At 30.6% G+C, this 144,179-nt stretch overlaps 11 protein-coding genes and 1 long non-coding RNA gene across 13 annotated transcripts in view; 6 read left to right on the forward strand and 6 right to left on the reverse strand.

The window, feature by feature from the left end:
• The window catches only part of LOC114176094 (uncharacterized), a 1,670-nt gene extending 1,344 nt beyond the window's left edge, over positions 1-326 (reverse strand). The window contains exons 1-2 of the long non-coding RNA XR_003602965.1: positions 222-326; positions 44-111 (exon numbers count right to left, since the gene is read on the reverse strand). This is a non-coding gene — a long non-coding RNA (uncharacterized LOC114176094). The remainder of the gene's footprint in view (positions 1-43; positions 112-221) is intronic.
• Positions 327-3,888: 3,562 nt separating this feature from the next.
• Positions 3,889-6,765, reverse strand: NRT2.5 (nitrate transporter2.5). Its single transcript, XM_028066412.2, has 2 exons — positions 4,964-6,765; positions 3,889-4,368 (listed from the first exon to the last, which is right to left on the reverse strand). Exons 1-2 carry the CDS (start codon positions 6,115-6,117, stop codon positions 3,996-3,998), a joined length of 1,527 nt encoding a protein of 508 aa, XP_027922213.1. The 5' UTR covers positions 6,118-6,765; the 3' UTR covers positions 3,889-3,995.
• A 19,005-nt stretch (positions 6,766-25,770) lies between these two features.
• On the forward strand, positions 25,771-41,798 carry SEX1 (Pyruvate phosphate dikinase, PEP/pyruvate binding domain-containing protein). 2 transcript variants are annotated; one of them, XM_028065821.1, is made up of 34 exons: positions 25,771-25,927; positions 26,076-26,340; positions 27,077-27,118; positions 27,220-27,329; positions 27,466-27,544; positions 27,667-27,758; positions 27,873-28,026; positions 29,273-29,494; positions 29,615-29,953; positions 30,042-30,149; positions 30,269-30,367; positions 30,454-30,588; positions 30,696-30,784; positions 32,092-32,226; positions 32,471-32,633; positions 32,726-32,815; positions 32,893-33,078; positions 33,923-33,985; positions 34,075-34,137; positions 34,227-34,286; positions 34,436-34,588; positions 34,703-34,786; positions 35,541-35,717; positions 35,795-35,901; positions 36,030-36,243; positions 37,265-37,368; positions 37,519-37,657; positions 37,752-37,877; positions 38,464-38,574; positions 39,225-39,323; positions 39,973-40,146; positions 40,263-40,355; positions 40,530-40,645; positions 41,250-41,798. In XM_028065821.1, exons 2-34 carry the CDS (start codon positions 26,104-26,106, stop codon positions 41,452-41,454), a joined length of 4,368 nt encoding a protein of 1,455 aa, XP_027921622.1. In that variant the 5' UTR covers positions 25,771-25,927; positions 26,076-26,103; the 3' UTR covers positions 41,455-41,798. The 2 variants fall into 2 exon arrangements, with proteins under 2 accessions (XP_027921622.1, XP_027921623.1); XM_028065822.2 differs by having other exon boundaries at positions 25,785-25,927; positions 26,084-26,340.
• Positions 41,799-42,730: 932 nt separating this feature from the next.
• LOC114179372 (uncharacterized) lies at positions 42,731-43,692 on the reverse strand. Its single transcript, XM_028065697.2, has 2 exons — positions 43,433-43,692; positions 42,731-43,348 (listed from the first exon to the last, which is right to left on the reverse strand). Exons 1-2 carry the CDS (start codon positions 43,642-43,644, stop codon positions 42,934-42,936), a joined length of 627 nt encoding a protein of 208 aa, XP_027921498.1. The 5' UTR covers positions 43,645-43,692; the 3' UTR covers positions 42,731-42,933.
• A 15,960-nt stretch (positions 43,693-59,652) lies between these two features.
• Positions 59,653-65,256, forward strand: LOC114175430 (uncharacterized). Its single transcript, XM_085670444.1, has 11 exons — positions 59,653-59,740; positions 59,842-59,898; positions 60,522-60,578; positions 60,670-60,846; positions 60,936-60,992; positions 61,071-61,244; positions 61,344-61,509; positions 61,592-62,438; positions 62,482-62,521; positions 62,611-63,828; positions 63,899-65,256. The coding sequence occupies exons 1-11, from the start codon at positions 59,653-59,655 to the stop codon at positions 65,254-65,256; spliced, it is 4,239 nt and encodes a 1,412-aa protein (XP_085526570.1).
• Positions 65,257-80,122: 14,866 nt separating this feature from the next.
• LOC114176782 (protein neprosin-like) lies at positions 80,123-83,973 on the forward strand. Its single transcript, XM_028061943.2, has 7 exons — positions 80,123-80,618; positions 80,722-80,808; positions 80,888-81,103; positions 81,517-81,681; positions 81,885-81,938; positions 82,066-82,212; positions 83,520-83,973. Exons 1-7 carry the CDS (start codon positions 80,358-80,360, stop codon positions 83,895-83,897), a joined length of 1,308 nt encoding a protein of 435 aa, XP_027917744.1. The 5' UTR covers positions 80,123-80,357; the 3' UTR covers positions 83,898-83,973.
• Positions 83,974-90,328: 6,355 nt separating this feature from the next.
• Positions 90,329-94,167, forward strand: LOC114179933 (protein neprosin-like). The gene is made up of 7 exons (XM_028066443.2): positions 90,329-90,740; positions 90,844-90,930; positions 91,016-91,231; positions 92,401-92,565; positions 92,906-92,959; positions 93,087-93,233; positions 93,581-94,167. The coding sequence occupies exons 1-7, from the start codon at positions 90,528-90,530 to the stop codon at positions 93,956-93,958; spliced, it is 1,260 nt and encodes a 419-aa protein (XP_027922244.2). The 5' UTR covers positions 90,329-90,527; the 3' UTR covers positions 93,959-94,167.
• A 9,413-nt stretch (positions 94,168-103,580) lies between these two features.
• LOC114179583 (protein neprosin-like) lies at positions 103,581-106,558 on the forward strand. Its single transcript, XM_028065978.2, has 7 exons — positions 103,581-104,083; positions 104,176-104,262; positions 104,347-104,562; positions 105,007-105,171; positions 105,253-105,306; positions 105,434-105,580; positions 105,977-106,558. Exons 1-7 carry the CDS (start codon positions 103,730-103,732, stop codon positions 106,349-106,351), a joined length of 1,398 nt encoding a protein of 465 aa, XP_027921779.2. The 5' UTR covers positions 103,581-103,729; the 3' UTR covers positions 106,352-106,558.
• A 3,914-nt stretch (positions 106,559-110,472) lies between these two features.
• Positions 110,473-113,245, reverse strand: LOC114178964 (Tetratricopeptide repeat (TPR)-like superfamily protein). Its single transcript, XM_028065120.2, has 2 exons — positions 112,882-113,245; positions 110,473-111,889 (listed from the first exon to the last, which is right to left on the reverse strand). Exons 1-2 carry the CDS (start codon positions 113,107-113,109, stop codon positions 110,645-110,647), a joined length of 1,473 nt encoding a protein of 490 aa, XP_027920921.1. The 5' UTR covers positions 113,110-113,245; the 3' UTR covers positions 110,473-110,644.
• A 1,600-nt stretch (positions 113,246-114,845) lies between these two features.
• Positions 114,846-122,152, reverse strand: LOC114178910 (AP-1 complex subunit mu-2-like). Its single transcript, XM_028065057.2, has 11 exons — positions 121,768-122,152; positions 121,393-121,539; positions 121,235-121,297; positions 120,965-121,141; positions 120,789-120,892; positions 117,992-118,099; positions 117,760-117,856; positions 117,540-117,637; positions 117,227-117,368; positions 116,647-116,769; positions 114,846-115,377 (listed from the first exon to the last, which is right to left on the reverse strand). Exons 1-11 carry the CDS (start codon positions 121,894-121,896, stop codon positions 115,279-115,281), a joined length of 1,287 nt encoding a protein of 428 aa, XP_027920858.1. The 5' UTR covers positions 121,897-122,152; the 3' UTR covers positions 114,846-115,278.
• A 5,606-nt stretch (positions 122,153-127,758) lies between these two features.
• LOC146887866 (uncharacterized) lies at positions 127,759-128,940 on the forward strand. Its single transcript, XM_085670445.1, has 3 exons — positions 127,759-128,173; positions 128,285-128,385; positions 128,497-128,940. The coding sequence occupies exons 1-3, from the start codon at positions 127,759-127,761 to the stop codon at positions 128,938-128,940; spliced, it is 960 nt and encodes a 319-aa protein (XP_085526571.1).
• Positions 128,941-129,697: 757 nt separating this feature from the next.
• On the reverse strand, positions 129,698-133,062 carry LOC114179927 (lysM domain receptor-like kinase 3). Its single transcript, XM_085670227.1, has 10 exons — positions 132,153-133,062; positions 131,841-132,044; positions 131,573-131,712; positions 131,388-131,477; positions 131,073-131,178; positions 130,747-130,898; positions 130,567-130,664; positions 130,302-130,440; positions 130,077-130,175; positions 129,698-129,940 (listed from the first exon to the last, which is right to left on the reverse strand). The coding sequence occupies exons 1-10, from the start codon at positions 132,874-132,876 to the stop codon at positions 129,776-129,778; spliced, it is 1,917 nt and encodes a 638-aa protein (XP_085526353.1). The 5' UTR covers positions 132,877-133,062; the 3' UTR covers positions 129,698-129,775.
• Positions 133,063-144,179: the final 11,117 nt, after the last annotated feature.

Raw genomic sequence — 144,179 nt, forward strand, 5'->3', positions numbered from 1 at the left:
AGTAAGCAACAGGCATTTAAACATGGACCCTAACTTCCCTTACCTTTTTAGACGCTAGCACAAGGAATGGTAACCCACTAAAGTAATAGGGCACTGGAGCAAGCTACGGAGCTGAAAACCAACATACACGAAGTTGAGAAAAAGGTACTAGGGGAACCCAAAACAAAACTAGAGCCCTTACACTGGAAAAAGGGGAAGAATGAAGTTGAGGTTCAACTTACTCGAGAGTACGAAGCATATTGGAGCTAGCTGGTAAGGAGAAGGATTTATGCCCTAGCAAAGCCCTTTTTGGAGACAAGGGTGTGTGAGGGAGGGGAACAACTTTCTGAAAATGAGACAAATGAAAGTGTGAAGGTTTGGCAGGGTATTGAGGTCCTAGAGGGGATGGTCTTGGGCCTACGAAAAGACCAAGCCCAAACACATAAGGTTGAAAATGGAGCTTACAACAATCAATTAAAATTTTAAAAATATTTATATGATTAAATGTGTTATATGTTTAAAAAATTAAAAAAAAAATAGCGAGTTGGTAATACATTTTCTAAACATATTTTAAATTATACAATATAAAATGTGAATACAGTTCATAATATGTTTTAATATATAATATAAAATATATTTTTAAATTATATGATCTTAAAAGTACATTTTAAAATTTATAATTAAAATAATTTATAAATTACAGAATCTAAAATTATATTCATATTTGAATTTTGTAATCTAAAATATGTTTCTCTTCATAATCTGGAAATCTAAGACATTCTCAACACTCCAACAGAGGTACACATGATTTGGAAAAAGGAAATCTCTTCTAGTAAAAACAGTGTGTAGATAGTGTAAATAGTAGAGGCCTAATAACTTTTAAGAAGAGCTCAGAGATGGCCCAATAAAGAATGGACCATATTATTCAAAGGTATCTAACAAGGTGTCTTTCTTTCTGCACCTTTCTTTTTATTTTCTCATGCACTTCCACAAAACTGATAAATCCAAAATTATTTCTCATTATAACAAAAAGATAAAAGTTATCTTTGCACTTTGATTTTTTTAATGTATTTTAGATCGTACAATTTGAAAGATATTTTTGAGTCTAGAAATATTTTGACAGTAAAATTATCTTTTAGATTATATAATTTAGAATATATTAAAATAATACATTATAGATTATAAGAAGATATTTTCAAACTAAATTTTATGATCTAGAAAGCATTTAAAAAAATTACATTCCAGAATACACATTCTAAAAAAATATTTCTCCTTCGGATTGTATATTTCAAATTATAATTCAGGATTACACGAATGTATTTAAAAAAAAAATAATCAGATTGCTGAATCTTGAATTTTGTTTTTTCTATGATGATTTATTTAAGATTTAAATATGTTTTTATGTAAAAATTTAAATTTGTCTCTTTTTAAAATTTTGGTTAATTTTAATTTATTCATCTTAAAAATTTGTAAATTTAGTATTTTTGACCAAATTTTATTAAAATTTATTTTAAATATATTTTTTAATTAACATTAAAACGAATATGTGTTAAACTGTGTAAACGAACAAAATCATTAAATACATCTGAAATCTAAAATAAACATAATAAAATTTAGTTAAAATAACTAGTTCTAATTTATTTTAAAAATTAGAAAAAAAAATATATTTAATCATTTATTTAATTTGAAAGCGTAAGTCGGAACTTACAATGGACGTTATATACAATGGAGACTTTCATCTACGATCCTGCTTCTCACCTACGAAACCCGTCTTCGACCTTTGGATTTGGAGGGGAAAAAAACAATAAGCTTGACTTTCCTTTGAGTTCCAGACTCTTGCCATGGACTGAAGCAAGCGAAATTTATTTTGAGAGTGAAAAAGTGGAGATGGAGATGAAAGTGCTGAATAAATTTATTTTGACGTACAATAGTGGGAATGGAAGTGTGGAGATAGAGATGAAAGTATCTTGGAAATGAGAGTGATGAACATGAAAGAGGTACAGGAATATTTTTATTTTTTATTATAATTTTAATGAGGGTAAGTTATGGTTTATGGATATTATGGGGTGCAGGAAGAAGAGAGGTGTAGGAAGAAGCAGTCCGTAACAAGAAAATGATCTACTATTAGAGAATTACTAATTGCATTTCCATAATTTTCTTTCTCCACCTACATAAATTATTTTTCTCATTTTGTCTTTTTTTTTTAAATTATGTAATCTAAATAAAAAATTAATTCTGAATTTTATAATTTGAAATCTATTGTTTTTTATAAATAACTTCTGAATTATATAATTTGAAAGACAAAAATGACTTTTAAATTATACTATCTAAAAGCTAAAAATATTTTTCAAATAATTTACCAGTTATTTTTACTTTCGAATTATATAATTAAAAGTCAAAATCACTTTCATATTATACAGTCCAGAAATGACAAAACGAAAAAAAAAGAAAGTTTTATAAGAGTAAGAAAGTCATGGAGGTGCAGTAAGAAACTGTCATAATATTAAACTATAAATTTTTGTGTGGATTGTTTTTTGCAGAAGTTTTCGCAAGTATTCCATTTGAATTTTTATGGTTTTCTCAAATAAATTTAAATCCGCAGAAAGAGTTAAAGGAAACTGTTACATTTTTATTTTCTTTGGAAATTTGCTACGATTTCTCTTGCCAATTCCTCTATTAATTTATAAATTTATACTCGTTTTAAAATTTATTTGACGAGCAAATTTGCATGTAAATTCTGTCAATTTTCATAATAATTACTTTTAATAATATTATTAATTTGTTAAGTTTCTTCACCATTCATCATCCCACTTGATGTAATAAAATTATTTGCTCTTATAAAAAACCTATTCTCAGTTCTATAATAATATTATTTGATTGAATTAAAGGAGAAGTGAAAACGTAAAGAAGAAAAAAAAGAGAGAAGAGAGAAATGAAAGAGAGGTTGTTAGAATTAAGAGAGAGCGTGTGAAAAGATTGTTGTAATAAAATAAATTTTTGTTATATATTTAAATTATTCTTTCATTTATCATTTTAATATTTTTATTTTAATAATTACTCTTATAATATAAAAACGTGAATTAATAAATATCAAATTATTTTATTTTATTTTATTTATTATTTCTCAGATAATATAATACAGAAACATAATAGCAGTGAAAACCTGAAAAATATAGACATAATTCACAAATATAATCGAGATTATATGAATGCTTATTTACAAATCATGACTTAAAAGAATGAAAAGCTCAACTCCTAAAAAAATTCGCTTTTCGTGTGAAATACTTAGTTTTTAAACTTTCTTCTCTTTTTATATCTGCATAAATAATAGAAAAATATAAAAAAGTGTAAGCTGTCAAGCTACTATTATCCTAGACAATATTTACGTGGTTACAAACACACTCTTTAATTTATTTTTTGTGGATAACGATTTAATTTAATTACTGTTACACTGTTTTACTCTAGGATTGATTGATACAACTAAAATACTTATAAGCGTGGTTAACATGTTTCTTTCATATAGTCAGGAAAATTATATTACGATTCTAATTTTTTTTTATTAAGTAATTTCTAAAGTAATTTAGTGTGAATTATTAATTTTTTAAAAATAAAATATAATGATGCATTAATCAACTATTTATTTAAATCCCGTAATAAAAAAAATAAAAATTATAATATCATTCTACGTTTAGAAAAGGGGAATTAGCAGTTGAGTTTTGAATTTTATGGCAAAAAGCATAACCTATCACATTAATTACCTTTAACATTTGGAGACGTAACCCTCCTATTTTTAGCTTAAACCCTTTCGTCCAGAGTCTAAAAGTGGAGTAGTGGTGACAACAGTGACCAAAAGTTTTCAAAGCAAACAATGGGAATCTATGGTAAGTAATAGCAGATTGAAACAGAAAATTTAAGTAGGCTCGGAACCATTTCAACTTGATTATGCAGCAAACATAGGAACATACATTGATTTGATTTGATATGACAAGCTTCATGATGAGGGTTGAGTGAAGCAATCAAACATGTGGAGGTGTGATCTCCTCAGAAGGCTCTGTTGATGCATTCAGTTTTTTTCCTCTTTCTCTTCTGCTGTTATCAGCAAATTTCAAGCTTGCATGATGGGACCCTTTCTCCTTCTCCTTTGAGTTCCACTCAGCTAAGTAGTAATCTTCTTCTGTCACCTTCTTAGACGATGGACCACAAAACATCCCACCCCACTGTGGAAAATAGATTAAACACATTGGCAGAGTGCATATTATGATCATCACTCCCATTAGAGTTATTCCTCTTTCTTTTGAAAACTTCGATCCTTTGAAGAAAATTAGCTGGGTCACCACTGCACCCACATTGCCTCCTCCTCCTGTCATTCCAGATATCACCCCCAATGACCTGAACATTTTCACAACATTACAATTGATTGCACAGTTATTGGCATAGTGCTGTGCGCTTTGTTAACATAACTGTGTTAACTTTCAACTTTGTGTTAAGTGTGCACGTGTCTCTGATTGCACAAACTCGTGCTATTGAAAACAGAGCTGTTAAGTGTTATCAACACATCTAGTCTCAAGAAGATGCATGAAACATGTACGATATGTTAGATAATCATATCCATATGATTTAACATGATACATATGTTACTTTACCTGCTGTTTCTCATGATCCGGTGGATCCTGATTTGTTAGAAAATTCAAAGCCGTTTAATAAGGAAATCTTTGGTTCTCTTCACACTTTTTGGCTTTAAAAGCTGTTTTTATAAGAATCTCGTACTTCTCAACTCCAAAATCTAATAACTTTTGAAAGTTGTTTCCAACAAAAGTGATAAATAGAAAAACAATCTTCACATCCAAGGATAAATTATCTAGAGTGATAACATGATGTAGGTGTTTTATCAGTATTCATTTTAAAGAAACTGAAACAAAGTTTGAAAGTAGAAATAAAAAATTGAAGTGATTTTGATTGAAAGAAGAAGTATAGAGAAAGGCACCTTCTTGAGACAAAGGGAACAATCCCAAAGGTCATTCCACATGCGGCTTGGACAAAGAGAGAGAATATGATCATAACAAGGACGGAGACACCTAAAGAACCGACAAGGCCAAGGATGATGCAGAAGACACCAGCCAAGGTTTGGCACAGCCATAAAGCCCACAACCTCCCTCTCATGCCGAACCTCTTTCCCATTACATCTGATATATAACCCCCACCAGGTCTAGAAAACAAGTTAGCCAACCCAAAGCTCGCAGCAATGATTCCTGCAGTGTGGAGTTTCAGATTAAACCTGTCATAGAAGTATTCAGCTATGATGTTGTCTATGGTCAACTCCACCCCGAAGCAGTAGCCGTAAGTCAACGCCAGAATCCACCCTCTGTAGTTAGTAATCCCATGATACACCACTCTTGAGAATTCGTCTTTTGCTTTCTCCCCTGACTTCTTCAACCGCTGAAAGTTTCCATCGGGCATGTCCTGCCCAAATATCAGGATTGAAAATGCCGTCAGCATCTGGAACATGGCAGGGACAAAGAACGCAATCCTCCATGCCGTGAATTTCGTAGCACCGATGTCACGGATGAGGGAGAAGACAAGGGGCATGATCAGTTGGGTGGCTCCTCCTCCAAGGTTGCCCCATCCGCCGGCAAACCCGTTTGCCGAACCCACGACCGGAGCGGAGAACATAGAGCTCATCCAGAACTGTGTGGAGACAAAGGTGGCCAGGGAGAAGCCGGTGAAGAAACGGACAAGGAGGTACGAGGTGGCTGAGTTGATGATGGAAGTGAAGTACACAAATGGTGCTGTGAGGAGGATGAGTGATGCAGAGGCCAGGCGCGGTCCAACTAAGTCACAAGCTGTTCCCATTGCAATTCTTGCGAAAACTGCACCGGAAACCGATGCAACACCGGCATTTCCAATGTCAGTGGCTGTGAGGTTAAGGTTGTCCCGGATTATGGGAAGGAGGGGTGGGGCAGCAAAGCTAGACACAAAGCAGGAGAAGAATGAGATCCATGATAGGTGAAAAGATCTCATGTGGGGTTTAGCTATGGAAAATAATCTGAACTCGGTGGCCTTGTGTTCAGAATCCACAGGTAGAGCAAACTTCTGTTGCTCCGATTCTTTCACAGCTGCACCTGGGATTTCCACCTCCATGCTTGTAACTGTGAATCAGAAATTCTTTTCTCTCAACTATATAAATCTGTTTCCCCTAACAATAGGCCAAAGACACGCTATCAACAATTGCATATATATAATAATAGTCCTAAATCAGGCTACATATATCGGACAATTTACGAGTAGTAATTACAGAAAGTGGTTTGGATTGAACCGGCCTAACATACCAGGGTCAGTGTTATTACAGAACCACGTTTTACCCACTGTTCTGCGCACCATGGTAACCAAACCAACCACTTTTTCTGTCTCTTAGTTGAAAAGTAAATGTGAATTAATCACGTTGATTTGAAGGGATTTAAAAGGTGGTAATAATAGCTAAAGCTTTCTAGTCCTCTGGGGTTGTCTGAAGTTAATTTTGATGTCATTGTCTACTAAAAACCTGGCATATTCAGAAGAGAAATAGAGATGCCAAGATAGTTAAGTAAAGCATATAAAATTAGATGTTGTTGTCTTTTCAAGGCTGGCAGTTTTGAAAATTCCACAGGAAAGATTGGTTCAGAAACTGAGACTTGGAGAAATGTATCTCTAAGAAATGACTTTTCATGGTTAAGAGAGGTGTAGTTGGGAGCTCAAACCCTCCTACTGACGCCGAGTCTCATTTTTTTTACTCTCTGGGAAGGGTAATGAACCAGGTTTGAAATCAAAGACTAAAGAAAGGACTTTATGAAGAAGCGAAAATTCAAAATTTTCACTTGCAGTACAATGCATTTCAAGCCAAGGAATTGGATGAAGCAAAAGTCCTTGCAAACAAGTTGAGTAACGTGCATTGACTTTAGAGAGGCGTTTGGTTTGGAAATGTGAAACTGAAGTGTTGACAATTAATGTATATAGGAGGTGGCATCTCTGGATAATTAACTGGGTTTATTTTTCTGTGTACTTGTAAAATGACAATAGTAGGGTCTGTGCTGTCGTGAGCACTAGCATATTAGGTAGCTCTCAATTTTTCTTGAAAGGGAAATCTTGTAGTTATCTATAATTTGTGTTTTACACGTGATGATTATAAGAACTAAGTAAGAGTTGAAGTTAAATAGCAACGCCTGTTAAAAAGTTACCTTGCTGTTGAATGAGGTTAAATAAGAAGAGTGTTTGAACAAGTTTATGAGTTTTAATTAAAGGACAAAAATTGAAAAATGGAAGGTAGAAACAAAAGAGAGAAAACATGGAAGATGATACCAAAACAGAACATCAATTTTGAAACGAAAATGATGGCCGGCAAAAGATACTGAAAAATATCAGAGAACATCAAGCGTTGCACATTTACATAATATTACCTGTTACATTTATTTGATCTAGTGTGAAAATAAAAAAATATTTATATGTTTTCTTTTTTCAACTCTTATAAGTATATGTAACAACTTTTCCTAAAAGAAAAACCTGTATAAAAGTTATCAGTCAAATCAAACTCCATTGTATTATTCTTTAGAAAACAGAAAACATACATGTTACTTTTATGTTCAATATTCATGCATAAATGTTTTGTACTATATAATGTTACTTTTATATTCAATATTCATGCATAAATACTTTGTACTATATATAGTAATTGATAATCAACACTAAAATTTAAATAATACATCAAGAGTTCTTATTATTAGAGGGTGACGTGTATTCATATTTAAGATTTAACTTTACACAAAACATTTATTAAGTGTAAAAAATTACTTTGATTTTTAGATTATTAATTAATTGTATATTTAATGAAATACGAAATATTCAAACAATTTATCATTTAAAGAAGTATTCTTAAAAAATATATATTAACTTTAAATTATATTGTATTTAAAATTGATTTAAAAATTATCAAACAGTTTCGTAAACATTCAAATTATTCTATCTAAAATAACGGTTTTAGATTATTTGGATTTTCAATTTATAAAAACTTAAATTAACTTTTAAAAAAATAATTTAGATTTAATTTCAATCCAATTATTGAAATTTATATTATATTTGGATTGAATTTATGAATACACCATTTGATTTTATTCGGAGGTAACATTTACTAAAATTAAAAACATATAACAAATATTGTAAGTAGCTATACAGAAAATATGTACTAAATATGAAAAAACTGGTCTATTTTTTAAATTATTAGTTAATTGCACATTATATAAAATATTAAAAAATTCTAACAAATTTTAGTTTTAAAGATTATTCTTTATAACTACATAATAATTTAAAATGATTTTAGTTTTAAAATCGATGTTAAAGGAATATCAATTTAAAAATTGATATTAAATTAATTTATAAACATCCAAACTACTTTTACTTTTAAAATGTGAATTTATGTTTTGATCTAATTCAAATATTTAGATTCAGACTACAAAATTTCAAACTGGCTTTTTTAGATAGTATAGTTTTGAATTAATAATAATTTGCATTTAAATTGGGTTCTTAAAAATTATTCATGCTAACCCATGACTTTGTTGTATATAACCAGCCGCTTTCCTTGAAAACCTGTTGTGTTTAATTTTTCTTACATTAAATTTCTACCATGTTTTCATTCGGTCTCTAGTTTCTCACATTACATTTCTACCTTGTTGCACCAGTCATGATATATTATACCGAAAGTGACATAGTAGAAGTTCCATGTTCTTAACTTATATCATCATTTTCTGATATATATACATGAAGAAAGTATAAATAACAAAGTTTTTGAGATATGACACTATCTCATTAATTCACACAAAAAGCTAAAAATAAAAAATTATCTCGTTTTCCATTAACTAAAAGAAGAAATCAACTTCACTGCGTGACAATTACAATTTTGACAATTTGACATCTACTTTTCTTACACGTGACAAATGACAAACGAGCAGAATTTTTTACATTTCACATGATATTACATTACAAATTAATTGCAGCGTAAATATTTTATAAATTTAATACGTTATTAATTTATATATTATTAATCATTAATTATACTAATAATTAAAATTCAATTAGTAATTAATAATTTAAGCAGAAATTTAATAATTACTGAATTTCAATTAATAATGTATAAATTGGAAAGAATATAATATATTATAATAATACTTTCAATTTTATTTCAAGAAAAAATGTGAATTGAAATATAAATGATTAATGATAAAGTAGATAATTTAATAATAAATATTTTATTAAATTATTTGAATATATATATATATATATATATATATATATATATATATATATATATATATATATATATATATATATATATAACACAAAAGAGAAAACATAAATAGCAAAGTTTTGAGACATGATATTCTCTCATTAATTCACACAAAATGTTCAAAAAAGACATTATCTCACTTCTTATCTAACTAAAACAAAAAAAAGAACTAAACTCACTACGTGGCATTCTACCATCTCGATATGTGGATATCTATTTTTCTTACAAATGACACAAGAACAAATCTTTACTATAATACACAAAATATTATTTTAGAGTATTACACCAGATATTACATTATAGTATATTACATGAGATATTAGCTACTTACGTAAATATTTTAGAGGTTTAATACATTATTAGTCTATATATTATTAATTATGCTAATAATAATAATTCAATTAATAATTACTAATTTAAGCAAAAACTTAATAATTACAAAATTTCAATTAATAATATCATAAATTGGAAATAATATAATAAATTGTATTAATACTTTTAACTTTATTTTAATAAAAAATGTGAATTGAGATATAAAGACGATTAATGATAAAGTAACTAATTTAATAATAATTATTCCCATCACAAGTTCGTCGAGTGACATTGTTATGGTTGATCATCCCTCATCTGAGATATCTCTGCTTTGGAATCTATGTTCCTTCATAGTTTTGTTCTTAACTTAAAAGGCGAAGAGTGGAAAAGTAGAAAAAGGAAAAAGTATTTAAATTGCCTTAAGCTTTGACTTCTAAACGATATCAGATTATTGGATGTGATAGAAACAATATATAAATTAGTAATGTATTAAATCTATAAAATGTTTACATAAGCAATTAATAACTCATGTAATCTACCATATAGTAATATCTAGTGAAATATTATAATGTAATATCTTGTGTATTAATGTAGAAAAGATTTACTCTTGTGTCATGTGTAAGAAAATTAGATGTTCACATGTCAAAAATGTATATTGTCACGTAGTGAGGTTGGTTTTTTCTTTTAGTTAAGTGAGAGAATATCTTTTTTGAAATTTTTGTGTGAATTAATGAGAGAGTGTCATATTACCAAAATTTGCTATTTGTGCTTTCTCAATTATACATACATACATACGTACATATATATATATATATATATATATATATATATATATATATATATATATATATATATATATATATATATATATGAATTTCATGAAATTTTAATTTTACCGGGATCCCGAGCATGGACATTTGGACATGATCTGAATGGAATGAGAAATCTTGATGTATACTCTTGAGGGTTGGAACACAAGAGAGATCCATATGCAAAAAAACTTTTTCGTGCTCTCACATGAGTAAGAGAGTTTGAATCTCTTGAGTAAAAGAGAGTAAGGATGAGAGTCTGTATTTCCAGGTGAAATATCATGTGTATTTATAGTGTTTATGGGCCTTATAAGGTTTGTTGAAAAAACAAATAGTATCAAGAGAATATTCAATGATATAAAAAATATATATAACAACTTAACATATATATAATAATTATCAAAATAATAAATATAATGTGATATACCAAATATTCTATAAATATATGGTATTAAGGAATATTATAAGGTAATCAAACTAAAGAGATATTTGGTCACATATATTGCTTATATATGAATATTTACACCAACAAATATATCTCAAAATATCGTCTAACCACTTTAGGTCAGTAAAATTAAATGAGTCTTGTTAGACCACATCATCACTTAACATATTTGTTGGGTGAGTATATATTATTAATTATTAGTTATAATAAAAAACATCACTGAACACTTTATAATTAATTCACACAAAAAGTTAAAAAAGGACATTCTCTTACTTAACTAAAAGAAGAAACCAACCTCTAACAATCTACCATTTCAACATGTAGACATCTACTTTTCTTATATTTGGCACAAGAACAAATCTTCTTTTCTACACTACACCAAATATTATATTAATATGTTACATTAGATATTGTATTATAGTAGATTACATGAGATATTAATTGCGTACATAACTATTTATAAGTTTAATATATTTTTAATTTCTATATTATTAATTATTAATTATATTAATAATAATTTAATTAATAATTAATAATTTAAGCAAAAACTTAATAATTACTAAATTTCAATTAATAATACAATAAATTGGAAATAATATAACAAATTATAATAACACTTTTAACTTTATTTTAATAAAAAAATGTGAATTGAAATAATAAAGACTATTAATGATGAAGTGACTAATTTAATAATAATTGTTTCAATGCAAGTCCGTCAAGTGACATAGTTATGATTAATCACCCCTCATATGAGTTATTGTCAATTTTGGAGTCTGTGCTCCGTCACAATTTTGTATTTACCTTAAAAGTCATTTCAAATGGTGAAAAGAGGAAGGCATATTTAAACTGTCTTGAGTCTCGACTTCTGAGCGATGTGAGACTATTGGGTGTGATAGGAACAATATATAAACTAGTAATGTATTAAGTATATAAAATGTTTATGAAAGCATAATATCTCATTTAAATCTAGTGTGATACTCTAATGTAATATCCTGTGTAATGTAAAAAAGATTTGCTCTTGTGTAACATGTAAGAAAAGTGATGTTCATGTGTCAAAATTCTATCCATAGTGAGGTTGATTTCTTGTTTTAGTTAAGTGAGATAATGTCTTTTGCGAACTTTTTATGTGAATTAATGAGAGAGTGTCTTGTATTGAAATAATAAATTTAATGTTCTTATGTTTTAAAATTAAACAATTTTACTTTAACATTAATATATAACTTAAGTTATTTTAAGGTTAAAATACACACTAGGTCCCTATTTTTGTTCAATTTTGTCATTGAAGTCCTAATATTGTTTTTTTGTTCAACCATTTCTCAATTTTCGTCAATTTTGTTTGATTTGGTCATTTTTTTACTAACATTATTTTAATAATTAACGGTAATAAACCGTGACGGTCACATGTCACTTTGTGGTTTTTTTATTTTTTAAATTTTTTTAAATTTTTTAAATTTTTAAAAAAATGTCGACGTGTCAATCTAACCATGTGTCGGGTGTTGGGGTCAATGTTTTATATTCAATTTGGTTATTATATTCGTTATTTTTGTCCAATTTAGTCCAAATTTTATTTAAAATTGAGTAATTTTGGGTCTCTCGAAATTGATACCAAATTTAATTTTTATATAAAATTTATAATGATTTTTTTTATTAAAATTCATATTTTTATTAAATATTTTTGGTTTAAGGTTACTATCATTTTAAAATTAAAATAAAAATTTTAAGGATGACAAGTAAAACCATAGATTTAAAATTTTTAAATTAGTCTCTATCCGTACCATTTTCGTTCTAATTTTAAACTAATTGTAACCCTAAATCAAAATATGTTAAAAAAATTTGAATTTCAATAAATAAATCATTATAACATTTATACAAAAATTAAATTTGGTCTCAATTTAAAGGACAAAATTGTTTCATTTTAAAAAAATTAAAACTAAATTGAACGAAAATAATAAATATAGGGATCAAATTAAATATAAAACATTGATCCTGACATGTGGTACGCTAGTGTGGATTGACACATGGACAATTTTTTAAAAATAAAAATGAAAAAGACTACGAAGTGACACATGACAGTCACTATCATTATGTTAATTATTTAAACTATGTTAGCAAAAAAATAACCAAATTGAACAAAATTAACGAAAATTGGGATCTAATTGACCAAAAAGACAATATTAGGACTAAAATGACAAATCTGAATGAAACCAAGGACTAAATGTGTATTTTAACCAATAAGAATATTACATATTTATACTCATTTTTGTAATGGATTTAACAATTAATTTAATACATTTTATTTTAATAAATACGTTAATAATTTAAAATATATTAAGAGTAGATTTTTATTTCTTAATCCTAAAATTAGAACACTAAATTTATAATTAAGATTTTATAAAAGTTAAAATTGCATATATAAAAAGTTATAGAAAAAGAAAAACTTGAAGCAAACGGAATCTAGAGAATGTTATGAATGGGTTCTACGTGGAAACGGGATATTCACTTCGTAACATGTTCATTATTGAATCTCTTATTTGACTTTGTGCCCTCGTCTTGCACCACACCACATGGATGGCATGCTTCACCTCACCAATGTAACATTCACCAGTTCGGTTTTTTTTTTAATATATAATTTAATTTAATTGAGACATTCGAGATCATGGTCAAAATATATGGCTCTTACTTAACGTAGTAACGTTGATCCACTTTTGAGGGACGAGAAAAAATATCAAAGACAACAATAACATAGAAATGTTTTCGTACAATGTTTTTTTTTTTTTTATCAAATCAAATTGAAGATTAAACCATAATTGATTATCCGGAGTGGAATTGTAAAGACATTAAAACCAATTCAAAGTAAGTTATAAAGTTGTAAGTGTTATATTTTGTTTTATATTTTATATATTACACATAAGTAATTTTAGTTTGACCAATATAGCGTGTATAACGAGTACGAGAGATTATAATTATTTAAGGATGATTAAATTGCTAGTGTATTTTTTTTAAGGGAAATTTAAAGTTATTTTTAAATGAAGTCACATCTTGAGTGGGAGGGTGACCCGCCATTGTTAATAAATGGGTGGCTTCATTTAGGTTGACCATTTTTTTTTATATTATTATTAAAAATATTGAAGGTATATACCGAATCTTATGCACGATATTTTGAGCGAAGAGAATATTCATTACGTGTCTTTTAATCATTTCGTGGAAACTCGTGACTTTGAATATTTCACTTTGCATCGACATCGTCATTTCATGCCACATGGATACATGGGACAAAACAAAGTCTTCACTTAATTAAGAACCACCCAATTGCGATGGAACTATTTCTTTTTCTTGATTGCTTCATTTCTGGTTAAATGGGGTGGAAAAATGCACAATCTAACAAGTCTTGTCTAAACAATTTCACTTATTTAAAACTTACGATAACTGTTATGGAGTATAACCTTTTTTTATTATATTTTTTAAATTTGATTTATTATAATAATTTTTTCAAGCAAGCTATCAAGATAAACCAGTCGGAATTTCTTTTTGAAAAAATACACAAAGAAAATTCAGCACCAATAAATTATAAAGCATGTTCATATTAGATATCAAAACATTGTCTCTTAAAATAATGAATTTATAAAAAATTTATTTATATATTTCTCAACTTTTTTATTTTGTCTGAATGTAAGAGTCAAACTCACATATATAAATTCATAAGATCTTTATATATATATATATATATATATATATATATATATATATATATATATATATATATATATATATATATATATATATATATATATATATGTATGTATTTTTGTGTATGCAATAAATTATTTATCGATAATATATAGTTTAAGTTGTTATATAAGATTACTTTAAATTATTAAATATTTAAAAAATGATCAAAATTTGATTTACAAATAATAATTTTAAAACCAAATATTATTCTTGAATGTAATCATGTAAAAGCCATTACATGGTCAACGACATTGTAAGGTGGATCTTTATTGAATGCAATTAGTGTACGAAATGGAGCTGTGAGAGATAAGAATAACAATTCTTAAATCGCATAATTCCTTAAAAAAATCTTAATCGTATAATTACAACTACATGATCATAATTAAATTCACTAAAACTGTTTTGAATGATTCACGTGCAAAAATGAAATGATAAATATTATTTAGTGACACGCTCCCTCTCGCACCTAATAGCAATATATTATTATTATTATTATTATTATTATTATTATTATTATTATTATTATTATTATTATTATTATACCTCGAATTGATGAGATAAAAGGGAGAGTGGAAAATTCATAATATGAATACAAAATGAGACCATTTTCAAGCTTTAGAAAAATGTTCTACATTTAACGTCTTTCTAAAAGCAAAAATCTCAAATTATCTGATTTTAACTATTTACATAATATTTTGATATTTTGAAAGTACCCAATAATATGTATGGGCTCTTATCGGCCCAAATACCAAGGTCTGTCCACAATGCACTTAACACCCAAAAGTGAAGCCTGTCTCTTTCTGCACCTCCTTTCTTTTTTCATCCTCATAAAATTCATAAACTCTAAATTTACCCTCCTTAAAATTATACTAAAAATGTAAAAAGTTACCTCTCATTTTCATTTTTTAAAGCTCACCTAATTGTGTAATTTGAAAGATATTTTCATATTTGAAAATATATTTCACAACTTATATTCCAAAATTTATTAGAAAAATATATTTTAAATTATACGATCCAAAATGCATTTGAATTTAAAACCTTATACTTTATGAACGTTCATGGAACGCTTTGGAAAGATAGCTCTTAGCATCTAAAACCTTAACCTTGAGGTCACTCTCCGCTTCATGGTCACAACACTACAAATAAGACCCTTCGCTAATAGCCTCTGCAAAAAACCTACTACAGATATGGATGAGCTTAGGTAGAGGGATGCTAGGTACATGCAATTACAAGAATTGATGGAGCTTGAAAACAAGTTCAGAGCCGAAATTGGTACGTTGTATAAGTGTGAGAAGGTGAGTTATTAAAAGGAAATGAGGTGAAAGTGTGAAAAGTGTTTTAAAATTTAAAATAAAAGTCCAAAACAGAGAGTGAAACCAAAAAATAAAATAAAACAACAGGTGTGCAAGATAGTAAAAAAGTGGTGCAGAAAGTAGTTAATGGGAGGTGTGTGCAGTGAAATGTGGGCTGCAATTAAAAATAAATAGGCAAAAAAAATATATACAAACAAATCCAACACAAAAAAAAGAGGTACAAAGATTAAAACAATGGGGTGCGCAAAGTAGAATGATTTGTAGCCCAAAGTGAAATAATGGATGGTGCAAGGATTGGGGAGGAAGTGAATCTGTTGCGTGAATCAAGGGGTAATGTTGTGGTGTTTTAGTTGGAATCAAGAGGATGAAGGTGCGTGGAGTGATGAAGGTGCGTGGAGGGAATGTAGGTTCTCTGTTTTTGTTTTGCAGAAAATTAAGGAAAGCAAGCGTGAGTGACGAAGGTGAAAGATGTTGGATGAAGGGAATGTGATGATATTTGTTGTGCTTGTGTTCTATTCCTTTTTTATCATGCAAGTGACGAGATGAAAGAATATGGAGGTTTTGGCTGGCAAGATGAAGTATGAAGATGGCAGGGATAGATGGAGGGAATTTGTGGCTGTGGGGGTTCGCTTGAGGCTTGGACGGTGAAAGCATTGGTGTTGGATCGTGGATTATATTTTCAAACACTCCAGCAACAAAAACAAACAACAACTCACAACAGTATTATCATGAATCAGCAACAAATGAAGCACGGTAGGCACAACCACAACACGACATCATTCATTCAAAGACTAGACAATCTCACATTCATCCAAACATTCAAGAATAGAATGATGCTTAACTCTTGTAGCCTCCTTGTGTTTGTGTTGCTTGATGTTAGGTGGTTCTCCTCTTGTATTTGCTTCTCTTTGTGTGCTCTTTCCTCTGTAATGAAATTTTTTCAAAATTTCTCCGGTGAGCTTATGAATCTTAGTTCTCTTTTTTCTATCCTCCTCAGAGGTATGTATTCTGTTGTTATCCAAATCTCCTCTTTTTGTTAAAGATCTTGGGCAAGATTCTAAACCTGAAGCACGCACTCTATGCCACCAACGTCAGGATATAGGGTCAAGCCAGAGAAATGGCGGTTGCTTCCTGCCTCTGATTTTTCTTCTACTATTGGTCATCTTCCCCTTTAATCACTTCCAACAAATGGAATCAGTCACCTTATCTCCCCTTCCATCACTTCCCACTGGTACAATTTTTCCATTTATGTATACAAATAGTAACAAAGTAGGACCTTAGCCAACTAATTACTCCCCAAATAAAGAAAAAGCTAGTCGTGAACCTCACCATCAGAATAAATTCTATACTAATTGCTCCTGCCTTTGAAATTAGTAGAAATTATAAAAGTCCAAAAAATAAAATAAATAAATAAGATAAAATAAAAGAGTTAAAAAATAAAATAAAAGAAAAACAAAACAAAACAAAGGGCAAAATAAATCAGAGAAGAGAAGAAAGAAAGAAAAAACAATATATATATATATATATATATATATAATATAAAACTAAAAAAATAATAAAAAAAGAAAAGTATACAAACAAAATAAAAAATAAAAGAAAAGAAATAATATAAAACGAGATAAAAATAATAAAAAAGAAAAGTAAAAAAATAAACAAAATAAAATAAAATAAAAAGGAGATAAATAAAATAATAATAATAAAGACAAAAATAAAATAAAATAAGATAAAATAAAGAGATTCAAATTAAATAAAGTAAAAAATGTAATATAAGTGTATATTTTTTTTGAAATAATAAAAAATATCTTTTATTTTCCATTTTGTTTTTTTTTTGTGTTCTCTGTATATTAGTTTTATTTTTTATTATTGTCATCCGAACGAAATTTAGGGTTGATAATGGTAATAGACATCGACACCTCTTGTAACTGATTGTTAAAACGACCTTTCTTTGACCCATTAAAGGTCATAATATCTACACTCTGGTCATGAAGTTCCCGGTCATTGGCAGGAGATATTATCAAATTCATGTTGATAAAAAAATTGCATGAGAATGTTATATCACAAGCCTCCTTTCATCCATGCCCCAACAACAACATGTAAATGGGAGAGCTACTGATAGAGAATGAAAACTTTCTCATATTATTGAAGTATGAAAACAGTGGTGTTTATATACACTGAAAAGGAAGTAATAGACTCAACAGAAAAACAGAAAATAAACCCATGCACGTAACCATGCCCCATGCATAGGCCCATACACATTGACTTAAATCTCAACATGCCTCATTAAGTCAAAATCGAACAATTCCCAGAGACTCTCTAAGTTTACAAAATCTAGCAGCCTTCAAAGGCTTTGTAAAGATATCTGCACTCTGATCTTCTGTGCTGCAGTGCTCTACTTCAAGCTTCTTGTCATTAACCTGCTTTCTCAAAAAATGAAACCTCATCTCTATATGTTTGCTTTTTCCATGAGCTGATGGGTGTTTAGCTAAGTCTATTGCAGACTTATTATCAACAAACAGTGTTGGTGGTTGGATCAATTCTGCATTCAACTCCTTCAACAACATCCTGAGCCATGCAGCTTGACATGCAGCCTGCGCAACAGCTATATACTCTGCTTCACATGAGGAGAGAGCCACCACGGGTTCCTTGACTGAATTCCAGGATACTAGTCCTTTGCCATAGTAAAAAATGTGACCTGCAGTACTTTTCCTGTCTTCCATGTCACCACACCGATCTGCATCTGCAAATCCCACCAACTTCATCTCACCCCTTGGCTTCTTGCATGGAAACATTATACCAAGGTTACATGTTCCACGCAAATAACGTAAGATTCGTTTTACGGCATTCATATGGCTAACTTTCGGGCTCTGCATATGTCTGCTAACAATACCAACACCATAACTCAAATCGGGTCTGGTGTTACATAAGTATCTAAGACTCCCAATGATTCTTCGAAACTCTGTGTGATCAACATCTTCCTCCTCAATGCCCCTTTCTAATCTGAGACCCATTTCCGTTGGAGTTACTGCAGCATTGCAATCCTTCATCTCGAACCTGTTGAGAAGATCACGTGAGTATTTCATCTGATGCATAATAGTTCCGGCTTTTGTGAACTAGAACTCAATGCCTAGGAAGTAGTTGAGCCTTCCCAAATCACTCATCTCAAATTCACTATGCATTTGAGACTTAAACTCTACAATTGCTTCTGGCTTGCTCCCAGTCAACAACATATCATCCACATAAAGACATACTATTATTTTCTCTTCTCTGTCTTGATCTTTCCAGCACTTGGTGTACACCCCTTGTTCAGAAACACACTCACAAAACCAATCTTCTCCAAGAACTGATTGATCCGATGGTTCCAAGCTCTAGGAGCTTGTTTAAGCCCGTAAAGTGCCTTATTAAGCATGTACACCTTGTGCTCTTCTCCTTTGACTATGAAACCCAATGGTTGTGTTACATATATTTCCTCCTCTAAATACCCATTCAAGAAGGCAGATTTTACGTCTAGTTGGTGCAAGGACCAACCCTCCCTGATTTTTCTTCTACTATTGGTCATCTTCCCCTTTAATCACTTCCAACAAATGGAATCAGTCACCTTATCTCCCCTTCCATCACTTCCCACCGGTACAATTTTTCCATTTATGTATATAAATAGTAACAAAGTAGGACCTTAGCCAACTAATTACTCCCTAAATAAAGGAAAAGCTAGTCGTGAACCTGACCATCACAATAAATTCTATACTAATTGTTCCTGCCTTTGAAATTAGTAGAGATTATAAAAGTCCAAAAAATAAAATAAAAGAGTTAAAAAAGAAAAGAAAAGAAAAACAAAACAAAGGGAAAAATAAATCAGAGAAGAGAAGAAAGAAAGAAAGAATATATATATATATATATATAATATAAAACTAAAAAAAATAATAAAAAAAGAAAAGGATACAAACAAAATAAAAAATAAAAGAAAAGAAATAATATAAAACGAGATAATAATAATAATAAAAAAGAAAAGTAAAAAAAAACAAAGTGAAATAAAATAAAAAGGAGATAAATAAAATAATAATAATAAAGATAAAAATAAAATAAAATAAGATAAAATAAAGAGATTCAAATTAAATAAAGTAAAAATGTAATATAAGTGTATATTTTTTTTGAAATAATAAAAAATATCTTTTATTTTCCATTTTCCATTTTGTGTTTTTTTTTTTTGTATTCTCTGTATATTAGTTTCATTTTTTATTTTTTATTATTGTCATCCGAACGAAATTTGGAGTGGATAATGGTAGTAGACATCGATACCTCTTGTAACTGATTGTTAAAATGATCTTCCTTTGACCCATTAAAGACCATAATATCTACACTCTGATCATGAAGTTCCCAGTCATTGACAGGAGATATTATCAAATTCATGTTGATAAAAAAATTGCATGAGAATGTTATATCACAAGCCTCCTTTCACCCATGCCCCAACAACAGCATACATCACATAATGGAGATAGAGGTTGAAGATCTCAACCCATAATATAGAAGGCGACGATCGCATCCAACCAGTGAGAGACACTAAACTATTCTCTTTTTTTTTGACGTCAATAGATCGTTAAAGATTGAGACTTATATTGAAGGTAAGGATGAAGAGCTCCAATACCAATTCATTTGCTTGCAAATGTACACATTTAAATGTTTTACATTTAGATGTTTTTGATTATGTAATCTCAAACACAAATGATGGAAGAGTCATGCATAATATAATATTACAAAATGTAGAATTTAAAGATAATTAAAATTAAGAAATGGCATTTAAACATGAATAATAAAAAGTTATAATGGAAATAATTTCTTAAATACTCTAACTAAGGAAATGAAAATCTGAAAGGAAGTTGGTGTTGCTTGCTTCTACTTCTAGCCTTGTACACTGTTTTAGATGAAATGGTATTGAAAGGGATGAGCCATACCATTGCCACACCATTGTGAGTGGATAAATCTAACCGCCAATGATATCTTTGGTGACTTGCTGAGCATACTGATCCATATCTTATGATGTGGTGGTCACTGGTCAGCCATTTCTCGACAAATATAAAGCATTTGAGCTGTGCCTTTGCTTCTGCGTTTAGCCAAGTGTCTCTCGCCTTTCATTTTTACTTTCCTTTTCATCGGAACAACACAAATCATCTCCGAATCATTTTGCTTTTCCAACACATTTTTTCTGTCGTTTTTCTTGGACTTCAAATTTATCCTTATACTTTCATTCATCCATTAATGTTTAAATTTGAGTTACTACAGTCCATTTTTTTATTTTATTTTAAGACATACTTTTATTTCTATAATTTTATAAACTTTTTTATATGTACTCGCATAAAAATTACGAAAATTTTAACTTGTGTTTCAATTATAAAGAACCATAAACATAGTAAAAAACAATATATGAAGTCTCATCATTAGCAACAGATTAGATTTTGGATGTACTGATTGCTCATCAAATTCACACTTCCCATGATCTTATCTTCATAGTGTTTGATATTTTACTCCAATATTAAGTTTTATAAGGTAAATCTAACCAATTAAATTTAACGTATTGAATATAACCAAGATCATTCCCAAAATAAAATAATACACTTGTTCCAAAATAATAACATTAACTAAAATTTATAATTGAAAGGAAAAATATAATAAAATTTCATAATAAGAAAAAAATATAAAAAGTATATTTTACCCTTTAATAAATTTTAATTTATAATTTTTTTATTTTAGTAAAGTTTAATTAATAATAAAGTTTGAGAGTGGTGTAAAGATTTTTGGGCTTTAGTTTCCATTTTCTTTAATCAACTTTACTTTGTTTTACAGCTCCTTGCTTGTGAAAGTTGTGGATTTTAAACCCTCCTTTACTCATTCAAGCACCTAAATTTATTTGCTTGGACAAGCTGTCCGTGATAATGCATAAGTTAGTAATTGACGTGTCCACTTTTAAGATCTGCCCATGTACTACTTTTTTTTTTCTGATTTTTTAAAATTAAAATAAAATTAATTGATTTATATTATCTATAAAAATTTACGGCGTTAATATGATATTTAATTTTACAGAAATGAAAAAAAAATGATAATATGAAGATATGAATATTAAATAAAAATTGTTTATAACGAAGAAACCGTGGTTAAATAAGGCGTCCAAGATAAGATATTTAAATGGGACTGTTATTGGAAACCGTTGATGTGTTAATCATCAACGGAATATAAATAAGATAAGTATGATGTATATGCGAAGTGTATCTTTGATACAAGAACCATTTCAGAATCTAGAAAAGCAACTTTTGGATTTACCAAATTGGGTTCGTTACATGAATGAAACTACGGAAATGATACTACTGTACACGTGATGGGATGTGATCCATAGAAATAATAATAATAATAATAATAATAATAATAATAATAATAATGATTTATTTTAAAATAATAAAAAAATTAAATAGGATTAAGAACCGGATATCTTAGAGGGGAGATTAAATAAAGAATCTCATAGCTTCCTTCCTAGCAAGAAATAATTTGTTTTTAATTTGAATTATAATTATCTTTGCAACATTAGAAGTTTGATCTAAATTTAAAAAATAATCTTAAAAAATGTAAGTTTAATATAATCAAACATTATTAAGAAATAATTTCTAACTTAAAAACTAGGTTGCAGCAAACAAATGACAACAAGTTTATCAATCCTTCAACTTTAATTATGGTCTGTTTTGGTTAGAAATGCTCCGATTTGGATTATTTAGCTTTGACCTATACAAAATATCTAGATTGAAGTGTAAAATCTAAAAAATTAGTAAAATCTTAAAACTTTAATAATAATTTTGACTGAAAATATTTCAAAATAGATTAAGAATAAGTGAAAGTATTGAAAAATATAGTATTTGTAATTCTATTTATGATTGACAATTATAGTGAATGAAACTATACCTTTCTTTAGCCTGTTGGCCAATTTTTTAGTTAAAAAAAATAGAACATAATTTAAATTATTAATTTTTTATTGTATTATTTAACAGTTGTAAATGTGTAATAATACTAAAATTTAGCTTAAAACAAGTTAAATTTCAATTATTAATTACAACAAAACAATTTGAACATGTAAAGATAAAAATTAATATTATAATTAAATATTATTACATATATATAATTCATTCAATTAAATATTATAATTAATCAATTAAAAATATATATAATTAAAATTTTATTTTTTCAAAAAATACATTTTAAATACAACACAGGAATTCCAATTTATACATATATATATATATATATATATATATATATATATATATATAGATATAGATATAGATAGATAGATAAAAGTTAAACATTTATGTCATCATCATTTTCACTCTCACATACATTATTGAGTTAAATATGTTTTTGTCTCTTAATTTTCAGTGAATTTTGGAATTAGTATATTTTGAAACTTTGGACCAATTTAGTAATTTATCTTTCGAAATACGTAGATTTAGTCATTTTAATCAAATTTTGTTAGGTTTATTTAATGTTTTGTACGCATTTCAAGATTGTATTCGAGTGATTTATACTGTTTGACAGATTTTACTTTAACGTTAAGTCAAATACTATTATGAAACACTAGCGTAAACACAGGCGCTATCGCGCCTGTGTGTACACATTTTTTGAATATGCATGATATTATATTAGTAGTTAATTATATTATAATGTTATATTTATCAAAAATAAATGTATGGAGAAAATATGAGAAAATAATTGTTGATGAAGAAAAAAAGAAGAAGAAGGAGATAAATAAATAGTTTTATAAAAATTTGTAAAAGTAACATTAATTTTAAAAAATTTAACAATAATTACATCGTAAAAGTAAAGTTGGAATTATAAAATGTGGACACAAAAGAGGGAATCCTCTTTATATATAGTTATAGATCCTTGAAATATCAGGTAAATTTAACCAAATTTGACTAAAAGAACTAATTTGAAAAATAAAAAACTAAATTAATTCAAAATTTTAAAATAAATTAATTTCAAAATTCACTGAAAATCAAGGGACAAAAAATATATTTAATCTTAAATTATTAATTTATTTCCCATGTTAATACTTTTTATATTTATAGATTCTATGACGAGTTGTAAAAGTGTTCATTTACATCAGTATTATTTTTTTTTAAAATTTTATATCAATTAAAAGGTGAATGTCGATGTCATTTATGTAAAAAGAACTTTCTAATAAATCAGAATTATAATCAAATGCAGAGAAACTGAAGTTTTTGAAGACCATAGCATTCTAACATCTTCCCCTTTGAAAACAAACAAGAAACACTAATCTGGATCCACCACATATATGGGGTGAGAAGTGCATGCAGAGGTAGAAAGAAACAAACATCACCCATTTTCCCCTTACTTTGTCCGCTGTCTGCTTCAGAAATGCGACGATATATGTTTCAATTTTTGCTTTTGCCTTCTCCTAGTGCTTACCCCTTCCAATTGTTAACTTTGGACCTCAATCTAAGACGAACTTTCAAAATGGTTGCCCTTCAGATAACTTGGATCTCACATATTCAAATTATTTTTCACAATTAAAATTACTATATAATATTTTATACAATCTTATAAAATATTATAATATTGTAAAAAAATTATAACTTTATGTAAAATTATAATTTTAGTAATTCCTTAACTTAAAATTGCTTAAACAAAGATGGTAAAGCAAGAAAAAATTCTTCAAAAAGGATATGTTTTGAACAAGACCTAAAGTTGACCTAAAACTAGTCATCGGTGATTTTCTTATTTTATCTTCCCAAAAGTTTTGACATACAATAATTATAAATGATTTTCCATTTTCCATTTATTTATTTTTTGTCACTTAATGATTCCATAATTTTATTTTTTCCTACAATGTTATCCTATGCTTTAAATGAACTTCCTAACACGTGTGCATGTGTTTCATGCTAATTCCCTATTTATCATGTTCACAAAAACCAAATGCAAAATCAATCTTACCAAGGAACTCCTACATCTGCATTTTTAATCTCAACAATAAACCCAAAGCTAATTTAGTTTCTAGTACTTAACACAGTAGAATCATTTCTTTGTTTTGATATATAGAGGCAAAATATATACAGATGTGAAAGGATATTAATGGTTCTACCTGAACACAATGAAAGATGAGATGCACAACTTGGAAAAAACTATATACTCACTTTTTTACTGAGTAAATATGAATAAGGATCCGAAAATGAATATAAAAATTTAAATTAATACTATTTAAGTCTATATTAAAAATTGGCTTAGGTATGGGAAATTCAAGACACAAATCAATATACTGCATATAAGATAATTTTTAGTTTCTAAAATGAATTTAATTGATTAGACAGAAAAAAAGAAAAATCTAACTTGCGCACTTCTTGCGTGATGAATACATGGGTGCCAATTGTGCGAACATTAAATATCTAAAAAATTGTCGCTGAATAAACCAATGGGAACTAATATTTTGAAGTAACTTCAATAATAGTAAAATCACAATAAAGTTACACAAATTCATTTCTTGAACAAACAAGTGGCTTACTTAATTTGGAATTCCTCTCCAAGATTTCCCGAAATCTGATGCGGACAATTATAACCGTGTGATTCACGTTGATTTTGTTCTCATTCATAGGACAGAATCATGGTACTGTTGAAATTAAATTCAAAAGCAGGGGCAAATAAGGAAGAAAGCGGTTATGAATATCATAAAGAAGAAAGTATCAGCTCTCACGGGCCCCACGGGTTCGTCTCACAAACACTGTGCCATCATGCGATGAAGCACGTGACAACTTCTCCAGCCCCATCTTTGACCAATACCACCTTGCCACGTGTCCATTCCCTTGATATTACTTCTCTCAGCGTTCCAAGTGAACCAACCGATACCATACACACACTTCCAAGCTCTCTCTCATCACAGTGAAGATTTTCTTTCTAATTTTACGTGATTCCAATCTCACACTCTTCTCGAAGTCTCAGACGAAGCCACTCTCACACCTTCCACCGATTGAGGAAGACGAAGGTTTCTTTTCTTTTTCTTTCTCTGTTTTCTTCCAAATTTGCCTCTTCTCCTTCTCGTTCTTATTTATTCATAGGTTCTGGTATCGCAACTTTTGCTCATTGTGAATTTGAATGATGGACGCATGTTAATGTTTTCCTTATTTGTCTAGAGGAATAGTAAGGAGTAGATCCGTGAAGATGAGCCAAAGTATCTTCCACCAAACGGTGCTTTGTCAAACGCAAACGGTTGCTGAGCATCAAAGTAAGGTAAGTTCCTTCCCGGTCAGTGTGAACAAAGGAAAGAAGAATCTCGCGTTTCGTACAAATTTTCGCGGGAACAGGCTGTATGTGAGGAAATGCAAATTAGCCATGGGAAAGCACCGCCACGTCGACGCTATTCCACGCGCTGTGTTAACCACGAATCCGGCTTCTGAGGTATGCTCCAATCACCATAATATCATTACGTCGTTTCAGTCTGATCATTATTATTATATTATCATCATTTATTATTATTATTATTATTATTATTATTATTATTATTATTATTATTATTATTATTATTATTATGATTAGTATTAGTGAAGGGAAAACTAATTATTATAAAATCTTTACCCTCTTCATTTATTTAAGGATCGAGATTATATTAAGAATGAAAAAAAAAAGGAAGGATTCATTTTGTTAAATTAGCGGTTAAATGTTAAATTAAGAAAGCTTAAAGTTTGATGGGGGAAGAGTAACTCCTGGAGTCTTTCCTTTTATTTATTTTATTATTATTATTATTATTATTATTTAAATTATTTAATGGTGCTGAGAAAAAAATTGCTGGACGTCTGCTAGGTAATCTTGAATGAAGCTTTGTAAAAAATGTAATCATAAAGAAACAGTAACTTTAATGGAAATGCTGAAATATGTTCGCTCTTGATAATGTCTCAAGCAGAGCGTTAAGAAACTGCGTTCATTTTCTTGAGGCATTGGATTGAATGCTCATACATGAACATGACATAAGACAGTAGCTTAGGATGTAACTATTAATTTGGGCACAAATCAACATTACGCGTTTTTGTGAGCGTATAAAATTTAATCAATAATATTCAATGTGTTCCTTTTCTTGTCTGTTTTTATTAACTGGAATTTGAGTGTTGTGTTGACTGCCTTTTTGGCCATTGAACAGCTTTCTGGGAGGTTCAACCTTGATGGAAATATTGACTTGCAGGTATTCATGTGGCCCATAATATTTAATTGTGTTCATGGATGGTAAATATGAGATTGTAATAAGACATTATTAGTCAATGATGGTGGTATTCAATGGAGCAGGTTAGTGTTAGTTCTTCACAACCAGGAGCTGCAACACAAGTAGAAATTAAAGTTTCATACAGTAGTAGCTCTCTGCTTTTACATTGGGGAGTTGTGTGTGATCAGCCAGGGTATGTTCTGTACTAGTTAAGTTATTTTGATATTCCTCAAGCATTTTAGGTGTTTGGGTTAGTTAATAATAGTCTTTAATATATCTTGTAATTTGAAGGAGATTTGTTTCCCCCCGTTTTTTTATTTTATGTTCAGGAAGTGGGTACTTCCTTCTCGTCGCCCGGAAGGAACTAAAGTTTACAAGAACAAAGCTCTTAGAACTCCTTTCATGAAAGTAAGTTTTCAACATTAACTGCAACATTAAAAGAAAGTTTTATCGGAATGTTGATAAACTGACTTGACATCTTTAAATATAGATTTGCATATCCGTTTGACTAATTTTTTTTGTTGCTTTAGGCTGACTCGGAATCCTTCCTTAAAATAGAAATTTACGACCCTGCGGCACAATCCATTGAGTTCCTCATACTTGATGAGGCTAAAAATAAGTGGTGTGCTTCTCATAGCCTTGTTTTTTTATCGCCATTGTTGAATAATAGTTTCACGGTAAACTTAGACATAGTTATTTTTGCTTTTTTTTTTTTTCTATTTTTTTCTAAACGTAGGTTTAAAAATAATGGTGAGAACTTTCACATCAAGTTACCAGTAAAAAATAAGCTATCTCAAGAAGTTTCAGTTCCTGAAGACCTTGTACAGATTCAAGCATATCTTAGGTGGGAACGAAAGGGTAAGCAGATGTACACTCCAGAGCAAGAGAAGGTCAGTAATGAAATGGTCTTTCATGTCTTACATTTAGCTGCAAGTTTTTGAAGTTTGATGCCTACTTTGTTCCTTTCAGCTGATTCTTTTTTATAATTTCCTAGTTCTCCCTTTAGTTTGTTTTGCTCTCCAATTTTGTTATATCAATTTTCTGCTTTTCATTCGAAGAATATTCTTCTGAATGTATCCATGGTAAACGTTCTTGGTTATGCCTTCCATAACAATCTCTGGAAAAGATTAGTCTTTGCAATCTCGTATAAATTCTATGCTCATGTATTGTCCAGGTTTATTGACATTCCCACTCCTAATCCTTATTTAAGTTGATTCTATCACATTGGGTTACTACGACCCACTCTCTGGTTTTTGTCTTTAGCTTCCATGAAATATTATTCAGATGAAAGAGCATTCTTTCACTTGTGATTGAGAATAAACTACCAAACGCATCATCTCTTTCTTCTCTAACATGATATATAGCTAAGATTATTTTCTTGTGCCTGTTGGATAGGCATCTCACTACACTATAGAGTATCTCTTGGAAGAACACTTTTGCTTACAAGATATGTTATATTTTTTATTACTTTTAAAATTATTCTTTGGATATCCATGCTTTACAACATGTTAACCGCTCTAAATAGACTGATAATTATGTTAAAATATTGTTGATTATATTCATCATTTGATTTTGTAATGATTAGCCAGTTGTTAGGACTTAGGTCATGTTGAACATTTTGTTAGTGGTTGTTATTCTGCCATAAAATGGGGGTTATATGGGGGAAAGTTAAAAGGAAATGTCCCTTGTACAACAGGCTCTGGGAGTTAGATCTTCTATGCAAATTTGTTATTATTTGATTGTTCATTGCTGTTATAAAAAGCACTGCTTTACATGCTCCTTAAATTATTCTCTTGAAAAAGAATTCTCTACCTGAAACTTCCAGAATCGAAAAGTAAAGAGGAAGTGGAGGAGGTAGGTAGGGGTTACTTTTACTGGATTTGATTCTTCTATTTTTGTAAAAAGAATGATAAATATGATTCCTTCCTTTTGGCTTGTAAGTTTATGATCGCAATTTGTTCTGTATAGTTCATTTTTGGATAATCTAACATTATATGGAAAATGGATTTAGTGACAGCCTTCTACTTTTGCTGGAATTCAACATTAGTCTGTTATATTTTACTGCTCTCGTCAGGACTATTGCATTTTTCCTTCACATACATGATTAGTATATAATTTTCTCCTCAATTATGTTAGGCGGAATATGAAGCAGCTCGGCAAGAACTATTGGAGGAAGTATCTAGGGGTACTTCTGTACAAGATCTTCGTGCAAGGTTAACTAAGAATACTAAAGCTGCTGAAGTGAAGGAGCCTTCTGTTTCTGAAACAAAGACTATCCCTGATGAACTTGTACAGATTCAAGCTTATATTCGTTGGGAAAAAGCTGGAAAGCCTAACTACTCTCAGGAACAACAACTTGTAACTTTGTGACATCCTCTCCAATTTCTACTTTTCTGTTGAATATTAATTACCTAGGTTGTCAAATTATAATTCATTTTATCTAAGAGAACCTTTTGGCACTCGCTGCTTAATTGCCAGATGGAATTTGAGGAAGCAAGAAAAGAGTTGTCAGCAGAGCTTGAGAAGGGTGCTTCTTTGGATGAGATACGAAAGAAGATTACCAAAGGAGAAATACAAACTAAAGTTGCCAAGCAGTTGAAAACAAAAAAATACTTCCGCGCTGAAAGAATACAAAGGAAAAAAAGAGATTTGAGGCAGATTATCAACCGAATTGTTGATGAAAATATAGTTGAACAATTTAAAGATGTTCCAAAGACCTTGAGACTAATTGAACAATATGCCGAGGCAAGGGAAGAATATGAAAGTGGTCCTGTTTTGAACAAGACAATATACAAGCTTGATGATAATGATCTTTTGGTGAGATAATTTTTGCCAAATTGATATTTTGAGCTGGTGGGTCTTTTATTGACCATCTGATTTTGATAGTCTTTCCTATCTTTAAAAGGTCCTCGTTACCAAAGATGCTGGTAAGATTAAGGTTCACCTGGCTACAGACTCAAAGAAACCTCTTACACTTCACTGGGCCTTATCTAGAACATCTAATGAGTGGTTGGTGAGTGTTTATTGTACTATATACCAGATTAATGTTCTCCTGGGTGTTAAAATTGTGTTGTTTGTTTCATCATATTTTTTAAGGCATTTTATTTACAATAAACTCATTGGCAATCTTAGCTACCACCTGGAAATGCTCTGCCCACTGGATCTGTTGCTCTGACTGAGGCTGCTGAAACACCTTTCAGAGCTGGTTCTTTGTCTCATCCTTCCTTTGAGGTGTCTACAATATCATTCCTAAGTATTTTAAGTCTTTAGACCTTTGGATTTTAATCTAAGTTTAATAACATCAATTTAATTTTCAGGTCCAGTCCTTGGATATCGAAGTTGATGATACTTTTAAAGGAATACCATTTGTCATTTTATCTGAAGGAAAATGGATAAAGAACAATGGATCAAATTTTTATATTGAATTTGCTGGAAAAAAGCATATACAAAAGGTTACACTTCCTGAAATTGTGTTTGTATTTCTTCTTTCTCCAATTATGTTGGCCTATGTCACCATGTTATCATGATCAACAATATATATATTTTTTTCCATTAAAAGGATATTGGTGATGGCAAAGGTACAGCCAAGTTCTTGTTGGATAAAATAGCAGAAATGGAAAGTGAGGCACAAAAGTCCTTCATGCATCGGTCAGAAATCCCTTAAAAACTTTTACTACTTTATTGAATTATTGTTATCTGTCACTTGAAACTAGAAATAGGATTTGTACAGGATTATAGCAAACCTTATTTTCTGTTACTATTGTAGCAAAAACATGTAGCTTATAGACTGGCCAAGGGTCCTCCACTGATAGTTGTATTCTTAACGGCAATTTGAGCTTCTTCACCAGTACCAATGCGATATACTATGTTTTTGTGTTAGAGCATCTAATACCAAAGGTTTCGTTGAGTTATTGGGTTCTTGAAAATACTATTTATGCATTTTATGTTATTTTTTATGTCCATTAGGGATTAATCTTTTAGATCTGTCCTGTTGTGAACAATATTAATACTATAGAATTGCTATGTTGGAAGTGATAGACATCTATCAAACTATGAAAGGAAGAAGAAAAGAGGTTTAAGTGAAATAACTTAATTTTATTGGATTGGATGTGGTTGACTGGGTACTTTAATTTGATTTATATGACTGTATAGGTGAGAGATATGTATAACCAAAACCTTTGCAACATAATTTCGGTTATATAATTTTTAATTTGATACCATTTATATGCAATGAAATTTTAATGGATAAGTAGGTAACCTATTTTCTGACAGCGTTCAGAAGAAATAATATATTTTGTGAGTAAAAAGACTATATATTTGGTTAATCTCATCACCACCTTCACATAAGGCTTTTGAATGTGGGTTATTTTCTAAAAATATAGTGTCATAGATTTCAATTTCAAAGTGCAGCTCCAAATTAATGTCATCAACTTTTGATATGTGTGCGTTGTAAAAGATCAGTTAGCCAATATCAAAGGTATGAATGTCAGAAGGGACTACGTTACCATTTTGTTACATGGAAGTATTGGTGAATGATTGACAGTCTTGTCCCTGAATGCATCTTTTGTGGTGTCATAGATACGTAGAAAAAAAAGTTGTTAATTGTGATATGATAAATTGTCCTGATGTGTACTTTTTTATATTCTCGGACTAATATTTAGTTTTTGCTTGTTCGTTTATTTTGTATGTTCAACTTATTGGCACCTTTATTACCTGACCACTTACTAGTAGGTGAAACTCGTGTAAGTTCCACTGAATAGCAAGACACATAAATTTCACTTAATAATATGGATGTGTTGAATAGTGTGTGTAAAAGCTTGGAATCTTCCGTTTTTAATTTCCCTTTTTTAAAACAAACCTTGATGCATTTGACTGAACAAATACAGAATATTTATTAGGATGTTACTTTGTTCTATTGGTTCTGAGATGCTCACTCATCCTTTTACCCCGTTCAGATTTAACATTGCATCGGACTTGATAGATGAAGCCAAAAGTGCTGGTCGACTGGGTCTTGCGGGAATTTTGGTGTGGATGAGATTCATGGCTACAAGGCAGCTCATATGGAACAAAAATTACAATGTGAAACCACGGTAGATTTCCTTATGAAATGTTTCTCACTTGGTTTGTGCACTTCTCTGGATAATGAATAATATTAACCATTCTGGGAAACTAAGATTATGAATCACAATTAACTTTCTGCTTTAGATTTTGCTTGTTTATTGTCTTTCTTTTGTAACAGTCTTATTTATTTGCTATATAGTTTATGATTATGTCTGTCCTGTTTATATGCTTGATCGTCTTCTTCTAGTAAGCATTGGTTACTGATTGGAACAGTGAGATAAGTAAAGCACAGGACAGGCTTACGGACTTGCTCCAGGATGTTTATACAAGTTATCCACAGTATAGAGAAATTGTAAGGATGATCTTGTCTACTGTTGGTCGTGGAGGTGAAGGAGATGTTGGACAAAGGATTCGGGATGAAATCCTTGTTATTCAGGTACATTTGTTTTTTATTTGCTTTTCTATAGCATCTGCATATTTCCCTCTTGTCTGCATATGGATTAATCTTATGAAAAATTTCTATTACAGAGAAATAATGATTGCAAAGGTGGAATGATGGAGGAATGGCACCAGAAGTTACACAATAATACTAGCCCTGATGATGTTGTGATCTGTCAGGTAATTAGTTGTTCTCTTTGTAATTCCTTATGGTTTGCCCTTATCTTCCTTACCTTTATTGTTTTGGTTTTCTCCAGGCACTAATTGATTATATAAATAGTGACTTTGATATTGGTGTTTACTGGAAAACATTGAATGACAACGGAATAACTAAAGAACGGCTTCTGAGCTATGATCGAGCCATTCATTCTGAGCCAAATTTTAGGAGAGATCAGAAGGAAGGTCTTCTGCGTGATCTGGGAAACTACATGAGGACTTTGAAGGTTGTATTTATATATGCGTTCTTAATTATGTGTTATTTTTTTCTGATTTGTTTTTTTTCAGTTAGTGAATGTTATTAGTTGAAAATGCTCTTGGCTTCTATTCAATTCTTTTCGTAATAAATTCTTATTGTCGTGCTAATATGGTTGCGCATATAAATTAGGAGTGATCGTGATAGAATAGTTGCTATATCTGTGTGTGCATGATAGCATAAGTAAATGAAGTTGTTAGGAACCTAGAAACAGTGATGAAAGGACAAGACAGAAAAAGAAGCAAAAAGATAAAGTCTTGTACTGCATATTATTCACTTTACCTTGTAAAAACCAAAGCTTACAAAGGAAAACTACTTTCCTTTCTCATAGGGTTCTCCTTGTCACAAACATCATTTCAAAAAGACTCCCATAGCTCTCCTTGACATGACAATATATAGAATTCTACAAAAAGTCTTCATCTCATGTCAAATAACAGCTAACTGTTAACCAGTTAACTGCTACTGCTTTTATTTTTCTTCCTATATATACTTTCAAGACCCCCTCCTTTTTCCCTTGCCTATCAGAAGTGGAGTTCATTTTTTCCAGATAAGGTTTGTTTGTTCTTGCCAATGATAAGCTGCAAAAGGTTCTTCAGAAGTGGAGGGCAAGGTTCATTAGGCTTCTACCTCTGTATTAATCTAATACTGCTACTGATTTGAAGATTTGTTCCACCTTTAGTTACCTCTTTAGTGGTCTTAGAAAATTGTCCATTGCTGTATTTCCCACCATAGCATAGTACCCTTGACATATTGGGCTTACCTTGTGGATTATATTTTGTCATATGATGATTTTGGTTTGATTACATTATATGCAGGCAGTTCATTCAGGTGCGGATCTTGAATCTGCTATTGCAAATTGTATGGGCTACAAATCTGAGGTAACAAGACAGATAAGATCTCTGTTGCTCATCCTTTTCTTATATCTTGAGATTTTCATGCAATTAATTTACACTTAATTGTTTCTCAGGGTCAGGGCTTCATGGTTGGAGTGCAGATAAATCCAGTGCCGGGTTTGCCTGCTGGTTTTCAAGTAATGTTTATTAATTCTTTATAAATCAGTTTCTGATGATGTTATGTCTTCTGAAATATAAAAATATTTATTTGATCTACCACAAGCAGGGATTACTAGAGTTTGTCATGGAGCACGTTGAAGATAAGAATGTTGAACCACTTCTTGAGGTATATATTGAAATTATATAATTTATGTATGAGAAGAGGAAAAAGTGAGAATATTTAATTAATGAATAACGTGAAGTTGATATTGATTTGATGTGGTGTGAAATACAAAGCGTCAGTCCTATTAATATATGTTTGTTTCTATTCAATAGGGATTGCTTGAGGCTCGTCTGGAACTCCAACCATCACTCAGTAAATCCCAAAGTCGTCTGAAAGATCTTATATTTTTGGATGTTGCTCTTGATTCTACCGTGAGAACAGCAGTGGAAAGGGGTTATGAGGAATTAAACAATGCTGCACCTGAGGTAATTCCCTGTTTTTGGGGTGTAACTGTTTTTAAATGTTGCTTGCTGAATTTTGTTGTGTTGATACATATTTTAAATCAAATTCTGTTATACACTGGTGTGTGGACTTTGCAGAAAATAATGTACTTCATCATCTTGGTTCTTGAAAATCTTGCCCTTTCATCGGATGACAATGAAGATCTTATCTACTGTTTGAAGGTATAGTGATTTGTCCCTTTTTGTTTCGTACTCACTAGTTGGGTTATTTCAAAACTCAGACTCAGGCTTATAAAGCCTGTAGATGTGGTATGTTATTTCAAAAATCAATTATATGTATAATTGATTACAGCAAAAATCATTTGTATTTATCTAAGTTTGCTGAAAACTGGCTTTAAGATAATTTATTCCATTTGGATATGAGAAAAAGAATATGTATATGAAGCTGAAAGGGAAAAACATTGTTGAAAAACAATCATGTTACAATTTATCATATTCATAAAATCAGCTTCTTTTGGATTTTCTTACAAATGTCAGCTGCTATCCTTAAAATAACATATAGTTGAAATTGCAATCTTTTTTTACCCCATAAAGAACTGAAATCTTTAAAATTATTTTTTCCCAAACTCGCTCTTTCAGTTGTTAATTGTGCAATTATTATTTTTTATCATGGTCAATTCCACTGTTCTCATGGATTATAATTGACAGTAATGTGGTCACACAATGTGGGAATTTCTTTCATCAACATTCGTTTTTAAATATTCATTCCTCATTAATTTGAGGATTGAATTTGCTTTGTGTTAACTTAAGCTTCTTAAAGCTGAGTATAAAGGATCATAACTAACAATGCAAGAAAACCACTGATGCTGTTCCAGTAATGGTGCTACATAGTGTCTTGGGTCTTCAGATATTCTTGGTCTATATTTAATCAGACAAAGGAAAATATCCATTAGTATTTCTTTGTTTTATTTTGAAGGGATGGGATCTTGCCTTAAGCATGTGCAAGAGTAATGACACTCATTGGGCATTGTACGCTAAATCAGTCCTTGACAGAACCCGCCTTGCACTCACAAACAAGGCTCAATTATACCAGGAAATTCTGCAACCATCGGCAGAATACCTTGGATCACTGCTTGGCGTGGACCAATGGGCTGTATGTATTTTTTGATTGTTTTGTTCTCTATCTTTCTGTTTTGCCTTTGTTTGTATCTAGAATATCTCCTGCTGCAGGTGGAAATATTTACTGAAGAAATTATCCGTGCTGGATCTGCTGCCTCTTTATCTACTCTTCTAAATCGACTGGATCCTGTGCTCCGAAAGACAGCTAATCTTGGAAGGTGAATTGATCATGCTTGTTTCTGATGTCATCTTCAATATAATATAGTCAACAGGCTAGACCATACACCATCATTCTGGTTTTGAGATAATTATAACCTTCTAATCTAATTATAATTTTCTCAAACAGCTGGCAAGTTATTAGCCCAATTGAAACTGTTGGATATGTTGAGGTTGTAGATGAGTTGCTTGCTGTTCAAAACAAAACATACGAGCGACCAACAATTTTGATAGCCAAGAGTGTAAAAGGAGAAGAAGAAATTCCAGATGGTACAGTTGCTGTCCTGACACCTGATATGCCTGATGTCCTATCTCATGTTTCTGTTCGAGCAAGAAACAGCAAGGTATCATCTTACTTTGGATAGCCAGACTATTTTGGTTATATTTAAGGATGCTGTTATTAAATGATAGACCTGTGTGTTTCATCTTCAGTTTGACACTAAATCAGTGGTATCTATATTCAAATAGCGCACAGTCACTCTTTAACTATGATGACATTTGAGTGCATGCTCCCTAGGTAAATTAGCATACTCCAACAACAGTATTTTTATTGAAAACTATTCACCTTCGTTCTCAGATGATTCTAAATTTGATTCTCATTAAATTCAGCATCCAATCATTCAAAGTCGGTGATATTGTTAGTGTTAATAATGTAAACAAAAGGTTTTTCTGGGAAATTCAAGGACAGTTGGATCAAAAGCCCATGATTTGGAAGGTTTACACATAAAAGGTCAAAATGTAAATGACCAGGAGAACTTGCTGATAGGGAAAGTGCTGGAATTTGTATTCACGTTGTTGGGAGTCAGTTACTCCTTACTAGGCTAACGAGGATATTCACACACATTGTGAGACCCAGTTATTAAACCTAGTAAGGAGGGGTAGAATCAGGGAATCTGAATGTTTTAACAGTTTTTGGCTGTAGGCTTGGGCAGAGATTGCCTTCGATATTGAAGTCTTAGCATCTGGGTTGTGAAAGAGAGTTTACAAATCCTTTCTTATTTCAGTAATTTTATCCATCTTTTCTCGTGTAGGTTGGGTTTCTACCAGGATTGATATAAATTGCAAATTTAGACTTAACCAATTATGAAGATTTGATTAAAAGACTTGACACGCTTCATCAGCTAACCTGTTATAGAGTGCAATGTCTATTAATCCAAGACAAAAAATAAAAAAATTAGTTATCATATTTATCTTGTGGTTTTCTAACCAAACACAACAGTTGTGAGCCATGTATTCAATTTCATCACGTGGGATAAGGGTATTGTTGTTATTATATCATATTACCATGCCTATGATACGCTATTTATTGCTGAGAAGATTTTGAAATGCAATGGCTGTCAAATGCTGAAGTTTTGAGTTTTCCAGGTTTGTTTTGCTACATGCTTTGATCCCAATATCCTTGCTAACCTCCAAGAACATAAAGGAAAGCTTTTGCGCTTAAAGCCTACATCTGCTGATGTAGTTTATAGGTAAACATTGTTTCTGCTTTGGATTAAAGTCCTAAAGATGTTTAAATGCCTTCCTGTTAAAATATTCACTTCACCTCCTACTGCTCAACCTTAATTGCTGTGTTTTACTTCTTTCTTATACAATTTTTCATTTTGTGGCATTTCATACAGTCAGGTCAAGGAGGGGGAGTTTACTGATGACAAATCAACTCACCTGAAAGATGTTGGTTCAGTGTCACCCATATCTCTGGCGAGAAAGAATTTTAGTGGTAGATATGCTGTCTCATCCGAAGAATTCACTGGTGAAATGGTTAGCTTTCGAAATGAACTACGTGTCGGTATACATATGCATTTTTCTTATACATGTTTCCTCCAGAATAACTTGCTCAAAGTTATGTTCCCAGGTTGGAGCTAAATCTCGTAATATCGCTTATTTAAAGGGGAAAGTAGCTTCTTGGATTGGAATTCCTACCTCAGTTGCCATACCATTTGGAGTTTTTGAACATGTTCTTTCTGATAAATCAAATCAGGTTCTATATATTATATTTTTGTCCATATTTTTCAGGTTGCTTAATGAACGTCTGCATCTCCTTTTTTGTGGTTATCGTGGATTTTCCATGTATATCAACTAGTGTGATTTTTTTATAATTTGAATTGGGGTTTGGAATACACACATTGGCTTCTGATTTTGGCTTTTTGAATTGCTAAACTATTGTATTTGATCCGTTGTAGTTTTCAATTTGTATACGAGAAGGTTGGTAACTCTTAAATCTTAATGGGTGTATATATTTGAATGTGAACTTTTAAGGTGCTAAATTGAATTTTCATAACAATTTATAATAACTGAACCTGAATACATTTCAAATGCTCTACCCTTTAAAAAATGGATTTCCCCCACTTCATGTTGCAGTTAGTGGTTGTTTATAACCTAGGAGTAAAATTGAGGTTATGGCAGAGGCAAAGTCTTATACTAAAGCATAGTAGTCCCCATAGGATTAAATCTCAAAGATTGTTTAACTGCATGGTTGACATCTATAGCTTATCTCATTTTTCATTTACTTTATGCCAGCCTTTCCTGTAGTCTAATGAAATCTTGGACTGCATGTTAATCAACAGGCAGTGGCTGACAGGATCAATATTTTGAAAAAGGAGCTAATTGAGGGGGACTTCAGTGTTCTCAAGGAGATTCGCGAAACAGTTTTACAGTTGAATGCACCACCCCAGTTGGTATTTTTCTTTTAGTACCGGCTTAACTTTAACATGATACAATAAACATTTATTTATCTTGATTCTTATTGTTGCGTTTAATATTGAAAGGCCACTACTCTGAATATAGAGACTAGTGGGATGATTTGATTTATGTAACTAACACCACTTAACAGGACAAGGTTTGGTCTTGATGGTTATATGATATGTTAGTATGTTAATATTACAGAGGGTTTCCGTGTAATCTAGTGTAACTTTTTGGTATTTCTTGTATGTCAAACTGTACAATTATCAGTCCCTATTTATTATGTACTTGACTGGTTGAAGAAAACTGCTTATTTAAGTTTTAAATTATGCTTCTCTAATAGCTCGACTTGAATTGGGATTCCAACAATCATTCTAATGAACATGAGTCTAAACTTTTCTGTTATGACACCCCATATACCCCTTCCACCCCTTCCAAATATTTCTTGCAAATCACTCATTTATTCTTTTAAGAAGTAGTAGTTTTTGTCTCATGCTCGACATATTACTTTTATTCTTGGTGGAATACCAAAAGTTGATATTAGTCTAAAGTTCTTCGGCTACCCTGCAGTTTTTAAATTATTCCATGTAAATGATGTGGAGTCTTATCGAAGAAGCCAATGAATTTATACATTAACTATATTCAGGTTGAGGAGTTGAAAACTAAAATGAAGAGTTCTGGAATGCCTTGGCCGGGTGATGAAGGTGAACAGCGATGGGAACAAGCTTGGAAGGCTATAAAAAAGGTTAACACTTCTCTCCTTGTTTGAATGAACTGGGTTTGATATATCTTATGCAAGAGAATTTTTTGTTTCTTGTGTATTTTGCCACTGCCCACTACCCATTTTCACTAAGGTCAACACAAATTTGAAATATTTTTCAGGAGATGTTATTAGAGACCAATATTTAAGTTCTCTATTCTTCATTTTAGTATCACATACTCTGCAAATGATGCCTTCTGGAAATCATATGTTCTATGCTTTTCCCTTTAATCATTTAATGTTATTTTCTCATGATTTGTTTTTCTCAATTATGAATTTATCGGCTCTTGGATATTCAAGATATAGAAATTCTTAATATGATGTATTGTGTGGGTTAAAAGCTTGAAGTTTAAGTTAATTTAAATTTGTATCTTTGGTTTCCTTTTCTCAAGCGAATTCATTCACAATCTACTATCCACCGATTTTCCTTGTTCGTCCTTTATTTTTTAAAATCTCCCAAGTTGTTGCACCTGGACATGCTTGCAATGTACAGTCAAAATAAATATATTCCTACATATATATGTTAGATATGTAGTTTAGATCTATTTCGAATTTTAGTGTAAAAACCTTAATACTTGTGTATATTTTAGTGGTCATGAACCAATATTATTTATTTGTTTGATTCATTAAAAAGGTTTGGGGCTCCAAGTGGAATGAAAGGGCATACTTCAGCACACGAAAAGTGAAATTGGACCACGAGTATCTTTCCATGGCTGTCCTTGTTCAGGAAGTGGTAAATGCTGATTATGCTTTTGTCATCCACACGACTAATCCGTCCTCTGGGGATTCGTCAGAGATATATGCTGAGGTATGTTTAATGATGTCATGTTTTCCCCTATTCTTCCGCCCATTTAAGTAAACATATTCACTATTGAATCGATATGGGAAAGAAGCTATTTTAACTGTGGTACTCTTCTGATATAGGTGGTAAAGGGACTTGGAGAAACACTGGTTGGAGCTTATCCTGGTCGTGCTTTGAGTTTTATCTGCAAAAAGAGTGATTTGAACTCTCCTCAGGTACTTCTGCAAGATCGTTTTGTTTTTGTAGTATTTTGTATGGTTAATGCCCTAGTTATCATTCTTTTATCGATTATGTCAAATATAAGAACATCATATATGAATTATCTTTACCAGTACGGCATATGCTTTTGGAATTTTTCATTATTTTTCTAATTTTTTGGGCTTCCTTAGATCTTGGGCTATCCTAGCAAACCTGTCGGCCTATTTATAAGACGGTCAATTATTTTTCGATCTGATTCCAATGGTGAAGACCTAGAAGGTTATGCTGGTGCAGGTCTTTATGACAGGTGAACTTTGACAACTCTTCATCGATGATCATCTTCCATAGAAACTTTGTTAGAATTAACTTTTATGAGAAAGTAGATCGAATTACCCTTCCTTATCAGTTAAATTAATCTTTTTCCTGATAAAAAAAATTGAACTTTTACAATAAATTTATTTACCTTTTTATTTTATTCTATGAAACAAGTTCATAGCTAATGAAATGATGGCATTGAATTGTATCTGCATGTTTTATTATCTTAACGCGATGCCAATCATTTTAACTGTTTTCCCCTTGTAATATGAAATTGCGGCAAGAATTATATCCAATGTACACAAGTCATTTTGAATTGAACATGGAATTTGTCTAGCTTTGCATAACTTGCCTGGCTTAGCAAAATGGTATGTGTATGATGGATAAGAGAGTATAATTGGCTACACTGGTAAATGTATCTCATTTTCGGGTCTTTCTGTTTTCATAAATAATGGTAACCCTTAGGATATAAGAAAATAGTACGTGCATTGATATTTGGGAGATTAGAGTGGTCCTGTGAACTGTTTCAAGTAATTATTTTCCAATTCCATTTCATGCTTTCTGACACCGGTTTACTGAATTTCCTTCCTGAACAGTGTGCCAATGGATGAAGAGGAGAAGGTGGTGCTTGATTACTCATCAGACCAACTGATCCTTGATGGAAACTTTCGGCAGTCAATCTTGTCAAGCATTGCCCGTGCAGGAAATGAAATTGAAGGGTTGTATGGGTCTCCTCAGGACATTGAAGGTGTCATCAAGGATGGAAAACTCTATGTTGTCCAGACCAGACCACAAATGTAGACTTCTACCATCCATATCTTCTAAACCCACCTACCTCCACTTTCTTCATCCCCGTGCAATATGGCGTTTCAAACGTGCCCGTGCCAACATCTGCCTGTTCAACATTTAAACCTGCGGACTACAAAAATTGGCTTTATAGATTTAATACATGTGATATATTAAATTTTAAGGAATAATTTATAAGTGTATAAACATAGAATAATGTAAATTAAGAAAAATTTAAATGGCTTTCTTTTTCCTCACCATAGATTATATCTAAAGCTACTTCTTAATCAAGTTTGTGTTTTTACTTGAGGTGTATGGACCGGGATCAGGTTAATAATATTTCCACATTTATATTCGAAGTACCTTTTTTATATTCTGCATTAGTTAAAATCATTAGCTTGCTATAGTATTTGATAGTTTGACTGTTTCACTGTATTTGTTGCGAGCACTCTATATGGAGTTTCGAGGACGATCTCAAAAAAGAAATGACTTACACTTTTAGGGACAACCAGAAGGTTGGCTTTCAGGACATCTTATTTTTTCTTCACCTTCTCTATTTTTCTGTCTCTTCCACTTCTATCCTCTTTTATATCTCTTGATTCTTTTATGATCATGCTTTTGAAGTTATTTTCATATTCTGATTCTGTAAAGATTATAATTGCTAAATCGCATACTGTGTAACCTAAAGCTATTACAACCAAATGAAACAATAATTATTTTCACTTCATCGGCTAAGAGATGTTGGTTCACAGGTTTTTGTGTATACCAGTATCTCCATCTCATTGTCTGTTGCTACTGGCATAAGCACTTGACAATGAAAAAAGAAAACAACTTAGTCAACATCATTTGAAGTTATCAATATCTTTATGGATTGACTCGTTGCCACACCCATGTTCATAGTCTGTAATTGTTTCTTCAATCAAAGATTATTGAATTTCGAGATATTTTCCAAAACTCGTTAGCACTATTTTGTCTTTCAAAAACTTCTGTTAAAACCTCACAACCTAACCTTGATAATATCTATATTTTTTAATTATAAGCGCATTGTGCGGATGTTTGATTAGCTGAATGAAAATGTTTCTCCTTCCAACACTATCTCATATAAAACAAACATCTTTACCCGTTATGAGTTGACATTGTTTTGGCAATAGATTTTTCATTTCGATCTTATGCCATAACTTTTTACGCTAATTTGTTGTAAAAGGTGAATTGGACAAAATAAAACCTCAACCGTTCAAAATACAAGTGATACAGAATAATCCCATTCAAAGAATTGAATTAGTAAGAAATAATTCGTATCCTAAACCATTCAATAGGAACTATTTTTATATATTAAGTAAACCATCAAATGTTTTATAATTTAGTTTTATTTACATTAAACCCTCCTCAAACGCCGAAACAAGACATTTCACACATGATATCATTGACACAAGCCATTTGAAGCACAATGACACAAAAACAAGATACTGCACTTAAACGAAAAACAACACTCAGTCAGCACTGGGTCCCAATTCCCGACACATTTATCCACACTTCATTCAAGCGTTGAGTAGTATTATGAGAGGAAGCATTGTAGTTGGCAATGATATAGGAGTCGGTATCTTGTATTGTTATGGATTGGTTGTTTAGGGTAGTTAGAAGAGCTTCGATTTCTTTGTTAATATCATCATCATTCGCATACCCACCGAACTTCCTAACTGCTATGCACTGACTTTTCCACTTCTCTATCCGCAGCTTGAGTTCAGGATTGGGCAACGGAGGTTTCCCATGAAAACGAGTTGATATGAATATTCTTACAATATAGGCATTCCCAGAGGGTGACGATGAAGACGGCACACTCGTTAAGGCTGGAGCAGTAAATGCAATTTTTGAAGAATTGGAATTCGCGCCATGGATATACTGGTATAGCCTGGTGCATCATTAACACTCACTTATTAACAACCATCAGAACATCATTATCAGCACTTTTGAAAAGGGAAATAAAAGATAAAACCTTTGAAATCCAATTTTGTAGGACTGGTCGAAGGAAGTTCCAGAAACACGGGCTGATACCCATGTGGATTCATTGTAGAGTCTAATCTGAAAATCTGACCGAGAGAGTATGGGTGTGTAGTTAGGTAATTCAATAGCCTGCCCCATGTTGCCACTGCACCAACAAATTGATATCAACAAATAGTAAACAAAGTGCATCACTGCTGTTTCCATCACTGCCTGTCTTCTCTTTCCAAATTACGTGCCCATTTTAAAGAGACAGAAGCAGCACACAGCACACAGAAAAGGAGTGGAAGCAGGAGTGAGGTGGGGTTTTCCTCATTAATCACTACCTATTTTATTCACTTTCTCTTTTACTTTTTTGCGTAATCTCAGCAGATTTCCATGTCAAATTATACATGTTACTCTTTATTTAAATATTTTTCTACAAATATTTTTAAAAATAAACAAATAATTTTTTTCATAAATTTATTTGTAGCAATTATTTTTTGGGTTAAATATGTTTTTGGTCCCTTAACTTTCAGTGAATTTTGGAATTAGTCTATTTTGAAACTTTGAACCAATTTAGTCCTCCATCTTTTGAAATACGTGAATTTAGTCCTTTTAATCAAATTTTGTTAAGTTTATTTGACATTTCAAACGCGTTTCACAATAGTATTTGACTTAACATTGAAGAAAAAATGTGTCAAACAGTATAAACAACTCAAATACAATCCTAAAATGCGTACGAAACATCAAATAAACCTAACAAAATTTGATTAAAAGGACTAAATCCACATATTCCGAGAGATGAAGGACTAAATTGGTCCAAAGTTTCAAAATGGACTAATTCCAAAATTCACTTAAAGTTAAGGGACCAAAAACATATTTAACCCTTATTTTTTTTTCTCTCACTATTGAAAGAAAAATTACTTTTAATGGAGATTTGTGACTCGGTATATCTCAAAAAACTATATCTTCAAATTCATTTTTCGTGATAGAAGAAATATTTATCCCTAAAATATGGGACTAAATTAATCACAAAGGTAATAAGTCATTCAAGTACATCAAGTTCCATACTTTGCGTAAGTAAAATTTTGTCTCCTCACTTAACTTAAGAACATAGGTGCTTTATTCAATCATACGTAACAATATTTTCAGTTTAAGCAATCCCACGTAAAGGTGAATTCGTTTTGATTGGCATGCTCTAAGTGAATATTGACAAACACTTAAAACGAGCAAATTTAAACATCCATATTTCACTTTCAACAAAGATTAAATTTTTAAGAAATAGTGATGTTGTTCCAAGTGACAAATAACATACTCTAAGGGATTTATTTTCTTAATAAAATATTTTAGTTATGTAACACTCCATTTAATTTAATAAGCGAAATTAAAGGTAGCGTCACATAAAGATAACAAACTAGCGCAGTCCGGGAGTTTGAAACTCAACTCCTTACAACTCAAGGCATACCACGATGCCCAAAAGAAAACTGGATACAGAGTTTAACCAAAAGTATATAAATCTAAGGATGAACAAATACATGGGCCATAACCCTAAAGAAACTTGTAAAGAAATGAGAAACCAGTCCACGCGGACTATGCAGCGGAATCACCACCTCCCTGTTGCCCACAGGTGTTCCTCGCATCTGCTCACACCAACAAGTTGATGATCATCGCAAAAAAGAGTACCACACAGTAGAACACACAACAATGAAAGTAGGGTAAGCTAGAGCACAAAATATTTCATCCATACAATCAAAATATATTCACCATACCGTATACATATATCAACCAAGCATGTTATGACTTCTCAGACAATACACTAAGACACGACTCGACTCATTCGGATACATATAACCTGGTCAGATTCAGCGGATGCTTGCACTTGTGGTGGATACCTCTGCTCACCCCCGAGCTATGTGTTACAAGTGTTATAATGAATCAATTTCCCTCACCACAAGGTTAGCCCTTAATGAATTTTAGGCCTCCTGCTACCCTCATCACAGGAGTCAGTTCGCTCTAGGTGAGACTAACTGACTCCTTAGAGTGTCAGGATGCAACCTTACCTTGAATCCTTACCTAGTTATACAGATGAGGCACCACCATAGACACCCACTAACAGGGGCCATGGAATTACGTCCCGACCACTGAAGCGCGACCCTGAAAGTCTCACCTAGAGACTCCAAGGAATTATGCGCTGACACGGACTAAACATGCTCAACCAATCAAGAAAGATTCATTATACAGATTATACATGCATATCGCATACTAGTTCTTCATAATCCATCTCTTTCATTTTTTTCCAGTAAATCCATACCAGCTCATCATTCTCAACCAACATAGTGAAATTCCATCTCATGCCAATGTCGTGTCAATTTAGTACCAACCACCTCATTCATTTCACATGCGAAGGTTCACGCCCAAAACCATCATTTACAATTCATGAATCACATCACTCATGCATATTTATTTGTCTTATGCATTTAACACAATAATCAACATCCAAGCAAGCATAAACCATTTCAGAATTTCAAAAACAACCACTCAATCACACTGTCTCGTCCAGCTCTTCGCTCAGACTGAAGGGTCTCGCTCAGGCGAGAGGCTCTTGCTTAGGCGAGCCCCATTCGCCTAGGCAAGGGCTTGAAAAAAGGAAGCAGGAGCTAACGCGGGATCTCGCTTAGGCGAGACCCCTCTTGCTTGGGTGAGTTGCTCGCTCGCTCAAAAACTGAGCTGGTCGCCTAAGCGACCTTTCGCGTAAAAAGGGTTTGGGCGAGTCCCTGTCCATCTCGCCTAGGCGAGACTGGTTCGCTTGGGCGAGATTATCAGGTCTCGCCACTATTTTCCTGCAATAGTCACCCACACCAGTCCAAAACAACACACTCATACATTCACAGTTAACATATCATCACATCAACCACAGGACCTCGAAATAACAACCAAACAACATGGAAAAAGGAATATAGGAGTAAGCCATAGCTTCCCTACCTGGAAATGGGCTCGTACGGGACTTCGACACTGAACCAAACAGCAGCTCTAGAACCAGACTCGCAAACTGGAACAGCGGACAAAAATGAGTTACTACAGGGCTTCCAACTGTGACCATGAAAACTATACTAGAAAAAGGCGGTAGGGATTAAAACATACTTGCGTGAGCAGAACTAAGGTCAAGCCAAGCGTGATATCTAACTTTTTCATCCCTTTTTTTACAGGTTTAAACGCACAAGTATTTTTTGTTTTGAGTTTTCTTAAGCCAACAACTCATTTTCTGCTTATATTTTGTCAGATCTAACTTCTTCATCCCTTTTTTTACAAGTTTAAACGGAGAAATATTTTTTGTTTTGAGTTTTCTTAAGCCAACAACTCATTTTCTGCTTATATTTTGTCAGATCTAACTTCTTCATGCTTTTTTTTACAGGTTTAAACGAAGAAGTATTTTTTGTTTTGAGTTTTCTTAAGCCAACAACTCATTTTCTGCTTATATTTTGTCAGATCTAACTTTTTCATGCGTGTTTTTATAGGTTTAAATGGAGAAGTATTTTTTGTTTTGAGTTTTCTTAAGCCAACAACTCATTTTCTGCTTATATTTTGTCAGATCTAACTTTTTCATGCGTGTTTTTACAGGTTTAAACGGAGAAGTATTTTTTGTTTTGAGTTTTCTTAAGCCAACAACTCATTTTCTGGTTATATTTTGTCAGATCTAACTTTTTCATGCTTTTTTTTACAGGTTTAAACCCAAAAGTCGATTTTATTTAGAGTTTTCTCAACCGAAACACTCATTTCTTCTCATTTTTTTGTGAGATCTATCTTTTTCAATCGTTTTTTTAGACGTTTAAACCCAGAAGTCGTTTTTATTTGATTTTTCTCAACCGAACATCTAATTTTCTTCTTATATTTTGTCAGATCTAACTTTTTTATGCTTTTTTTTACAGGTTTAAACCCAGAAGTCGATTTTATTTAGAGTTTTCTCAACCGAAACACTCATTTCTTCTTATTTTTTTGTGAGATCTATCTTTTTCAATCATTTTTTTAGACATTTAAACCCAGAAGTAATTTTTTTTTATTTTTCTCAACCGAACATCTAATTTTCTTCTTATATTTTGTTAGATCTAACTTTTTCATGCGTTTTTTTACAGGTTTTAAACCAGAAGTCGATTTTATTTTCAGTTTTCTCAACCGAACAACTTATTTCTTCTTTTTTTTTTTGTGATATTTATCTTTTTCAATAGTTTTTTTAGAGTTTTAACCCAGATATCGTTTTTATTTTGATTTTTCTTAACCGAACATCTTTTTTTCTTCTTATATTTTGTCTGATCTATCTTTTTCATGCGTTTCTTTGTACAGGACTAATATGGCTCACTGCGACATATGGTTTTATTACCCAGATTTCGTTGTTATTTCTACCTTTCTCCAGCGAACAACTCATTCTTCTTTTATTTTGTTATATCTAACAATTTTATTGCATCATTGTATTTTCTAGGTTTGCTACATTTCTAATATGGTTCACTGCCGCAGATTTAACATCAGGTTTGAAATAAACTTTTTATCTAACTTTTTTTTGTGTTTATGTAGATCTAACTGTTGTTTATCTGTATTTTTTCACTTTTGAGATCGTTCATCTTCTTTACTTTTCTACCTTCAAATCTCTTTGTCATTTTTTTTTTCGTTCATGGTTTTTTTTAATAAAGCATTTAATCAGCAGATCTCTTTATTGTTACCAACTTACACTATATTTTGGCAAAGTTCTTCACTAAAAATAGTTAATCTAACTATTTTTGGCGTTTATCTACTTTGATCAAACTGTTTCTTATATTTTTCTTTTGGATACAGGCTTAAAATCAACATTTCAAAGTAATGCAGTAGTCTTCACCAATTTCAACTGGTAAGTAATTTGTATGAAAATCTACCTTTTTCTTGACCAATTTTTCTGTATTTTTTCACCTTTTACAAGCAAACCCTTCATCTTCTTTATTTTTCTTTCTTAAACTCTTTCATTTTTATTCGTTAATGGTTTTTTTTTAATAATTCATTCTATCACCAAATCTACAAATTTTTACCCAATTTTCGTTTTCATTTGCACATTTTTCAAAGAGTTTTTCACATTTTTCAAATCACCCTTTACTCCATCAAAAGCTTTTCGTTTTAAAAATGTTTTGTATTCCAACCCCTTCAAATATTGCTTTTATAAATCTTCAAATCAACCTGTCAATCAGTATTCAAACGCATTAAATTTCGCACTACTCGAGATAATGATGAATAAACTGATCCATCATCTGCCACACGTTATAATTATTAAACTTTATTATATTCCAATATTAAATATACACCATCCTCAAAAAAATCAACATTACAAAATTACATTAAATAATTCTTCTTATACTTTTACGACGTTTCATAATTTTTTTTTATTTAACGTATAATTTTTGAATTCGTATTTATTAACCTGTACTTTTACCACTTAAGACTTTTCAGTATGTACGAATACTTCCAACAACTATGACTTCTCCTATTGTTTTTATATATATATTCCCTGTGTTTACCAATTCAAAGTCAGACATCTGATTTTTCTACTGTTAACCATTTTATTCTCTTACAATTTTACTTCATCACCAACCTATTCTGCTTCAATGGAACCCATGCCCACACCACAATCCATACTTTCTTTAGACATGGTTGGCAGATTCATTTCTATGTTTTTGAAAGACCAAGTATATTTTTTGATTCAAACTCATTTATCTTTGTTATTTAAATTTATTTATTTCTTTATTCTTAACTTGCTAATCTTTTAAGGACTGTGGACACGTCGACCGAGTCTTCATCATACGCTATTGGAAGGACCTTGGTGCTAAATGGACCGTTGTGGATTACCAAAGTAATGTTCACCATGTTATTTACAACATGGATATTCACACTCCAATGATTACTCAAGGCTGGAACCAACTAAGATCTTTCTATGGAGATCAGTCTGACAAGTTGCTTGTGTTAAAATACTTGGGAAATTCATCTTTCGTAATCCACGTCTCTAAACATTCTGCAGACATAGGAATTAAGACCAAGTTCCTTAACAATGTTGCCATACGTCGTCCTCTCTCTATGTCGAACTTAATCCATTTTACTGTTGAATTATCCACATACTACTGTCAAGCATGCCACCTGGTTAGTTTTGAATTTTTAATATTATTTTAAATTTCCATTCCTTTCTAATAATTAATATCTCTTCACATTCTTATTCTTTTTTCAGTATTTGAAGAAAGAATTTGCTACTTATTTTGAAAAGAGTGGACTTTCTTCTGTTGTTTTACATGGACCCAAGGGCGAGGTCGAGTGTAAATTGATAATAAGACCTAGGTATGTTAAGATAGGATCTGGCTGGAAAGACTTTCGTGCTCTTCATCAACTCTTTGTAGAGGATCACCCTAAATTATTTTTTGAAGTTGAAAGTGAAAGAACAAGCAGAGATATCAAAGTTCTTTATCCATTTTTTTGGTATTAAAGTTGAAAATTTGTATTTTATTTTGTTTGAACTTCTTATATATATATATATATATATATATATATATATATAAGATGATTTATATTGGACTCTTATTTTGTATGCATTTATTATATATCTCAATATATAAGTTATATTTTGTTCTCTTTTATTATATGCATTTTCTTATTTTGTATTATTTTTTGTTCGTCTTCATTTTAGTAATTATAATTTATTCTTAATTACATTTTTAATTAACAGTAATTACCATAACACAAAATGAATTATAATTAATTATTATTATTAGAATCTTATAAGTTATAAATGAATTATAATCTTTTTCACCATTTTTCAATTAATTGAAAAAGAAATTTAAAATGACCGATTAGAAAGCGTTTTATATTCCACCGCCTTCAAAAAGTGGTTGTAATTGTCTTCAAATCAACCTGTCAATCAGTTTTTAAATGCATTAAATCTCGCACTGCTCGAGATAATGATGACTAAACTGCGGATATCATCTGCTGCACGTCATAATTATTAAATAATAAATCAGAAGCCAACAAACGTTTCATTTTTTAAATTTCTTTTCATTTCTCAAGGTCAAATTAATTGCACTGTCCAGAGTTATCAACACTTCTCAAGACGATAATCATGATTGCTCTACGTAATCAACACTAAAACGCTTTGATTACTGCTACATCTCTTCACATTCAAACAATTCTCAAGACGATAATAATGGATGCTCTACGTAATCAACACTAAAACTCTTTGATTACCGCTACATCTCTTCACATTCAAACACTTCTCAAGACAAAAATCATGATTGCACTACGCAATCAACACTAAAACGCTTTGATTACCGCTACATCTCTTCACATTCAAACAATTCTCAAGACGATAATAATGAATGCTCTACGTAATCAACACTAAAACTCTTTGATTACCGCTACATCTCTTCACATTCAAACACTTCTCAAGACGAAAATCATGATTGCACTACGCAATCAACACTAAAACGCTTTGATTACCGCTGCATCTCTTCACATTCAAACACTTCTCAAGACGAAAATCATGATTGCACTACGCAATCAACACTAAAACGCTTTGATTACCGCTACATCTCTTCACATTCAAACAACGCTTCTACGTTTACAATTTACAAGTTATCTTCTTTCAAGTATACTCATCTGTGTTCATCTATTTAGATCAGATTTACAAAAGTGCTTCTCCATTACACAAAAGGTATGGATGTATAATTATTACACTTTTATGACCTATGCTTCTGTTCATCATCTTTTTTCTTTATCATCTTCTCCGTTTCATCATCACCATTTTCTTTTCCATTACACAAACATTTTTAAACTGCTCTATCCTCACCATCTTCTTTTCCATATGACAAACACCTTTGATTACAAATACCTCTCTTCACAGTCCAAAAACGCACCTTCCTCTACAATTTTCAACTTATCTTATTTGTCTCATACTTATCTGGGTTAATCTTTCTATATATCAGTCAGATACCAAAGCGCTTCCCATTACACAAAGGTATGCATGTTTAACTTTTATATTTTTATGAACGACACGCTTTTATGTTTCATTATCTTTTATGTTTCATCATCTTTTCTGTTTCATCATCTTCTATGTTTCATCATCTTATCTGTTTCATCATCATCATCATTTTCTTTTTTTATCATATTCTCCTTTTCATCATCACCCACTTCTACAAATTTTTTGAAGGTATTCATGTTAAACTTTTAACTTTTTATGAACTACACTTCTCTTCACAGTCCACATAAAAAAATGTGTTTCGTGATTTTCTGTTTTTCATCATAACCATGTTAAACTTTTACCTTTTTATGAACTACACTTCTCAGATCATCATGTTCTCTGTTTTTCAATGTTTTTTAAATATTTTATACCATCTACTTAGATGACGACGAAACAATGCATATTGGGTGATCAATCCATACTTGCAACCAAGTGGAAGGGTGTATTCTTTACTATGTTCATCGAAGAACAGGTTTTTTTTAATTCATCAGTTATAAATTATTCACCATTATTATTCTCTGTTGAATTTAAATAATAGATTTTTGATGAACTTTCTTTTTTCTGAAGGATTTTGGTGACGTCAACCGATTGTTTGTCATTACATTAGGCCGTGAACTGGGTCCAATTTGGACAATTTCTGATAACAAGGGTAATATGCACCATGTTACCTTCAACATGGATATTTATAATCCGAGGATTACTGATGGCTGGTGTGATATAAGAAAATTCTATGATTTAAAACCACCGAGACTATGTTACTTAAGGCATACTGGAAATTCTGTTTTTGAAATACACCTTTATGATCACTGTTCAGAAACAACTTTGCAAAAATTTCAAAGTCATGTTCGATCAAATCTTCCACTCACAACGTCAAAATTAATTCACTTTGAGTTCCGCCTTTCTAAATACAACTACAAATCAAGCTCTCTGGTGATCTTTCTTACCTTTTTTTTTGTAATCTGTATACCATTATTTTTGTCTTTTTTTAATCTTCGCTTTAATGTATATATATTTTTGTTTTGTAATTATATTTTTTTGGTTTCCGCAGGATTTGAATTCAGACCTATGTAAGTATTTTCGCAATAGTAATTTCTCAGAAATTGTGCTTTACGGTCCAAAAGCAGAGGTTCAATGCAAGTTGTTAATTAGAGATAGATCGGTGAAGATTGGCAGTGGATGGAAAAAGTTTTGTGAACTACATGGACTAGAGGAAATAGATATAATACTTCTTGAGGTTGACGGTGAAAAAGCAAGCAACGATGTCAATGTGCTGCTTAATATATTTGATTGTTATCATGGCCACTGAAATCATCCCTGAACAATATTATTTTAACGTATTACTTCTTTTGTATGGCCAATGTAATATTTTGTAGGAATTATTATAGACATTTTTTACATTATATATATATATATATATATATATATATATATATTTATTTTGGTAAATACAACTTTTTAAATCTGATATAATTTTAACTATTACATATCTTCTTCCATATACGAATATCTTTGCCATTTAATTCATGTCAGACCCCTAAATGTCATATCATTCATTTTTGCTTTTTCAATTAAATTTTATATTTTACAAGATATGACCATGATTTATTTCAGATACATCTCATTTTTAAAAATTTAAACTAAAATTTAATATGATTTTAAAAAAGTAGATTGATATGACTTATGCACTGCTCAAGAAATTTCTTAATTCTTTCCACATTTTTTATGCCGTACCAATCCCTGATATGATTACTTTTTTTTATACGAATATAGTTTTTTTGAAAATTTGATATTATATATTATTAATTTAATTCATCCAACCCTTTTGTCTTCTCCAGGAAGTTTCTCGCACTATTGTATGTCATCTAATTTGTATCTATTTTATTCTAATAAAGTATATTGTGTATTACACTATTTTGTTCTCTTTTTGTACAATTTAATTAATTATTATTCATCCAAATAACTGTTCTCTTTTCTCTGCCTAGTCTGGATTCATACAAACCATCTTCCACCAAAGGTATGTACTTGATTTGTTTTTGTTAACAAATATAGTAATACATGAAGCGTAGCAGTTCATATGTTCTTTTGTACAGTTGTAGGTTTTGTCCATTTGTTAACAAATCCTGAAAAAACATCTTCGCACATTGCTTCTTTCTTAAAATTATTTGTTTATACAGCCATACTTTTTTGCAGATCTTCATTGTTTCCATATTAGTGATTCAATTAATGGTTCACTGCTCAATACATCACGCCAAGAGGTAATATTTTCATTTAAAAGTAACCTGTTCATGGTTCATCTTCATCAGAATGCTTTTTTTCCTTTATTTTCCTTTTATATGAAACCTGTGAAAAAAACCATTGCAACACATTACTGGTTTCTGACATCAATAGCTGTTTTTCGCAGTTTTCACAAAAAATTGATAGTATGATTTCTGTAAACGTAGGTCAATTTTTTTTTCTATTAACATGTCATGTCTATTACTCCATGTTTACAGATTACTTAATGCTTTTGTACTTCTTGCTTTCTTTAACCATTTCAAATTTTAGAATCCAATAACCTATGAACCTTTACTTTTTCAAAATTTGCCAAATCCATGTTATCTTTTTCTTACTATCCTTGACCAAACAGATATATATTACTCTATAGCTGCTTTGAACCTTTTATTTATTTATTTTTTATTTTTCTTAATTAAATGCTTTAGAATTAATTATTATCTTCTTTATGTGAGTTTAAATATGTCACCAATGTAATACTGACTTTTTTACTTCTCATTTCTTGAATATCTTTGTGTTGAGATCAACATGTCTCTCTCTGAAGTTCAAAAGCAAACTCAAAATGTAAGCCAAGTTACTCCAGAAAAGGAGAACTGGAATATCATCGTTAGGGTGATACGTTCATGGTTTGTTCTAGATTTCACTAAACAGAGGTGTCCTTTTTCCATGGAGTTGGTTATTCAAGACAAAGAGGTTATTATTCTTCTAATTATTTACCATCATTGTTATGAACAAAATATGTGTATGTTAAACTTCTTTATATTTATTATATTGATGTATTTCAGGGTTCTAAAATACATGCTTCCATCAGACGTACTCTAATTTACAAATTTCAGACTGAAATTTCTGAAGGTCATGTTTATGCCATCCAAAATTTCAGTGTTGCTCCCAATTCTGGAATATACAGAACTACGCACCACCCTTATAAGATTAATTTCCAGTTTGGTACCAAAGTTAGTTTGCTTGATGGTAACTTGGTTCCTGATCTGAAACCACAATACACACCTTTGTCATTATTGACAATCAATGGATTCGATACTGATTATTTAGTTGGTAAGTTAATATTTTTTGTTTTTCTACCATTCATATTTTTTAGTTATCAACAATTATTTCGTCCTTTTATGTTATGAATTCTATTATTTTTTATTTAGATATATTGGGATTACTGGTCGGAGTGGGTACTGAAAGAGAATTGCAAGTTGATGGAAAGACAACAAAATTAAATGTCATTGCAATAGAAGCTGATGGGTATTTTATTTCTATACTATACTACATACCTTTTTATTTCTGTTTAAATAATGATTTCACATAACATTTATTGAATGTTTAGGTTTCGAATAGAATGTACTTTGTTTGGTATTTATGTGGATGAACTGAATGTATTTCTTTCAAGTGAAGAAGTACAAAATTGGGCTATAAGTATAGAATTTGCGAAACTCAAAACTTTTCAAGGTAAACTTCTGTGACTTCTTTTAGTTTTGTTATATTACAATTTTTACCATGGTACTTTCACATACACTATCTTTTTAAATTTAGATAAGGTTCAACTTCAAAATTGCAAGTTTTGCACTAGGATTAAGTACAATGTTAACTTCAAGGAGGCATCTGAACTTAAATCAAGGTAATGTTCAAATTGTTATTCATTTATTGCAATACTTGATAATTTTTTAGTTAATCCATTTTTTTAACTTTAATTTGTATTGCCCAGAATGTTTGAGAACAATGAATCTCCCTCTCAAGGATTAACGCAGCTTTCTTAGACTTCCAAACATACTGTGGAAGAAGACTTTTTAACTCTTACACCTAGGACGAACATTCAAGGTCTTAAAGATTGTAAAGAGGTTAGAATGACTTCTAAATTATTTCATGAAATTTTGTTGTTGTCAATACCTTTTTTGATTAATCTTTCCTATATTCAAAGGTTGCCACTTTCATATTGTTTGGAACCATTAACCATATATGGGATGAGGATGACTGGTGGTATACGGCTTGTGTTTGCAACAAAGCTGTTTATCCAGATTCAAAGATGTTCTTTTGCGAGAAGTGTAACAAGCATGTTATAAAAGTATTTCCAAGGTTAACTTTAACTTTATTAAACTTAATGCCCATTTACATATATGATTATAATTTACACTTTTGGGAATTAATACTTTTATATATTTTACAGATATAGGATTAAGGTTCGAGTTATTGACTCATCCGATTCCACCACATTTGTTCTGTTTGATAGGGATGCAACCACCCTTTTCAAAAAAACTTGTGTTGATATGTTAGAGTCTCATGATAAGGTATACTCTTCAATATATCAACTTATATATGTACAGTAATAAGCACAGTGCGATATATCTCTCTGAATATGATATTAAATTATTTTGTTATCGTAGATGAATGGTTGTGGGAATTTTCCTAAGGAGTTTGAAGAGTTAGTTAATAAAAGTCTGCTGTTTAAAGTTGAAAGTAGGAACGATCAAACTTTCAAACTTGAACAATCTTTCAGAGTGAAGAAAGTATGTCTTGATGATGATATAATTCAGAAGTTCAATGATTCTTCGTTGAAATCTGTGGTAATATATAACTTTAAATATACAATTTACATTTTAGAATTTACATATATGTAAGTTCTTAATCATTTAATTTTCTTAACCTTCTTGAAGGATGTTTATGCTGGCAATGGTGAGTTTAGCAGGGAAAAACAACATGTAGTCAATGAGTCTACTGTTGATATTGCAGAGGTATACAAATTTAATAAATTTCAATTTTTGTTAATGACATATTATTTTATTAATTTTATTTGTTTTTAACCTGTACTATAGGATTTATTAGTCAGATTTACCAAAGAAACAATTGAGTGTGCATCCTAATCTCCTGACTTAATCAAAGATACTGCTACGAATGAGGATGGTATCAGTTCACTTAAGAGAGAATATGCAAAGAAGACCTTACCACTTGAATCTATCGAAGAAGACATTGTTCCACTGAAGCTGCTAAAAAGAAATATTAAGAAGGAAAAATTAGTCAAAGAATAAATGATTTTAGTTTTAATATTTAAAGACAATTTCTTTTATGTTTGACAATTTGGGACCGTAATATGTGTACGCATGATTATGTCTTCAATTTCCTTTAAACTATAACTTTGATGTTTAATTTGATGATAACTATATTATGCTTTTATTATGCTTTTATTTGTTACAAATTGTATAATTTTATTTCTTCAATCCGTTGGTTTGTAAAATATTGTTGACATTTTTCAATTATTGTCAACAAACTTGACTGCCAGCTACATCAAAACTTTTCAAAATTGATATTATTTTTTAGCATCAATTATTTTTTAGTATAATCAAATAACTTTTATCAAAAACTTATTTAGAAATTCCAATTTATTAGTTATATTTATTTTCATAAATGCATGATATCTTTTTCTTAAATAATTCTCATTTCTTATTTACATTGGTTTTCATAAATAATATATATTTGGCAAACCAATTAAATGTTGACACATTTTAAGTTATGACAACAGGCTGCCATACACAAATTTGAATCATTTTTCTTTGTAATGGTTACCAAGTTTATTAAATAAATTCCATTTTAATTTTCATATATATCAAAAAGTAAAATTTAATATATCATAAATTTACAACCAATTATTATATATTAACTTACTAAGTCAATTTCGATTCGATTGGTCTTAATATAATAATATATATATATATATATATTAATATTTATCTCTATATATATTATATAATATTTATCTCTATATATATTATATAATATTTATCTCTATATATATTATATATATATAGATATAGATTTTTGTTGTTACTTTATTATATCCACCGTATTTAATATTATAAAAAAAAGTCTTTATTTTATTATATATTATATTATATTATGATATTATTATATTTAAAAAATATTTTATAACGTAATATCTTTATAATTTTATATTGTCCTTTTAATGGTCTGCCCGTTTTCCAAAGTAATAATTACATTACTGTTTTGAAATCTAATTGTAATTGTCCCGTCTTTTCATGTGGGATTTTTCCTCTATAAATGTTCATCTGCATTTTACCATCAAAACCACACTTGAAGATAAGTTCCATCATATTCTCCATTTTCTAACTCTATTTCTACTTCCATTCTGAAAGTCCTACCAAATGGAGAACAACTTCAACGAAGAACAAGTTCTTAATAGAATGAGTAGGTACCAGTTCTCTATTATCCACCTTCAGGATGAGGTACGTCTTTGGTAAATTTTTGTATAAATTTTTGGTTTTACAAAAATTCTTCTACTCTTCTTATTTTTTTCACGGATTTGAAATTATATTATCATTTTTTCTTCAACTAATCTATGTCGTTGTTCAAATAAATTATATCTTTGGAGGTGGTTGGGTTTGTGGTTCGTGCATTCGCCATTCTTTATGATCATGATCTTGAACGTCAATGGACTTTAACAGATGAAGAAGGCAATAGACATGTCGTCACTTATAACAAGAATTTACAGAAACCAATGCTAATAGGAGGATGGAATGATTTAAGGGAACTTTATGAACTACACGATAACCACAATATTTATTTTGGATATATTGGTCATTCTTGCTTCCACATCACTGTTTTTCCAAGTAAATGCAAACCTTTATCTATTGGACGTTTTCTTAAAAGACTTCAAGCAGATGAACCACTTTTCAATAGACCGAAGTTGCATTTTTGCATATTTCTGAATCCAAACCAATGTCATGCTAGCCATCTGGTGAGATTCATTTCAGTTATATTTATATTTATGTATTTTAATTTTTTTAAACAATTTAATCGATATCTTAAACTGATTAATAATTTTTATTGAATTCTTTAATTACATTCTATGTGTTAGGATTTGCCAGCTGATTTTGACAATTATCTTCGTCAAGGAAGATTTAAAAACATTCTTCTTCAAGGACCGCGCAAAATAGTGAAGTGCAAACTACTCTTGAGAAATCATCCAAAGAAGTCTAACAAAATAGGAAGTGGGTGGAAGGAATTTTGTACTGCTCATGGATTTGATCAATCTATTGACTTGGTGTTTGAAGTTGATTAGATGAAAAGCAATCAGAATGTCAAAGTGCTTACATATTGTAATCTTTAATTTACAGTTTCTTTTATGGTGTTATTTGAAAGTTTTAATTATAATTAGTTTTCTTTTCATGTCTACTACTTAGGTAGTTTTCAAGCTACAAGTTTTTATATCTTCAGCAATGCATATGTATAGTTCTATTTTGTTATTAATGAAATTTCTTTGAACATTGTCTCAAATTCTATGAATTCCAATAAAAATTTATTCTTAATCTTTAATTCATCGAGTTTAATTGATACATACTATAATTTAATTTAACATATTGAAATGAGTTATAATTAAACATAATTAAATATGTTATAAGTAAACATACATGTATGGATGTATCTTGGTTTAGTATGTTATAAGTAAACATACATGTATCGATACATGTTATAATTTTGTAGACATCATGAAAAAAGAATGGCAGATACTTGATATGAAAATGTACTCTTTGTTCTACTATATATAGTACTGCATAAAAAAGACGTGTTGTAGTACCTACATAAAAAGCAAATTTTTTGTTCCTTGTAAGAACAAATCAAATATCAAAGAATTACTATATATATGAATGTTTCTGATCTATTACCAGTCACCATTGCATGCTATTACTATTTATAATCTTAGTCTACTGCTAAATACTTTTTGTAGTCTTACAATTGCTTCCTATTACAATTACAAATATTTTTGTTTCCAAAATTGTGATTAGAGGTGCAATCTCCCAAAAAAAGTTTAAGAAAATCATTCACCAATATAGTAATAAAACAAAGAACACTTTTTCATCCATTGAGTCAACTTATCTTTGTTTTTGTTTATTCCATTGACACCTTTGAAAGTATTCCATATGTTTTCTGCTCAAATGGAGGAAAACGATTGTAAAAATGCAAGGGTGAGGAGGAAGTTGGTGCTACAACAAAGGTTTAATGCAAGAAGTAATCAACATTCAGGTAATTTTCTAACATATATCTTGAATCATTTGACTACACAATCTGTTCATCAAACATTTATTTACAAATTCTGCATTTTTATGTTTATATCTTCTTTGCAGATTACAAAGAACAGAATGCAAGGAAAAAACCAAAAATCGTCAACCATTCTTCTCAAAGTATAAAAATATCATTTTTTTTAATTGTATTTCAAAAATTATATTTTGATTTGAACTTGACAACATAGATTGATAATCAAATATCTTTGTTGTTTTAATGATAGATAAAAGAAGTGAATCTGAAAAATTAGTCCATAACAGTATCCAAAGGAAGCCATTACAAGAGTTGCATCCTAGTAAGTATTCTTCTTCTTACCTCTTTCTTGACACATTGTTGTTACATGAATGCCATATGTATGGTTTTGTATTGTTGGACATTCAATGCTGCTACAATAAACATTTTTCAGATCTGCAAAACAACAACAATTTTCACAATATTAAATCAAGATTTCAGTCAACAATTGGTAAGTTATGTTTGTTTATTTTTGAAGATTAGTATTGCAATATCACTTTAACAAATTATAAACAATTGTTTATTTCAATGCAGTGTCTGAAAATAATATATCAAATTCTTCCACTACTTTAGTTGAAGATCCAATTGAAATAAACTTAATGACTTCACAATCCGCAGCTTCTACTATAACATACAATACTCCTTGTGGTAAATTTCTACATTTAGCTGTATTTCTACATTCATCTTTAATGATTTCTAATGATTCTATTCATTTTTTTAATGATTTCAGTTCTCAGCAATAACATTCACAGAAGTTATGTACAAAATAATTACAATTGCAGTGCAGGTAAGTAGGTTTTTTTACTCATATATACAAATGTTCATACTGAAAATGACATTGAATGTAACATAATTGTTTTAATAATTCTTTTCCATAGGTGCCACATCTGCAGTTCAAAATCATTCATATTCTGTCTCTAACAATAAAGTTGTCAAATATCCTTTTCAAGTCATACAATCACTTCAAAACAGATTCAATCTTGATGATGAAACAACAACAGAACAACATTGTTCAGACACAACAAATGATGATTCAACAAGAACAACATATGAAGGTAATTCAGATATTGAATTGCTAACTTATTGATGTCAATAAATTCCTTTTTTAAATGATTAATTACTTTTCATTTGACTAATATTGTAGGAGATAATACAAGTACTACAATTACAAACGAATTGTATTGCAAAGGAGAGTTACAAGGTAATGTGACACAAAATTGTACAGAATTTCATACATAAAATATTAGTTGATGGGCTAATGGTTTATGCTTTTGTTCAGAACTACTCAATATTGGAGACCCTTGCTTGGAATGCCAATACTCTCAAGCTCAACTGTGGTATGAAGAAAGAGCAGAAAAAAGTAACACATCAAAGGAAGTTCAATTCTCATTATTTTGTCAAAAGGGAAAAGTCCAAATTCCACTACTAAAAAAATCACCTGATCTTCTTGAAGGTTTGTTAAATGGTGTAGATCGTAGAAGCAAATCATATTTATAGAATATAAGAGTGTACAATAGCATGTTTTCATTTACTTCAATTGGTGGTAAGATAGATACTTCAATGAACAATGGTTCTGCTCCACCACAATTTATTCTTAATGGTCAGAACTATCATCGTATTGGAAGTTTATTGCCAGAACGTGGATCAAAGCCAAAGTTTGCACAACTTTACATATATGATACCGAAAATGAAATGAGTAACAGATTGAAGCATTTCAGGTTAGTTAAAAGATGAAGTTATTTGCTGAAATGAAATATTGAAATACATCTGTTCACATTTCTTTTCTTTATTATGTTTTAGGTCTAACAGCAAGGAATCTGATATAGATCAATCATTGGTTGCTGATTTGATTCAAATGATTGACACTCACAATGTTCTTGCGAAATCTTTTAGAAGAGTAAGAGAATTGTCACTACAACATATGGAATCAGATTTCACACTAAGACTATTTAGAGGCAGAAACAAAGACCCTAGAGTATACAACACACCTTCATGTGATGAAATAGTTGCTCTAATAGTTGGTGATTTTGGCAATCTGGATGTAGGCAGAGATATCATTGTCAAAAAATTTTCTGGTGAATTAACAAGACTGCATGAAACTCACACAGCTTTCATTCCACTTCAATATCCTCTCATGTTTCCATATGGAGAAGATGGTTATCAAGAAGATATTCCAATCAGAGAATCTCATTCAAGAAGTAAATCTAGGGTCAGAATTAGAATTTCGTTGCGAGAATTTATTGCATTTAGAATACAACAAAGATCTATAGAACCTGGAAATATTGTGAATGCATGCCGATTATTCCAACAGTTTTTGGTTGATTGCTATACAATGGTGGAAGCACAACGACTGTCGTTCATTAGAGCTAATCAAAAGTTAATTCGTTGTGATATTCTTAATGGATTACAAGAGGTTGTTAATAGAGGAGAGACAAATCTTTCTTTAATTGGAAGACGTATTGTACTGCCTGCTTCATTCACTGGTGGTACAAGATACATGTTCAACAATTGTCAAGATGCTATGGCAATTTGTAAAAAATTTGGATATCCTGATTTGTTCATTACTATAACATGCAATGTCAATTGGAGCGAAATAAGAGACTTTGTTTTACCAAAAGGGTTGTCACCATCAGATAGACCTGATATTGTATGTAGAGTATTCAAAATGAAGCTGGATGAAATGATGACAGATTTCAAAAAAAAAAGACTTCTTTGAAAAAACCACTGCAGGTATGTTCTATACGCATTAGTATAGACTGTATGAATATTTATTAAATTAGATTTTTGTAACTATTTAATTTGTTCTGTTATATATGCAGGAATGTACACAGTAGAATTCCAAAAGAGAGGTTTACCTCATGCACATATACTTTTATGGTTGGATGGAGAAAGCAAATTGAAAAATTCAACTGATATTGATAAAGTAATATCAGTTGAATTGCCCAATGCGGATTTGTATCCAAAATTGGAAAAAGTTGTAGCAAGTTACATGATTCATGGACCATGCGGACCTGCGAGATATACTTCACCATGCATGAAAGAAGGAAGATGTTCCAAATTTTATCCTAAAAAATTCACATCTTCAACTTCTATTGATGAAGATGGATATCCATGCTATAGAAGACTTGATAATGGTAGATTTGTTGAGAAGAATGGAATTAAGCTGGACAATAGAAGTGTTGTTCCTTACAATCCACCACTTCTAATGAGGTATCAAGCTCACGTGAATACAGAGTATTGCAACAAGACCAATTCAATAAAATATTTGTTCAAATATGTCAACAAGGGTCCTGACAGAGCTACTCTTAAAATAAGCAACAACTCTGCACAATGTGACAAAGAAACCATTATTGATGAGATCAAGAGGTATTATGATTGTAGGTATCTATCACCATGTGAAGCAGCTTGGCGAATATTTGCTTTTGACATCCATCACAGATGGCCTCCTGTTCAGAGATTGACATTCCATCTTCCTGGACAACAATCAACTTTGTTTAAAGATAATGATGATATTAATGTGATTTGCAACAGGTACGAAAATGCTAACACAATGTTTCTAGCTTGGTTTGAGGCTAACAAAGTTTATACAGAAGGAAAAGAATTGACTTATTCTGAATTTCCAAGCAAATTTGTGTGGTTTGCTAAAGAAAAAGAATGGAAACCAAGGAAGAAAGGCTACAACATTGGTAGACTTACTTATATTCCTCCGGGCTCTGGAGAACTTTATTATTTAAGGATATTACTCACCATTCAAAAAGGTTGTATTGATTATGAAAGCATTAAGACCATTGATGGGAAATTTTATGAAACATACCAAGATGTTTGCTATGCTTTGGGATTGTTGGCTGACGATAAAGAATATATTGCTGCAATAAAAGAAGCAAGTGAATTTGCTTCGGGGTATCAACTTAGAAGATTATTTGTTACTTTGTTGTCCATGAATACAATTTCTAAACCAGATATAGTTTGGAATTCTACATGGAGTATCTTATGTGATGGAATTTTGTACCAAAAGAGAAAGGAGATGAACTTACCAGGTAATTTATATTGTTATTTTTTTAATTCAATACAAATATAACTTTTAATTGCATTATTTTGTTCATGCAGGTCTTCAAATTGAGACTGTTGAATTACAAAAAATATGTCTCATGGAAATACAGGAAATGCTAATGTCAAATGGTAGATGTTTGAAAGATTATCCTTCATTACCTCAACTTGATATTTCAGATGTACATACATTCAATAATAGATTTATTGTTGATGAGCTGCAATACAATAAAGAAGAGATGGCAAAAGAACATGATATTTTGCTTAAAGCACTCAATGATGAACAAATTCATGTATATCAGGATATCATGACAGCAGTTGTTTCAAACAAGGGAGGATTCTTCTTTTTATATGGATATGGTGGTACAGGTAAAACTTTTATGTGGAAGACATTGTCGGCTGCTCTAAGAAGTAAGGGCATGATTGTTTTGAACGTAGCATCAAGTGGAATTGCTTCTTTACTACTTCCTGGTGGAAAAATAGCACACTCTACCTTCTGCATCCCACTGTTAATTAATGATGAATCAACTTGCAACATAGCGCAAGGTAGTCTCCGTGCTAAACTTCTGATGGCAACCAATTTAATTATCTGGGATGAAGCACCAATGATAAATAGAATGTGCTTTGAGGCATTTGATAGAACACTAAGAGATATTATGCGAAATGTTGATAATGCCAATAATGACAAACCATTTGGTGGCAAAGCAGTTGTCTTGGGAGGTGACTTCAGACAAATTCTACCCGTTATCAAGAAAGGATCTAGGTTTGATATCATCAAATCAGCAATCAACTATTCAGAGTTATGGAATTGTTGTAAAGTGCTCAAACTGTCCAAGAACATGAGATTAAGTACTACAACAAACAATCAAACAACCAATGATATCAAAGAATTTGCTGATTGGATATTGAAAATTGGAGATGGCCAAATGGATGTAAATGAGAATGGTGAGTGCATGGTTGAAATTCCAGAAGAGCTGCTGGTTATAAATACAGATGTACCTTTATTGTCATTGGTTGAATTTGTCTATCCTCAATTTGTGGTTAACATGATGAAGCCAAATTATTTTGATGATGGAGCAATCTTGTGCCCAACTAATGATTCTGTAGAGCAAGTCAATGATTTCATGTTGTCTTTATTAGGTGGTGAAGAGGTCACTTATTTAAGTTCAGATACACCTTGCCAATCTGATGAACAAGATGAAGTTCAATCTGAATGGTTTACATCTGAATTTTTAAATGATATCAAATGTTCAGGGATACCAAATCATAAACTCAAGCTCAAAACAGGTGTGCCAATTATGCTCTTGAGAAATATTGATCAAGCAAAAGGTCTTTGCAATGGCACAAGATTGCAAGTCAACCATTTGGGTAAAAAATGTAATCTCTGCAACTGTAATTACTGGAAAAAACATTGGTGACAAAATTTTTATTCCAAGAATGGATTTAGTGCCATCTGATTCAGGATTGCCTTTCAAATCTCAAAGAAGACAGTTCCCAATTTCATATGCTTTGCAATGACGATTAACAAAAGTCAAGGACAAACACTTTCTAGAGTGGGACTTTATCTTCCATAACCTGTATTCACACATGGCCAACTATATGTTGCTATTTCTAGAGTGAAAACCAAGAGAGGATTGAAAATACTTATATTGGATGAAAATGGAAATATCACAAACACAACTAAAAATGTTGTGTACAAAGAAATTTTTGAAACTCTTTGACAATGAACACATTATAGGTATGTAATTTCTAATTTTCTTTTAATTTGAAAGTTTGTATAAATATAGATGCAAGATCTATTGTTATAATTAAAATATTTGTTATAACTTTGTTGTTCAATGCAGGATCTATTGCCTAAAGTCCAAGGCTTACAATAAACATCATATTGATTTAAGAAGTAATCAAATTTGTGTACAAAATGAAGTTATGAAGTTGATTAACAAAAAACACATTATAGATATGTAATTTGATCTTCTTTTATTGTTATTTTTTTAAAAACATTATATTATAACCTTATAGATTAATAAATATTACAAAATAAATTACTATTATCAAAAATATTACATTTAAAAATACTCGTGCGTTGCACGGGTAGAAAGAGTAGTAATGTTAAAAGATAAAGGTGAGCCGAATCCGCAAAAGGTCTTCAGATTTGGCCTCTGAATACATAATGGATTAATATTCTCCCATCCTTCATATTTGACCATGACACCTCATACATAAAATGTACTCTAGTGCCTCAATTCGACAAGGAACATGAGCACTCATCATTCTCTAATATACATCCCAAAGGATACTTAGTAATATCCAAATATGCATTAATGACTAATGCAACACATTGAACATAAGATCCAACCGAACATGGTAGTACCAAGTTCATTTCATATTATTCATCGTGGAACACCTAAAATAATGTCGTTTTTGGCATGCACCAGAAGACAATATGTCACTTAAGTATGGGTAAAATTTCGCCTAAGCAATCAAAAAGCAAACATTAAGCATGTTATTATAGTAACAACATGCATCAATTTTTATTGGGAATAAGAAGTGGTTACAATCACTGTTATCACACCGTCTTTTCGAAATTAGGACCTCAAATATGGATGAGAGAATAAGTGATAACAATTATTGTGTTGTTCATGAAGTATATCTCTTACTTCGTAAAGGTAACCACCAGAATAATTTCAAAGAGGTAACATTTGAACTGCTTATATTTCCTATTATTTCCATATTTATTGTTAGTCACTTGAATCATCACCCAAATTCACCTAATAAATTGCTTATATGAACTTTTGTAAGCACTTTAACCAAGATTTGCCTTTAACGACATAAAGCACTTAAATATATGTAGTTTTAACCGAGATATTGTTCATGCTCAGGTAATACTATGTCGAATTATTTGAATTTTGTTTTACTTGTAAAATCGAATTTGTGATATTGATTCTAAAATTTAACTGTGATTCGGTCTATTTAATTTATATTACAAAATAATTAATGTCACTTTATATATATATATATATATATATATATATATATATATATATATATATATATATATATATATATTCCCTTTTCACCATAGGCGATAATTATCACCCTTCCATTGGTGTATTTTCATAAGACACAAAGGTTTTAGGAAGCTTCCTTTCATTTCCAATTGACATATACACCATTAGTTTTCCCATGAAATCATAGTTTTGTTGATGGTTTTTTAGCTTATTATATTCTTCTCTGATTCATAAGTATTTATTGTCAATTGATAAAGTACGACACTATATCGGTATTTTTGTATTTGAGTGTTTATTTTTACTCGAATTTGTAAAAATGGGTTCGTTGAAATTTTTTTTTTGTAAAACAGGGACAAGTCGCCAGGGTGGAGGATGACATTACAGGTGAAATCGTCCTCCACCCTGCCATTTTTTTTTTCAAAAAATAAAATCGTCATCTATAAAACCGATTTTTATTAATTTAAAAAGTGAAGTCTTCGTAGTACATGACGACTTCACTATTATTTTTATTTTTTTTATGTTGTAGTTATAGTTTGTTTTTATAAAATCTGCATTTAGTCCTGATTGTTTCTAAACTTCCACTAAAAGTGCTTCACATGAATCACCAAGTGTCCATCAATCCTTATCTTCATCTCTGGTTGAACCCCACTCAGAAACTCTCCATTATTATTTCCCTTGTAAACTTGCATTTGATTGAAATCTCGTGCCACCTACCCTTCTCATGAAATGAAACTTGGTTCTTGTGGAGAACTTTTTCTTTCCAAAAATATGCTCTTTCTTCGAAACCAAAATAAAAATAAAAGTGAAGTAGTCATGTACGAGGACGACATCACTTTTTAAATTAATAGAAATTGGCTTCTCAAATAACTATTTTACTTTTTAAAACAAAAAGAAACTGGTAGGGTGGATGACGACTTCACCTTTAATATTGTCATCTACCATGACGACTTGTTCCTATTTTAAAAAAAAATAAAATCAACTTACCTATTTTTATAAATTCAAGTTAAAAAAAAGACACTCAAACACAAAAAAGCCACACTACACCTCTGACACAATATAACATCTTTCTCATTTTATTTCTTATGATTCAACAAATCACTCACAGTTTTCCATGATTTTGGAAATTCTTACTTCTCAATTTTTTCCAATTATTTTATTCAGTGAACAAATTCTCTTATAAAAAATCATATATAATATGTTAAAGGTTGATGTCTGTCGTATATCTAATATGTTTAAGGTTGATGTCCCAGTAACATTAACTGTCAATGTACGTAATTTTATAATTACATTAATATCAACTATCAATTCCTACTCGACATTTGGAGTACGTAATTTTATAATTATAGTAATATCAATCAATACCTACTCAACATTTAGAGTGTAAAAGTAAGTCAACACAATTAATATAGATTTGCTCACCACAATTTGAGCTAAAAATAAGTTAGTTTAACTCAATTCAAACTGATAATTTTGTAATTTAATAAGATTTATTAGAGGTTAGTGTTAGTGGATTGACTCACTTAATGATATTTTATTCTTTCGATTTCTTTGATATATTTATTGTAGTACAACCAAGATGGGTTGACTCTGTATTATTTTTGTGTAACCATTCAGTTAAATTGTTCACTTATCTTACCAAACATTATTATAAAGATAATAGTTTGAAATTAAAGTCTCAATCTACATAACTTGACAAACAAATAAATTAAATATTTAAAATATTTAAACATTATAGAACAACACTCGAGTATTTAAAAAAAAATCAAATTATCAACATGCATTAGTAGAAGTAATAAATAATTTCAATAAAAAAACTTATGAAAAAATGGTAAAAGAATTAATAAAAGATTGTTAGTGGTGATCACAGGTCAACCCACTTGCAATTCCACTTGACCTTGTTTAACTCGTAGGTTAAATAAATTGACCGAGTTCAATTTAATCTACATTTAAAAAAAATGATTTTTTTCTAATTTAACCGATCTCAAACCCATAATAAATCGTATTGGCTCACAAATTATAATTCCTTTTGACATCTTTGTCCATTATACGATACTTGAGTATGTAACGAATTTGTGTCCACCTTTATAAGTTTTTTCTCAAATCTTCGCCTTTCTCGCTAAATTACCGCTTGAGTAACATTTTTAAAATGAATACAATTATTAGTTTAATGACCATAATAAACTTTATAATATTTACAATACATTCTACCCTTCTTTTGTTCAAGAGAGGAAAATGTACGATCATTACTTAATTTAATTTTTTTAACTTTTAGCAAAATATCAAATATCTTACCAATTTTTTTATTACATTGAAACTATATGTATTGATTAGTCCATTTTTTTAACTTCTCCTTGCTGCCAAAAAGCCCTAATTGTATTTTAACAATGTTCACATCATTATTTTATTTGACACATCTTCATTTTTATCCATTTCGTTTAATTCTTTATTATTAATTAAGGCTTTCAAATGCTATATTTTCTTACGCGGCCTTTTGAATTTTCAAAAAAGAAAATCACCATTTTATTAGCCTATTTGCTAGTGTTTTTTTAAACTCTAAACTTGTTGCCAAATGAACTTAATCATGCTCATAAACTTGGGTATAACATCTCTTTTTTTAATTGTCTAAATCAACTCAAGTAATTGTCAACATTTTTATTATTTTATTTATTGATATTCATTAAATTTCTCAAACTCATTCAGGTAAGAATAGTTGAAAGGTGTTAGCAATTATTAGAATTGTCAAAATGGGTAATCCGACCTAGCTCGACTCGATCCATCATAGGTTGATCACTTAGGGAGTCAATCCAACTCGGCTCACTTATTAGCGAGCCAAAAAAATTCGAACCAGTTTGACCCATCACGGATTGGTGGGTTTAACAGATTGACTCACGGATTCACTTAATTAAAAAAAATACATTTTTTTTTTTACTTTTTTCGGTCAAAACTAAATTATAATTCTAATTAAAATCTAAATAAACTTCAACACAATCCAAATACAAACCAAAATCACAAAAATACAAATCTATGTGTTTGGTTAAAAAAAAGAATCTAACCTAACCCAAATGCAAAACCCAACTTAACAAAAAAAGTACTTGTATGATCCTTTATTTACAGGTTGGTGAGCCAATCCAGCTCACCATGGATTCAATCCGGATGATTCGGATTCTAGGTAGGTCGGATAAAAAATCAACCCATATTGAAATTTATAAAAAAAATTCAAAACAACCCGGCCCGAACCCGTGATGGACTGGGTTGGCTCGCGGGTTCCAACCCATTTTTACAACTCTAACAATTATGTTCTAAACACTATCTCTAAAATATTCCATTTTCCACTTAGTCTCATAAAACTCACTCTCACAATTAAATTAACATATTCAAAACTAACCAATTTAATCCTAAAACAAAACACTAAGTCACATTAAGCGTGTCAATTTTTTTATTAAAAATATTTCATGTCGATTGATTTAAACTTTGACAAAAGAAAAAACAAATATTATTCTTTTTATTTAAGCTAACAATATTATAATTTTGTATTGCAACATAATAAATTTCTTATAAATTAAGAAAACTGAGATACGTTAGGATTAGATGGATGTATAAAGTTTGGTAGGTTTTGAAAGTAGCTAACTTTTGGTCCTTTGCATCAATAGTTGAACACAGTTGGGATTAGGATTAAGATATTTAGTAGTGATTTTATTCCTTCCCAAAATGATTGTGTTGTCTCCCACTTCTTTAAAGCGACACATTATAAATGCTTTGTGTTGTTCATAGTTACTCCATTAGCATTCATCGTACCATCAAAAACATATATATAAAGATATAAAGAAATTAATTAATGAGATTAAATACAAGTGCTTTGGTATGTTGTAAAATTTAGTATACCTTGGACTGGGGATCATGCATATACGATTGAGATATTATAATTTACAACAAAAACAACTCGTGAAAAACACAAGGAAAGAAAAAGATGAACAAAATAATGCACTACCCAAAAAGACTTGAAAATATTACATGCGGAATTAGAAATTAAGTGATGTTAAATAAAATGTATCGATTAATAAATATAAATAATAAATTGTACATTATTGATGTAGGGAAGAAGTCATTGGGTTGGATGTTCACTTAAACAATTCTCAAGTCCTTCAAAACTCTTCTCTTGCTCTTTTTTCGGTGTTCTTGTTTGTCAACAGATCGGTGGATACATATTAAAAGTGTTTCAATGTTAAAGCTAGTGCATGATCGATCGGTGAAAGCAATACATGTTGTATTTAATGCAAGATAAAAGTTTTAATAATCATATATTTGACTTTTATTTATAGTTTTTGTTGTGAACCTTTGATTAGGGTTAGCCTAATCACGATCCAATTCTATTTAATCCTCATTAGTGACCTGTTTGTGCTAGATTGGAAGATAAACTAACTTTCAGGTAAATCGATCTGTTCAACATAATCGACCAAACCAAGTTGCATTTATTTAGAGGAACGATACAAAGAAGATTAGCATATCCTCTATGCCAATGATGTATCCGTTCGGTGGAGCTGTGCGACCAAAATTATAATTTTCTCTCAAGCTAACAAGTCAATAACATATATGAAAATCTTCTACAAAATAGTCTCTTGATCAACTCCTATTGTCACGTATATCAACAAGTCCGTACATCACGATCACCATTTAATTATAAAAGAAAAGATGAGATTGAATTTCCATAATTATGATAAAATGAATAAAGATCTTTATATTCTTAGAGAAAGGCATACAATATTAAATAGTCTAACTTAGAATCTTCGTGTCTCTTTATTAGAGCAATAATAAAAGAATTGTAAAAGAAAAATATTTAATTAATAAAGATAATGAAATACATGAAGTGATAGTTAACTAAACTTTATGTTGGTGAGATTTAGTGCGGCATTATGTTGTGAGAGGATTAAGACAAGTGTAGATGTGAGATATTCCCTTAACAGAATAAATAATTAATTAATGAATAAATAAAGAGAAAGAAGTAATTTACTAATGATGGCCGAAAGAAAGTGGAACTATATCCCAGAATTCTTAAAGATTAGTTCGTAATCATAAATATTATTCGTACCGGGGCTCCTTCATAGAGAATTTTAAGAGTTAGTTTAAAAATAGTTCATTCAAATAAATTTATAGATAAATATTCTTTGTAGGATTAAATATTTTTTTCCTAATATTATAAAAAATCTATTAAATAATAATTAATTTTAATGGCTAAAAATTGTTAGTTATTATAGTGACTAATTTATATACTAATTTGCAACATATAAAATTATTGGTTACTAAAATAGACACTATTATGAATAAAAAATTATAATTAGTTGTTAAATTGAATACTAATTAATTAGGGATTAATTTAGAAACTAATTCTTTGGGTACTAAAAGTCCTGATAGCTAATGTTTAATGACAAATTTTCTTTGATAGCCAAAACTTTGATAGCTAAATTTTAGAAATTAATTTAGAAACCAATTTTAATTTTTTATTCATAGTAGTGACTATTTTAGTAACAATTAATTTTTTATTTTATGAATTAGTATCTAAGTTGGTCACCATAATGACTAACAATTTTTTCACACTAAAATTGGTTGTTAATGAGGAATTTTCTTGTAATGTAAACTTTCACTAAAAAATTGAATTAGTCTCCCTTTGAAACTTTGGCACAATTTAGTCTCCCAACTTTAAAAATGCATGGATCTAGTTCTTTTAACCAAATTTTGTTAAGTTGATTTGATGTTTGTTAAGTTTATTGGACAAATAGCACTTTGTGTATTTGACGTTTCAAACATATTTCATGGTAGTATTTGAATTATTTATCTCGTTTAACTCATTTTCATTTGAGTGTTAGCTGTGTTTAAAACATGAAACAAACTTAACAAAATTTGGTTAAAAAAACTAAATCTATAAGTTCTTATGGTGACTAAATTTGTCAAAATTTTCGAAATGGGACTAATTCTAATTTTCACTAAAAAATATAAGGACAAAAAACATATTTAACCATTTTTAAATTATGATCCAAGCTAAATTTGGATAGTTTCTTTCTGCACCTCTATAACTTTCTTTTTGTATGTCCATAATTGTTTTCTATTTTTTTTTAAATTACACAATTAAAAAATTATTTTATAATTTTTGAATCGTGTAATTTAGAAATTAAAAATAATATTTAGATTTTACGATTTAAAAATTATTTTATAATTTTTAAAATATGTAATTTGAAAGTCAAAACTAAGGGTGTCAATGGGGCGGGTAGGATACAAGTAGTATCTGTTATGCAGATACCCGTACCCTATCCGCTGGATAAATATTTGCCACGTACCCGTATCCATATCAGTCGGGTATCTGTTATGCAGATACCCACATAATTTTTTAATATCCACGGATATCCACGGGTACTTGCAGGTATTTACAAAAAATAAAAATAAATATTTAATAACATATTTTAATCGTAAATTCAAATAAAATACAATACATAACATTCATAAATTTTAAACAAAGTTCAAATAACCCATTTAAATAGTCTTGAATGACAATTTACAAAGAAATATTTTTTTTTTAAACTAATTGACAAAAAATAACTCATTCAAAATCAATATGTTAATATTTTAATCATGTTTTTTTAAAATTTTTTATTTAAATTAAAGTATAGCGGGTATGATTATCCACGGGTACGGATACTATGATACCCGTACCCATCCTATTAACATGCGAGTATTAAAAATACTCGTACCTGTTATCCACAGGTATCTATTTACAATATCTATTTCTTACCCGTAACGGATTTTATCCAGACTCACATGTACGGTTTTTTTGTTTTTTGTTTTTAACATTCCTAGTCAAAACTAGTTTCAGATCGTACGATTTAGAAGCTAATTTTGCTTTTACGATGACTTCTTGAATTATGGATCTAAAATTTAAAAATATTTATGAATTATAAAATTTGAAAATCAAATGAATTTCAGTTTGGATATCCGAAAACTATTTTTTTTAGAAAATAATAACTTCTAAATTATATAATTCAAGTTATTTTTTATTTTCACATTACACATGAAACTTTCATGATGAAAGTCATTTTTTGTAGAACAATCTGTAAATCAATTTTTACTTTCAAACTATACATCCAAAAAGTTTTCAAATTACAAATATGGAACTCATTTTTTTATTTTTTTATTTCTTGATTACATAATTTAAACTAGGCAAAATGGAAAGTCTATTTTATATGGTGGTGCAGGAAGAAAATTTTGGAGGTGAAAGAAGAAACTGACCGAGATTGGTTGTACAAATTGGTTGGGCCTAACCCGAAGAAACTGACCGAGATGGGTTGTCAAAACTTGTTGGGCTAACCCTTTCTTATTAGTTGGATTTATTTTGTGGGGGAGTATTGGAATTGTATGTCATCCTCCTCTTAAGTAAACAATTTATTAGGTTAACGAATTTTGGGAAGACTCTTCCTTTTTGCAACTCCATAATTTCTTCTATAGACAGATTATGCAAAATATCAAAAGCATCCCTCGATAGGAAAGTTTTCATATTGTATAATTTTGAAGTTAAGAATTTGGATGTTGTTTTTCAGATAATTTTTGATCTTTGTTGTATACCTGTGGAAGTGTGTTAATAAGTTATGGAGGTGATAAAAAGAAAGAGCCTTTTAATCATACTTTAGACCATTGCATCAAATCAATCGTTTGGATCCTCAAAGTAATCAAAGGTTAATTAAAAAAAAAGAATGATCTTTTATTTAAAACTTTTAAGTAATGTTTTAAATTTGATTTTTGTCTATGAAAATAAAATATGTTATTAAAATAATTGATGTATAGAAACCATCATTTATCTTCATTGAAATTCCTTTTATCGGTCCATGTTGGAAGTCAGAGAAAGAGGTTTATGTTACATTCATGGCGATGATTAGTTATCATTGTTTGTCCCCTAAACTGTAACAACACAAACACAGTCCTATTAAAAATGTAAATTATAGTTTGGTTGGAGCAACATGATGCAGATGATGGTAGCATGCAGTGCACCATAAGTGAAGAAATGGACAACTTTCAACATTATTTTCTTAGAATTTCACTCTCCCAAATCATGTTTTATGCAACAATCTTTTTGACCCAGATGCTTGCTTTCATCTTTAATTGCTGTCTCTTCCCAAACCCGTTTAGAACTTGTTGGTATGAACACTTAGAACTTCGAAACTAGGTCATGCTTCTTAGGCTCTCTAGACAAAATCATTACTTAACATCACTGTTCAATGCTTGGAAACATATGATGTATATATTTCTGTCCCACCCTTTTCTTTTCATTTTAATATTATACCATTTTTACGTAAAGAGCAGGCATTATTTTGAAATATTTTATATATTATAAAATTTTATATTTTTCTTTTAAAAGTGGCTCGTATATTTACATCCATTTTATACAATGAATTTGACTTATATCTAGTTGATATGAGAATTTAGCACATTTATTTTTATTTTGAGACATATACATTTCGAACATAACACTAAATATTAATAATAATGATAATAGTTTGATAATGGATAAGATAATAAACTAGTACAACAATCTTACCAGAGGATAAGTCTCAAATGACTCTAATATTATTTTAAAAACTGAATTTTAAATTTAACTTCATCATACTAGCTTTAAAATAAAATTTACATTCAGTCATAAATTATAAATTTACTTTATCTTTAATAAATGTAATACTTCTGGCAACAAATATTAGTTCAAACTCAAATTTAAAATGTATGGATAAACTTGAAGTGCTTAGTGCAGTTGAGATTCATGGAAGGTAAAGTAATGTATGTTGATGATTTAAACCCAAGTACCTACCACTCCTTCTCATGATTCTATTCTCTTCTTTTTCATATGGCCACTTTACCAATATTCCTCTTTTTAGACACAAAACATTCTGCTAGTTAGGTGCTTTATGCTAGGATAGAATATAATTTGCACGAAAGGGGTGATGGACATGGAATAGAATCTGGAGTTACATCTATGACCAATCTTTACGATACGTTGCCCTCTATTTTGGACTTCTTGATTTGTTAGAATGTGGAGAAAAATGCTCACATTTCATGCCAATCATTATACCACTTCCAATTAAAATGCTAATTAAGGAGTTGATTATGGTCTAATCTCAACACCCAAGTGAAGGGTTGAAGAAAATTTTACATTCAAATCTTCCATACTTATTCAAAAGTCATGTTCTTAACCTATATTTATACCCTTAATTCAAAGACATGTTCTTTTCAAGTGGGATCGGATATAATTATGCAGAAGAATGTGGAGGAAGATCGTTTGACTTTGGAATATCTGGAGTTTGACTAGGGTTGGAATGCAAAAGAATGGGACAACCTTGATGATTCATTACACTTGCAAATATATGTGAATTTAGGTTGAAATAACTTTTTCTTTATTTTGAGATATAACTCGTAATAGACAAAGATTTTTTTAACATGTTTATTTAAGAAAAAATAAAATTAGGTCATCACAATTAAATAACCTTAACAATATATGAAAACATCATAATTAATTTGAATCCCCAATAGGAATATAAATTTCCAAAATTCAAGGCGCATATAGGATGAAAAACTTTCAAAATGTTTGAATTCGACGTCAAGAAGATGGTAAAAGAAAAGTTAAAGGAAGTTCAATAACAAACACACTTTATAGTTTCATGAGTTTAATTATGTCAAATTGTTTACAATAATATGATTTATTATTTACCCTTTTTATTTCGGGTGTAGGGACCAAGAGCCTACTAAGAACCTCTTCGATCTTACTCCTCTTCTTGAAATCTCCTCTTCTCACAACTGCAATAACTTCTTCTCCAAGAAATCCGCTTCCTCGCTCGATCGGTCGAACAGACGATCGTGGTACCTGTCTAAAAGGTTTTGATGCTTAAATCAGTTGATGAACCGATCGGTGTATAAGTGTAAATGCAGTAATAAATGCGAATTTAAGATCCTCACCAACCTACCTTTAGGCCCTATTTATAGTTTCCGGTGTGGGCCTGTGATTAGGGTTCCTTAATCACGGCCCAATGATCCTCTAATCAAGATTACTAACTTGTTTAACGTTAATTAATCCAATTGACTGGTGTCGTTTGGCCGTTCGACCGATGGCCGCTTGACTAGACTGGTTATCTTATGATTTTAACAAGTGAATAATTAATTTTTATAACTGATCGACCGATGGTCATATGTAAGGCGCTACACGAATCACTTAGGAGACTGATCGACCGATGGAGCCTTATGGGTTGGTGCACTATCGACCTGGTGGCTGATCAAACGATTGTCCTTTATAAGTTAAGGCGCTGTTCGTGTGGGACCGAACGACCGATGATCCTTTGTGGAGTAATGTGTAATTCATATGTAGGGCCGATCGACCGATGGTCCCTTACGATATAATACGTGGTTCGTTTGTGAGACCGATCGACCGATGACCCCTTACAATATAATACGTGGTTCATTTGCGAGACCGATCGACCGATGGTCCCTTACGATATAATACATGGTTCATTTGCGAGACCGATCGACCGATGGTCCTTTACGATATAATACGTGGTTCATTTGTGAGATCGATTGACCGATGGTCCTATATAGTTCATCCGTGAGGCCGTTTGACCGGTGGATATATTTTATATACGAGCTCTCCTAGCCTTGTTCGATGAACCGGAGGACTGGACATGGCCGATGGCCCGATGGGGCATCGTACACCTTTAAATCACTAGATTTTGAAATGAATTTATTATGTCATTAACTTTGTTTTATTTTACTAGTTACTAAGTAAATATCATCTAGCATTAAGTATTATAGAAACTTGTTGCTATAACAGGTTCAAAAGTAGTTGCTATAACTTTGCACAGTAAATTCGATTTTGAAGTTTTAGATGAAACTTGTTGAGTTGCCTAAGTTATCTTTTATTTTGTAGATTTGTATATAGTTCTTTTGAATCATAAATATAAAACAACCTAGTCGAATTCATAATTTTATTTGTACAGTAGTTTACTTTAGTTGGTTTCAATTGTTAATAATTATCATGTTATGTAAATGTAAATTTTATAATCCATATCTATTATTGTATATGTTTTTATGAATTTCTATACACATTAATTATCCTGAAAATTATAAGTGTAGTTGGCGTATCGTAGATCCTTTAAGTGTCTCACAATCTACCATTAATGTATTTTGACTAATTTGTGATTGCAGAAGACGCATGCATTAACATATGTACTACCAAAAACGCGTTGTTTTAATCAGCAACCACCACAAATGGTTAATTTCAAAACTTACTGATAAACTTACGGTACTTTTTGGGAGTTGACTTTTTTGTTCTTCTCATTGCAACTTTTTTTATATGAACACAATTAACATTGTTCCACTGTGAGAAAGAAAAGCCATAATAAGCAAGAGCACATTGCATTGATATTTGGGAGTAGAATTATAATGTTTGCACGTGAAGATGTCGAAGTTTTAGGTTTGGTCGCATTTAATTTACGACCTATCTTCTCCTTAAAGCTTACGTTACTATAGGAGCAGCTATGATTCCTACCAATCCATGGCAAAACACTTTTTGAATGCTTTCATACATAAACACTTCCATCACCCCCAATAACCAATCATCTTCTTTCACCTCGTTACTCTAAACAATACAATGATATTTTTTTGTTTTTTAATTGAAATTTTTCCTGACCAAAATTTTGATGCATTTTTGTTTTTAAATTTTAAAAATTAATAGATAAAATCTTTTTAACTAAATTACATTAAATTTTTTTAATATATTAAATACGTTTCTTTGATAAACATTAAAGTGATAATATATCAAATAGTATAAATAACTTAAATATTAACATGAAACGTGTTTGAAACATAACAAAAATTAACATAATTGGACTAAATTTTTATTTATTTATTTACTTTTAAAGTTTGAGAACAAAAATATATTAAAATTTGGAAAAAAATGAATTTTAATTTTAAATCAACATTTAAAGAATAAAAACATATTTAATACCTTGAAAAACAAATTTGTCATGTTAATTGAAAAACAAATTTGTAATTAAATCGTGTGCGTAGTAAATTAATCATAATACGGTTATTTCAAGAAAATTTATGATATAGGTGTGGTTATTTTTAGTAATTTACAGAAATGAGTGATTTTAAAATTATATAGGTAATTTTTAAAAATATTATCCATATATAAGTCATATTTTAATTTTTTTTTGAATTAGACTGGATTGATTATGGCTTTCTTTTTCATTAGAGTCGTGTTTACTTCAGTAAAAAAAATGTAGAGTTGACTTGTAAATAAAACCTTAATCTATTTAAAAATATATCAAATTTTATGAATTAGATTATGACTTCTTGATCATGATGTTGTGTAAAAGACTACTTATATGATAATGAAGCAGAAAAAAAAAAAACACAACACATATATATATATATATATATATTAATAAATATGATGATGTAATGACATAATTAATTTTGTTAGATGTATTTCTCGAAAATTTTAGTAGTGATACTTTGTAAATTAAATTCCATAAAAATAATTTATAGTCTACTTCTAGAACCTGTGTATAACTTTTTGCAAGTAACTATTTATTTTTAGTGTACAAAATTTCTCAATATTAAAATTATTCAAGTTTTTTTACAATAACAATGTTGGACTATGTTGAATGAATTTTATTTTTATATATTGACGATAAAATATTATAAATGCTTAATTTTAACGTTGTTTAATAACATTATAGTTGATAAAAAAAATATAAAGTGAGATTCCCTAAATTAATATTATTGAATTAATGTATGTTTTACCCACATTCTTACTTTTTTCATCTATGAGTTTAAATTATATAAATGGAGAGACACACACTCCACACACACGATTATGTCAATAACAGTTGCAGACTTTCCCTAGATTGAGAATTTTACAATAATTTTACAGTAACCTTTATTTTGAAATAAAAATAATAACAGTATTTTTAATTTGAGATAATTTTTTTTTTAGTTTTCAAATTAAAATTTGATCTTTTTTATTCAGGAGTCTATTTTAGAAAATAAAAAAAGTATTTGTGCACCAATTTTAGTATTCATGTCCCAAATACGTTAACGATTTGTGTTTATTTATACAACCTACTTTTACTTTAAATTATTATTACCAAACACGAGAATCTACTTTTTTTTAAATGACTGGATTAAAAAGATCGTTTTTAAATGACCACATCATCTAAATTTACAAGAATAAAAACTTGAAGGATGAAAGCATCGTGAGTTACTCCACAGATATTGCCTGAAGCAATTTGTGGGTGTCTTCACTCACCTCCACATTCTCCATCTTCAACCTCCGTTGCATGGCCGAACTTGTCATACAAGCAGCTGCATAAGTTCTGATCAATGATTCAGAAACATCCACCCCTAGAGAATCCACAGATTTCTTCACAATCTCTACAAATTCTTCTGCACCGTCAACATCCTTTTCTTGTTCAAAATGCCTCATCATGACATCCATGACCTTTGACGATGGAATCCACTTCTCACCATTCCCAAACATGGCTTTTAGCCTATGTTTACGATCCCCAATCATTTCTCTCCTACATTTCGTCCTTCTCGTATCTACTGTTTGTTGTGTTCATTCATCACAATTTGGTAACCACCCAGTTGAAAATCAAACTTTTTGGCCGAAGGAAGAGTTGCGCAAGTTGAACGCTGTAAGAGCTCGTCTTCGGCAAATCAACAAACCTCCTGTTAAGACAATTCAGGTTTGTGCAAATGATTGTTCTATTCACCTTGTCTTGTTTTCTTTCTAGACCATGCTATATAATTGATATGCTTATGTTGTGTTTTTGTGCTTCTTTTGTGCAGAGTCCCGATGGAGATATAATAGATTGTGTTCTATCTTATAAGCAACCAGCCTTTGATCATCCTCTACTGAAAGGACACAAACCATTGGTATTTATTATTTTGTTGATGTTGTTGTGTGTGTTTATATAAAAAAAAAGTAGTAATTTTTGTTCATCTGTGTGTGTAGGATCCCCCAGAAAGACCGAGAGGACATAACCAAATGGATTATTTGAATGAGAACTTTCAGTTATGGAGTTTGTCCGGTGACTCATGCCCTGAAGGCACAATTCCGATAAGAAGAACAAGGGAAGAGGATATTTTAAGAGTTCAATCTGTTCACAGATTTGGAATGAAAAAAACACTAAATCGTGTCAGAAGGGACACCAGTGGCAATGGACATGAGGTATATTACTTGAGAGCAATCATAGATAGTAACACAAACTCTGATATTCTTTTTTATCTTTCCCTTTTCTCTTTTTCTCAAAGAAAGTGGAGTAAGAATAAACTAATAATATTAACACAAACAAACTACAATTCAATGTTTCATTTCTTTATCATACCCTTTTGAAAGTTAAGTAAATTGAACCACGTCAGAGCATTATATTCCACCCTATTTTACCACTTGTCAGTCCTCTTACTGTGAAACTGGGCACAGTAATGAACTTCTCCTAGTCCTGTTAGAAAAGCAAATATAAGTATAATGGATTCTGAACAAAAACATAAAAGTTAAATTGGGAAGTTAAATTGTTATGCACAACTTAATTATGGTATGTTGAAATTGGACTAACAATGTTGTGGATGGTGCACATTGCATAGCATGCAATTGGGTATGTGACAGGGGATAAGTACTACGGAGCAAAAGCTAGCATAAACGTGTGGGCACCCATGGTAGAAAACCCATCTGAATTTAGCTTGTCTCAAATATGGGTCATTTCTGGTTCATTTGGGGATGATCTAAACACCATTGAAGCTGGTTGGCAGGCATGTTGCTATCATTATTACTTTATCATAATTAATTCTTCGTTTACTTTCTACTATTTATTTTCTTTATCTTAAATGCACCCCATTTGGTTAAGCATTCAAAATACAATTAGCATATTAAATCACCTCTCTCTCTTTTTCATCCATGTATTCAATTTTGTACTTTAGCCAATCTAGCTAATTTCAAATAATTTTATATGCAGGTCAGTCCAGGGTTATATGGGGATAGGTATCCTAGATTCTTTACTTATTGGACAGTAAGTAAATTTATTCAAGAAAAAGAGATGGAAAACTATATTATGTATAATTATTTTTGCTTCAATTGTAAGATACCTGATAACAAAATTTTTATTCAAACCCACTAATTATTGTAATTATTTGCAGACTGATGCATACCAAGCAACTGGGTGTTACAATTTACTCTGTTCAGGTTTTGTTCAAACTAACAATAAAATTGCAATTGGAGCAGCAATCTCTCCAACTTCTTCATACAATGGTGGCCAATTTGATATTAGCTTACTCATTTGGAAGGTAATTTTCTATTCATGTTACCAAATTCACTTTGGATATCTAAACATGTGAGGTTTTTGTTTTTGATTTCTTTTGTCTTTAGATAGTGTTTTTGGTCGAGGAGTAAAGTTAAACTGTTTTATTTTTATATTTTTTTTTTCACAATCAAACGATTTAGGAGTTCATTTTCTTAATTTACAGTTAAAGTTGTAAGATTATGGATAATTTACACAAGATCAACTTATGGGTCCCATGTGTGAAATAAAGCATTCATTGGATTTTGATGATAGAAGAGTGACGTCCACCATTGAATCTCAATAATTTTTTTAGTCAAGCAAAATATGCAATTCTCGTAGTCAAAGGTGCAAAAAACTAAAAGAAAATCTAAACTAAAAAGATTGTCAATGTGGGGCTCTCCACACTTTCGGAAGTTTCTTATTACCTCTGAATTATATCATAAAAAAATGTTTTTCTTCCTCTAAAATTTTTAGAACTTTAGTGTGTTCTAATCTTTTACTTCTTAGTCTCTCTAATTTTAAAATACAATATTCTTTATTATAAAAGTGATTTCAATAACACTATAGGGAAAAGAATATTTATACAGTGTTTGAGGAAAAGTAAAGAAAGTAAATGCGGACAAAAGCTTTTAAAAGAATCAAAACCGAATTTCAAAATATAAAGAAAAGACAAAAAAAAATACATTTTATCTTAAAAGAATCTAATTTGCATACACCATTTTATCCAATATGATTCCATTCTATTGCGAAGTCATCATAGTATGACAACTCTAAATTATTAAACGTGTATAAAATTAATTTGTAATTATTAGGCGTATAAATTAAAGAACTCTAAATTAAGTAAAGACAAGGTGATTACAAAATTTGGCAGGGTAATGATTTATCTGAAAGATATGAAACAATGACAGAGAAAAAGGGGAAGAAAAAATTGTGTACAGTGTCGCGTCATAGTTAATATGTGCAACACCACTTTAGTAGTCTGGACATCACACGCGTGATTGAGAGTGCATACGAATAATGTGTTGTAACTCCCATAGGCTTTTCTTCTTTAAGATTCTTTTTCCTTTTCCAACTAAAGAGCTTAAAAATGTTTGAGCTCACCACACCTTTGTTTTTTGTTTTCCTTCATTTCCGTAACAGTTTAGCAAAATCCCAACACTTTTGCATATTTCACTCTGCACCTTTCAAGCGGTGGCTCTTTTTGACCATTTTCTCATGTGATTTCTGATGTTGCTATATATGAATGATTATGTCTATGTGTTGAGTAGGTTTGCTTTGTGATAAAAATAGAAGGTTTGGTTATTTTGGCAGGATCCGAAGCATGGGAACTGGTGGCTTGAATTTGGAGGCGGGAGCCTAGTTGGGTACTGGCCATCGTCGTTGTTCAGCCACTTAAGAGATCATGCAAGCATGATTCACTTTGGTGGAGAAATAGTGAATTCAGGGATATCAGGGTCTCACACTTCCACTCAAATGGGTAGTGGACATTTTGCAGAAGAGGGTTTTGGAAAAGCTTCATATTTCAGGAATATGCAAGTTGTGGATTGGGACAATAACTTGATTCCCTTGTCAGATTTAAAGGTTCTAGCAGATCATCCAAATTGCTACCACATACAAGGAGGGGTTAACCAGGCATGGGGGAATTATTTTTACTATGGTGGACCTGGAAGAAATGTAAATTGTCCCTAACCTTCATTTGGAGGGAGGATGTCGACGATTCCAAAGAAATTGAAAATATCTAGTAATTGAATTACTTGCGATTAAATTTTTTCTATTTCTTAATTAGTTAAATAAGATAAAGTAATTAAAATATTCTAAATTTTAATTTTTTTTGTTTGAATAAAATAATTTAATTGTTATTTTACAACGAATTCAATTCTATCTTTGAACTAACTTAACTTAGTTCGATCTTTAATTCAATACGACTTGTCTTGACATTTTGTTCAATTTGACCTTCAGCTCAGTTCGATCTTTGGTTCGGCTCTTCCCGACTCAACCTTCGGTCCGGACCAACTCGACTCGACTTTCAACTTGGACTAGCCCAACTCGACCTTCTACCCCACCCAGACCAACCCTTCACGACCTTTGACCCAACCTTTTGCCTTACCCAGCCCAGCTCAACCTTCGGCCCACCCGACCCTACTTGAACTTTGACTTGACCAAGTTTGACCTTCAGCCCGGCCAGACCGACCCAAGTTGGCTTGCCCTTTAGTCCAACATGGACCAACTTAAATAAACCTTCGCCCTAACCTGAGTAGGTCAGCCCGACCCGACCTAACTCGACCTTTTACCCGACTACCCGGCTAGACCTTCGGCTCACGCTAAACTTTTGGCTGGCCAACGAAACTCTACATTTGACCTCAGCCTAACTCGACTCAACCTTCATCCCAAGCCAGACCAGTTTGACCTTCGATCTGGATCGACCTGACTTGGCTTCACCTTCAGCCCAAATCGACCTTTGGCCCGACCTGGGTCATCCGACTTGACCTTTAGTCTAGACGGATCCGTCTCAACCTTCGGCCTATGCTGGCCCAACTCGACTCGACCTTCAATCCTGGCCGACCCAGCTCGACCTTCTACCCGACCCGATCAACTTTTTGGACATATAGACTTTTTTTTGTCCTAACCAAGTTGGGGAATTTCAATTGAAATTCCTTATTTATTGAGTGAATTTCAAAATCTATTATTTTAGTTATTTAAAACACATTCTTAAAAGTTTTCAACTTCAATTTTCTTTTAATTTTCTCATCTAAACATATCATTTTCCTTAAAAAAAATTTCAAATTCTTCAAATAAATTAATTACTCTCTTAAATTGTCTCGTTCAAACACAATTAAAGAATGAATTGATCATAAAGAATAATAGGTAGAGAGATGAACCCTTTATTTTAGTTTCTTTTGTCTTTAATTTCTTTTTTGCATTACTGGATTTTGTTTTTATCATATGTTTTCTTCCCAATCTTATCCATTGAAACACAACACACGAACCAGACTCTGATACCACTGTTGAATTTTTTGAGAGAGGATCATTGGAAAGATACAATACCAATGAGACATGAGTCCAATCCACACATAAGGGATTGACACCACTCTTAACCCAAAACCTTAAGACGATGGACTTATAGGTCATCATCTTTATATGGTGCTCAACTTTCTTATTTTTACTCAATACTAGTAGGAGACCCGTGCATACGCACGAGTCGTGTTTTTTTGCTTTTAAAATTTGGTAATGTTGAAAAAATGACTTTTATATGTTTATGTATAAATAAATGATTAGGAAAAAAAAATATTTTGAAGAGTTCAATACTTAATTTAATTGTATGCACCGATTAGATTAATTTAAGGAATATTATTGATATAATTAGCTGAAATTAACTATTATTTTATGTTATATTTTTTAGTATATTTCATGATGAATTAGTTGTAAGGTAGGTTTAAGTATATATGTAAATGTAATTTGATTTGTTTTAATACATATTGTTATTTAATGTTATTGTATATAAATGATTTATTTCAATTTAAATGATTTTAAAGAATTGATTTGTTAATTTGAGTATATGAAATTATTACAATTATTAAGTAAATATAATCTACTATAACTACGAAGAATTAATTAATTTGATGTACTATATTCAAATTTTTTTAATTTTGGTTATATTTGTAATGTTATTGATTTAAAAGTTTATTAATTGTTGCTAAATTTAAATTTGATGTCATTACTATTAAATTTGATATATAATGTCATTAAGATTTTAATTGGTGATTGAACCTATTAGTAGATATTTCAAATTGTATCAGAAATGTTATTTTTTAGTTTAAATTAATAATATCATTAAATTCCAAATAAGATATTGATGGGAATACGAAGAGATGGCGGCAAAAGGAATTATGGTTTGTCTTATCAACGTGTTCAGACTAATATTCTGTAGCTTATTATTCTAAAGGTCAGAACGTTTGGAGTTGCAACAGATGTTTCCTTTAGTTTAGTTAAAAGGAGATTTGAAGGCTGTAGGTTATTTTGTTCAGAAACGAAGAAGAAAAACAGTCTTCCTCACGAGTTACAAAACCTTCCGACGATCAATGTCTACCTCCAAGGCTTTCAGCTTCACCAATTTATACCAGAACTTTGTCATGGTGATGGAACCCTTAGAGGTAAGTCCGTTTGCATGTTTGATTTTGTTTATGTTTTGTGTGTTTGATGTATACAATTAGTTTTTGGATGAAAGTTTTAATTTTTCTGTCATTCTTTGCTTCAACCATGTCCATATTATATTTTATGCACTTCTTATTTTTAAGGATCGTTGTGGTTTTATGTATGACAGGAGTGTTTGGAGTTCGAAGAAGAATTTTATGAACAATGGGGCAAATCTCTACTACTGGGGACAAATTTTTTTAGTGATCTGAAAGGAAACGTGATCAACATAGAATTTGAACAAACTCTTCTTCCTCAGAGACAGTTCCGTGCGGTAGAGCAGTTGATGTGGTTTTGTGAGCTAAACGATGTATATTACGTATGTAGCCTTTACTGTGGAGATCGATACTTTTGCATAAGGTTGTTCGATCTGGACTGGAATGAAGTTGTGTATCCTGGTAGAAGAAACAATGGTCTAGCATGTGACCCTCTGTCCTCAATCAAATTTTTCCAAGCATTTAGAGTGTAGTTCATTCCAAACATGGTATGAAACTTTAGTAATTTTTTTTAAATTTTTAGTGTACATTTGGAGTTATTTTTACTAATATAGGGTTTCTGTTGATTGTTCTGGTAGCTGTTGATAATCTTGCCCGATTACTTCCAAATGTTCTGTCAGAAAAAAATTGTTTAACCATCCGGTGAAGTTGTACGATCCTTTGACAAAAAAGTTTGAAATATTTGTGGATACAGATGAGGGTGGAAGGATGGTATTATTTAGTTTTTGTCAGTATGTTGCATACTATGGGTTGTTTCTCCTTGTTTCCTACATTTAAATTATGTAGGAAACAGTGGCGGAACTAGACCAAAAATTGTAGGGGTGCTAAATTATATTTGTTATATATAAACTTTTTTTAATTAAAAAATAATAATTTTTTTAATTAAAAAAAATTAATTTTTTTACATCATTTTTTTTATTCAAAATAAGCATTCATGACAATAGAATCTAAACAATATAACAATAATATATATGAAAGAGTAACATAAAGTTTATCATCAACAATAATATAAAAAAAAAACAACAAAAGTTACCTTTATTCAGAGTGCTCATTTACGCTCTTTCAATGACTTAAAATCTTCAATAATTGAATCAGAGCTGAAGCTAGTTGCAATATCCCTTTCAATATAGATTATCATAGTGCTTGCTAAAAATTCAGCCTCCATCTTATTTCTCAACTTGTTCTTGATTATTTTCATTGCAGAAAAAGATCTTTCAGTTGTAGTTGTAGAAACTGGAAGAGTCATGATAAGACGAAGTAATCTATCTATCAAGTAGTAAACTTCAAACTTTTTTGCAAAGTGGTATTATGCACAATAATAATGATACAGAAAAAAAAACACACACAAAGATAAACATGAAGATAGAAATTAAATAACAAATTTGTCTTAATCAATAAGCATTATTACGTCTATCGAATACAATGTATATATCACCCACACTTATAAAGTGAATATAAAGTGAATAGAAGTACATATATCTATCTAACAAAATAGAGCATACGTACAAAAGATTAATTCACCCAATGATATACCTCTAAGTCATCAAACGACAATACTAAATAACTTCTACAATCATCAACTAATATATTCTAAAATGAGTTCAATGTACTAAAATCTACAACTTAGATAAGTTAATTTTAATTAGGTAATTTGAAACTATTGATGTGTAGTATTAATTGATTTATTGTGATTGTCAATAGATTCATATTAGTTTAGGCTCAATTATGACATTAAGATTTGGATAATTTATTAGTTAATGATATGATTAAGATTTACTAATATACATATATTTTAAATAATTTATATGAGGGGTAGTTTCTTAAAATTCAAACTCAATATTTCCATTTTATCGAATCATCAAATCCTTTTAATTTGTTTTGTCAATTGTTCCAACAACTTGAACTTTAAGTTTCATTTCTTTTTATTTTGTTATATTTTGTTTTTGAAGCAACATAGTACATTTACATTTTCACCTTTAATTGATAAATATATATTTTTTAACTTCAGTTTAATATTAATATTGATAAATGTAATGTCAAATTTACTTGTAGAATCTAGTGTTAATTAACCTATAGAATCTAATAAATATTTTCCAACCATCTTAGTGTTGAGTTGAGAAATAGGAATTTCTGACAAGTGGTACAAATATAACTTCTTCTTTTTTCACCTTAGTGGTTAATTTAGGTACACGAATCTGTTACGTCGAAATTCTTCTTCACAGTAAACTCATGTATGTTGAAAGTCATCCATATGATTTTTTTTTATCATATAATAGTACATTTTTGCTATCATTTCTTTTATTTTTTTCTTGTTTTCGGATTTGTTAACAAAATTCCACCATTGAATTTTTTACTCACACTTTAAATTACTCGTGTGTGTGTGTATATATATATATATATATATATATATATATATATTAAGAAGTGGGCTTTAACACACTCTTCTTGCACCGAGAATATAGCGGATGGAATAAAATGTCTAAGAAATCTTGCAAAGATAAGCTTTTTAAGCCGACTTTGATACTATGTTAAAAAGTAGATTTTAAGCCTAACTCAACTCTAAAAAACCAACTTGTAAGGTAAGTTTTGCACCCCCACTTATATATTATGAAATTGTCTTATCTCTAGTCGATGTAGGATTTTCAACAAGTGATGATGTACTACAAGAAAATATTTCATTAACAATCAATTTTAGTGACCGAAAATTGTTGGTCACTATAGTGACAAATTTATATACCAATCTATAAAATAAAAAATTATCGGTTACTAAAATAGTCACTATTATGAATAAAAAATTATAGTTAATCTATAAAATTTAGCTACCAAGGTTTTAACTACAAAAATTTAGTTTATAAGTTGGTTATTAAACATTAACTATGAAGATTTTAACTACCAAAGGAATAAATTTTTAAATTAGTCTCTAATTAATTAGTGATTATTTTAGCAATCAATTATAATTTTTTATTCATAATAATGATTATTTCAGTAACCAATAATTTTTATTTTCTGAATTAGTATTTAAATTAGTTATTATAATAACTATATTAATATTTTGTGACTAAAATTAATTATTATTTAATAGTTTCTTTTAGGGATGGTTATAAAATATTATAATAAAGATTGTCGATACAAGACTGCAAACTTTTAAACTCAAACCTTCTCAAACATTAAGTGTGAGAACGGTTTAAATGGTAACAATAACTATTCTTTTCAACATTAAGTGTGAGAACGGTTTAAAACGTTAACAATAACTATATATTCTTTTCAACATTCGGTCAAGTTCATTTAACATGGTTTATAAAAAATCAAAGCAATCCACAATATTTTATATAATAATAATTTTCTTAACCTGCAATTCAACTCATATATTTAGTGGCACCGTATATATTTTCATTAAAAAAAAGCACACAAACAGTTACATTTGCTCTTTCTCATTAAGAAAAAGAAAGTCTTTATAGTTACTTCTTTTGGAGAATGGATACCTCATACAAATATATAATCTTGACTGAGATTTTATGACTCTCTAAATATTTGTATGTTTTCCATGCGTACGTTTAAGAAAATAACTAAAGTCCTATATTTATACAAATAAAAAAAAACAAAAATGATGATTGTTGAAAAAGAAAACAACATTTCTCATACTATATCACTACAAGATAACTCTTAACTAATAATCAATTTTAATAACAAAAAATTATTAGCTGTGACTAACAAAATAAAAAATTATTAATTACTAAAATAATTACTATTATAAATAAAAAAATATAATTAGTTGTTAAATTGGTATCAAAATATATATTTAAATTTTTTGTCATTATAATAATTAACAATTTTTTTGTCACTGAATTAGTTGTTAATGGAAAATTTTCTTATAATGTATAAATAGATAGTACTTGAAATGTGCACAACACGAATGGGCAAAATAGAACAGAAGTCGAGCCCCAAAGAGAATCAAGTTTTAGTTGTTTGTAGCACCACACACAAAAAGTGAGAGAATAAAAGGTTGTTCGAGAACAGTGAATCAAAACCCAGAAAAACACAACCTCGTTCCGTTGTTGGAACCAGAAAACACAAATGTGGACAAGCACACGCAAATTTGTCAACACATACGAGTGAAGGAAGTTTCCTAAACATGGCTTTTAGCCTATGTTTACGCTCCCCAATCATTTCTCTCCTTCTACATTTCCTCCTTGTTGTATCTACCCTTTGTCTTGTTCGTTCATCGCAATTTGGTAACCACCTAGTTGCCAATCAAACTTTTCAGCCAAAGGAAGAGTTGCGCAAGTTGAACGTCATAAGAGCTCGCCTTCAGCAAATCAACAAACCTCCTGTTAAGACAATCCAGGTTTGTGCAAATTATTATTCTATTCACCTTCTCTTGGCTTCTTTCTTGACCATGTTATATAATTAATATGCTTTTGTTGTGATTTTGTATTTCTTTTGAGCAGAGTCCTGATGGAGATATAATTGACTGTGTTATGTCTCATCAACAACCAGCCTTTGATCATCCTTTATTGAAAGGACATAAACCATTGGTATTTATTCTTTTGTTGTTGTGTGTTTTATAGTTTTAGTTTAGCATAAAAAATTGGTAATTTTTATTGATTTTAATGTTTGTAGGATCCCCCAGAAAGACCGAGAGGGCATAACGAAATGGATGATTTGAGTGAGAACTTTCAGTTGTGGAGCTTGTCTGGTGAGTCGTGTCCAGAAGGGACAATTCCAATAAGAAGAACAAGGGAAGAGGATATTTTAAGAGCTAGCACTATTCGCAGATTTGGAATGAAAAACACACTAAACCGTGTCAAAATGGACACCAAAAATGATGGACATGAGGTATATTACTTAGGGCAATCATAAAAAGCAACACGAACTCTTATATTCTTTTCTATCTTTCCCTTATTTTTTTCTCAAAAGAAAGTGAACTAAGAATAAACTAATAATTTTCACACAAAAAGATTAGAGTAATTGGTAAAAGCAAGCGTATGGAAGTTCAATGTTTATCATACCCTTTTGAAAGTTAAGAAAATTAAATCACATCAGAGCATTGTATTCCACCCTATTTTACCACTTGTCAGTACTCGTACTATGAAACTTAACACAATAATGAACTTCTCCTAGTCCCTTCAGAAAAGCAACTAAAAGTATAATGGATTATGAACAGAAACATAAACAATATCTATGTTTTATTAATAGGCTTGATTATCATTTTGGTCCCCTAATTTGTTGGTTTGGTTCATTTTGGTCCCCTTATTTTTTGTTGGTTCAATTTGGTCATCTAATTCTTTAAAATGGTTCAATTTGGTCTTTGCCGTTAAGTTGACGTTAATACCATTTCAATACATGCCACGTGTTATTTTGTGGAATTTTGTAATTTTTTTAAAATTTATTTTAAATAAATATTAAACTGCCACGTGTCACTTTATGATTGTGACACGTGTCAACTTGATTTTTTTTTTAATTTTAATTTTTTAATTTAAAAAAAATAACAAGTGCCACGTGGCACATCATGATTGTGTCACCTGTCAAACTATCATTGGTTGTTTTCAATTTAGTCCCTCTACTTACAATTTTGATTCAGTTTAGTCCTCCAATTTTTTAAAATGATTCAATTTTGTCCTCTCTAATTTGAGACCAAATTAGTAATTAAACTTCATTACAATTTATATATACATGTTAAAATAATTTTTATTATATTTATCGATCAAATTACTCCTTCTAACTATTCAATTTTTTTTTTACATGTGTACAAATTTTTAAGTGTGAAAAATTACAAGTAAAAAATAAAAAAACATGAGTATTTAGGGAGAGATTTGATGTATAAATGATAAAAAAATTATTTTAATATGAATGTATAAATTGTGATTAAGCTTAATTATTAATTATTCTATTCTGAAGAGAAACATAAACAATATCAATGTATTGTTAATATTGTTATGTGAAGCTTAATTATGGTATGTTGAAATTGGTCTAACTAAAGTTTGTGGATGGTGCATACCGCACAGCATGCAATTGGGTATGTAACAGGGGATAAGTACTATGGAGCAAAGGCTATCATAAATGTGTGGTCACCCAATGTGAAAAACCCATTTGAATTTAGCCTGTCTCAAATGTGGGTTATTTCTGGTTCATTTGGGGATAATCTCAACACCATTGAAGCTGGTTGGCAGGCATGTTGCTATCATCATTACTCCATCTTAATTAATTCTTCATCTTCTTTCTACTATTTATTTTCTATATCTTTCAAGTTGTTTGTCTTAAATCCATTCCATTTGGTTATGCAATAAAAAAAAGTTAACATATTCAACCATCTACCTCTCCTTTTCATCCATGTATTAAATTTGTCATGCTTCTCTATTTCTCTCAACTAATTGTGTATTTTTTATAAAAGGGTTAGAGCACCTTTCCTATAATTTATTTATTCTTTGTCAATAAAAAAAAAATCCATGTAATACTTTTAAATTTTGTACTTTAACCAATCAAGCTAATTTCAAGTAATTTTCTTTACAGGTCTACCCGAGGCTATTTGGGGATTGGAAACCTAGATTCTTTATTTATTGGACGGTAAGTAAATTTATTCAAGGAAAGGAGGTGGAAAACTATATTACGTAAAATTATTTTTTCCTCAATGGTAAGATACCTGATAACAAAATTTTTATTCAAACCCACTAATTATTGTCATTATTTGCAGAATGATTCATACCACAGAACTGGGTGTTACAATTTACTTTGTCCAGGCTTTGTTCAAACCAACAAAAACATTGCACTTGGAGCAGCAATCTCTCCAATTTCTTCATATAATGGTGACCAATTTGATATTACCTTACTCATTTGGAAGGTAATTTTCTGTTCGTGTTACCAAATTCATTTTGGATATCTACATGTTTGCCTATTGTTTAAGGCTTTAGTTTTTGGTTACTTTTGTCTTTAGATAGGTTTTACTCAAAAAAGTTAAGCTTTTCTTCTTCTTCTTTTTTACAAATTAAACGATTTAAGAGTTCACTTTCTTAATTTACGGTTAATGTTGTAAGATAGGGGATAATTTACACAAGATCTGTGAAATAAAGCATTCATTCGATTTTGACCATTTTCTAATATGATTTTTGATGTTGCTATGAATGATTATGTGTATGTGTTGAGTAGGTTTGCTTTGTGAGAAAAATATAAGGTTTGGTTATTTGGCAGGATCCAAAGACTGGGAACTGGTGGCTTCAATATGGAGCCGGGACCCTAATTGGGTACTGGCCATCGTTGTTGTTCGGCAACTTAAGAGATCATGCAAGCATGATTCACTTTGGTGGAGAAATAGTGAATTTAGGGTTATTCGGGTCTCACACTTCCACTCAAATGGGTAGTGGACATTTTGCAGAAGAGGCTTATGGAAAAGCTTCATACTTCAGGAATATGCAAGTTGTGGATTGGCGCAACAACTTGATTCCCTTGTCAAATCCAAAGGTTCTAGTAGATCACCCCAATTGCTACAACCTACAACAAGGGTTTAATAAGGCATGGGGGAATTATTTATACTATGGTGGACCTGGAAGAAATGTAAGGTGTCCATAAGGGAATGATTGAATCATAGGTAGAGAGATGAAATGAACCCTTTACTTTACTTCCCTTTCTCTTTAATTTCTTTTTGGCATTTCTGGGTTTTGTTTTGGTCAAAGGTTTTCTTCCCAATCAACTTAGGTCATTTGTTCTTATCAAAAATTAGGGTTCTTATTTATCCATTACAACGCTGCAGTTCCACCAGGACTCTTTGTATACCTTGAAAGAGAAATAATATATATATATATATATATTGCCTTTATTTATTGGCATCCCTTCCTTACCTCTTTCTTTGCAGAGAGTTCGTATAATTTATTTTTAGTATTTAACTTCAAATGATTACATCAATCTTTGTATTTTTAATGAATAAGAATAAACTTTTATGAGAATTTATTTTATCAAAATAAATACTTCAATTTCATAATATAGATCAAGTTATAAAAGTTGGGATGCATTTAATCCAACAAATTCATATAGTCACTGAGTTAAATTGAATTTATGCTAGATCGACACTCACATTTGTAAATAAATGTTATACATAATTGTTGTAAATGTACTATTTTCTAAGACCAAGCAATTTATTATGGGTCATTCTCTACAAAAATGAAAAGAAAACACTAAGAAACGAAAGAATCCAATCCCGAAACACAAACACCACCAAAGGAAAAAAGAAAAAGAGAAAGAAAAAGTATATCTTTGGTCCTGAAGTTTGACCTTAATTTAGAAATGATTCTTGATTAAACCTTAATCATTGTATGATTCCTGCACTTTCAAAATCATTGTTTTTGGTTCTTATCTATAAACGACTTTAAAAATAACAAAAGACGTATCACATGTTTTTTCTTTATAAAATTAAAAAAAAAAAACTAGCTCCAGCCTAAACCGACGTTTTTCAGAAAAATTGAAAAAAAATATATTTTTGATCCCTAAAATTTAAACTTAATTTAAAAATATCATTGGTCAAAACTTGATTATTGTTTGATCTGCACATTCAAAATCATTATTAATATATAATAATAATAATAATAATAATATTAATAATAATATTATATAATAATTATAATAACATTATATAATTATTAATAGTATTATTATATATTAAAATGAATAATAATTTATAATATTAATATATCAGTAATAATATTAATAATAATTAATATTGTTATTATTTATTATTAATATTATTACTGATATAGTAATATTATTACTCATATTTAATATACGATTTTTTGTTATTTGTTAACCGTTAATAGTATTAATATTAATAATAATATTAATAATAATTATATATTAGTGTTATTATTATAAATTATTGATAATTGTAATATTATTATTTATTTTAATATTAATAATAATATATAATAATTATATAATAATAATACTAGTATTAGTATTAGTAATATTATTATTATATATTAATAATGATTTTGAATGTGCAGGATCAAATCATGACCAAGTTTCAACGAAGGACCATTTTTAAATTAAGTTTAAATTTCAGGGACCAAAAATATATTTTTTCCAATTTTCCTAAAAAACGTTTGCTAAGCCGACACTATTTTTTATTTTATAAAAAAATTTAAATAGCATATGACACATCATTTGTTATTTTTAACGTTGTCCAGAAATGGTGACTAAAAACAATTATTTTAAAAATGTAGGGATCAAAGAGTGATCAAATTTCGACCAGGAACCATTTCCAAATTAATGTGAAACTTCAAAGGATTAAAAACATTTTTTTTTTCAGAAAATAAAAGTTAGAAAACAAAAAAAAATTGCATAAAAACCCATTGCACTAGAAGAAGGGCTTGAACCTCAAATGGTTAAGGGCTTGAGTTATTCCAGCTTTTTGTTCTGATACATTAAAACAATATTAATTCATTGATATTATAAAAAAACTAGAGTTTATTTTCTCTTAAATTTTAAAAGGTATACATATTCTACTTTTAGTATTTTCATTTTTTATAAAGGGAGTAAAATAATATATTGATCTCACATAAAGTTGGACCAGAAACAAAATTACTTCTCATTTAAAATGTGCCAGACCAAACATCTCTAAGAATAACTTGTGGTTGAGCATATAAATATTATAATATATCATAATAATTAAAAATAAACCTTTGTAAAATATCGTTTGTTATGGTTGATTATTTTTCATAAATTTAGCTAATAATGGTTAAATAGGAGCTTTTTTTTTCATATCTGAAAATGACGAATATAGGAATTTATAAATTTTAACAATCATTAAAATTAGAATAATACTAATAATTAAGGTATCACATATTCATAATATAAATAAAGCACGAAACATAAGGTATGAAGGGTTATTTATTACAGTTATCTTAAATATACTGAACAGGAAGACTAAGACACAAAACATATGTCATAACTAGAATTTAAAACTAGACTGCAGCATTTCCATCACCATGATGATCGTTAGGGGTTTCAACATCTGCTCACACCAAATATTTGGTGATCAATGCAAAAAGAAAAGTCAAACAGGAAATAGACACCAAAAAGAAAGGGTAAACTACAGTAAAAGAAATTTTCAACATATCAATGAGCAAGCAATTTATTAAACAAACTATAGATAGGCAAAACAGTAGGTACCCACATTGTTGGTTCAAACAATTTCAAACACTTTTATCATAATACTCACATTGTTGGTTCAAATACTTTTGTCATGTTCCAAATCGTTATCTCGTTATTATCATTGTCATTATTTATTAAAATTTGGTCCTTATAGTACATCTCAAATACTATATCATATAATGCTTGTTTATATGATGTTTTGATTGAAGGCCTTACACATATATATTTTTTATTATGTACAAACAAATAAGTATTCTAAAGTAATAAAGAATTCAGCAAAAGATTTTTGTAGAGACTTGAAGGATAAAATAATGACAAAAAAAATATTGTGAAAAAGAAAAAAGAAAAGGGATTATATAATAGTGCTTGACATTTAATGTAAACAAAATGTAGCACTAATTAATTGTCATGCATCTTAATGACAGTAAATATGAAGAAAAAAATTTGCTTAACTCTATTTTCTATCGTACTTCACTTTGTTTTATTTGATTCGGCAATAATGAATACGTAAGCATTGAGAGAATTTCGACTGAGATGCAAGTTTGAATGTTATTATAAAGGGAATAGGATTATCTACCATAGATGTTATTTGAAGAATGAATTTGAATTGTTTTTGAGGTGACCATAAGTTGTAGTATTAATGGATGCCACCAGCACATTGGCATGCATGTTTATGTCATGTGTGATTAAGTATGATAGCTTGTTTGAGCACTTTTTCTTTTAGAGCTCAACCTTTTAAAATGAAATGAAGCACGTCAACCCAATAATTTGGTTTTCTAATATTCTTGAAAGAGTCAATTTTCATCTCTACAATGTTAGTTGGAGTGAAGATAATTTTCCTCTCTTATGATTTATATCAATTAAATATTTTTTATGTCTAATATTTAAACTTTTTTTATTTTTTTCACATAAAAATGTTCAACTCTCAATTTAAGTACTTAGTGGCACAAATCTTTCATTTACTAAATAATATAAAAATTTTATCTTCTTTATTCTCTTATTCTTAATTTTTCCTTCATTTGAATAACTCTTTTGTTTGGTTAAAATAATGTTCATTATTTCTTAAGTGTCTGACTTGTTTGATATATGAATTTTCTTAGATTTTGAAGATGTTTTTCATCTTAACATATCATTAATTATACATTTATTTTCTTTTTTGCGATTTTATTCAAGGGTCTATCAAATTGTTCTAAGACACATATTTGATCCTTTTTATATTTTTAATTATTGGTTATTTTTATCGTGTAGTTGATATTTTTTAATATAATTATTTTTATTTTTTAACTCATTATCGTAAGTGTAATTTTATCACTACAATTGTATAAAAAATTTCATTTACTATAATTGAATAATGTAATGTCATTGTCATGAATCTTGTTTATCACCATCTAACATATACTAAAGTTCAAAATATGAAATATTGTTGCTAAATTTCAATTGTTATTAGTTTAATCTTTGTTCTTTTTGTGATTTTGTTCAAGTGGTGTATTATAATTTTTATTATTGTATAAAAAAAGATTTCATTGGAATTTAAAGAATGGAAGTAAAAATACATTTAAAATAATTTTTAATTTGAATAATTTTTTTTATAATATTTAAATATATTTTTAAATTTTATCAATTTTGTTTTATTAACGTTTTCAAATTTAATAAAAGTTATGGTTATCATAAAATTTTATTATGTACTCTAACTTGAGGTATAGATAATTATAATTCTTTATAAATATTTGATATTGAAGAAACGATAACATTATGTGTGTGTGTGAAATTTTCAGTGAAAATTGGAATGTTTTTTGTCACTTAATTTTCTGTGAAAATTGAAATTAGTCCATATTTGAAAATCTGACCCCATTTAGTCCCTCAACTTTAGAACTACGTGAATTTAGTCCTTTTAACCAAATTTTGTTAAGTTTATGTGACATTTCAAATGTGTTTCATGATAGTTTCTTAGCTAATGTTGAAGCAAAAATGTGTCAAACGGTGTAAACAATTCAAATGCTATCATGAAATACGATTGAAACGTTAAATAAATTTTATAAAGTGAGGTTAAAAGGACTAAATACACGTAGTTCTAAAGTTGAGGAACTAAATTTGGTTAAATATTTGAAGATGGACTAATTTCAATTTTCATTGAAAATTGAGGGATCAAAAACATATTTAACCTTTTTTTATGTTACAAATTTGTTGTGAAAAAGTATATTGAAAATGGAGAATAACTTGCAGCAAAAGGTTCACAATTGGTACCCAATAGAGAGATAACCATTGCTTAAATGAAACATCTAACACAATGTCTTCATTGATAACATGTCCTTCTACAAAAGTAACTGTTACATTGTCACATTTTCCAAATCCTGGATAATCTTTCCTTCACTGACTTAAATATTTGCAATACTTGTAAAGATACTTAGGATAAAGCTTCATCCTCATCTCTTCTTAGTATTTTTTTTGTCTTTCTTGAAGACGACTAATCCTAAAGACGATGTATCACCATCGTTCTTAAATACATTGAGGAACATTTCTATTTTATAAGGTTTGGTTAAACTCGTCAAATATGATTCAATATTGTGACGATTTTGGTGGCTAATTTGCAATCACTACAAATCGGTGGTTATTTCACTCAAAATTTGCGACTAAATTATTTCAATGACTAATTTCGGTAACTAAATTAAATTTTTCTAGTAGTGAATCCTAACCTGTAATCAAAGAATTAATCAAGTTCTCGTAAGAAAGTACAAGAGAGACTAGTAAAATCATTATTTCACTTCATCTACTACTATGGCCTCTTTGTCTCAACCTCCACCAAAATAGAATTATAAGCTTTATCAAGATGAACCTTAATTGATAAATATAGTCCGAGAGTTTTTTATTCAATGAATTATAGCCACTTACAACGAAAAGATATTGAAATTGGATTTAACTCATTTTCTTGCACACAAAGTGTTATGCACAATAATAATGATACATAAAGAAAAAATAAACACACAAAGATATACATGAAGATAGAAATTAAATAACAAATTTGTCTTAATCAATAAGCATTATTACGTCTATCGAATACCATGTATATATCACCCACACTTATAAAGTGAATATAAAGTGAATAGAAGTACATATATCTATCTAACAAAATAGAGCATACGTACAAAAGATTAATTCACCCAATGATATACCTCTAAGTCATCAAACGACACTAATACTAAATAACTTCTACAACCATCAACTATATATTCTAAAATGAGTTCAATATACTAAAATCTGCAAACTTAGATAAGTTAATTTTAATTACGTATTTTGAAACTATTGATGTGTAGTATTAATTGATTTATTGTGATTGTCAATAGATTCATATTAGTTTAGGCTCAATTATGACATTAAGATTTTGATAATTTATTAGTTAATGATATGATTAAGATTTACTAATATACATATATTTTAAATAATTTATATGAGGGGTAGTTTTTTAAAACTCAAACTCAATATTTCCATATTATATTTTATCGAATCATCAAATCCTTTTAATTTGTTTTGTCAACTGTTCCAACAACTTCAACTTTAAGTTTGATTTTTTTTTTTTTTTTTGTTATATTTTGTTTTTGAAGCAACATAGTGCATTTACATTTTCACCTTTAATTGATAAATATATTTTTTTAACTTCAGTTTAATATTAATATTTTGTGATTCGATACAGCTGCCAAAATCTGTAATAATGAGTTAAATGTAATGTCAAATTTACTTGTAGAATCTAGTGTTGATTAACCTATAGACATCTCATAAATATTTTCAACCATCTTAGTGTTGAGTTGAGAAATAGGAATTTCTGACAAGTGGCACAAATATATATATATATATATATATATATATATATATATATATATATATTAGCAAAAATACAGATGTTATCACGCATTTGTATTTGCATTTTCTTAATTTCTGAAAAAAAAATTGAGTTAAAATGAATAAGAAATATATAACTAATTTTTAAAATAGTTTGTTAAATGTAAAATTTGAAAAATAAGATATGTATATAAAAGAAATTTTCAAAATAATGATTAAAGACAAAAAAAAATTAAAATAATGATTAAGAATAAATTATGTATAAAATAATTATTTTAAAAATAATAATTAAGTCTGAAATATTAAAATGTGAATACAAAAGAAAATATCATGTTATATATTTATATATATAAAACGAATTGTTTCAAACAAACCATTAGATATGCATCACTTACATATAAATATATTTATTTTGTTTTATTTTTAAGAATAAAATCCATGAAAGGAAGTAATGCATATTCTACGTAGAAAAAATCTTTTAACTCAAATAATGTTTATAGAAACTTTTCTACATTTCACCTTAAACAAACTAGCGAAATATCAATCTAATATCTCGTTTTTTTTTTTCTAATAGAAATATTACAAGACTAATTAAAAATGTGGATAGCCACCATGCACATGTAATTTCGCAAATATATAAGAGGATTATAATAAGAATATAGAATAAAAATAAAACATTGCTTAAGTTGACTCTGATACCATGTTAAGAGGTGTGTTTTAAGTTTAACTTGTAAAATAAGTTTTGCACTCCAGTTGTAAGAGTATATAAATTTGTCATTATAGTGGACAACAATTTTCAGTCACTAAAATTGATTATTAACAAAATCAACTTGTAAGATAAGTTTTGCACTCCACTTATATACTATGAAATTATCTTATATGTAGTCGATGTGGGACTTCTAACATATAGTGATGCAATACAAGAAAATATTTCATTAATAATCAATTTTAGTGACTGAAAATTGTTGTCCACTATAATGACAAATTTATATACCAATTTATAAAATAACAAATTATTGGTTATTAAAATAGTCACTATTATGAATAAAAAATTACAGTTGATCTCTAAAATTTAGCTACAAAGGTTTTAGCTACAAAAAAATTAGTCTATAAATTGGTCAGTAAACATTAACTATCAAGATTTTAATTACCAAAAGAATTAGTTTCTAAATTAGTTTTTAATTAATTACTGACTATTTTAGCAATCAATTATAATTTTTTATTCATAAATGATTATTTTAGTAACCAATGATTTTTTATTTTATGAATTAGTATCTAAATTAATTATTATAATAATCATAGTAATTTTTTGTGACTAAAATTAATTATTATTAAAGAGTTTTTTTCAGGGATATGGTTATATAATATTATAATAAAGATTGTCAATAGAAGACTTCAAAGATCAATCCATTAACTTTTAAACTCAAACCTCCTCAACGTTAAATGTGAGAACGGTTTAAACAGTAACAATAACTATTCTTTTCAACATTAAGTGTGAGAACGATTTAAACGATAATAATAACTATTATTTTCAACATTCAGTCAAGTTCCTTTGAGCAGGTTTATAAAAGTCAAAGCAATCCACAATATCCGTATATATTTTCATTAAAAAAAGCACACAAACAGTTACATTTGCTTTTTCTCATTATGAAAAAGAAAGTCTTTATAGTTACTTTTTTTGGGGAATGAATATGTCATCAAAATATATAATCAATGCGTACGTTTAAGAAAATAACTAAAGTTCTGTATTTATACACATAAAAAAACAAAAATGATGATATTTGAAAAAGAAAACAGCATTTCTTATACTATCTCACCCGAAGATATCTCTTAACTAATAATTAATTTTAATGACAATAAATTGTTAGTTATTATAGTGATTAACAAAATAAAAAATTATTAATTATTAAAATAATTACTATTATGAATAAAAAATATAGACTTAAATATCTTTTTGGTCTTCATTTTCGTAGTGTTTGTTGGAATGATCTTTATTTTGACAGAATGTTTAAAATGGTTTCATTTTTTCCGAATGTTTAAAATGATCCTCATCTTCGCAATTCGTATTTTATTTGGTCATCTTCTATAACGCCGTTTAAATCATTAACGGAGTATTGTACAGGTGTTAACGCCGTTTAAATCATTAACGGAGTATTGTACAGGTGGCACGGTTTGGATCAGGGTGTGTTAGGTGTACTGTACATGTGTGGTAATTAGATATTTAGGGTTAAATAAGTGAGTTGGGGTTTTGGTAAGGAATGTTTGGGCAGTTGGTGAGTTTTGGCAATGTTGTTCCTCCATTCCCAATTGATGTTGTTGCAATCTTCTTCTTCCTGCAATCCCATTATATAGGTATATTACAGTCTCAATCTTCTTCCTTTACCTCTGGTTGTAATCGTTGGAGGCAACCGTGTTGTATCACTTAGTGCACTGTTGGTGGTTCAACGAGAAATGGATTAACCCCGATTTGTAGTTGCGGAGAGATGGCAGCTTTGAGGATGGCAAAATTCCAAAGAATATTGGTAGAAAATTTTGGGTACAATCTGTTTTTATTTTTGTGTTAATAATAAAATGGTTTTAATTTTTGGTTTATTGATTTACATAGTGGTGGTTCCAATAACGTGAGTTGCAACTTTTTTAAATAGTGGTGTTGATGAAAAGATATCATCATCATGACACAAATGAGACAGATTAATGATTTTAAAGTAAATCCAATCTGTTTTGTATTATTGTTAAATGAAGAAATGAATTAGTTTGATTATGTTGATATTAGTCGCAAATATATAATTACCACATTTGTACAGTACACATAACACACTCTAATACAAACTGTGTCACTTGTACAATGCTCCGTTAATGATTTAAACGGCGTTACAGAAAAGGACTAAATAAAATACGAATTGCGAAAATGAGGATCATTTTAAACATTCGGTAAGAATGAGGACAATTTTAAACATTCTGTCAAAATGAAGACTATCCACAACAAACACTACGAAAATGAGGACCAAAAAGGTATTTAAGCCAAAAATATATAATCGGTTGCTAAATTGGTATCTAAATTGATATTTAATCTTTTGTCACTATAATAATTAACAATTTTTATGTCACTAAATTGATTGTTAAAAGAGAAATTTTCTTATAATGTATAAACAGATAGTACTTGAAAGGTGCAAGGTGCATTATAGTACTTGAAAGGTGCACAAAACGAATGGGCAAAATAGAACAGAAGTCGAACCCCAAAAAGAATCAAGTTTTAGTTGTTTGTAGCACCACACACACAAGTGAGAGAGTAAAAGGTTGTTCGAAAATAGTGAAAGAGTGTAACTAAACTTTCTCAGAGTCCTCGTCCTACATTATTTTGACATGGCGGTAAATGTGTTTTCATGGACAAAATCAAAACTCAGAAAAACACAACCTCGTTCCGTTGCTGGAACAAGAAAACATAAATGTGGACAAGCACACACAAATTTGTCAACACATACGAGTGAAGGAAATTTCCCAAACATGGCCTTTACCCTATGTTTACGCTCCCCAATCATTTCTCTCCTTCTACATTTCCTTCTTGTTGTATCTACCCTTTGTCCTGTTCGTTCATCGCAATTTGGTAACCACCTAGTTGCCAATCACACTTTTCAGCCAAAGGAAGAGTTGCGCAAGTTGAACGTCATAAGGGCTCGCCTTCAGCAAATCAACAAACCTCCTGTTAAGACAATTCAGGTTTGTGCAAATTATTGTTCTATTCACCTTCTCTTGGCTTCTTTCTTGACCATGCTATATAATTGATATACTTTTGTATTTCTTTTGAGCAGAGTCCTGATGGAGATATAATAGACTGTGTTATGTCTCATCAACAACCAGCCTTTCATCATCCTTTATTGAAAGGACAGAAACCATTGGTATTTATTTTTTATTGTTGTGTGTTTTATAGTTTTAGTTTAGCATAAAAAATTGGTAATTTTTAGTGATCTTAATTTTTGTAGGATCCCCCAAAAGGACCGAGAGGGCATAACGAAATGGATGATTTGAGTGAGAACTTTCAGTTGTGGAGTTTGTCTGGTGAATCGTGTCCGGAAGGGACAATTCCGATAAGAAGAACAAGGGAGGAGGATATTTTGAGAGCTAGCTCTGTACGTAGATTTGGAATGAAAAAAACACTAAACAGTGTCAAAATGGACATCACCAGCAATGGACATGAGGTATATTAATTAGAGCAATCATAGAAAGCAACACAAACTCTTATATTCTTTTCTATATTTCCCTTATTTTTTTCTCAAAGAAAGTGAAGTAAGCATAAACTAATAATTTTCAAACAAACATATTAGAGTAATTGGTATAGAAGCAAGCGTATGGAAGTTCAATGTTTAATTTTTTTTATCGTACCCTTTTGAAAGTTAAGTAAATTAAACCACATTAAAGCATTGTATTCCACTCTATTGTATCATTTGTGAGTCCTCGTACGGTGAAACTGAATACAATAATGAACTTCTCCTAGTCCTTTTAGAAAAGCAACTAAAAGTATAATGGATTGTGAAGAGAAACATAAAGAATATCTATGTATTGTTAATATTGTTATGTGAAGCTTAATTATGGTATGTTGAAATTGGTTTGACAAAAGTTTGTGGGTGGTGCATACTGCACAGCATGCAATTGGATATGTAACAGGGAATAAGTACTACGGAGCAAAGGCTACCATAAACGTGTGGGCACCCGTTGTGGAAGACCCAACTGAATTCAGCTTGTCTCAAATGTGGGTCATTTCTGGTTCATTTGGGAGTGATCTCAACACCGTTGAAGCTGGTTGGCAGGCATGTTGCTATCATCCATGTATTAAATTTAAATCATTTACTTTAACTAATCCAACTAATTTCAAGTAATTTTCTATACAGGTCTACCCGAGGATATTTGGGGACAGGAAACCTAGATTCTTTATTTATTGGACGGTAAGTAAATTTATTCAAGGAAATGAGGTGGAAAACTATACTACGTATAATTATTTTTTCTTCAATTGTAAGATATCTGATAACAAAATTTTTATTCAAACCCACTAATTATTGTCATTATTTGCAGAATGATTCGTACCACAGAACTGGGTGTTACAATTTACTTTGTCCGGGCTTTGTTCAAACCAACAAAAAAATTGCACTTGGAGCAGCAATCTCTCCAATTTCTTCATACAATGGTGGCCAATTTGATATTACCTTACTCATTTGGAAGGTAATATTCTGATCATGTTACTAAATTGACTTTGGATATCTAGATGTTTGCCTATTGTTTAAGGTTTTAGTTTTTTTTTGTCTTTAGATAGGTTTTACTGTTGAGGAGAAAAGTTAAGTTTTTTTTCACAAATTAAACGATTTAAGAGTTCACATTCTTAATTTACAGTTAATGTTGTAAGATAATGAATAATTTACACAAGATCAGTTTATGGGTCTCATCTGTGAAATAAAGCATTCATTAGATTTTAATGATAGAAGAGTGACGTCCACCATTGGATCTCAACACTTTTGACCATTTTCTCATGTGATTTCTGATGTTGCTATGAATGATTATGTGTATGTGTTGAGTAGGTTTTGTTTGTGAGAAAAATATAAGGTTTGGTTTATTTGGCAGGATCCAAAGAGTGGGAACTGGTGGCTTCAATATGGAGCCGATAACCTTATTGGGTACTGGCCAGCATCGTTGTTCAGCAACTTAAGATATCATGCAAGCATGATTCAATTTGGTGGAGAAATAGTAAATTTAGGGTCATCAGGTCACACTTCCACTCAAATGGGTAGTGGGCATTTTGCAGAAGAGGGTTTTGGAAAAGCTTCATATTTCAAGAATATGAAAGTTGTGGATTGGCACAACAGCTTGATCCCCTTGTCAAATATAAAGGTTCTAGTAGATCACCCCAATTGCTACCACCTACAACAGAGGTCTAGTAAGGCATGGGGGAATTATTTTTTCTATGGTGGACCTGGAAGAAATGTAAAGTGTCCCTAAGGGAATCATTGAATCATTGGCAGAGAGATGAAATGAACCCTTTCTCTTTACTTTCCTTTTCGCATTTCTGGGTTTCGTTTTGGTCATAGGTTTTCTTCCCAGTCAACTTTGCTCATTTGTTCTCATAAAACATTAGGGTTCTTATCATATATACTGCCTTTATCATATATACTTTCCTTTTTTTGTTTCTATATATACTTCTTCTATTGCCCGTAATGATATTTGCAGAGAGTTCGTATAATTTATTTTTAATATTAAACTTCAAATGAATGAATAAGAATAATATACTTTTATGAGAATTTATTCCATCAAAATAAATATTTCGAAATTTCATAATACAGATCAAATTATAAAAGTTGGGATGCATTAAATCCAACAAATTCATTTAATTCTGAGTTAAGCTGAATTTGTGCTCGATCGATACTTGGATTTATAAATCATTGTTATACAATAATAGTTGTAAATGTACTATTTTCTAAGACCAAGCAATTTATTGTGGGTCATTCTCTACAAAAATGAAAAGAAAACACTAAGAAACGAAAAAATCCAATCCCAAAACACAAACACCAGCAAAGGAAAAAAAATGCATTGAAACTATTAATTCATTGATATTTATATAAAAAACTAAATTTTATTATGTCTTAAAGTTTAAATATACATATTCTACTTTTAGTATTTTATTTTTTATAAAGTGGGTAAAATAATATATTGATCTAACATAAAGTTGGACCAGATACAAAATTACTTCTCATTTAAAATATGCGCCAGACCAATTATAATTGTATTAAATGACCTATGAAATATCAATCTCTTTTCATACCTCTATATAATATTATAATATATCATAATAATTTAAAATAAACCTATGTAAAATATCATTTGTTATGGCTGATTATTTTTCATAAATTTAGCTTATAATGGTTAAACAAGAGCTTTTTTTTTTCATATCTGAAAATCACGAATATAGGAATTTATAAATTTTAAGAATCACTAAAATCTCTTTGACTAGTACAAAATATTTCTAAATATATTCACATAAATTTTCTAAAAATAAAGAAGTAATATGTTATTTTTAATAAAATTTTAATTTATTATCATATTAAATTATTTAATAAAATCAACGTGATTATTTTCTAAAAATTATTTATTTTAAATTAGAATAGTTAGATGATCAAATTCCTATTGTTGAAAGCATGATTTAAAATCATTTACAAAATTATAGTTTCCTGATAATGTTAGTTTTTAAAAGTTAAACAGAACGTGTTTAGATTCACGGAAAGCTACAATTTCTTTCTACCATAGGCTCCCCAATAGTTTAAACACGAATAACGGTATCAGGTCATGTCAAATGGTGTGGGAAATAAAACGTCAAATGGTGTGCGAAATAAAACACCGTTTTCTAGTGGATCAATTAATAACAAAATTGTCATAATAGGTTATAAAATATTTTTTAATAAATTATACAATAATTGTAAAAAAATAAATGCTACAATAGATATCCAGTACAACGATATGCGAGGATGGATTTAAAAAGAATTTATGTTCGAATTACATAATTTAAAAAAAAAATGATAGATTTATGAATAATTTTTAAAAATTCATCCCTCTCATTTCGTAGAAATTTGAGAATATCAGAAAATATTTTTTATTTATACTCTCTATAAATTTTATATAAATAAATATCTACTAATATAATTATTAATCATAATATACTATTATTTAATTTATTTACAATAAATATTTAATTGTATATTATTAATTATTAATTATTTTAATTATTTATTTATTATTATTACTTTATTATACATATATATTATTTATTGTTATTAATTTATTATATAAAATATATAAATATATATTAATAACCGGTTATATAATTTTTTGTATATTATTAATTATTAATAAATATATATAAAATATAACATACATAATACATGTTATTATGTAACAGGTTATTACTAATTAATATATATATATATATATATATATATATATATATATTACATATTTTATATAAATATATATCTACTAATATAATTATCAATCATAATATATTATTATTTAATTTATTTACAATAAATATTTTATTGTATATTATTAATTTTTAATAATTTTAATTATTTATTTATTTATTATTATTATTTTATTATATATATATGTTATTTTTTATTATTAATTTATTATATAAAATATATAAATAAATATTAGTAACCGCAATTTATTGTATATTATTAATTATTAATAAATAAATAAATATATATATATATATATATATATATATATATATATATATATATATATATATATATAACACATAATACTTGTTATTATGTAACCGGTTACTAATATATATATATATATATATATATATATATATATATATATATATATATATATATATATATATATATATATATATATATATATATATATATATATATATATATATATATATTGTAATAAATTAATAATAATAATAAATAATTTTATTTTATAATGATTATTATATTTTTTAGTTATTAAAAAAATTATGTTGTAATTAATGATACATTTATTGAAATATATATATATATATATATATATATATATATATATATATATATATATATAATAACTATTATTTTTAATAATGTATATAATATTTAATAAAACTAAAATTTATATAAATGTCTATAATAATTAATAATAGTAATAAAATTTTTGTTAAGATTTAATATTTTTATTTTATTCAATAATATATTTTTTTTATTATTGATTTTTTAATGTATTTAATAATTTATAATAATCAATGATAATATATTTATATTTAATAATTAGTATTATATATAAAATAATAATTAATATTAATATTTTTTTAAATAATTAATAATAATAAAATATATGAATATGTATAATAATTAAAAATAATTAAAATATTGTTAAAAATTATTAATATATATAATTATTATTATTTAAATTTATTCATAATAATTAATAATAATAATATATATATATATATATATATTAAAATATTGTTAAATTTTAATGTTTTTAACTCTTCTAATAATTATTTAATTTTATTTTTATCATTAGGGGTTAGTAATTTTAAAATTTATCTATTAAAACTTTTTTTAATCTATCAAATCACTCAAATCATTCACTAACTCTTATAAAATTTATCTCAAAATCTACTCACTTCAACCTCTAAATCTATTCAAAAAAACACATTCATCCACTTAAATTCACACAAATATATCTTCACACTCTCCCTTAAATCCATCTACACATACAAACATGACCTAAAACTTTGATGGAAGTTTTTGCTTAAATTACCTTAAAATGATATAATTTTCACATACTAATACAAGTTGGAGAGTAATCTTCTTAAGATAATAATACTTTAACCAACTTCCTTTGACTCATTTCTAACACATTATTTCAATCATCATTAGATCATATATTTTGATTCTTTAAAGTGATGTGATGTAATAATTTAATGATGATTACAATGGTGACTTAAAAATAAATCAAAAAAAGTAGATTAAAATATCATTATCCATCTTTTTTAAGTTATTCTAAAAGGTTTATGGAAATAAATTGAAAAGCTCTCCAACACCCATGCTTAGATTTCTTATCTTTCCTAAATAAGAAATACAAAGGAAATAAGAGATATTGATCATTGTTTCTTTGTTATACTTTTAATTTCACATATTATTAGGAAATTAACAAAAAATTAAGAAATATTGATCATTGTTTCTTCATTATACTCTTAATTTCACATATAATCAATGTATATTGCATCATAGGAAAGGGATCACATTGATTGCAATTAAAGAATTTTGATACCAATACACCAAATTCATATTTTTCAACATGTTATTTTAATGCTTAGGAATCTAACTATGGATAAAAGTTCCGTGTTATACTATAAATAAGAAAGTAAAACAAATATATAAAAAAACGTATAAATTCATTATTTTAAATTTAGATAATAATTGAACTCATTCCTCTATTTCTACTTTTCTCCGTACGTTTCTTTATTTTCTATATAACCTACACAACTTTTAAAATATTCTATCTTTATTTCTTACATTTTTATTCTACGCCAAGCACACAATAAATGTTTACTGTATCAAACAAGATTTACTATGAGATGTGTATTTTATTTTTCAATAATCAAATTAGAGGCCCTTAATGTTCTACAGCACGTACATTCCAAAATGTATAAATTTATCAACGAAGCAAAAATGTGTAGAATGACCACATCATCTAAATTTACAACAATCAAAACTTGAAGAATGAAAGCATCGTGAGTTACTCCACAGATATTGCCTGAAGCAATTTCTGGGTGTCTTCACTCACCTCCACATTCTCCATCTTCAACCTCCGTTGCATGGCCGAACTGGTCCTACCAGCAGCTGCATAAGTTCTGATCAAGGATTCAAAAACCTCCACCCCTAGAGAATCCACAGATTTCTTCACAATCTCTAGAAATTCTTCTGCACCGTCAACATCCTTTTCTTGTTCAAAATGCCCCATCATGACATCCATGACCTTTGACGATGGAATCCACTTCTCACCATTCCCTCTACCAATTGATATTGCTTTGTCTAGACAATCCACTGCCAACTTAAAGTCACCCTTCTGCAAATGGTAATCCAAAAAGATTTCCCAGGATTTTGCATTAGGCTTGGCACCCCTCCTCCGAGCGCGCTCCTTGAGCTCTTCAGCCTTCTCCAGCATATCCAATTTTGCATATGCTCCAATCAGAACATTTGCAACTCGAATATCATACTTAGGACAGCCAGATTGCCACTCCCGGAAACATTTTTCTGCTCCTGGTAGATCTTTCAAGTTAACCAACACCTGAATCATATTCAAATAGCTTATGTTTGCAGTTTTAGGAAATGCCAGCCTGAGTGATCGCCAGACCCGATAAACCTCACATAAGTTACCAGTTCGCCCATACAAAGTAATTAGAAACTGATAAGCAGAAAGATCTTTGAAAGCGTTTCTCTTCTCCAATTCCTTAAGCGCCACTTCCGCCTTATCTAAAAAGCCAGCATCAACAAAAATAGATGCTAAGTTGCTATATGTTGTCCAGTCTCCAGTGACTTGACCATCCCTCTTCATCTCATCATGAACCCTTTCAACACCAGAAATATCATTAACAGCAGCAAGAGCCCTCATCCAGACATTGTAGGTGTAAGAATCCAGCGTGATATTGCTAGCCTTCATTTCTTGTATAATGGATGGAATTTTTTCTGGTTGCCCTACTTTTGTGTAAAGAGTCATAAGACTGTTGTAAGGCATGGAACTTAAAGGAAGGCTAAGCTCCTTCATCTTTTCCATAAGACCTTCTGCCTTTTCAGTCATCAGTTCCTTGCAGTAACAATTCAGAAGGGCTCCATAACATAGATGATTCTTAGAAGATTCTGGGAGATTAACAAAATAATTTTCAGCAGTGGTAATTCCTCGAGCCTTGGCAAGCAGGTCGAGATGTATAGCATGGTCACTGACTGTCTTGATCATGTTCCTCTTAGCCATGGTTTCCGATAGCTGTAACAAAATGTATTTCCCCATGAATAAAAGTTATGAAAAATTATAGTCTGCTAACAACAATAACTCAAGATTTAGAGCTAGCATAGTTTTATTCCCAACTTGCACAAAGAAAACATAATCACACAAGACAATTCATCACTCAAATTTCAAAGAACTAATAAAAAAGATAAATATCAAGTTCTTCTCTTCTTTTTGAGAAAATTGTATACTCTACTTTTCTTTAAAATAGGATGCAAAATTTCCCATTTATCTGTTCATCAGTATTGTGTTAGTGTGTTAATAAGTTGACAGCACATACTATCATTAATTCATCACTACCCCGATGACTGCCTTTGGTGCATTCACATACATAAGCTAACAAAACAATATTAATTCAAAATCCCAAGCTTATACAAACACCAATGCCAATTGGTTAAAAGTTAAATAGCAACAACAATAAAACAATTCCTACAACATTACGTACCAGATCCGAAGTCATACTATGGGAAACAGGGACTGAATATATATTCATTCCCTTCAAATAGGACAACGTCTGCTTTTCCCTCAAAATAAAATAATCTCTTCTTAGTTTTCCATTTCTGAAAATATGATGTGATTCCTAAGATTGTGATCCTTGATGTTGCAAGAAACAACAGTGAAATGCAGCCAATGTGGCCACAAAAACCTTGTTGCCACCGAAATCAAAGTGGCAGACCTATGTTTATAAATTTGATAACAAAATGATACGATTTATTTTGCGCGTAAGATGTATACTACACTAAATACATTTTCATAACCGAGAGACAAATTTCACTTCAAGAAGCTGATAGTGAACCATTCAGTATATAAAGTAACTAAACTCACATTCAACCCCAAAAAAGTTTAACAAGAAGAAATAGAAGTTAAATGAGTAGAATCGCTTACATGATCTGTTTCTAAAGGAAAACATTACGTAGAAATAGTTTAAACTTAGAACCTAAAAAAGCGAACAATGAAAATGAACGAGTGACCTTGAGAGCAGGTTGATAGAGCTTCCGATCGCGAAGCTTTTTGAGAGTGTCGCCAACCTCCCATTTGTAAACACGCTTTCCGGTCTTGATGAAGTTGTTGAGGCTCTGACGAACGCTGAGTTGGGAACCGCCATCTTTGAAGAGCTTCACGTACAGTGCTTCCTCCAAGTATTTCTTTGACCGCTTCACCACGCTCTTGTTGCGTCCGTAACGTTGCATCATCGACATTTCACAGATTGCTGTTACTCGCTGATTCTAAAGATCGGAAATGTTCGCGCTCAGAGAAACCAAACCCAAAACCCTAACTGCTCCAACGCACCAACAAGAAAAGAATATTGGGCTCGCTCTCTTGAGGCCCAAAATGGTTGAGAATGAGCTTTCCGGCCATATTTCCAATAACATGGGTCGAGATGTCTTAAAACCTTTTTATTATTAATTAAAATTTATTAATGTATGTATATATACATAAATTGCTGAGTCTTATTTCTTATTCATAATTTTAATTTTGAATAAGTTTAACAAATAATAGTTTCAATGATACTCTTATACTCCCAATTTTTTCATTGCGATGACTCTTCCAGAGGTTCTTGTGCAAGACATTAAGAATAAGAGTTAACTCTTGTGCTAAGAAAATATTGTCTGTTCAAGCTTAGACAGAAATAACATGTTAAAGTAAAATTGTATAAGATGGGATAAATTTTGGATAATAATACTTTGACCTACTGTTTTTGACTCACTTTTAATTCATTATTTTCATCACTCTTAGATCATAACATCACATCATTAAAAAAATCAAAATAAATTATCTAATAATGAAGAGAATCATGGATTTAGAGTGGTCAAAACAAAAATGGATTAAAATATTATTATCTATAATTCTTAGAGTTGTAATTACTCGTACAATAGCATATAAAAATATATTATGTGCTCATCTTTCTCCGTTAAAATATTTATTGATGTCATGCTTCTCTTTCTCTTTCTTTTATTTATAGAATTTGTTATATAAATTATTTTACAAATATAATTCATCAAATTTTTACTAGGTATGGTGCTGAATTATTCAAAATAAATTTATTGTCTATTGCCACTACAAATATTGTTTGTAGAGCTATAAGATGACTTAGTAGTTAGATAAAAGAAAAAAAAAAGTTATGGTTTGATTAAAAAAAACTAAAGAACTAATACAAAGATTATAGGAGCAAAGCATATATAGTTATGAAGTTTTTTTTTTTCCAACATCCTTTCTTTTTGTGTACTTAGGGTATTTCTAGCTGATAATTAGAATCCAATTCCTTTTGAAGAATAGTGATTATCAATACATTTCATCATCTCTTTTAATAAATTATTTTCCACAATATTCACCGTAAAATAAAAAATCCGATAAATATACTTAAGTACTCAATAGTTTACTAGTTAAACAAAAACTTAGTTGATACAAATATCTTTCTGACAAAAATAAGGTTTAACATATTTCAAATATTTACATATGCATTGACCATATCTAGTACTGTATGCCAGAAAAATGCAGTAAGAGCTATGCTTACCAGTGAGTTTAGGCACCAAATTTTAAGGTTTTATAGGCTCAACTTCAACAAATTTGTATATTAAAACTTACGGGAAAAGAAATAGAGAGAATGGTTATTTTTTTAGGTAAACCAATTTACTAACTTCAACTTTGGAAAAGTTATAAAAAAACAAAAAAAGAGGTATTGTGAATAAATAAATTTTAAGTTTCAGACAAAATCAATTCATTTTACTTCTTTTTCTTTTCATTTAGTTAATAAGACTTTCTCCAAACTATATAATTTCATTAACTTTTACGCTTTCTAATTCAAACATGCATTTCACGTAGGTTTGAGAATCGATTTATTACACAAAAACATATAATGTGTACCAGTATAATACAAATTCTCCCAATAACAGCATTCTTAACATGATAAAGAAACAAAATCACACAACATAACTAATCTGTAAAACTTTGTAAATAAATATTTAAAAAATGCATTTGTATTTATCGTTCATACATAGCCGAGGGACAATTATTTCCCTTGTCTATAATTGGTCTATAGAAGTAATTTACTTGGTAATACAAAACCCTATAATTCTCTTTAAAAAGAAGATGAAATTACAAGGAGAAGATGGAAAAAGATGGACAGATTGTGATTACAGAAAAGGCCTAAAAAGAAGAGGGAGAACCAACCATTTTCCCTATCAAAACAGATTTGACCGAAGGGGTTTGATAAGAGTTTCTAGCTTACACTTAGCAACTCATCATTTTCTGCTGACAGCATCTTTCAAGACAATGAGTAACTTCTAATTTGATGCGGTCGGCCAAAAACTAATTTCACCTGAGATTCCCTTTTCCATCCACGATCATTCAAAACAAAGATACAAATCTCAAATGAGCCTCAGTTCATACTCTCCAGCCATTGTTATGTATCTCACCCATGGAAGAGCCTGATACCCACTTTTCTCAATAATCTTCAAATATCTTACCTACAAATCAAAACATTTACACGGTTGAATAACTCCTTGATTAATTAAGCAATCATAACCTAAATTACTGAATTTAAAAATCACAGATATATCTCCAGACTCTAAAATAATGGAAAATGGCTTACGTTCACATTCATGCTAGTTAAGTTTATTTAATATTCGAAGTTTCATAAAATAAAATAAAATTACATTTTCAAAATTGTGTAAACAAACTATTTTTGAAACAATAACATTAAATAAAGTGGAGTTAGTAGGAATCTGTTTGTATTTAAATTTACTAAGCATACTTTTTTTGTTTATATATGAATCCAAAGAAAATATATGATAAACTTAACAACGATTTCCGCATAATGTCGTGTGAATATTGATGTTTCGTTCAGATTACCTAGTCCCATGCATTTCATATTGCTACTAGAAAAAACTATTAATTATAGAAAAATTATAAAATTGTGAATAATATTATCTCATCCATTTTTGATGTCAAGTTCTTTCTTCCCATTAGTAATAGTAATTAATAGTTATTTTACAATTTAATATTATCTATAAACAGTCTTTGTGACCGGAATATCAATTCAACCGTGAAAACGAATGAATTTCAGGAGATTCATTGAGTTAAATACAATTGTTGCTCATCGAGAAATAATCAAAATGACAAGTGAGAAACCAACAGACAAATAAAGGCAGTGAAAGTGTGAGCTATATGATGAAGCATGGACACCTATCTTTTTTTAAGTGTTACAGTGTTGAACATGCTCCTGACACTAACTCTCATACATGTCAGACACTCCGATTAGGCGTTCAATAAAAATGTCAGCTCAACACTTAAGCCAAGACCCTATGAATGGACATGCCCACTAGTAGAATTAATAAAACATTCATTTGTTGGAATTCTTTTGTAAAGAAACCAATTAGTGATTGTAAAATAATGTTTCTGAATTTTTTGTAGAGAGGCTCACTATCGTAGGAAATAGATAAACTTGTAACAATATAAAAATATTGACTATTAATTAGACCGTTAATATGATCGTATTTCATTCCATTTTAGTTTTTCAGTCTCCTATATAAGTAGTGTGCAATGTTCCAGTATCCTATATTATGGATCTTAGGGTGTTAGATTATCCTCGTCAATGTTGTATCCAGTACTGTAAGACTGTGATTCAGGATAGGACATATATAATAGAGGAAATATTCATTTTTAAATAAGGTAAAGATGCATATAAGAATAGTAATTTTCAGAATATATGGAAAGTGTTGTATGCGTAGCAATACCTGAATCCCAGACACAGTGAAATATGGTATCTCAAATTTTACGCGTATGGGAGCTTTTCTCTCGGGGGTTGCTTCCTCATCTACTATACTGGGAAGACGAAACTCTGCCCTTAACATGTACTCCTGACATATCAAATAAAAGAACCAGATCCATTAGCTCTCAATCAAATTGTTGCATCAACTATGGACTATGATGAATAGTTTAATTTGTGTCACATATAATGAAGTGTCTAATCTATAAAAGAGTAACATGATGACAATAATTTATAATTTTTTATTTTGACAACATTTAATACATTTGATTTTAATTTGGATTCACAAAATAGCAATCATATTTTAAATAATTTTGTACATTTTTCAATACACATATATCATTTGTCCTATCCTGTTAGTTTCAAAATAAACTATTCTATTATTTTCAAAATAAATTATTCTATTATTTTCAAAATAAATTATTCCATTATTTTCAAAATATACACGTATCAGATATGGCTCATATTCGATACACGTATCGTATTTGTGCATCATAGACTATGGGCATTATTTGTGGGTACAATGGAACTTCCTAGTGAAGTAATACCTTGCCTCCGGGAAATGATCTTATTTTCCAGATTAATGCATCTTTTTCAGGTGCATATGATGCAGATCCCATTGAAGTTCGAACATTTGGATTGGTTGCATCAGCAGGGACAGGCAACTCGACCTCAACATTTGTGGCAGTACTGAAAAATTCAATTATCTGAGTAGTTGTAGAAGTAAATACATATAATAGTATAAATCTAGAGCAAACGCGCAGAGACAAAATTTAATGTAAGCAGTTCTCTATTTTTCATGAAGGAAAAATCAGATTAAAAAGAAAGAGATAAAAAGGGGGAAAGAAAAAATATCAGAACCTGCGTTCCTTAAATTGACTCCTAGCTTTTACCATAATCTCAATCCGGCTTTTTGAATGGTTTTCAACTTGTGCTTCCACCCAAATTAAAGGCTTAACCTGGGAACAGAGATCAGAGAATCAACAGACTTGGAATACTTCTTTCTCCAGTATGAGTGTAATTATGTATTTACTATGTCATCGTAAGTCAGAATTTTATTTTATGTCGTGAGAAAATGTACCTGTGTACTGAGCCTATATGTCATTAAATCAAATGATCCATCAGGAGGGATAAAGGAAATCGTTCGGTCATTCTCAAATCGGGCCAAGCGCACACACCTTTGTCAATTGTCAGCACATAATTTGAGAATTAGTCAAGAATAGACATAGACATGCTTGTAGAAAGTATATATATTCAAATTTGCACTCAGTTACCAATCAGTGAATATAAGGAAGAGAATCAAGCATACATACTGATGGAATTTGATGTCCTCCAAGTCAATTGCTTTTCCTTTGGTTGTTCTACCTTGTGCCTCTAATAATACTCTATCATTCAACCCAAGTTTACACTCAGGCATACCACTGCATTGTACAAGCCATGGATTAAATCTCCATGATTTAGATGAACACTCAAGCACATAATTTGATTATACTAATAGATACTTCCAAATGAACGAACAGTCTTCTTAATCCAAACATCAATCAACTGTTAAAGTAGCCTCTAAAACGAGCCAAGTAGAACCTATGTTCAATGTAACTAATACCTAATCATGTACAGTTAGCACCAGCTCCTAAAATTCTTTAACAGTACTGAATGAATGAAGCAATTCAAAGTCTAATCAACAAAAGAAAACATACTCCAACATACGATTTTCATTTGCATTTCTCGGACTTTAGCAAAACTTCATAACAGTTTTCATAAATGTTGGATACAAGGAAGGAAGAACATCCAGATTCATCACACCTATGAAGCCCAAATACTCCAAAGAAAGGAAAAATATTGATATCCTACTTGTTTCGTACACTGATGCCCCAACTACATGTTCAAAAAGTATTTGGATGCAATGAATTTGATTGTGTAACTCAGATACAATGAATTATATGCTAGTATATAGATTCAATCCTTGTTTTAAGTTAGTCAAGACTGATTATGATATGAGCAGAAAATGTACTTTTTGTTATGATTGTAATAGGAACAGTGTGGAAGAAATGGGCCAATCAGAGCCAAATAGTGGGGTTGGACCAAACTTCAGAATCTCTATCGTAGGAAATGTTTGAGAAAGAATAGGGATGGATGCTGAGTTGGCATTGGCAATGGAGTGAGACAAATGACATGTGGGGTTTAGTTAAATATGTAAAGAATAAAGGGAGAGAAAGGATGGATGATGGAATTATTAAGAGAGAAAGAGAGAGAATCAATGAGAATCCTCACTAGGTGAAGGGGCCAGTTTGCTGGGCTGATAGAATTATTCTATCAGGTATTTCCTCTATTTTTGCTCTACAAAATGGTTTAGGCCTAACTCAACCTGGCAATGGTCCCAAATAAAATATTCTCCCCTCATACATATTCATGTGGCCAGTCCAATTTCTTCAAACGGCATCACCAATGGAAAGACTAGGAAGGTCCACTGAAACATTTTGAGCATAGAATTGGCTACATCTAAACGAGGTATATTCATAAACCAACAAAAAATATGAACTGGATTTGCTAAAGGAGACTGGGTTGTGAAAACGCAAAGCAGTAGAAACTCCAACTTGAAACAGAGACTAGGAACAAATATTTAACACAAAACTTGTGTATGAAAGAGAGCTTCTCAACCCTGTCATACATGATAATATAGAAAGTATGTAAAAGTGGTTTTCCATAATTAGGAAAAGAATACTAACAAGCCAGTAAGATGTTAAACCTAACTACCCTAATCACCAGGACTAGAACAGTTTGTAGCTGTTTATAGAATTTTGATTTGACAAAAAGGGTCACAAGGAAGAGGCTGTAAGAAGCATGGGGACTTGCAAATAGAAGCATGCAAAGACGCAAATTGAGCTAGGAGAACCAGGGGATGTCTACTCATTATTGCACTTTCTTGAAGGGAACCTTGTTAAAGCATAGAATAAGAAAATGTGTAGTGCTTGTAGAGTTTAGAGGGAAAGAAAAGATAATGGAATGGAATAACTTAAGTGAATAGCAGTATATCCTTCATGCAAAACATCCACATATACAAGTGAGCACTGTTTCCTAGGCTAATAATAAGTGGACTGCTACTTCCTAGACACTAATTTTAATTTCTAAGAACAATAAATGCAATTAACACGTGAGAGACACATCACATGTGAATGTTACGACTATCCCCCTCAAGCAAAAGCTTACTAAACTTTTAGCTTGCTACAAATAAACCCCTTAAAAATAGATAAATTAACATGGGATCCAGTGGTGGAGACAATGGAAATATGACCATTGCTGGAGAGACAGCACAACAAAAGGGCTAGAGTGATTATAGTTATGAATAGATTGTTAAAAGTAACAGAATAGAAAACTTCTCCGAATTCCCCAAAAACTGGAAAAACATCAAATCTTTCAAGGAGATAACAGAAAAATGTTGAGATTAGCTAGAATCAGAGAATTCAATAAACACTTGTTAAAATCACACGTCCACACTGCTGGAGCTGACAACTAAGCACTTGGAGGCAATTGGAGAATGGCATGGCTGAGAATTTATGAAAGAGATCAAACAATAGAGGTAATGGAGGATAACTTCACTGAAGAAATTCACCAGCACTTGAAGTATGCCAAAAATAACAAGTGGAACATTTTTCAGCAGTTGCTGGAAAGGTTAGGAGTTGCAGCACGCCTAGAACATTGTCAGTAAAAAATCTCTACAAGCTTGTTAAAATGTCCAACGGAACTTGCTAGAACAGGTTGCCAAAAAATCACAGGAAAGATTGGCAGTGATGACAACTTACTAGAAGAGGTTGCCTACTGGAAACTTCTTCACCACAGAATCTTCTTTCATACCAATAGCTTTCCTTTCTTACATGTTGGTTCATGCGTATGTGTTTTAAGGGAGCTCCTTTTGAGATATTCAGAGAAAACAGAGTGCACTTTTCAGTTACTTTTTTTCATTTTGTCTGGTTAAAGGAATTCCTGATCTACCTACCCTCTCCCCTGAAGTTTTTAAAAATGAGAACTATAGCACTTAGTGTTAACCCAATTAACTAATAGCCCATGTCAATGGTTTGAAACTCCAGTTCTCAAAGAAAGTATAAAGCAAACCTCAGATATGTTCTCATCTTCAATGCCCCAACCACATCTGACCTAATTATTTGCCCATTGCTATTGACAAGTATGTTAACACTCTCCACCACATCCAAGAAAACCTGAAAAAAGAAGAATATTAGTTGGTAGTCTAGACCATGGAATTATAAGTCAAGATAAACTCTAATGCCCACCTCATTTTTCTTGTAGGTCACTCCTTCACTGCGCCAGGATACAGCATTTGTCACAGCCATGGGAGGTCTCTGTGCAACTTCCATTTTATAAGCATCCGTCTTGATAAACTCACTAAGAATCTTTGCCTCAGTATATTGGGGGTAGCCAAAGTCCATTATTTCATCAAGTAGTTCATACTGCAAAGGACATATCCGTAATCAAAATTTTGCCCAGAAGGACTAATTCAGCTCTTAAAGAGACTGGTGTTCAAAGGGACACTAGCATTTTACCACAACAACAAAGTTATCCCTTAGAGATTCCTCTTCCAATTCTTCAAAATAATGCTTAAACACCTGCCTCAAAGACACGAACCATTCCTATCAATCATTATCGCCATGACAAAACCAAGCCTTCAATTCAAAACCGTGATTAGAAATAACACACTTACATCAACAGTTCGATGTAGGAAGAAAAGAAGGCTAGCAGCATTGCAGTTTTGCCTGGTAGCCGTCATGAGGAAAATATTGCTATGCTGTATAAACAAGTAGGTCACGCCATTATCAAACACAACCGGATCGTGAGACTGCGGATCCCCCTGCAACAATTTGAAAACAAACTTCACTATACAACAATCAAAATTTTCCATTCCTATTAACATAAAATCCAGCCTAGGTTTGACAAAAACATTATAAATTGCACCAGAAACAGCAGAAACAAATTGTTCAAAACAGGAGCTGAAACGAAAAGAATGCAATTGAGACGTTACTTGGTGCTGAGTTAAATAAATAATCATATCATAGATTGGTGAAAAGAAGGAACGAACCTCTTTTTCAATGAGTTTGGTGAAGAAGCGTTCGGCTTCGATGGCGGTGACATCGCCGCGGTAGTCGCGCCAAATGAGGACGCGGCCTTTGATGTCGAGAAGGAACAGAGCAGAGACTGCCCCTGCCATTGGATTGGATCAGATCGGAATCAGAAAGGGATCGGGATCGGACGAGCGTTGCAAAGAGGGAGAAACGCTAGGGGTTCAGCGAGCCATGTTAGAAGCTAAACCATGGCTAGAGTCATTGGGTTTCGCTCACTGCGTGTAGGAATTGGAGCCTTCGATATTGTTTCTTCTACCTATCGCTGCAATGCAATGTCGGATTCCATTCAAGGTGGTGGTGGGTTGAAACCCAAAAACGATTACGAACTATGACGACGACGTTCTATCAATAAACAATAAAATAAATGTAAGACTAAATAACAATTTAGTCCATCAAATATGTGATTTATTTTTATTTTTCCTCCAATTAAATTTTGTTTTAGATTTGGTTCATTGTAAGTTTTCTAAAATTATAAACATTAACAATCTTCAACAAGATGAAAAAAAAAACAGCAAATCCAACGTTTATAAAGTGAAAAAGTTTGAAGTCTAATTTAGTGTGAATTTTCCAAATCCAGTTTCTAATCAAATTTTTCATAAAAAATAAAATAAAAATCATTTTATTTCATATCCAAAATGTCATCTTCAATATTTGAATTTTAAATCACGAAATTAAAACATGCTGGCATTAGCGAAAGTATCTCTAATTAGAGTTATTAAAAAATAAACTCAATCAACTTAATATTGAATTAAATGGCGTAAAAAATTAAATTATTTAAAAAATTACACTAAATTGTTCTATATATTTAGTTTTTAAAAATTGAATTGCTTGTAATTAAAAATGCTTCAACAAAATTGAATTGTAATTCATAATATTGAAAAATATATCTCAAAATGGAATTTTTATTGGTAATAATTCAAAAAATCCATATAATTCAAATAATTTAGAGTAGCTCAATTTAATTTAATTTACTTTCATGATGGAGTTAAGCTCAACTCATTCAAAATAATTTTACACTTTAATTATTTCAAATTACTTTTAAAGTTTAATATAGATATTTCAAAGTTATTTCAAAAGAATAGTTATTTCAAAGTCTAATTTTTGAATTATAATTAGTATGTATCTGTAGTTATGTTGTCCAATTTATTTTTCTCATTTAAATTATCGAGATAAAATCTTTAGTTATAAATTAATTTAATCTCCCGTTAAAATATTTTTAATTCTTCTTCTTTTCTTAATTTACAATTTAGATAAGAATAATTTATCTTTTAATTTATTATTATACTATGCTCTTTCTTCCTTCACCAATTCAAATTTACCGGTGTTAGGTGTTTAAAGGATATTTTGTAATGATTGCACACTTTCAATTCAACATTGTTATCTCATCCTTTTTAATTTTTTCAATTTTAATTTTATCGAAAACACTTAGATAATTAAGAAGTAATATAATTTAATAAGAAAATATCATATTATAAATTTTAAAATGTCCATCTCTTATTTATTATTTTATCATATTAACGTGTCACAACTAATTATTATGTTCAAACTCACTATTGCAAGAAAGGATTTTTGTTGCGGTTATTTTGGTCATTTCATTTCGTTTTAAGAATCGAGACATATCTAACTAAGGTGAAAAGAGGTGACATTCTTACCTCAGTTCGGAACCAAGACATAAAATTGAGTTTTATTACCTAGGTTATAAAGACAATCAAAGCATAATAGTCATTAAAAAATTAAAAACAAAAAAAAATATCAGAACTACAAACCCAGAGCTTTCACCTTTTGCAATTTCACAGCCATTGTGTCATCACCATCTCCACCTCGTGACACTAGATATGTCCATACACCACGTTGACAATGCACTTGCAATCACCGTGCTTGAATGTGAAACCCTCAATGTTGCATAAGCATGAACCGATGGTGCAAAAACGAAGCAAAAGTTGATGGTGCGGGCATCTTCAACCAAAAACGAAGAAAAATGCGAGAAAATACCGCAAAATCGCGAGGTTAAACGATGGACAACAAGAATGACAAAGTGGCAGTTGATTGGTGGTGCAACCACGACGGAACGGTAGTGAACAGTGTTGCTCGATGTCGCCGCAACACAGAGGGGAACTGATATGGATTATATGGTAACTGCAAGTGGAGATAAACGCAACATAGTTGAACCAAGGCGTAGTAAGCGTGCGAGATATAAAACTTGGAAGTTATTGATCCAAAAGGAGAAAATCAATTAACTGTAGTAACTGCAATATGTGTTTCATATATATACAATAACTTGTAACCGTATAGGGTGTGGTATTCATGAAAACTCTTGCTTTATCTTGTTTTCTAGAATCTATTGTATCAGACTCGGTAATTCTCTGGTGTGTTATCAATACATACATACATACACACATATATATACATATATATATATATATATATATATATATATATATATATATATATATATATATATAACTCTCCCTCTTGAGTAATCTCTCTACATCTCTCTTCTTCTGGAAAATAACATTTGGTGCTTTCATTGACCCTCCCATGGCTGAAAATACTCATTTGAAGGAAGTTACTGCGGAGTTAAAGCGACTCCATGACCAAGTTATGGTTCATCAAACCACGTTTGCGTGTGTTGATAAATTAGAGCAAACGTTGGATTCCCTTGTGATTTCTAATGAACCCTCTCGCTTAGATCGTTTTGAAGCTTCCATGGATACCATTACGCGTTCAATTGAAACCATGTCCCGTCAATTGAAACGAGTAGTCCGGCCTGATTCTATTTCTGAGAATTCTCATAATGCTTTGCCTGTTTGCTCTATGAAATTGGATTTTCCTAAGTTTGATGGATCTGCACCTCTCAATTGGTTATTTCGCGCGGAACAGTTCGTTGCTCTTTATCAAACGCCAGACGCGCAACAATTAGCCATTGCTGCTATACATATGGATGGTGACGTTGGCCCGTGGTTTCAAATGCTTCAACGCACTAATCTCCTTCCTAATTGGCAAGCTTTGGTGCATGCAATTTAAGCACACTTTGGTCCTTCCCCATTTGACTCTCCTCATGCTGCTTTATTCAAACTTCAACAAACTGATTCCGTTCAACACTACTCTCATGAATTTTCATCGTTGGCTAATCGCGTCGAAGGCCTCACCGATGCTGCATTACTCGACTGTTTTATTAGTGGTCTCAAATATGATGTTAAGCGGGAGGTTTTGGTCCAGGTTCCTACTTCTTTTGTTAAGGCGGTGGCGTTAGCAAAATTATATGATGCTAAGCCCATGTCCTATTCGCACCCTTCAAAAAAGCCACTTGTTTCCTCTTCCCCACACCGTTACCCTGGCCCTTTTCCTGCCTCCCCCTCTTCCACATCTTATAGGTTGCTTCCTACACCGAAATCGTTGCCTTCTACTCATTCCGTTAAACGCCTCACTGCCGCTGAGATGCAGGTTCGTCGTGATCGTGGGCTTTGTTATACTTGTGATGAAAAGTTTTCACCTGGGCATCGTTGTCCCAATCGTCAATTTCTTTTTCTTCTTCATGATGATGACCCATCGTCGGATGCTTCATCGTCCAGTTTCCCCGATGTTTCTGTTCCAATAGTTGAGGAGACAGTTGCCCAATATCATCACTTATCGCATTGTGCTTTTCATGGTGCTTCTGGACCTAGTACCTTACGCTTTCGCGGTTTACTGTGTGGGCATGACGTTCAAATTCTTCTTGATAGTGGATCTTCTGATAATTTTATTCAACCACGTTTGACAAAGTTTTTTCACCTTCCAATTGAGCATGTGCCTAATTTCAAGGTATTAGTTGGTAATGGTCACTTTTTGACATGTGAAGGGTATGTGAAACAAATTCCACTGTCCATTCAGGGACATACAATTCACCTATTTGCTTTTCTTCTACCAGTAACCAGGTGCGAACATTATCCTTGGTGCTTCTTGGTTGGCAACCTTAGGCCCTCATGTCGCAGATTATAGCACACTCACAATTAAGTTCTTCGATGGTTCTATTTTTGTTACTCTCTGGGGCGATTCTCCAAATTTGCCTTCTGCTTCACAAGCCCACTACCATCATCTTCGTCGCCTTCATCATACGAATGTTATCTTCGCTGTTTTCACATTACACCCTCTTCTATCTACTGATGTAAAGGATCTTTTGGTTGATTTGTTACCGCCTCCACCATCTGATATGCTTGCTTTACTTCGGAAATACATTTCGGTATTTCACAAGCCTCATGGCTTACCACCATCGCGAAATCATGACCATGCCATTCCTTTGTTACCAGGTGTTTCCCCAATGAAGGTGCGCCCATATCGGTATCCTTTTAGTTACAAAACAGAGATTGAGAAGATTGTCTCTGACCTTTTACAGGAAGGGCTTATTCAACATAGCACAAGTCCTTTTTCCTCTCCAGTGATTTTGGTTAAGAAAAAGGATGACTCTTGGCGATTTTGCACTGATTATATAGCATTAAATGCAGTCACAGTTAAAGATTGCTTTCTGATTCCAACAGTTGATGAGTTACTAGATGAATTACACGGTGCCCATTACTTTTCTAAATTGGACTTGCGTTCTGGCTACCACCAATTATTGGTTAAACCAGAGGACTGTCACAAAACAGCCTTTCGCACACACCAAGGCCATTATGAATGGTTGGTCATGCCATTCGACCTCACTAATGCTCCAACTTCTTTTCAGGCTCTTATGAATCAAATCTTTCAACAATTCTTACGCAAGTTCGTTTTGGTATTTTTTTTTATGATATACTAATTTATAGTGCTTCTTGGTTTGCCCATTTACAGCATGTGGAGCAGGTTTTATCTCTTATGCAGGAACATCACCTTCACGCTAAGTTGTCCAAATGTGCTTTTGGCATAACACAAATTTCTTATTTGGGTCATCTGGTCTCATCTTCGGGTGTGTATATGGATCCTGACAAGGTTGAAACAGTTCTCCAATGGTCCATTCCTACTACTCTTAAGCAACTTCGTGGTTTTCTTGGTCTCACTAGTTATTATCGCCGCTTCATTAAAGGGTATGCTACTTTCACCGCTCCTTTACATGAATTATTAAAGAAGGATTCTTTTCATTGGTCTGCAGAAACTGAAGTAGCTTTTCACAATCTCAAGACCATTATGACCTGAGCCCCCGTTCTTGCCCTTCCAAAATTTTCCATTCTGTTTGAATTGAAAACAGATGCTTCTGGTACAGGAATTGGTGCTATATTGGGCCAGCAAGGACATCCTATTGCGTTTTTCTCTAAAAAGCTTTCTAGTCGACTGCAGAATAAATCAGCGTATGCTCGGGAGATGTTCGTAATTACAGAGGCAGTGGCCAAGTTCTGCCATTACTTATTGGGCCATTGTTTCATCATCTGCACAGATCACAAAAGTTTGTGTTCTTTAATGGATCAGACCCTGCAAACACCAGAGCAACAACAATGGATGCATAAACTCATGGGTTACGACTTTGTTATTGAGTATAAGCCGGGTAAACAAAACGTTGGGGCTGATGCTTTATCTCGTATGGATTGCTTTGCCTTATATCTACAAGAGTGTGCTCTTGTTTCTACATTGAAATATCAACTTGTTGCAGATCCTGAATATAGTCGTCTCATTCTCAATCTCCGTGCTGGCCAAACTTTCCCTTATTTTTGCGAACACGATGGACTTTTATATTGGAAAGACCGAATAGTAGTGCCCAAACAATCCCCCTCACTTTGAAGTTAATTCGAGAATTTCATGATTCTCCGATTAGGGGCCATGTTGATTTTCTACGCACATTATAGCACCTCCTACTCCAATTTTATTGGCCAGGAATGAAACAACAAGTGCATGATTATGTTCGCCAATGCCAAGTGTGTCAACAAGCAAAGGTATCTCACTCCTTACCTGCTGGGTTACTTAATCCACTACCAATTTCGGATAAAATTTGAGATGATATTGCAATGGATTTCATTACCGGACTTTCGCTCGTGAATGGATACACAGTCATTATGGTGGTTATTGATAGGTTGTCCAAATACGCCCATCTGATTCCCTTAAAGACGCATTTTACGAGTTCTACCGTTGCAGAACTTTTTATCCAACATGTGGTGAAATTACATGGCGTTCCTCGTTCTATTGTTTCCGATCGTGATAAGACTTTTACTAGTCACTTCTGGCAGCACTTATTTAAGTGTCAGGGCACTACCGTAGCCATGAGCAGGGCGTATCACCCACAAACTGATGGTCAATCTGAAGCTCTTAATCGTTGTATTGAGATGTACCTTCGTTGCTTTGTATTTGATCGTCCTCGTGGATGGTTGCAATTTTTACCATGGGCAGAGTTTTGGTATAATATTGCTTACCAAACTTCAGCTGGCATGACTTCGTTTCAAATTGTTTACGGACGTCTTCCACCTTCCTTAGTACGAGATTCTGCAGTTTCTGTTGTTCAGGAGATTGACCACTTATTACAGTAGTGTGATGCAGCCTTAACTACTCTGAAGCATAATCTTGCACGTGCTCAAAATCGCATGAAGCAGATTGCGGATCGCAAACGTGTTGATATTGAGTTTCTCATTGGTGATTTGGTTTATGTTAAACTCCAACCTTATCGTCAACTCACATTGTGAGCACATCGTCATCAAAAATTGGGCCTTCGTTACTTTGGTCCTTTATCGGTCTTGGAGCGTATTGGTAAGGTTACTTATCGTTTGTCACTGTCCTCTACATCCCGTATTCATCCTGTCTTTCATGTTTCCCTTCTTAAGAAGTGTGTTGGTGACCCCTCTGCACAATATTTTCCGCTGCCCCTACATTCTGCTGAAGAGGCTTCCACTCTCACACCTGTTAAAATTCTAGATTCTCGTCGTCTTTGGCAACAAGGTTGTTTGAATGATCAAGTTTTAATTCAATGGTCTAATTTACCTCATGCTCACAGTTCTTGGGAATCTGTTTCTTTCATCAAGGCTCAATTTCCTACATTTGACCTTGGGGACAAGGTCCCTTTCGACGGAGGGAGTGTTGATATGGATTATATGGTAACTGCAAGTGGAGATAAGCGCAACATAATTGAACCAAGGTGTAGTAAGCGTGCGAGACAGAAAACTTGGAAGTTATTGATCCAAAAGGAGAAAATCAATTAAGTGTAGTAACTGCAATATGTGTTTCATATATATACAATAGCTTGTAACCGTATAGGATGTGGTATTCATAAAAACTCTTCCTTTATCTTGTTCTCTAGAATCTATTGTATCAAACTCGATAATTCTCTGGTATATATATATATATATATATATATATATATATATATAAAACTCTCCCTCTTGAGTAATCTCTCTACATCTCTCTTCTTCTGGAATATAACAGGAACATTATTGCTAAATTCGTGAGAGGAAAAAGAAAGAGTAATAATGTAATTTGATTAAATTTAAAAATATTTAACCTAACTTTCTGTCTCAATTATTTAAGAAAATGTGACATAAAGTTTCATTCTACCTCAGTTATAAGAAAAACCGAGACATAAAATCCAAAAATAACTATTTTATTTTTATTTCCAATCTGACCAATGTCATATATTTTGAATAAAATAATTAAAAATGACGGTTAATCTTTTGATTAATACCTACTTTTTATATTATTAAAATCATTTATTTATTTATTATTTTAAAAGTGTTCTATAAATTGTCTCTCAATAACGACTTTCAGACTTATCGAGCCAAACTTTGTTTTCCTTAAAGTTTGTTCTTATCTGTAAATAAAGTGTTCTTTAAAGTTTGTTGTCTAACAACTTATCGAACCAAACTTTGTTTTCCTTTTGAAAAACTTATATATCTCGAAGTGGTAATGAAAATCATAGGGAGCAAATGCAAAAAGCTCAAGACAAAATGGTCATGTGGTGAATAAATGTACATGAAATGGTTCACTTAATTACTAAAATTAACAAAGACTTGAAGCAATAATTCCAAACCCTAATAATCTTCATCTTCCACTGTACAACCCGCTGAAGACCTGGCTATTTCCACATAGGGATGCTTCCCACTCTATTGTGGACATCACAATCTGAGACAGTGCCCCAATTATATCCCTCATTTCAGGCCTCTCTATTGGATCTTCTTCCAAGCACCACTCAGCTATTTCTGCCATCTGCAACATCATATTCATGTCAGACATTATAATATTAGTGATATTCATTTTGGTAATCAATAAGGTTTATTATTGTTTTAATATTTTAATACAATTATTTTTTTGAACTATTATGATCATAGATGAATCTTACTACCTTGTAGACATCTTCCATCCGATAGCTTGCTTCAAGATTCTTATCTATGGCATCTTCTAAGGCAATCTCAGGTTCATCATCTTGGAATATTTTATTAACCTGAATTTCACGAAAAGAAAAACCTCAATCAAAAAATTTCAGTGAATGAGATTGTTCACTCGGCTTTCAGCCAAGGAATTTCAAACTGGACCAACCATTTTAATTATTTCCTCTATCAACACTTACAACACTAATGAGTGATTTCATTTTAATCTCTTCTTTGCTTTCCCGAAATAATGCTCGTTTCCCTGTTAACAGCTCTGAAAGCACCACTCCAAACGCAAACACATCGGTTTTTGGGGTCACTTGAAGCTCCTTCAGAGACCTTAGAAGGTAAAAAACAATACCAGAATGAATAAATGAAAAGATTGTGCTCAAAAGAGGTTTCTGGCATTTGTGTTATAATGGACTGAAATTCTAGTTATGATGATTGAAATGCATAAAACCTTACTCTGGTGGAAGGTAGCCTGGTGTTCCTACAAGTCTGGTTGCTATAAAATTTTCATCATCGGTTCTGTCTACAAGCTTTGCAAGTCCAAAATCTCCCACCTTTGAATCCATTGTCAAGAACAATGATGAGAACTAAATTTAGCACATAAACTTTATTGGAGCAATGCAATTTGACAAGTACCTTTGCTCTGAACTTGTCATTAAGTAGAATATTGCTACTCTTTATGTCACGGTGCACATATCGTGCTTTTGTATAGTCATGTATATATTCAAGACCTTTTGCAGCATCCAGTGCAATTTGAACCCTAACACTCCAAGAAAGAGGCTGGTTCCCTGTTCCAGTATCATGCTTCAGGTTTCTCCAAATATATCTTATAACTGTCTACATTTTTTTCTTGAACTAATCAATAGACTTGTCAAGGACAAACTCTTATAATTTTTCTGTTTCTGTGGCTTTTTTTGGAACAATTTTTGCTTTTAGTTTTGCTAGGAAAAGAAAAAAAGTACCTTTCAGTAATGGGTCATGAAGATGATCACTGAGAGATCCATTTGGAACGTACTCATACACCAAATAGAGGTCATCTTCTCCGTTTGCATATCCCAACAGCTCCACCTGTAATAGTCATTATCAAAAGCACCGTTTTGTTTTTCTCAAAGCAAACAACACAAATTTTAATTGATTGCATTTCAAAATGGTTAAACTTAGCTTGGACATTGATCGAACTCTGGCTCTTGAATAGATCATATATCAGTGTTATATTCAAACATAAAATTCTTAACGCATGGACAAAGAAAGTATCATCAGAACTGTTTGTTACTTACAATGTTGATATGGTGGATCTTACACAAGACCTTGAGTTCTGCATAGAACTCTTTAGATTTATTGGACCTCATTTTCTTCACAGCAACTTCCTGCAGTTAAATGATATCTAGCTTTTAGTCAACACATCAAAGAATGTGCGTGCATCGCTGAGGATCATTAAAAAATTTACTTGGTATTTGCATACCTTGTTCCCTAACACTCCAAAATAAACACTTCCATATCCACCACTTCCTATTCTTCGACTTTCATCAAAGTTATTCGTAGCCTCTTCAATATCCTCAAGGTTGTATACTATTGGTCTTTCTGATTCTAATGAAATTACATCTGCACCAAAATTTAGCATGAATAAGTATAGCAGTCTTTCTCTTTCAGTGTATTGACAGAGATTATGACTAAAAAAATTATATTTGAATCATAAGTTGCATCTGCTACGAAAACTGCAATTTAATTACCTTCTATATATTCCTTTTGAAAGTTATACTTTGAGGAAATAGTTCTATTGGCCATTGATCTTCTAGAGAAAAGGTGTGAATCTTCACTGCTCATTTGAGTCACTTTATTTACCCTGACAAAGAGAATGATGGTTGTAGTAACTGAAAGCAATGTCACTCCCGCTAAGATGCCAATTATTGTTGTTGTCCACTTAAGTTTCTTTTCTGCAAACAAGGTAAAAAGGTAAATTTTGCACACAATTTCTATAAAAAGGTAAATTAGTAAATATCATGCATTATGGAATATTGCAGAAGAAGAGGCAGAGAGGTCACCATTTTCAGCAGCAGTACTGGGTAATACCCCTTTGGATCCCTTGGGAACAAATAGAACCCAACCAGCATCTATGAATTTAAAGTTCGGAGTTAGAACGTTGTTCATGCTCATCATGTCAACCAGTGAAGCATTTAGCAGATCAGCAATCAGTGTTGGTGTATCATCTGGCTGAACTGTATAGGTGACAATTATTTGAGAGCCACTTTCTGAGCACCCACACGGAAGGTGTATTGCTAAATTCTCATCTGGGTGAAATGTACCATTAACTGGCCAAGCTTGGCCACTGAAAACCAGGTTTGAAATATTCACAAAAGTGTCACGTGGCCTTACTTTGTAGATGGTGTCATAGAAATATCCGCTAAGGTCACTCGTATGTTTGCATGAACAAGGTACTGTGACGAGGTAGTCTTGTTTGGTGCCATGTTTTATAGGTGTGATATGGGAAGAAGTAACGGAGTAAAAAGAGGCAATTTGCTGAATGGTGAGATTATGAGATATGTGGTAGAGGGAGGCATTACATGTGATCTTAGCAGAGCAATTTAAAGGAGACAAATTATAAGGTTTGATTGAGACCTGAAAGGCAAAAACTGTGACAAAAGAAGTTGCCAGAAAAGGGAAAAGAAATGGAAGAAGAGGAGTGAGAGAAGCCATAGTTGTGATGTAGAAACTCCCCTGGTGAAGGAGAGACAATAAGGAAAACATCGTACTAGTTTTAAGGTGCATCCCTTGCTCTTGTCATCACATGGTTGTAGATTCTTTCAAGAAAAAAACGTTTTAGTCTTCTTTGTTGATAGATATAATCTGGGACCCTTTTTCTTGTAGGTTTAGAAATAGTTGTCAAACACAACATTAACTATTAATGATTGTTACCATGTATTAGAGGCAACTTCCTATCCAATCAACGTTACTCGATTGGCAGCACACGATGAACTATGAAAAATTGCTAAATTCAATTTTTAAATATTGTATCCGTTACAATTTTGTTGATGGACTAATTTGGATTCCTTCTGAGTTTTTGGTGGTGTAGTTTTAAGATACTGATTTCAATGTTTTAAAATATATTAAAAACGTAAAACTTTTTTAATATATTAAAATTTGTGTATTTTGAAAACACAAGAACAATACAAGCAATGTAAAAGGGAATTTGTATCCATTAAGTAATATATTATGTTATATTTAAAGTATATGTATCTTTTTTCGCTTCTCTTTTTTGTTATTTTTTGTCTCCTCTTTTTATTAGAATGCTTTAATTTAAATTGATGTGGATTGAAATTTGATACAAGTGAGTGGAGGAAATGACTTAAAATTCATATGGATAAATTGAATATTAATATATAAGCACAGACATTGTCTAAATTGAAATTAAAGAAGTTTTGCAATTGCATTTTGTATGCACTAATACTTATATAACTTATATTACAAGATGTAGAAGCTTGGTAACAACACTACTGTTCAATTTATTCTCTTTCATCCACTTCCATCGCTTTAAAGAATTTAATTTTGATGCTAAATTTAAGTAAAATATTAATTTTTTATCATAGTTCATGTAAAATATTTAGAATATCACATATAATTAATACAATCACTAAACTGTACTGCAAAAGGAGAAAGAAGAAGAAAAAAGGAGAAAGAAGAAAAAGAAGAAAGTAGAAGAAAGGAGACAATAAAGGATCTAGAAAAAATAAACAATAAAGAGGGAAGGGGAAGAAAACTATGGAGGATCTTAAAAAAAATAAACAATAAAGAATAAAGGGGAAGAAAACGAGGAAAAGAAAAGAAAAAGTAATTTATTATACCAAATTTAAAGAAGGAATGGGTGAGAAGAAAATAAGTGTGTTTTACTTAGATTTATAAATAAGAAAGATAGAAGAGGAAAATGAATATTCTTATCTTAGATTTAAAGAAGAAAGAAGAGAAACAAATGATGTTATATCATATAATATGTCTTAATTAAAACTAATGGTGTTAGTTAGCTTCGTATTGAAACTAAAGTGAATGGTTAAACTTATTTTAAGGAATAATTCTGAATTCAAATATGTTTGGCTAATATAGAAGGTGTTAATACGTTTTTAAAAGCATGAAAGATTATTCAATATAAAACATTCTTTCGAAAACGTGGTTAAAATTATGTCTATAAAAGGTTTTTTTGGTCAGCATATATATCAAAGTATAAGACCGAAAAATAATCTTGTGACTAATTTAAAATAATACACAAGTTTATAGAAATGTTTCAAGATCTCTAAACATATAAAAATGTTTCAAATTTTAATGATATAGTAAAAGTTCGTAATCATGATAGTTACCAAAGTAGAATCAAACTTTTGTTCTACCTGGATTGACTTAAGATGTTACCGCGACTTAAAATAACTTTTACATGATTATAAGTTTTTGGTGGTTAAAAAAGTGAGAAGGATTATGGGAGGACGAGAGTCACTTGTTTGCTTATGATATCTCGATATGATACGTATTTGATATGTTGACATGTGTATTTTGAAAATAATAAAATACGATACGTAATATATGTATATTGAAAAAATGTACAAGAATTCTTAAAAACATGATAAATATATGATTACTATTATGTTAATCCAAACTAAATTCAAATGTATTTAAATGTTTTCAACATAAAAAAAATCATAAATTATTGTCATCATAAAAGTATTACTAGTTTTCATATTAGATTCTTCATTGATAAGTATCAGTAAAGTATCTAATCGGATATCAATATGTATTGGACACGAATACATGATACAAATTGAAGTGTTGGTGCATTATAACTTCTTGCTATACAAGCCAAATAAGAAACAATTAACAAAAACAAGTAATTAAAGAGAAACTAGTTAATAATAATAATAATAATAATAATTTATAAAATGATTTTATATAAATAATGACATATTGTAATTTTATAACATTAAAATATATAAAAGGTATTTAATAATAAAAAGTATTTAGTATTCTAATATTCTAATCTACCTAGTATAATTAATAAATGACATCGGTAACAATTTTATAAATATAGAATTTTATTTTTTATTTTACATATAAAATAAATGAATATGTCTTCAATTTATAACTAACATAGAAATTTGTTTCATAATGCACAAATATAATATGAGTATCAGGTAAGACATATATTTTATACAACGATTTATCTTACCTTAAAAAAGATAGGATATGGCATGTTTTTGATTGTGCGATTTATTTTATATTAAAATTTATATAATGTTATATTATAATTTATTTTAATATGTGTTATTATAATTTGTTATTAATATTTTAAGAATTAACTTGTTTCTTATTTGAAATTATTTTTATTTATTGTAATCATTATTTAAAAATTTAATTTAAAGAAAAATTCAATGATAATTAATAAATTAAAAATAATATTCAAATTTATTTTTATGCTAATTGTTAATATTCAAGAAAGGAATACTAAAAAGGATAAGATAAAAAATTTATCTAAATATATATATTTGTGTAGGTTTTTAGTATTGGGTTCTTAATATTAAAAAAAGAAAATGTTAAAAAGAATAAAATAACAATATTCTAATATATTAAAAATGGGTTGAAGTGGCGTGATATTAATGAAATAAAGAATAAGTGATATGACACAAAATCAAGTGATTTTGCATTTATGAAGGTAAGTGAATTTTCAACGAATTAAAAAGTATATGTGTTAAATATTTCATGGAAACGGATATGCAAACTACATCCATGTGTTCGTGAATCAAAGCTTTCATTGCATTCAACTCTTATTTTTAAGTAACATTTCTCCTACTTTTGTGTTTATGAACTCACTTTGTTGTTACTGGTGCACATATCACATTTAACAATCTATTATAAAACTATGATTATAAAAAAAATGTAGCCCATAAAAACACTTTGGAGTTTTTACAATTTTTTAGAAGGTATAGGTTGGGTTAAGATAAAACTGTAGCCTACATATAGGTTACGGTTCTCTAGAGGAACCATAGTCTATATTCTTACTACTAGAATATATGCTACGGTTTTACAATAAAATGACCCGTAGATTATGTCCCTAGGATTAATTTCAACATTTTTTACTTAGCCCGCACATAACATTGTTACCTCCCGTTGTTGCGAACATCTTCATTTTCAAGTATTATCTGTTTTTTCTTGCGTTTGTAGGTTTGCCATTGTCGTGTTTAAAGAACTCTTTCTTATTCTATGTTCATGTTCATTTCCTCTTTGTTCATGTTCGTTTAAAGAGCTCTTTCTTTGTTGTTTTCTTTCACCATTTGTTGTGTGACCACATTGTTTGTGTGTTTTTCCACAGTGACCCACCATTTGAGTTGCCCAATTTCATTGAATTACTTATATGGTGTCGGGTAGTGGATGTAAGGCGTTGGGTGCTATTTCAAAAATTAAGGTCAATGAGCTCCACAGACTAGGACACCGGATGCTACCTTGGTATCATTGGTTGCTCACTTGGCAATGAGCCCCATGTTTGTGAGTGTTGGGTGCCCTTCTATATCGTCGGACCCTACTCTATTTTTTAATGATATGTTGTTCCTTGTCTATTTTTCTTATGATTGTGTATACAAATTGGAATGTTGATTATGAGTTGAGATGAATATGAATGGAATGAGAAGGTAGTTATTCCTAGAGTTGGAATACAACAATGTGTTGTATTTATGTGTAATTGTTTTGACAAAAATGATTGAATAAGATCATCCCGACTCTACTAGTAATTAGATTTGTATAGATGAAAATAACTAGTTGCGAGAGTCTAGGGAGGTTCATATATGTAGTTTTGGCAAGAGATTGAAATCGTGATATTGCATTTACCTTACCATGCTTATGGACCATGAAACAACCCGAACATGATATAGTTATAACTTTTGAGAGGCAAGAGTGAAAGATCAATGGTAGGTGCATGGTCTGAGGATGCTAGTCAATACAATAGTCCTTCCAAGATTGAGTTTGTTGGTTCTTGGTATATGAATGGGTTATGAGAGTCTTTGTGTGTGAGTACAAATTTCATATTTCACGTTGGACGTGAAATTATGTAGTAATTGCTATACAATATTTTTTGGAAACTTTTATATGAATAAAATTTACATTATGTTTTATTATGAACTATTAACTTGATTTTCGATGTGTACTAATATGGTTGATAACACTTAATTACTAAATAATTAGATTGAGAAATGTTTATTATATGTTAGAAAAATCAATATTTAGTACAATTTTAAACAACTAAATAGAATAAAAAATAAGTTATTTTAAAATGTGAATATATGCCAATAAAAGAGAATATTGTATATGGAGAATATTGATAAGGTCAATAATGAAATAAATCCCATACCAATTTCCTAAAGTTTTAAATTCGTTTAAATCACTATAAGAAATTTTATATGGTAACTAATTTTATTACAAAAAATAATTAGTTATTGTAGTGACAAAAACTATAAGAAATTTTATATGGTAACTAATTTTATGACAAAAAATAATTAGTTATTGTAGTGACCAATTTAGATATTAATTTATAAAATAACAAAATATTTATTACTAAAATAGTTACTATTATGATACAAAATTATGTTTGGTTCCTAAAATTAGTTATCAAGATTTTGATTACAGAAAGAATTAATTTATAAATTGATCTCTATTTAAATTTATAAACTAATTCATTTATAACAAAAATCTTGATAACTAATTTTAGAGATTAATTTATAATCAATTATAATTTTTTATTCATAATAGTGATTATTTGAATAACCAATAATTTTTAATTTTATAAATTAGTTTCTAAATTAGTTATGAGTATTTTTTTTTTACTAAAATTGTTATCATGCATAGATTTTCACTAAGTGAATCAACCTTTAAATTTAAATGTTTGTTATGTTATGATTGTCACTTTAAATTGAAAAAACATGGAATCAAATAAATTTATTTTGTAAATATAACTGAGAAGTGTTAAGTTCGTGACAAAAACAAATTATTATTAAGTATCTCTGATTTAACAATCTAACCCATTTGTCAATTTTAATTAAAATAGTGCTCTTGCATTAAAAAAATAAAAAATTACATGTTGTGTTTGTTTATTATAACATAATGACTTATTGCTTGTTAAAATATTTTTATTTCTTTTAATATTAATTCTTAAAAATAATTAATAATTTATGTAATGAGTAAGACTGGCTTTTAACATAATGATTGATTACGATTGATAGGATCTTGACTGATATTCAAATCAACGATACTTTAAAGTATTTAAACCAAAATTAATAAAACATTATATTGACTATATCATTTTTTAGACTATATAATTTATTAAAATAAACAATGATTTTATATAATTTTTTAAATTGTAGAAGTTATTCAACTTATTTTTAATTTAAATTTAATTAATTGGATTAAACTAAAAATATGAATTTTAGTTTAAAATGATCAATTTAAATAGACATAAATTAATTTGAATGAGCCTACCATGGATTAAAAATTCTGAATATTTAGTTTTTTCTTCTACACCCACAAACATTATAACAAAAAGGTCAAATACAACTACAAATCTTATAACAAACATAAAATTATTTTTCTTGACATATGTCTAATAAGATGAATTTAAAAATCTTATATTTCCAATCGATAAATTTATCTTTAATAAGATTTTTTCAGCTAGATTTGTTATTTACAAAATATAAATTTAAAAACCTTACTCTAAAGAATGGAGTTGAGTAATACAAGAAGAAATATCATCTGGTTTAACATGAGTAGACCAATAGAGATCCTACTGTGGGAACTTATGACCTGCATAAGCTGGGACGTGGTTGTCTAGTTTTTATGTCTTTGTTTTCACCGTTTGTTTTTAGTAACCACTATCGTAACAAGTTATGACCAGTGATTCTATAACCATGAAACAAGCCAAACAACAAAAGTATTTTCATTAATTCTTTCGAAACCTTTGTTCATCTTTTACCTTTGAGCAAGTTCCAGCTAATTCATTAAAGACTTCATTTTCAATGCTAAACGGAGAAAAGACCAAGAAAACAAAACAAACCTGTTTCAAAGGTAAATTAACACCAAACACGCCGTGTGGAGATGTTCCTTAAGCATATATAAGAGATCAATTCCAATAACTCACATTTAAATATTGGATTAAAAAATAATAAAGACCATGAGGATTAACTTTCTTATATTGTTGAGTACATTGAGAAGAGATTAAATTACACTGCCATACATTTTATAAACTATTATATCGTTGATGAAAATTTACAAATTAATTCGAAAATATTTACATGTGATCTCTAATTATTTATGTACATAAAAGAAAGGCACCACCTTCCATCCAAGTCCTTGTTAAGAAGATTTTTTATACAGAGACCATAATGTATTTGTACGAGTCAATTACCAAGATTAAACTGACTTTAATATCATTTATGAGTCCAACACCAATGAGACATGAGTCCAATCCACGCATAAGAGACATTATTGTTAATTCAAAAACTTAAGACGATGAATTTATTTTATGGGTCTTTATTCTTATATGGTGTTCAACTTTTTTATTTTACTCAATATGAAACTTAGACTCACACTTGGATTCTCAATAATCTTTCCCTTAAGTGTGAGTCCCTTTAGACAAGTACTTCTTATTTGTACTGTCATTCATCTTAATGAAACACACTTACGTGATTCACCGTCAAGAAAACTTTTGATACATGGACTCATTTGTGTTGGTTACCACACAAACCAAACTTTGACACCACACGAACTTTTGTGTAGATGAGTATTTCTCACTTTCATTTCCCAAAGATCATAAATTGTTGTTGGACATTCTGATAAATCTTGTTGCATATTACGATAGTTGGTGTTGTTTTCTTTTGTTTGAAAAGTATTTTATTTAAAATATGTTGGTAATCACCTTACTTTCTTCTACCTTACTTTCTTCGGTTCATTTGTTTGAAAATGTTTTATTCGAATTTAATATAATCTCATAAAAGATATTTTAACTAAAAGTTATTTTTACTTCCCAATCTAATGAATTTGAACTACCCTTTTCAACTTGGTTACCAATATTCATGATCTCACATTTTTCATCAACTTTATTCAAATTTTACTCTTAATATGTTTTTCACATCACTATGTTAGTTGTTCAAACATTCTAATTTGATTGAATATTCAAATAGCCTTAATTAACAATCATCAAACATCAATAAGTTTTAATCGTAGAGTAATTTTCAAATCCACATTGATTGTTTTTATGTAACGTCCCAATTAAATACATAAATTCAATTTAATAAAATGCCATATACATAAATATCCAGAGAGTACGGAAATTTGGATATGAAGGTACACAGTACTGATAATGTTAATTTTTACCATTATCCAAGCTATATTTCATTAGCAAAATCATCTCTTCCAAAGCTTTTAACCTACTCAATCCTCAATTTTACCTTACTTTTGTAAATAAATACATTGTGGGTTACATTGATCTAAATATACTATTAATCCCCATTTTTTGTGTCCTTTTTGTAGATTGGAAGCTTTGCTTCAAAAGTCCAGACAAATGAGTGACCTGAAATAGCAAGGAGAAGAGCAAAAATATCAACAGGAAGCACCCGGTGACAAAGAGACAGCGCTAGGCGCAACAGGCCGCCAGCGCCAGGCGCCACTGCTGGTCACCGCCTGGCGGCACCTGGCCACCGTCGGGCGGTAGATGGGAAATTTGCCCCCTGTTTAATGGCTAGCGCCTGGCGGTGAGACCCTTTCGCCAGGCGCCCGTTTTCGCTGATGTGGCAAGTTGGCTCTTTTTCTTCTGTTTAATGGCTTGCTTTGTTTTACCCATTCATTGCATGATATTTGGGTCATTAGGTATTGGAAAATATCTCTTGAAACTTTGAATTGGAACAAGATACCTAATGGAACTTGTATCTAGGAATGGAACTTGACACATTAGTTGTCTTAAACCCTAATTTGTAAAGCGGATTTGTTTATTTAGGGATTCAAGGAATTGACTCTAAATAAGGAAACCTAGGCTCATTCAACTAAGGGATTAGAGTTTGAGTAAACTTGTGGGTTGACTTTAGTAATTAATGGAGAAGATTTTTATTGATTAATATACATGAGAGTGAAGTAGGTGAAGTCTAACTCCAACAATATCAATCCATTGCATTTCTAGTCTTTACCATTTTCTAGAGTCTTCAAATATCCAAGTTCAATTTTAATTATTTATGCAAAATTTCATTTCATACAAAAACCCAAATTATGAATTTATTCATTAGTTTAAATTAGTCACTAATTACGCAAATATTTAGTATACACGAGTCTCTTGGGAAACGATATCCCAGTCTTACCGGTTACTACTTGCGCGACTTGGTACACTTACCAAAGTCTTAACAAGTTTTTGGCGCCGTTGCCGGGGACCTGTGTCTAATACTAGACTTTTGTGTGATTTTTGACTTATTTAGACTTAAATTCTTTTGTGCATATTTACTTTTTTTGTTAACTTATATACGCACATTAATTTTGGGCTAACTTGTAGTTCGAGCTTGCTTTTGTTGTTGCTTTATAGTTTATGCAGGGTAGGGTTCGTACAAGGAGGACTGCATCTTCAGAACCACTCATTGCCGATCCTGAAATAGAGAAAACCACCCGCAGAAACAATAGTGCCACAAGGAGAAGGCGAGCTCAAGCACAACAAGTCGCCCATCACTCTTTTACTTTAGACATTATTCCGTCTACTCCTCATAATCTTGATTCTTATCTAGAAGAAGAAATGACAGACAATCCTCATGGTGATGGTAGAGGTCGTGCTAAACGCACTCTGAAAGATTATGCTGCGTTCACAGGGACCATTAATTTCAACAATATTGCTCGACCAACGTTGAATGCTACTAATATGGAGATGAAGCCAGCTCTAATCCACTTGGTGCAAAGTAATCAATTTAATGGATTGGCTTATGAGAATCCATATACGCATTTGGCCACCTTCTTAGAGATATGCAATACAGTGAAAATCCATCAAGTGCCTGATGAAGCTATTCGACTAAGTCTATTCCCTTTCTCTTTGGCGGGAAATGCCAAAGTCTGGCTAAATTCTTTCCCTGAAAACAGTCTCACTAGTTGGGAGGATGTGGTTGCCAAATTCTTGAGCAAGTATTTTCCTCAATCCAAGATCAACAAAGGCAAACAAGAAATCTCTGCTTTCCAGCAAGACGTGGATGAGTCCTTGGGGCAAGCATGGGACAGGTTCAAAGGATTGCTCAGAAAGACTCCCATTCATGGGTTTGATGAACCTACACAACTCACTCTTTTCTTGGCAAGGCTTAAATCCCAGTCAAAGTTGATGTTAGATGCTTCTGCCGGTGGGAGTATCAAGTGGAAGACGCCAAAGGAAGCGTATGAGTTAATAGAGAATATGGCAGCTAATGATAATGAAGCCTATATTGAGAGAGCCCATTCTCGAAAGAAGGGTATTCTAGAGCTTCAATCTCAAGATGCTCTATTGGCTCAAAATAAGATTATGACTCAGCAGTTGGAGACCCTAATGAAGAAATTGTCACAACTTCCTCAAGAGCTTCAAAATGCCTCTGTAGCTCAACTCCAACAAGTGCAAAGTTGTGAGTTATGTGGAGGAAACCATACCAATGGGCAATGTGCTATGCCAAGCACATCTCAAGAGGAAGTTAGTTATATGGGCAATCAAGGCCGACCAAGGAACTATAATCAAGGATGGAAACCTCACCAAAACATGGGCCAAGCAGGACCTTCTAATAGGCCTCCACATCAACAAACTTACCAACATCCCTCTTTGATTGACAGAACCTCAAAGCTTGAGGACATGATGCAACAGTTCTTGCAAATGTCAATTCAAAATCAAAAGAACACTGACGCATCAATAAAAAACTTGGAGGTGCAAGTGGGGCAATTAGCCAAGCAATTGGCTGATCAACGAGGAAGTTCTTTTTCCGCCAACACCGAAGCCAACCCCAAAGAACAATGTAAGGCCATCTTCACTAGAAGCGGAAAGGAGGTTGGACTAGGTTCTAAAGAAAAGGTGGAGGCTAGAGAAAAGAGAAAGAATGAAGAAGAGATTCAAGAGGAAGAAGTTGATGAAGAGATTGTTGTGGAAGAAGAAAAGAATAAAAATGAAAAGAAGGATAAAGAAAAAAGACAAAAACAGAAAGTTGTTGTGAAACCCCTTCCCTATCCTCAAAATCCTTCAAGAAAAGAGAAAGAGAGACAATTAGCTCGGTTCAAAGACATATTCAAACAACTTGAGATCAAGATCCCATTTTCTGAATCACTGCAACAAATACCCTCTTATGCAAAGTTCATGAAGGAATTCCTTGGCAAAAAGAAGAAATACATAGAAGAGGAAACCATTGAAGTGCAAGGGAATTGTAGTGCCATTATTCAGAAAAATCTTCCTCCAAAATTCAAGGATCCGGGTAGCTTCACCATCCCCTGCACCATTGGAAATCAAGATATGGGGAAAGCTCTTGTTGACTTAGGGGCTAGCATTAATTTGATGCCCCTATCTATGCTTAAAAAGATTGATGGTCTCGAAGCCAAGCCAACAAGGATGACCTTGCTACTAGCAAATAGCTCCATCAAATACCCTTATGGCGTGGTGAAAGATGTGGTGGTGCAGATAGATAAGCTCAAGTTCCCGGTTGATTTTGTGGTGATGGAAATGGAGAAAGATGAAGGGGTACCACTCATTCTTGGTAGGCCATTCATGAAGACAGCCAAGGTTGTCATCAATGTGGATGAGGGAACGCTAAAATTGAAAGACCAAGATGAGGAGGTGACGTTCAATGTTCTTGAAGCTGTGCAAGAACCGACTGATGAACAAACTAGTCTTAAGGTCGTCAACGAAGTCTTATCTGTTACTAGTAGACCTTGGCAAGCTTCAAAGTTGCTTGAAAAGTGCTCTAATTGTTTCTCTGCAAAGGTGAATGAAGAGAGGGAAGAGAAAGATGATGCTCTAGTTCACCACCACTCTTTGATGGGGACTAATGGGCTTAGACCTGGCCAACCAATTGTGATGAGAAAGG

The sequence above is a fragment of the Vigna unguiculata genome, chromosome 3, assembly GCF_037176805.1.
Source record: "Vigna unguiculata cultivar grain cowpea cultivar isolate G323 ecotype 2 chromosome 3, ASM3717680v1, whole genome shotgun sequence".
Taxonomy (NCBI): domain Eukaryota; kingdom Viridiplantae; phylum Streptophyta; class Magnoliopsida; order Fabales; family Fabaceae; genus Vigna; species Vigna unguiculata.

Excerpts from the sequence above, each read along its gene's own strand:
- NRT2.5 (XM_028066412.2), bottom strand. The coding sequence starts at position 6,117 with ATGGAGGTGGAAATCCCAGGTGCAGCTGTGAAAGAATCGGAGCAACAG. Across the intron at positions 4,369-4,963 it reads GTTCCCTTTGTCTCAAGAAG|GTCATTGGGGGTGATATCTG; the intron begins GTGCCTTTCTCT and ends GAAAATGTTCAG.
- SEX1 (XM_028065821.1), top strand. The coding sequence starts at position 26,104 with ATGAGCCAAAGTATCTTCCACCAAACGGTGCTTTGTCAAACGCAAACG. Across the intron at positions 29,495-29,614 it reads ACTCTCAGGAACAACAACTT|ATGGAATTTGAGGAAGCAAG; the intron begins GTAACTTTGTGA and ends CTTAATTGCCAG. Across the intron at positions 40,147-40,262 it reads CGTCAGAGATATATGCTGAG|GTGGTAAAGGGACTTGGAGA; the intron begins GTATGTTTAATG and ends CTTCTGATATAG.
- LOC114179372 (XM_028065697.2), bottom strand. The coding sequence starts at position 43,644 with ATGGAAACAGCAGTGATGCACTTTGTTTACTATTTGTTGATATCAATT. Across the intron at positions 43,349-43,432 it reads TACAAAATTGGATTTCAAAG|GCTATACCAGTATATCCATG; the intron begins GTTTTATCTTTT and ends ATGATGCACCAG.
- LOC114175430 (XM_085670444.1), top strand. The coding sequence starts at position 59,653 with ATGGAGGAAAACGATTGTAAAAATGCAAGGGTGAGGAGGAAGTTGGTG. Across the intron at positions 60,993-61,070 it reads TTGCAAAGGAGAGTTACAAG|AACTACTCAATATTGGAGAC; the intron begins GTAATGTGACAC and ends GCTTTTGTTCAG. Across the intron at positions 61,245-61,343 it reads ATCACCTGATCTTCTTGAAG|ATACTTCAATGAACAATGGT; the intron begins GTTTGTTAAATG and ends GTGGTAAGATAG.
- LOC114176782 (XM_028061943.2), top strand. The coding sequence starts at position 80,358 with ATGACATCCATGACCTTTGACGATGGAATCCACTTCTCACCATTCCCA. Across the intron at positions 81,104-81,516 it reads CCAGTGGCAATGGACATGAG|CATGCAATTGGGTATGTGAC; the intron begins GTATATTACTTG and ends CACATTGCATAG. Across the intron at positions 81,939-82,065 it reads GATTCTTTACTTATTGGACA|ACTGATGCATACCAAGCAAC; the intron begins GTAAGTAAATTT and ends AATTATTTGCAG.
- LOC114179933 (XM_028066443.2), top strand. The coding sequence starts at position 90,528 with ATGGCTTTTAGCCTATGTTTACGCTCCCCAATCATTTCTCTCCTTCTA. Across the intron at positions 90,741-90,843 it reads CTCCTGTTAAGACAATCCAG|AGTCCTGATGGAGATATAAT; the intron begins GTTTGTGCAAAT and ends TCTTTTGAGCAG. Across the intron at positions 92,960-93,086 it reads GATTCTTTATTTATTGGACG|AATGATTCATACCACAGAAC; the intron begins GTAAGTAAATTT and ends CATTATTTGCAG.
- LOC114179583 (XM_028065978.2), top strand. The coding sequence starts at position 103,730 with ATGGCGGTAAATGTGTTTTCATGGACAAAATCAAAACTCAGAAAAACA. Across the intron at positions 104,563-105,006 it reads TCACCAGCAATGGACATGAG|CATGCAATTGGATATGTAAC; the intron begins GTATATTAATTA and ends CATACTGCACAG. Across the intron at positions 105,172-105,252 it reads CCGTTGAAGCTGGTTGGCAG|GTCTACCCGAGGATATTTGG; the intron begins GCATGTTGCTAT and ends TTTTCTATACAG.
- LOC114178964 (XM_028065120.2), bottom strand. The coding sequence starts at position 113,109 with ATGTCGATGATGCAACGTTACGGACGCAACAAGAGCGTGGTGAAGCGG. Across the intron at positions 111,890-112,881 it reads TCTATCAACCTGCTCTCAAG|CTATCGGAAACCATGGCTAA; the intron begins GTCACTCGTTCA and ends ATTTTGTTACAG.
- LOC114178910 (XM_028065057.2), bottom strand. The coding sequence starts at position 121,896 with ATGGCAGGGGCAGTCTCTGCTCTGTTCCTTCTCGACATCAAAGGCCGC. Across the intron at positions 121,540-121,767 it reads CCAAACTCATTGAAAAAGAG|GGGGATCCGCAGTCTCACGA; the intron begins GTTCGTTCCTTC and ends AAATTGTTGCAG. Across the intron at positions 118,100-120,788 it reads AAGATGAGAACATATCTGAG|TGGTATGCCTGAGTGTAAAC; the intron begins GTTTGCTTTATA and ends TGTACAATGCAG.
- LOC146887866 (XM_085670445.1), top strand. The coding sequence starts at position 127,759 with ATGGATTTCATTACCGGACTTTCGCTCGTGAATGGATACACAGTCATT. Across the intron at positions 128,174-128,284 it reads TGCTTACCAAACTTCAGCTG|CCTTAACTACTCTGAAGCAT; the intron begins GCATGACTTCGT and ends AGTGTGATGCAG. Across the intron at positions 128,386-128,496 it reads AGTTTCTCATTGGTGATTTG|GTTACTTATCGTTTGTCACT; the intron begins GTTTATGTTAAA and ends CGTATTGGTAAG.
- LOC114179927 (XM_085670227.1), bottom strand. The coding sequence starts at position 132,876 with ATGCACCTTAAAACTAGTACGATGTTTTCCTTATTGTCTCTCCTTCAC. Across the intron at positions 132,045-132,152 it reads CAGTACTGCTGCTGAAAATG|AAAAGAAACTTAAGTGGACA; the intron begins GTGACCTCTCTG and ends CCTTGTTTGCAG. Across the intron at positions 131,179-131,387 it reads AGATCCACCATATCAACATT|GTGGAGCTGTTGGGATATGC; the intron begins GTAAGTAACAAA and ends TGACTATTACAG.